Source organism: Copadichromis virginalis, linkage group LG4, assembly GCF_057382275.1.
Source record: "Copadichromis virginalis isolate Kocher_CV1m ecotype Utaka linkage group LG4, C_Virginalis_male_GT1.1, whole genome shotgun sequence".
Taxonomy (NCBI): Eukaryota; Metazoa; Chordata; class Actinopteri; order Cichliformes; family Cichlidae; genus Copadichromis; species Copadichromis virginalis.
The window spans coordinates 21,260,907-21,403,561 of NC_140621.1; the positions used below are offsets into that span (position 1 = coordinate 21,260,907).

A 142,655-nucleotide genomic window follows, 5' to 3' on the forward strand; every position below is an offset into this window, starting at 1 on the left:
ATGACACAGTGGCTCCATCATCCAGCGGTCATCTTCCTAAAGAGCTCAGAGCTGTCAGAGAGCTGCTTCACGTGCTTCTTGCTCTAAATTCATCACTTCAGCTATTTGAATCTCATTCATTATAAATCACTGCTGATGTTTTCACTGAAGTCCTGTTGAACAAGAACGTCGTTGTTTTTTTTTGTTTTGTTTTTTGTTTTTTTTTTCTTAAATCAATACCCAAGAAGTAAACACATCACCCATACACCGACCTCTGCCCACGTGGTCACTTCTTTTTCTACAGCAAACAGGAGAAACTGGTTTGGCATCAGATCGTCTTCTCACAGAGTGACTTTAAGTCGTATCATTCAGTATCAAGTGAACTTAAAAAGAACAAGAAACCTTTTTGGCCTTTAAGGCTCTGGGTGTATTTATAAGCTGTTGTCTAGCGCCCCCTGCTGTTTGAGAAAACCTGTACGCCTGTTGGTGTTTTCTGGTGGATCGGTAGAGCCATCCTTTCCAAAACAAGTGCATTTGAGTAATATGTGCAAGCACTTTAACTAACAGCTGTTTCAGCTTCCCCCAAACCACCTAGAGCATCACCAGCACACATTTACTTTTCATTCATTTTAATCTCTTCTTGGTGTCACAGGAGAACTCCGCACAGGCTTTGCTGCATAATTTCACTCATGTTGAATCCGGAGTTTAACCAGCAGCCTCCTTTATAAATGGACAAACATCCAGTCACATCTGTAAAGAATCACATTCACACACTCTCCAGTGTGTTGTTGTGTGAGAAAAAGCACGCTGCTGGTTGTCTTTGCTCAGTTTCTAATCTAATTTATGCTGGCTAGCCTTTAGCTTTATTACATATTCATGAAGGTGTCTTGTTCACTTCTTACAAAGTGTCCAATCTACAAACATCCCAGCTTCACCAGCCATGATTTCACCTCATGACTGATGACATAACTGGCATGCCACTCGTTTGTCTTTTACTGTTTGCCTGTTTTGATGTCATCAAAGTTAAAGTGGAGTTATATATATACCAGAAAAATATTTTTATTAGTAGCTGTCCAAGAGGGAATTTGTCTAATCGTTATGCACACACACACACAAACACAGACGAACCTTTTGTCCACGCATACACACTTTCTCAAACGCACCTTTAACAGTCCACTGTGGACAAGCTTTATTATGACGTTTTGAACTCTTAAATCTTAAGATTACAGTTGATTTACATTTGAATTACACTGTCACTTGCAGATTTGACATATCTCCTTCTACTTTACATCCTACCGCTGTCCCTCTGCTCGCTGCACTGGAACTTTAATGAGCTCCTCATCCTATTTCCAGTCCTCGCCGTGAACTTCACCTCAGCGGAGAGCTCGGCAAGGTTGCAGACATGAGAGGTCTGTCTGTACCACGGCGCTCCTTCCCCTCACTGCGGCAGCAGGTCAGACAAGGTGAAGGCTCCCTGCCGACTGTGATTCATGGCTGTGCTGGACAGACTTTAATGAGAGTAACTCAAGCCTTTTTATATCACAGAGTGCTGAAATAGCAAATGAGCAGCTGGAGAAAGACGTACTCGTGTTGTATGGCTCGCTTTATGGTACTGGTTAAATTTCTTTTCTTTTGTTTAAAAAAAAAAAAGTAATTCTGAGCAAATGCACACCGACACAGACAATAAATCAAAGATTTATGTAACTGTAACTGGACTTCTTTGGTTCACGAAGAGCAGGTAAGAAGTGAATGACCGTATGCAATGCTCCCCACCTTTATTCACCCCTTTGGCTCAGAGCGACAGGCGCGACACCATTAGGGATAAAATATCTGGGAGTCCTCATCAGATTGTTCCTGAGCGTCACAATGCTGAGGTCAAGGTTTCGAAAACAGAACTTTTATATTACGCAGTTTTTTTTCCCTAATGCAGCTTATTCACTAGTCTTTAATGGATGATATATGTATAATAAAAATATTAAAAGCCACAACAAACTCCTTCACTCACTTCAACCACTAACAACTGTAGATACCTGCTACCCTCAGGCACAGGCCGCTGTAGCTGGTACCTCACCTACACCTGGGGGTAGCAGTCGCCTTCATTTGAACTGTTGTTGGATGACATGCGTTGTGGATGTGCTAAAAAAGAATCATTACCAGGTCTGGTTTGCTGATGACACGACATTACTCACTGTTACCTGGATGGCAAACAAAAGGTATGGCCTCTGTCCAGCGGTCTGTTTTTTTAATGGCTTTTGTTACGCATCTATACTTGCATGTAAATAAATAAATAAATGAATAAATAAGTAAATTTTAAAAATGGGTCCATGCTTCTACAAAATCATACAAAAAGCACCACAATCCTTTTAGTTTGTCTCCAAATTGCCCCGACACCAGACAGCTCCGGTCGTCTCGGCAGCTGCTTGAGACTTAAATAAATGAATAACTTAGTTAACTTTAGAAAATGTGTGCATGCTTCTACAAAAAGATACAAAAAGCACAGTCGAAACTTCAGTTGAACAAAATGAGGTCTGAATTAAATCAGCACATAATGCGCTCTTCTTTAAAAGACAAAGTAAGTGCACCACAATGCTTTTTACTGCAGCTTGTCTCCAAATGGCTCTGATATGAGACAGCTTCAGTCATTCGGCAGCTGCTTAAGACTCCTCCTCCCCACCTCTTTAATTACGTTCAGTGTATTCAATGTCTGCTAAATAAGAAATGAGCCCTCTATTTCTGTCCTCTCCAAAAGCCCAGGGCGAGGAGTGAGTGTTTTACCTGACCGGTTATCAAGTTAGAGATGTCATTCGATGCCTGACCCCACATTTTCTCTTTCCCTTTTTCAATGAAAATATTTTCTGTTATTTTCTCGTAGCGATCTGACTCACATAGGTAAACTCAAAGTGTTTGAATGCTTTACTCTCACTGTAATTACATTTTTATGGTTTTTGTGAGTTGTACCTGTCATTTTACACACTTAAAACACATTTATTCACTAACACTCAAAAATGTATTTGTTCAGACGTTATTGTGCAGCAGAAACTGAGGAACTAATGAACATTCGTCCACTGATGAATATTCATTCATAATAAAATTGCTGCCAAATGTCAGCTTGAGGAATTTCTTTAAAAAAACATAGGCGTTTACTACTTTTATGTATTTATGTATGTATGTATTTATTTATTTATTCATTCATTCATTCATTCATTCATTCATTCATTCATTTTGGTACCTTGTTCTAAATCCTTCCAAGTCTCTTTAATCTTGTCTTATGAAAAACCATAAGTTTACTACCAGCCAGTGAGTCTAAAACATGTACAAATAAATTCACAGTGCCTTTTATGACTCCTAGTCTTTATAATTAAGGAAATTTCTGATTGTGGGGATACAATACTAAATAATGGTTTAACCTTCCAAGTAAAGAATTGTTGGCAAAGGTCATTTGCTGATATGTAAAGCAGGTGCCCCTACTCACCGTGTACTAGAAACAACTCCTTGCATTTATCAAGAGATAAGACTTTCCCTTTTCTTTTTGTCCTTGATATTTATGCAGACTGCTGACTTACCGCTGCAATGACGGCAGGATGAGCAAACGCTCACCAGAAAATACACTTCCTGGCCACTTTCTTAGGTACACCTTGATAGGATGGATCACTTCTGCCTTCCTTACTCTCTTAATTCTGCATGGCACAAATTAAAAGGTGCTGGAAACATCATCAAAGGTTTTGATCCATGTTGACATGATAGCATCGCACAGTTGCTGTAGACTTATCCATGCTGTGAATCTCCTGTTCCATCACATCCCAAATGTTATCCTGCTGGAAGCAGGCATCAAAAGATGGGCGTAGGGAAATCTGATGTAAATTACCCAAAGAATTTTCTGGCTTACTTTCTATGAGTGCCATCGCTCTATTTTATAATGTCTCTTTTTTGGGAAAACACTGTGTAGGATGTGTCACGTCAAGCGGGTAAAAAGATACAAATTAAACTTCCTTCTGTGGCACTGAGTTAAAAAGCCTGTGCAACTTGACATCACCAGTCCACACCATTGTCACAGAAGGCAAAACAGGACAGCCTGGTTCATCTTGTGCTCTATCAGATGTTATTTCTTTTACTTTACTCGAGCTGCTCACAGATGCCCTGCAGAGTGTTTGCAAGTAAAGGAGGCAGCAAGAACACAGTTAGCAGTTACTTTTTTGGTTAAGTATTTGTTGATCCTTATTGCCTCTACTATCAGTTAGCCCTCAGAGCTGTATGGACAAAGTGCAGGTAAGTGGCTGTAGCTCAGGAGGTAGAACAGGGCATCTACTAATTGGAAGCTTGGTAGTTCAATCTTTGGCTGCTGAAATCTGCATGTCAAATATCCTGGAACCCAAGTTGCTCTTCCATGTGCCCATTGGAGGGTGTCTGTTAGACAGAAAGCACTTAGGCATAAAAAAGTGCATGTGTGAATGGAATATGTTGTAGAAAGAGCTTTGTGTACTCAAGTAGAGTAGAAAAGCACGATAGAAAGAACCAGTCTATTTACCACAAGACAGAAGGTGACCCTGGAGCTTTTAGATCACGAGGGAGGAATTAATTTTCCCAAGGGGGACGATCTGAGGAAAGTATCCTAAATTGACTTCAAATTCGGCGGACAGGCGAATTGACTTCAAATTCGGCGGACAGGCGGCGGTTTTTCGCTTCTTCACTTGTATTTCGAAATAATCGAAGGCGGGTATTTCGAAGTCGCAAAGGAATGACGTCACAAGAAGGTGATTGGTCACTTGCAATGTTGAACCTGGAACAACATTAATTATGATGATGTGGGAACAATGCTGACACGAGGAAATCAGATCGTCCGTGTGGCAACCCCCCCCCCAACAACTTCCGTACATAAAAAACTGAAATGAGGTGCTTGCTCGTCCATCCGGCGCTTCTAGAAATGTGATCCTCGCTGCCGCGGGCCTGCGCACTGCCTGCAGACATTACGGTAGCAGATGTAAAGTGCAGGTGTGTGACAGGTGAGAAAGGTGACGCATCGAGAGGGCCCGACGGCGAGGTATAGACTGTATTATTGCATGAATCCACCAGCACGGGTACGGATGTGCGAGGAGGACAGGAGCAATCGGGTGAGTAGATGTGACATATAGAGATGACTATCAGGAAGGTATTTTTATTTAATTAAAGAGTGCACGTCATCGCTGTCGGACCTGCGTTTATTCATAGATTAGGCTCGTTTATTTTAGCGAAAAACACGTGATATTCTGCCTAATTTGGCGAAACATGAAGGGGTTATTAACTACAGGCCAAAAGCAAATAAAAAATACATATACACACATACAGTAAAAATATGTATCAGAAATTCTTCTTTCAGAATACCTCCCTCCCCACCCCCTTAAATATCCGTGTGTTATATGCAGTCTATAAAACATAACGTTATTATTTATGAGTGAAATGTCTGACCAGTTGTCATCTCTGACATCTTCTTTATCAAAACTCAACAAAGAGAAAAAAGTGGTGTTCAGGAGCACTGAGCTCTATTTTAAATAATGAAAGACTCTGAAGTGGTACAGCTGTCGGAACTTGAATGATGTGAAAACAAAGGGATTATAAATGACAGGACACTTTCAGAAAGTTAAGATAAATACTCATTACCGGTCAGTTTTTAATGATTCCGAAACAGTGAATATGCATTTTATTCCTCTTTAAAATCCCATCAGAGCATCCATGGAGCTGTGCAGTCCCAGCATGACTGAAAGCGGAGGCTCTCTGTGCCAGGTGAAGCAGTTTCCCTGCCAAAGCGTCCCCATTTGTCGCCTGCAGACCAACGGGCACCACGGGCACAACATCGCCCACCTCGCTCAGCAGCCGTGGGTCATCCATCCAGCCCCAGCAGTCGCCTCCGGGCCGGGGCCCTCTGTGGCTGTGAGAAACAGAGTAAACACCGCCACCGCTGCTACCTGCAGCAGCCCCGACTGTGTGGCCTCCAGACTGGGAGAGGAAAAGCACCGAGGTGTCCCAAAGGGGAAAGTGGTAGTGACGGGAGGAGGGGGATACTTTGGTTTCAGGCTTGGGAGACAACTGGCAAATGAAGGGTTTTCAGTAATCCTTCTGGACTTGAATAAGCCTCCCTGTGATATTCCCGATGGAGCGACATTCTATCAGGTATGGCTTTACTCTGTTTACCCCTCTTCTCCACACATTCCTTATAGCTTTGCCCTGGAGAACACTTAATACTATACTGCAGTGTAACAGCACAGGACACCTATTGTTTGATAACATCTTATAACACATGTCAGGTCTCTACATGGTGATGAAAAGCCATTTGAAGTCCAGGTCTGAAGCCTGTTGTGTCACTCATAGCACAGGTTTGGGTTATAAAGGTATGGTTTGTTTCCACCTAACTGACACAACTTCATGTGGAGACGAGGAAATGAATTCTAGTATTTCCTCGTGTTAGCGTGCCTCTTCGGTCCGTATGTGTCTTGGCTGGAAACAGACACGGGTGATTGATCTGTCTCGGCGCACCAGCTGCTGCCTGGGTCAAAGAGGGTGGAAGCATGATTCGGGTTTCACCTGTACTCCTCTTGGCACACTTACCTTAATTATAACTGTCCTTTCAGGGGTTAGATATTGACCATTTTACATGAAAAGCACTGGGTGTTAATGTTTTGCTGTTGTACATTTCAAGCAAATCAACAGTACAAGCCTACCTTCATCCTCCCAGAAGAATCTGATTAGGCATCTTTTGTGTCCTCAGAGTTATAACTAATTATCTGATTGTCTTGTTCTACTTTCTTACAGAGTGACATTCGAGATTATTCTTCCCTGTATAAAGTGTGTGAAGGGGTTGACTGCATGTTCCACACGGCGTCTTATGGCATGTCTGGCCCAGAGCAGGTGACTTCATGCCTTCCTCTGCTTTTTTTCCCCAACAGCCAGTCATTCAAACAAGTCATGTTTCACTTATTAAACCTCCTGTGGAGGAACAGCCTTGTTTGGTATGTCACGCTTTCTGTTCAAACCGTGAACACATGACAGGCTGACCTGCACGACTGGTTGTTTTTCCATGCTCTCTTGATGCAAATCATAGGAGCTGCTTAAGGCTACTAGCAGCAGGAAAAATAGCACCTGAAGGTTCATCCTCAGACTAAAGACAGAAAGTCAATATTTTAAAAACACATGTAACACCTGTTGTAAGTTTTAGCTGTGTAAGTCAAAAAGTGTTAAAAAGTATGAATTAAGTATGTACAAATAAATGTGCCCAGTGTTGCATATTAAACACAAGCTATGTAATTTTTATTTTCTATTTTTCTTTTACATTATCTAATATCATGCATCATATTTTTGGTGTGTACCCCGCCTTTCAGGAGTGGGTGTCAGTGACAGGCTCCAGCCTCCTGCCGCCCAAAAGCTGGACAAGTGCTTAAAAAATGTGTGGATATCCTCAATAGTTCATACGCTTATAAAGGATTCCAGCTGTGTGCCATAGCTATGAAATGAAGTGTCTGTTACGCATAAGATAACTACCAAGTCCTCAAAAGAAATGAGACTATATTTTGCTTTCCATAAGTTAAAATGTTGTTTTATTTTCTCAAATAATAACCTAATAACACAGAATTTCAAAGGATATTATGGGGGTTAATCTTGAGTTATTTTCTTGGCATTTCAAGTCAGTAAGTAACGCTAATCCTAATTTCAAGTTATTCACTTGAAATTTTAATAACAACCCCAAATTCTGACTTATGGATGTCTTTTTTTCAGTGAGGGAACCAAGTTTCCATAAAAAAACAGCAAAGCTCATAAACAAAGAACATTTATAAATGAGTACTCCTCCCGTTTAGCCATTCGGCTTCTGCTTTAGAGCTCATAAACACAAAACAACATATGACCACAAATTTCTTTTTTTAAATACTGCATTGCCCACCAAACAGTTTGACTGCAAACAGTTCAGTCTGACAGCCAGATAGCTCAGCTCTTTAATGTCAGCTGATGTAGCTTCTGACTTTTTCTGAGGCTGCTCTTTATATTGCTTATGCCTTGTTTTCTTCATCTACAGTGGCTAGCATTGATGTATACAAATACGTAGTTCATCTTTAGTCTCCATAGCCTTGGATTCCAAATCCAAATATAAAAAAGTCAGTGAGGAAAAAAAAATTGCCATCACATGGACACATTTGTTTGCTGCAGACTTGTATACTTGTATTCTTGCTCTTCTGTTGTACATCACTCAAAATCCAATCAAATTTTTCCTATTTTTGTGTCTATTTTTACTATATTTAATGCTATTTGGCTTCTATCTGCTCTCAAAGTTGATTTTCTTTCAAATCTAATATGAGAGCCTAAGTGAGATGGATGTAAAGTCATTATTGTGCAGAGGTGGAAACAAGGGCTGTATTATCTATAGAAGAGAAAATATGCAGTCAGGAGTAACAGCCTTCCTCTTTGTCTCTGGCTTTTAGTTGAGGAAAGAGCAGGTGGAGTCCGTCAACATTGGTGGAACCAATAACGTCATAAATGGTAAGAAAATTTTCTGTTTTTGCTGGTGTGCCCCAGGGTTCGGTACTGGGGCCTCTTTTATTCCTTATTTACATGCTTCCACTTGATCACATATATAAAAAATATAATATTAACCATCACTGTTACGCAGATGAGACTGAGCTGTATATTTCTTCCAAACCCAATTTCACCCTTCCACTCATCTCCCTTTGTGACTGCCTCATGAAGGTCAAATCTGGTTCACCTCCAATGTTTTCAAACTCAAGAGTAATAAAACTGAAGTTCTACTTGCCTGCACAGCTTCCACATTAACCAAATCCCACAAGTTTCCCATTAATATTGACAACTCCTCCATCCTTCCCTCCCATCAGGTTAAGAGTCTGGGTGTCATCCCCGACAGCACTTTGCCGTTTCAGTCTCATATTAATCACATCACCCAGTTCGCCTGCTTCCACTTACGCAACATCAATCGTCTCCGTCCTTTCCTCACCTCCCATGCTGTTGCTATCCTTGTCCCTGCTTTGATTGATTATTGTAATTCTCTTCTCTTTGATCTTCCCAACAAGTCCCTTTACAAATTACAAATTCTTCAGAATTCTGCAGCCCAGATCACAACTCGCACACCCTCCAGAGAGCACATCACCTCTGTTCTTCAACAGTTTCACTGGCTGCCCATAGATTGTAGAATCACTTTCAAAATATTGCTTTTCACATTCAAATGTATCCATATCCTGACTCCTCCCTTCTTGTATTATTTACTTAGGTCTTCATCCACCACTCACCTTATTATTCCCTCTCCCCATCTCACTACTATGGAGAACAGAGGTTTCAGCTGCTCTGGAATTCACTTCCTCCTGATAGCAGGAATACTGGCTTGCTTCCCTTATTCAAGTCAAAACTCTAACCCCATTTTTTAATACTGCCTTATTCTCTTTAAACATTAAATCCAATTATTTTCTAATACTGCTTTTTTATTATCCTTTTTACTGTTTGTCTTTTATGCTTTGTTCGTTGACCTTGGGTTTTAGAAAGGTGCCTAGAGAGTGACATTTTATAAATGGATGCACACCTGCATAATACATTGTGGCATATTGAGCATTATGTCAGCATTCATAGATTTGACTCTCTTTGTTGTGATCCTCTGTCTCATACAGTGTGTAAGGAGAGGAGCATCCCCAGACTGGTGTACACCAGCACCATCAACGTGGTGTTTGCAGGGAAACCGATTGTGGATGGTGATGAGGCTTCGGTGCCATATGTGCCCCTTGATGCTGTGAGTACTTAAAATAACTGCATTCTCACCACCCTAACGATAACAAACCACATCACTAATGTTCCAGCAAAACCTTTGTCACACCAATAAAAGCTCTGCAATTCTACTAAATACACGTTTGCCAGCAATTTTCTGCACTTTAGGGGGAAATAATAAGGCGGTATTTATGTTTCTGTTGCAGCATATTGACCACTACTCCAGAACTAAAGCGATTGCGGAGCAGATGGTCATCGCAGCCAACGGGGGCTCCCTCAAAGGTTGTGAAATTGATAGCTGTGCCTCATCGCTGAATTACATGGGAAAGGACACATTGAGAGAAAATTGCTTTCTGTGTTTAAAAAAACCAAAAAGCAACAAAAATGTGTGAGAGAAAATAGACAGAGGCAACAGTTTCCATGGAGACTCGGTGTGCAACTCGATCATACAACAGTGATTGTGTTTTAAACTCGGCGCTTGCCAGAACAGTCTCATTAGTGCAGCAGTCACTTGACATTGATGTCTTAAACACACATGTAAAGTATATATTTGAGTGTATATAATGGCTCATTTTCTCATACAGTATTGTTGCTTTTTACACTGTGATTTATAAAGCCTTTCCTTCAGTGAAACCTGCACGCCAACAGTGAGCACCAACATGCAATTAAGCTTAAAAGCATGCATGTCTCATTATCTACTGCAGCTGGTCATGTGTTTGTGTGCGTAATAATAATAATAATAATAATAATAATAATAATAACAGGATGTCTGTACTGATGTCAGGAACAACCTAAAAGTCACTGAGATTCTAAGACTGGGTCTGCAAACTTTTGTTTTGATTCAGTTGATTCGCTGAGATTGCAAAATAAGTTTCGAATCCTTATTAATGAGAAGAGAGAGAGAAAAACCCCTCTGCCCTCCAGCTGACTCCATCCCTAGTATTGGCAATCAGGTCCAATCATGAGACCAACCACAAAAAATGAACGTAATCAAACACAAACACCATTTAAACATCTAATGAACAGCATACACATCTTTGTCTTCTTAAATTCATACGTGACTCCTACAAAGCCATTTTTAAGTAAATCTGCTCCACTGCACCTGCTCCACCTGATTGAGTCTATATGTAAGGTTTACTTAAGAACACTTCACAGGCTTATTTAATGTTCAGCCATAGTTGTTGTTTCTCCATGCTCTCCTTTTAATCGTTTTCTTTCCATTCACCTGCCACAGCTTCTCACTGGTTCTGCTGGAGGTTTATTCTTGTTAAATGGGAGTTTTTAATCCCACTCTTACCATGTCCTGGCTAAAAATTCTTTATATTGCAAAATTCCTTTAATTGGCATGATATAAATACAGTGAATGATATAAACATAAAAGACATTCAAATTTATCTTGCAGAAGTTTTCTCCTTCTTTGCTTCTTCCTTATTATTATTATTATTGTTGTTGTTATTGTTGTTGTTGTTGTTGTTATTTGCCTTAAATCTGTGTTAATTAATCACACAACATATAAAACTATCTTGATACATTATAAGTATCATATAAATAAGCACAAGTCTTAATGCAGCCCTTTTCCTTGTTTCTGAGTATTTTAGTACTTGTAACATTGGTATTTTAATGCATGTACTTAGTCCACTACTTCTAGAGGAGAAAAAAAATCCCAATTAGATTTTAATAAAGAAAAGCTTTAAAATATTTATGAAATGACATTTTGATCTTCCTTTGTGAAGGTGGAGGCCTGCTGCGCACTTGCATCCTGCGGCCCTGTGGCATCTACGGACCAGAGGAGAGAAGACACCTACACAGAGTGATGGTAAGGGACTAAAGCGAGCGTGTCTTATAGTGATGATGAATTACTTCTGTGCTGCCACTGGAAAAAAATGTTCATCTCGCGGTGTCTGAAGCCTCGCTGGCAGAATTATTCCTGTCTGAAGAGTTTGCATTATTGATGGAGCTCTTCTGGCATCCAGTTACGGATGCCTTTTCTTCCAGTGTCTCCTCTGCGAGGCGGCTGTCGGCACAGTCTGGTGAAGGGCTGCAAGGATTACATTATGTTCTGGGTTTACTACCGGCCAAGAGGCCAGAAGCGTTGACTTTTAATGTTCTGTCGGTTGCTTGTCTCTGTAACCACTAGTCTGGAATTGATGTGAAATAAAATGTATAATTGATCTGTATACATGTGGACTTAAATATTAGCAAACCCAGAGTTAGTAAAACTGACAGTAAAACACTGGGTTGAACATAAGGTTTTGAATTAGACCCATCACCTTTGTTGCAACTCTTCTCCCAGCTTTTGTGCAGATATCACCATCCAAAATGTTAGTTTGACACATTTTTGGGTTTAGTGTCCATGTTTAAATCAAGAAAATGATGCAAGACGAGCTTTTTGTCCCTTGCTCAGATGAACGTGGAGCGTCGGTTGTTCAGTTTCCGGTTTGGTGACCCCCGGGCTCAAATGAACTGGGTGCACGTAGATAACCTGGTACTGGCCCACAGGCAGGCAGCTGAGGCCCTCACGCTGAAGAGGAGCTGTGTCGCTGTGAGTCCACCTCAGAAAATTTAAACAGTAAACACGATGAGTTCCACTGCTCCGGCCTCACAGCTGCTTCGGTCATTTTTAACATGTTAACTGTTCTTTTTGCAGAGTGGACAGGCCTATTTTATTAACGATGGCGTTTCGGTCAATCTGTTTGAATGGTTGATGCCTTTGGTGAGTTGATGCCTCCGTCTGTCAGCAGACTTAAGGAAAAAGCTAAAACCAGCGATTACCTGAAGAGTAACTCTGATTCTGAAAGCTGCTCTTACCTCTGTTTTGAATTCAACTTTCTGTTGCAGTTTGAGAAGCTGGGCTACAGCCAGCCGTTGATAAATCTGCCGGTTTCACTCGTCTATTCAGCAGGTAGCTCTTCTCTCTTTCACTTTCACTATAGTTGAGTGAAACTTTGGTGAGCTGCTGCTAAATCTGTGTGTGTGTGTGTGTGTGTGTGTGTTTCTTCCTATTTCAAGCCATCCTGGTGGAATATCTGCACGTGGTCCTGAGACCGGTGATAACAGTGCCGCTCCTTTTCACCAGAAGTGAGGTAATTATGCAGCTTTCTTCTTCTATAAAGGTTAAGTCTGATTCTGAAAGCTATTTTTAACTCAAGATGTCACTCTATACTGCAGAACGTTACAGCACCGGCAAGCTCGGTACATATATCTACCTTGGAGATGAAGTTACCCGCTGTCTGATGAGAACATTCATGTTTAAGTCTCTCCAACGACAGAGACTGACTCCATTAGTATTTTCCGATCAGCCCCCCCAGCCCCCCCCCTCATCTGATGCTATCTCTTGCACATGAATTATGAAAAACTAAAGTGAGCCCTTTTTTAAATTCAGCAGATAAACGAACACTTAACTTTTAATTCTGTCTTTGTATCTGTGATGGTTTTGCGTACATTTACTTGACTCAAAAAACTATAAAATTAAAGGAGCAGCTTGGAGTACGACACGTCTTAAGGCGCCTCCATCACATGCGGCCTGTGAGGTCCTCATGAATGTGTGATGAGACAGAAACCAAAGCTGAGCACCATGGGCCTGCATGCGCAGCTCTCTCTCTCAGGCAGCTGCTGGCCGTGGGGATCAGTGGTTGCCCTGTAAATAAAACATAAACTGCTGTGGGTCAGACCAGGAAGTTTGAGGTGAAGTTTACAGGAAGTGACATCACTGCAGAGGCGGTTGCTATGGCTGTGCCACCTCTCGGCCGGTCTCAAATGATCCCGGCAACCCTCAGGTTGAGGCACGGTGTGATGTGCAGAGATTTTCCTCTTCCTGGTCTGTGAAGGCACATAGGAAGACAGTTTCAAAATTTGAATCAATCTGTTGTAAGGAGCAACTAAGCATCTGGTTTTATTCTTATATCTTATATAGAATTTCAAATGAAGTACCTTGAAGTGAATATTTTAAAATGTTGCCAACAGAAATGAATTGTTTGGTAAAGAAAAAAAGACAATGCATGAGACAGAGAAGTTTTACTGCTCAATAAATAAATAAATAAATAAATAAAATACAAAGTCTAAAAAGTTACACAAATACAAAGAGCACAAGAAACTGAGAGAAAAGCAGGCAGATGGGCAAAAAAAGATTCTGGTGCAGGATGTGAGGGACAACTGAAATTTTAAATAAAACAGGAAATAATCAAAAGACAAAACATGGTGACACAAAAACTCACATTAAACATGTATGAAGAATTTTAAACTAACACCACAGCAGGAAACCATCTTAACAAAAACTAAACAGGAACCACAGCCGAAATCACACTTAAAATCTAAAGCTCAACATCACCACAGCTGTAAGAGATCAAAGCAGGAATCCAAAACTCAGTCTGCAGAATGTTAAAATCAGAAAAAGAATTGAAAAGATTAACTAGGAATTCAAAACCCCAAAACATCACAAAACTACAAAACCATGATGAAGCACTAGTAAGAAGCCGAGCAGCTGCAGAAGGATATGTGTACTTTGTAAGATGTGTACTTTAGCCCAGAGAATACAAATGCATGGGTCACATTTCAGCTACATTTGATTATAATCTCTGTCCTGGAGTGGTGCCTGTGGCAGTGAGTTACTCCTGGAAGACAAGATGTACTCCATGTGAGACAATCAAGGAAAAATTGAAGGCTTTTCGAAATGCACGGAGAAAAATACTGTATATAGTCAGGTCAGGTTTGGCAGGATAATCAGGATTCAGCAGTTTGGTCTTAATGTGTGGATACACAACAGATTTGAATGAGTCATGCAGGAAAACTCCAAAGACCTAAAAGGTGTGTACCAACTGAAATCATTAAAGAAAATGTGACGCATGGATGGAAAAAAGAAAAGGGACAGTAGGAACTCTTTTTTGTCTCACCGGTGTCTGTTTGACCTCTTCTGTCAGTCTGTGTTCACATGCCGAAACCTTAGACTCAGAGGAAAGAAGACACAGTAACTGGAGGCATCCGTCAGTCACAGGTTATCACAATGTAAAACTAAGTTTGTCAAACTGAGGCTAATGTGAGCCGTTAACCTGACAGAATGACCTTTAACTTGGACGACTCTGATCGTATTAAGAAATACAAAAAACAACAAAAAAGAAGCTATAAATGCCTCATCTCTTCCGCTGCAGGTCAGGAACATCGCAGTGAGCCACACTTTTAAAATTGACAAGGCCCGCCGAGATCTGGGCTACAGCCCGAAGCCTTACTCCCTTGCAGACTCCGTGGAGCAATACCTGAAGTCTCGACCGCCTCGCAACACCTCGTCGCTTTTCAGCCTGTCCCAGACCTCCCGGCAGCCCCGGCGGCTTTTTCTGCTGCTTCTGATGGGTTTCAGCGTGGTGATACTCATGCTATGTTGCGTAATTTGTCAGAACTAAACATTCCTTCACTGATGCTCCGCTGCACTGCATTCATCTCAGGCATTGCAGTTTCAGATGAGAGACTCTGCTTTTACACAGCTTCTGTTAACTGATTACAGTGTGACAATGTAAGTGGTGACTGACTGATAATAACAAATCACCAGACCCAGCTAAACGTGCTCCAAAAATACGTCTCCAGAATACCAGGCTATGCAAGTTCTGTGTTTCCCCTTTTCAAAGACAGCCGCTGTTTTTATGTTTAGACCTCAGTGTGTGTCTGAGTTTAACGTGAGTCTAGCAGGCGGCTGAAAACTATTATGTATTATGTGAATGTTATTGACTTCTCTGGAATTTGACTTTATTGTGGTTAATTTTAAAGCAAACATTTAACTTTATATCACAAAAAGAAAATTATCTGAACTGTAAGTCGTTGTATTTAAAGCATGCTTCCAATTTGTAACATAAAGACTTGTGATTTCATAGAGTTCAGTTATTATTGTAGCTGCAAATTTTGTACACTTTTAGAAATAAAAGCATCTAGAAAACTCCAGAGACCATATTTACATATACTGTATTTGTGCAAAAGAATTGAGTCACCCTTAATTTCTTTGGTTCAAAGACATTATTATAGTCTTTTGCTGTAGCTATGCACAATTTATTTTTTCAGGCTTTCTGAAGGTTTTTCAAACTTTTTACTTGCACGTTGGCTTCCAGTCCTTGTACCTGACCACATTCACTGGCTTATGAATCATTCAAGCATAAAAAAGGCAGCTAACTCAAGAGACGAACAAGTGTTGTGTGAACACATAACAGACAGTATTAAATTGTATCGTCAGGACTTTGTTACTAGTAGCCTGTCATACAAAAACACATCATTTGTTCACATATCTTTTGCTGAATCTATTTAAATGGCCGAGATAACACTATCTGACCGACATAAAATAGTATTTGTGGACGAACAAGTTGATTCGTGAAGAGGTATTAGGGGAAAAACTGCCATATCTCAGCATGGAGTGCGGTCAGTTTTTAAGGAAATATGAGTAAACTGGTCAAGTCCAGAACGAAAGAAGTGGGAGGCCTAAAAAAATATGTTCAGCAGATGAGCTGTATCTCAAAGTCTGCAAAGATCTGACAAAGGACCCGAGAGATACAACAGCTGCTATCAACTGTTCACTGAAGCCTCATCGAAAGTGGTCTTAGTGGAAGGATGGCTGTCCTTCCACTATCGGGATCAGTGTTGGTTGAAAGCTCAACAGTGTCATGTTTGAAGCTGCCACATGGGGGAGCACTTGCACTGCATAAGAATGCCAAGGGTTACCTGCAGCGTTAAAATTCACATCGTCGCTTGGACATTTAATATGTTATTGATGACATCCGGTCCAATCTACCTGTCTACGGCCTTCCACATACTCAACTGAGTCATGGCTAATCCAGAAAATAATACATTCTTGGCAGCGGTGGGATTCGAACCCACGCCATCGAAATGACTGGAGCCTAAATCCAGCGCCTTAGACCACTCGGCCACGCTACCACACCTTTAGTTCTCGGATACTTAGATTTAAATAACACGTCGTAAGGTCGTGTAACCTGTGATGCGTTCGCGTCGTTTCGTCACGGCTTTCAGAAACGTCCGCCTTTATATGCCGCAGAGAAAAACAAGGTGACAAAATAAAGGAAAATGCATAAACCCACGACACACTGAAGCCCTCTGGGGGCTCTGATATGCAGCACAGGTCATTTTGCTTTCATGATTTATGTTCAGTTCATCACTGCAAATGATCACAGTGGTCTGATGTAAATTAAAATGATAAGAATCATATGATAGGGAAGTTGCAGTCAACCGATCATACAGACAACTTTGATGGACAATGTTTACCACTGTATTGCTCATTAATTTACAGACCCCTGGGCCCACATGTTTGATGGGCTCCAGCCTCTGATATTGAACAGAAAATGCAGCAGCCAGAGATAGTTCATTAGTTTGCCATATGACTACAGGTGTACTGAGCTATCTACACCTGTAGTCCTTCTCATATCTTTAGGGGGTTCTTGGCATCTGCCTGACGAGCTCCTATTCTTCTACATATCCTCTCATAAATATCATCTACCAAACACACTTGGATGGGTCCCCATGTGACACTGACTCCCTACCCATTCAATATCTGTCTTATTCCATTCCAGATGAAGGAATAGTGTGAGGAGAGACCCAGATCCAGAGACTAATTACTGCCCCGATGGCTCTTTGGTAGCTCATGGTGGTCCATAAACCTTAACAATGCACTTTATGTTGCTTTCATCTGTCTGTATTTTATACACTGTTGGATGTTTCAATATTAAATTTGTTTTAATCTACTTTATCTTAATCGACCAGGTAACTGCAGCTGCCAGCTGCAACTCCTTTCTTTTTTATTTTTAATATGGAAGTTTTCAAGTAAAGTGTGAATGTTATATGCACTCAATCAAATCAATTATATCATCTGGTGCAGATCAAATGAACTTTTGTTGCTCAAAACAACACTGGATTATGTTCTTGTGAAACTGGCTGACCACCCCCAAAATGATGGAAACTACTTTGCTAATGGTGCCAATACAGTAAAAGGTCATTGTTCAAACAGTGTAAATCATTTCAGGAAAAAAAAGATGATGCTTCCTCCACACACACAGTTCATTGTTAGCCAGCCATTTCTCTCTGTACCATTTCATTTTCACTTGGTCTAGTTTTTCCACACAGCCGTCTGCTGCCTGCTTATCTGATGGCTTTGTGAGGTTACCACGTGCATGTCTTGCTAAGACCTGTCCCTTGGGGCGAGCATGGTATGCAAACCTCTTGTTTGGAGGTTTAAAGGATTGGGAACTAGTGGCAAGTAGGGTAATTATGAAGAGAGACAAAAGGTTGTTTAATTGTTTGCTGTGCCAGCGTACACAAGGTCTCAGTGACCTTTAAGAATGAGGGCAACTCTGAGCTTTGCAGAAAATATGCTTCACTACTGTTGTGTGTGTTGATTCGATTTTCTCTCCCACAAAAACAGCAGCATTACAGATAACGGAGTTTATTTTTTACGGTTGCTTTTATAGCAGTGTTCACTTTATTAGGTAACAGAAGTTTAAGAGAGGAAAGAAATAAGAGTCCATATGGTACATACTCCTAAGGTTGTTTTTCATCTGCTGATAGCTCACAATTATGCACTGAAATGAAGAACAGGTTGAAACATATCTGCTCAAAAGCAATGCAGTGATGCCATCTCTTAGATGTATGAAGAAAAAAAAAAAAAAAAAAAAAAAAAAGCATGCTGCAAAACAGTCTGCACCTTTTTAAAAAAAAGAAAAAAAATATAATTTTTGGTATGCAAACCTCCTAACAAGAGGTTTGCATACCATGCTTGCCCTAAGGGACAGGTCTTAGCAAGACATACACGTGGTAACCTCACAAAGCCATCAGATAGCAGGCAGCAGACGTCTGTGTGGAAAAACTAGACCAAGTGAAAATGAAATGGTACAGAGAAAAATGGCTGGATTGCTGTAGGTAACAATGAACTCTGTGTGTGGAGGAAGCATCATCTTTTTTCCTGAAATGATTTACTTTGCTAATTGACACCATTAGCAAACACACACACACACACACACACACACACACACACACACACACACACACACACACACACACACACACACACACACAAAAATAGTAAAAACAGCCACATAGGAAGAAATGGTCCAAAGGGAGAGAAAAAAAAAAAAAAAAAAAAACTAAAGACAACATTGATTTTATTTTTTTTATGCTTTGTTTAATTTTGTGTTTCCACCATAGAAGAAGCACCGCATTGTACATGAAGTTTCACTTTGATTAAATTTTCTCAGAAAAATAAATAAACATTTAATCATCTCTAATCTTTTGTTATTAAATAAATAAAACTGAACTCAGTCATGAAAAGTGCAGAGCCTTTCTGTGTCTTTCTGGTGTTAACACACTCGTTTTCCAGTGTCCACTTACTGTATGTTTTGCTCTTAGTGTGACACCGAACCACCACTGGTGAGCCAACTAATGCCAACTTCAAAAAACCTACTTACACTAACAATTAAACTCCTTAGACTTCCAATATTACAACAGTCCAACTTCTCAGTTTACACAACTCTGACTTAACCGCCATCTTATCAAACACTGTAACACAGCGTAACACCCTTACATGTGCCTCTCTCTTCCAAACACCAAAGGGCCCAGTGGTCACGGGGCAGCCATTACAAAAAAGAAAAAACTGAATACTATTGCAGGCGGACGTAATACTTTTGGATTTAAGTCAGTCTGCATGTGAAAATGTGCTTTTTGTTCATTGATCCAACTATAAATATTTCTCACAACAAATATAATACATCTAGCTACTTTTTGCCACTTCATTTTTGATAAGGACGCAACAGGCATGTCTAAGACTTTGAGGGCCTGAAAGCATTTACAGCACCTGCACCCTCTGAACAGTGTAACAGAGAGCAAGTCATATTGAGATGAATAACATTCAGTTGGAGGATTCATCGTCCCTGACCGGTTGTTCGTTTCCGCTGAGGTCCTCTTTGGTCTTTTGGATGCAGGTGAAGATCTCCTTGAAGAGAGCCTTGTACTCCGGCTGCTGGCCGTCTTCAAGAAGCACGGACAGATCAGACAGAGCTGCAGAGCTGGACAGGCGGCGGCGGGAGCGGCCGCTGGCAAAGGGACTGCTGGATGTCTGGACAGCTTTGTGGCTGAGCTCGTCTGAGGCTTGCTGGCATCGCTGTAACAGCTCATCGTATTTCACCTGGAAAACAAACATATTTTAGGGAAATCTTTCTTCAGCTTTCAAACAGAACAAAAAAAAAAAACAAAAAAAACTTTTGCATCAAACATTCTGACATAGAAGATATTTTTTTAGGAATGCTCTGTGCCACAGATACACCACCTGCAGTGCGCTGTACTGTGCATCCACCTCATTGAGCAGAGAGATGCCCCTCTTTTTCACAGCCTCGGCTCGACGTATACATAGCTGCTCGTGACTACGGAGAATTTCATCTGGGTTTGTTGCCTTCAACACGCTGTCACTGTTGCACCTCTGTCGGCCGTATCTGCTCTGCTCCTCGACAGTTTCAGTCTTCTCCTCTGGCTTGCTTTGCTCTGGGCAGGGCTTGTCCTCCGAGGCAAAGAATACGGTGTCAGGCACCAGCAGCTCGTCAGGTTTCCTGACAAGGGTGAGAGTGAAGGGGAACACGCGCATTTAAAAAATATAAAATAATAAAATTACACACTTTGGCTGAATGTCAACAGCAATATCAGAAATAGAGCTAAAATAATTTCACAGTTTGAATCTTCTCCATGCATAACATCATCATCATCATCATCAACCTTTTGGTGCAGTCGGCGCGCCACAGAAGCTGCAGCTGTTCTACTTCGGCCTCCAGCTCCTTTTGTCTGGCCTGGTAGCCTGACAGCTGGACCAGCTGCTGTTCCAGGGTGCTGTTTTCCCTTGCTGTCAACTCCATCTCCCGCTCTGCAGCCTCCCTGCGGCTCCGCTCAGCAGCTATCTGGCTTTGAAGCGTTTGGATGGAGCGCTGGAGAGCAGCGTTCTCCTCCTCTGGGTCTGGTTGCTTTTTTCGGTCTTGAAACGAGCCATAAGGTGACCAGAGTCCATCCACAAGGTGACTGCCATTGGCTTGATACCTTAGGCAGTGATTAAAGAGCTTATTAGAGCATCACTTTGAGAGAACAAGTAACAAAAGCGATACTGAGGTGAGTTGTTGAGAATATCCTGAAGTGATAAGTGCTGCCAGCGTTACTGAAATATTCTTTGAACTGGATCTAACATGGTTGGACTCAGACACTAACAAACTCTCTTACAATGTGAGAATGAAATGTTTATCATGGTGAAAGTGATTTTTCATTCTTCTTAAAAAGGTCCAATTTGATAGTGTAGGAAATTATAAAATATTGAAAAGACAATAATAAAAAAAAAAACAAAAAAACAAAACTTCATAATGCAAAGTAGATATTGTCATATTAATTTAATTAAACATTAGGACAGGTCTGAGTCATTTTTGCTTCTAAGGTTTTTAATTTAACGTCCTTTTACAACAAAGACATTTTATGACCTTACATTTCTCAACAAAATTTAATACCCAAAGACTAAGAATCTGCAGAACTCCCGTTACTATTTTGACTTTTTCAATAAAACTGTCCTCAAAATCTAGTTCAGAGAAGCTCTGAGTTGAATTACTACCATACACTTCGAGCACTTAAGCGTTATTAGCAGCAGAGAGTAAATTTCCCTGTCCTCTTGGCAGAGGTTACTTGGGTCTCTAAGCAGTCTGAGAAGAATCTTTATTGTAATTTTTAATGCATTAATATTACATAATTCTTTTCAATGTCATTTAAAGTCCACTACACCTAAACCATTAAATAAATTTCTAGACAGATCGTTCAAAATTTTTAAAGGCGACAGTTCTACAAAATACACCAAATAAGTGACGTGAGATGCAGCAGCCGCATAAGTAAACAGTGACAATGGGGGAGGATTAGCTTCCCTCCCTCATGGATTATAGCTAAAGTAAGCTCTCTGGGTGACCTGAAGATGTCAAGTCAGCATACGTGACATGAGACAGCAGCGTACTGAAGGTACCACAGCATGAGAAAACGGACCCCAGCTCTCAGTGTTGAGATGCTTTCAGCTTCCCTTTTCTTCTTTGCTTTCATGTCAAGGAAGAAAGACGCTGAATCATATTTCTTGGTGTTGCCAGATAATTTGAGGCCATGTTTCATTGATGCTTTTTCCAAGAGTACCGAGACAACTCACTGTCTTTAATCCACAATGCTAGGTACAGTTTACCACACCATTTCCTCTGTGAAAACAGTTCCTCTAAAGATGAGCTATTAGCATTGTGTTGCTAAATGTGGATGATGAAAATAGTACCTGTCATGGTGCAAGTCATACAGCTCTTTAAGACAGGACACGCTCTGTGCTCCAAGGCTGCGCCTCTGCTCTGCCAGCTCTCTCTTATTTCGCTCTGCTTCTGCAGTCTTTAGTTCCCCGACTTGGGCCTGCAGGTCCTCCATGAGGGTCTGAAGCGCTTCGATGGTCTCAGTTAAACTGAAGGAAAACAAAAAAAACAAACAAAAAAAACCAAACACCCGACAACATGTTAATGTGGTATATTTTTTATTGGAAGCTGACTGGGTGGATAATTATTTAAAACACAATTTGAAAGGGTAATTCACAAATAACTGGTAGACTGACTTTTGGATCTTGTGTTGGGCCATGCGGTTGTCCTGCACCAGCCTCTGATTGCCTTGCTCCAGATCCCTGGCGGCCGTGTCTAGCTGCTCATACACTTTGGCATGCTGGTCATTCATCTGACGCAGCAGCTCCACTTGCTTGGTTAAGTACTGGTATAGAAGAGAGGGAAAATAATAATAATAATAATTTCAAGTTGGAGTAGCACCACTCCTTAAATTTTTCCATGTCCCAACTTAAAATCAAGCAAGCATTTCTCCAGACCTTTTGTAGTTTCGTGAAACAAAAGCACACCTCTGAGACTGGAAAGGCGGGTAGCCAGTACAATGTGGGTCAAAGAGATGTATTGGGATTACCAAAACAACCTCTAGAAATCCTTACACCGAAGACGTAAACAAATTAAGGCTCTTATGTGTGCTGACCTTCTAAGTGCCGTGTCCTCCAACTCAGATCATCAGCAGTTTACGCATGCGCTGTCTTAGAACTAAAATATGAGTCTCTCTGCTATTGGATGTTTATTATTTTTAGAATACAAAAACAAAATTTTATTGACTCTAACACAAAATCAAAACCAGGAACAGTGTCCAAGTAAAACAGTGGTATTCTGTTACTGGAAAACCAGTGAAAGTCTTCAAATAATTAGGTAGACAAATGATCTGCTCCTTGCCAAAGGCTTATTAGATCAGACTGGGTAGGATTAGCTTTTACTCCAACCTATTTTCAGCTGTGCCAATTTCACAATGACTTTCCAGTCGGACAGCTTTTCACATGTCTCAGCATGGACTTTTCTCAATGAGCGACCTCTAATCATGGACTCATTCACGTAAAAATCAACCAGAATCTGCATACACTGACAGACAAATTCTGGAGCACATATTGAGCCTTAAAAACTCAGATTAGTTCCTTCCTAAAATTTATCACCTCGATTTCCTGCAGCTGCTCCTGGTTGGTGGAGTACATCTGCTGCAGGGCCTGCTCCAAGTCATGGTTTCTGTCGAGGAGGGTTTTCCCCAGCTCTGCTGCCAAATGAAGATCTGTACAAAAAAAAAAAAAAAGAAAAAAAGAAAAAAAAAAAAAAAAGGAGTCAAGTAAAACACGCAAACACAAGTTTCAGGATGGACTCAGTGCCCGAATACAGACAGCTGAAAGAATTAGGCAAGTGTGTAAGCGTAGCCTTGCGCCAGTGCCACCCACAACAACAACTCATTGTCCCTCACCGAGGAATCTAAGGCATGCCTTGTGACCCCTTTCCCCTACTAAATTCTCATGAGTACTGGATCTTGGCCAGCCATGTGAAGCTGGTCTTTTGTGGGACTACTAAGTGCAGGGAATAAAAATGCAATTAAACCAAGCCAAGATAAACTTTAAATGTCACTAACAGAGATGGCAAAATTAACACATTTTTCATTCAAGAAGGACAGGAAATTGTGTTTGAAAAGGGCCTGGCAGAAGCTGAAGTACTGATGCAACCTCTTTACTTACGTAAAAGCAAAAAAAGCACAGAGGCTGAAGTGTACTCAAAGTATAAATTTAAAAAGTAGCTACTCAAAGGACATTTATCCTTTCCATTTTTGTGCAACGCTCATGTACTTTTGACACGTTTTTGTGTTCACTGCACACGTTTTACATACATACTTTTATTTCTACATCTTCTAGGTTAAGCGTGTGCAATCAGAACTAACAGTGCGTACACCAGCAGGATTATAAAGTAACGTTTTGTGGGGAACAAACGTAAAATAAACAAGTGAACTACCTAATAATCTTAAATCCTACTCTGAAGCCCATAAAGTTGGTGGAGGAGATGAAGTGGCATACATTTCTTCCTAAATCTCTTCGTGTAAATGCTAAGCATTTTTGTTGTTATCCATGCCCACTGAGGAATGCTACAGGAAGTCATTCTTCCCGCCTGCTGCCAGTGAAGGCAGCAAATTTTTCCTACAAGTTCATCTATTCAATCATGATACTAAATGATTAACAATTCTCAGTTAGTAGTTGTTGGTTTTTTTTTTAGCCCTGGGATAGACTGGAGACCTGTCCAGGGTGTGCCTCTGCCCTGTGCAACCCCTGAAATTGAACAAGCATAAGAGACTGGACAGATGGATGGATGTGATAAAATATACTTGTAAGATGGGCAGCATGATTTTCCTCATCCCAAAAGGAAAATCTACTTTATTTTAGGATATAAATTACAAATAAACTTTAATTGGTTGGTCAGTCATCTATTTTCAACTATCTGGCCATTTCACATCACTAAATTATAACCTAACTCTGGTTGCATTCATATAACAATGCAAACAATGTAAACAACACATTCACAGATCAGCCACACCACACACATAATTATGTTCAGTGTCACAGCTTCCTCTTCCTTACTCCTTCTTATTCACAGTGATATTGGTTAGATGATCTGTGTGGCTCGCTTAGAAGCACAGACAGGGGTCATGTTAGTCTGAAAACAATAAACACAGAGGTGACAGCCTCAGGAAATCCTGGCTGTGTAGGAGACCTCATGTGGATTGCATGCCTATTGTGGGTCTGTGCCACAAGGACTTCAATTTCAATTTAATCTGTGAGCTCTTATTTAGGGGCTTTTCTCACTGTTTTTCCTAAGGCTCTTACAACTAACATTAGTGATAACACTTCAGCTAATAGTAAAATTATTTCAAGTATATTTTTGAACAAACCTAAAACTAGTGTTTTAGGTTTTAGGTTTAGTGTTAGTGTTGGTCAATTTGAAGTGATCAACAAGCATGAGGAGGCCCTGATGCAGAAGTTTATTGAGACATCCTCATGGCTGTGAGTCAGTTTTACAATGAGTTGTGTTTACATTACTAATACCTATTCTGGATGTGTTAAATATTACCTCTACCAACTAATTTAACACTTAACCTAGCATAAAAATAGCATAACTAAATAAAAACTCAACTTTAATAAGCAAACTCACTCTGGAGACTAACTGAAACTTAACTAAAAAAATAGCTACAATAGGCAGACAGTAGCAGTAACGCTCATTAATTTACTCATTTAAAATAAAACATAAAACTGGAGTAACACAACCTGCCCACACAGACACAGTCAGAGTTAGGGTGCGACCTCAGGGCTGAGCGGCTCTTACCGTGTTCGAGCTCTTGCTGGTTGTACCAAGACTCTCCATTCTTCTCAAATTCTTCCTCCAAAATCATGTCGGTTAGCATTTTCAAACCGAGGGGTGACCCAAAACTCCACCCGACAGAAGCCCCACACACTCGAGTTTGACGGCTAGAAGCTGACCGCAGTCCACCGCCTCGAGTGGTCAAACGTAACTCACATCGTCCCCGGTGTGTGAGAGGCTTTAAAGTCTGTTGTCTACAGCAACGTGGCAAATCACCCCAGCATCCGGCAGGAGGCAGAAAGAGCATATACGAAATTTAATCGATTAATTAAAAAACGCACTGAACACATTTTACTTGTTTTTTATTCTTATGCACAGTTAAATAAAGTTACAATAAGGAATGACAGTTAAATATTTTAAAATCAGGTTTCACTGTCGTAACGTCCCACGTTGCCTGACGGAGATTTGTATTGACGAATTACGAAGCAGTAAATATAAGGAAGGAACTTTTTATGCCCAATCAGATCGTGTTTCTTATCCTGAAGTCCCGCCCGTTGGTGACTCTAAAACAGCTTCGTTGGGGTAGATTTTATGTTTTTTACAATGCTTGGGTAAATATTTAGCAAGTGTTACTTCCTAACAAGTGTACATTCATGGGAATTAGTGAACAGGAACAATATCCGTCTCATTACCAGACTCTTTTTTTTTTTTTGCCCTGTGGAATTTTGCTATTCTTACAGCAGTATCGTTAGCAATGCTAAACAGCAGTAGCGTTGTAAAACCGGTGCTGCAGGTGACAACAACTTCTCCTCGCTCCTTGCTCGTTTAAAGACACATTTAACTTGGTTAAGCTCTCGTGGGCGTGAAGGTGAAACCTGTCTCGAGCGTTTCCAGACCGGAACAATGAATGTCTTCCGACACCTGATAAACTTTGGGGTGAACCCTGCAGCGCTGGCTTATGCCATGACCACTCTGGGGTCTAGCATGATAAACAATATGTTCAGCTTCTACTATGTGAAACTCTTCCTGAATAGGTACAAGATATCCGAAGGAGCGTTTCACCAATCACAAGTGAGTATGTTGACCTGTCCTTCTTGACCAATACTCTGTGAGTTGCACAGTTGTAGAGTACAATTTAAAGAGCCGGTTGCTTAAAATAAAAAAACAACTGGCTTCTGAATTCTTCAAAGCATCAAAAAGAAAAGATTACCCATAAGAATTTCTATGGAATTTCTATCTTCATAAAATCACTTCAGTATCTGTGAAGTGATTCAGTTGCAGTCAAGAGGGCTAATATAAGCCGATGTCGATGTCTAACATGCATGCCCAGGAATGACTTCTTTTAGTAACCTAACGATTACTGATTATGATTGAATAGTAATTGTAGTTTCTCTCTACCACTATAAAAAGGATTTGCTTGATGGCACTCAGTGGAATAACAAATACCTAGAACAATGGGAAAGTCCAGAGAGCTGAGTGAATATTTAAGCAGGAAAACTGCTGATTTACACAGGATGGGAAGTCTCTTGGAAACATTTCTAAACAAATGCAAATTCCAAGATCATCAGTTTAAACAAGTTATTCAAATGCAATTTGCAGAGGTCTAGAAGAACACCCCAACTGTCACTCTCAGATGATAGGAAATGGGTTATGATGTTCAGGAAAAGCTCGAAAACCACCAAAGCTGAAGGCTACTGTGAACTGGAAACTGCTGGAGCACCAGCGTCACCGTCCAGAGTGAAGTGAGTTTTACATCGCCATGGACTGCAAGTGTGTCAACCGAGATAGAAAGCCCCTCCCCCAAAGTCTGCATCTTCAAGTTAGACTGAAATCTGCAGCTGCTCACATGGACAAGCCAAAAAAAAAGATTTAATCCTAACCTGGTCAAACAAGGCAAAAAAATGGAGTTATTTGGACACAGTGGCAAGGAATTTTTGAGAAGTAAAGTTGAGGCTTTCAATCTTAAGAATGCTCCATCAGCTTTGGACATGGTGGTGGTAGCATTATGCTGTGAGGCAGTTTTGCGCCCAGTGGTATGTTGCACAAAATGGGTGGAATAATGAAAAAGGAGGACTAGCAGGAGTCACAAAGACAAGGATCGGCTTGGTAAAGACTTTGATATGGACCAAGGGATAGATGTGGAAAATGCAAAGAACGGCATAGGTTTTGGGCTTAACTCTTTTTTTCATAAGTTTTACAGCTTTTCCTGATGATAAAAACCTCCAACATTGTCATACATAATACAAGTTCATAAGTGATTAACCAATGGATAAACAATTAAATGGCAGTAAAGTTCCTGTGTTATTTATTTATTTTAAAGTTTACTTCTTTTTTTTTTTAAATTTCTGACAGATTTACTTGTTGTTGTTTTTATTAACACTTTTACATGCTTCCTATCCACAGGTGGTGTACATGGTGTGGAATGCAGTTAATGACCCTCTCTTTGGTTACCTGCAAGATAACTCCAGGGTACCCTGCTGCTCTCAGCGACGTCTCTCCATCCTGTACGGCGCTCCCCTCTACTCGCTAGCTTTTCTTTTAGCCTGGTTCCCATGGCGTTCCTACGCCCCTGGCGACTGGTTGAGTGGTTTACACTTGACAGTAGCGCTGTGTGCTTTCGATGGCATGCTAACTTTTGTGCTGTTGGCACAATGTGCCTTGTTTGCAGAGATTTCCAGCCATCATCAGAACAGACTTAGACTCATAAAGTACAACCAGGTAGGCCCTTCATCCTGACGTCTATTCTCTCTATGTACCTAAGCACGTCATTCTTTTCATATCCCTTCTTATTTATTTCCCAGGTGGCTTCTCTCATTGGCTCATCCAGTGTCCTCTTCTGTGGTGTGGTTTCCAACAACATGGAAGACTTCTTGGCCTTTCAGGCATTCGCTGTGCTGATTGCTATCCTGAGCTGTGGCTGCATGCTCTACACAGGCTTCCACAGCGAGAGCCGCTTTGACAATAAAGCATCTCAATCAGATGCTCCCGCGTCTGTTGATCAGACTTCGCATCCATTGGCATGCTCCTTCTCCACGTTGAAAACGTTGACATGGCAAATCCTGACCAACAGGGACTTTCAGCTATTTGTACTAATGAACTTCTTCCAGGTGTTCATGCTGGCCTTCTTTAATAATTTTACCATGATATTTACTGAGCACCTGATTCCTCCAGATGTGCTTCCATCATTGGCAAAGAGCATCATGTATGGAGCAGCATTCATCTGTCCACAGGTATCGTCCCACAGTGTTAGTGTTTTAGTTTTTTTCCCCATAAAGATTAGAATAAATGCTTTAAAATACCACACTGATTGCTTTAGTCCATTACAGTCACAGGTCCTGAACAGTGAGGTACAAAGATCATTTTCAGTTGATATTTACTGCTGACTGCACTGATAAAGGAATTGGTAAGCTTGGAAAATTTGAAATCCGTACTCAGGTGGTGCCAGTTTTCAGTTCTCAATTTGGAACAAGGTTGAAATACAGGGGATATAGACAATGTTAAATGGACAGTTTTTGTAGTATTTTGGGCAGAAATATTTGCAATAACTACTTAAAACCATTTATTTATATTCGTTTACCACATAGTTCATAAATAGAGCTATTCGGCTGCCAACTCTCCACCTTGCTCAAATGTCAGAGGTCTAAATAAACACCTGAAAGCACCGAAAAGGAAAGGGTTTTAAAATACTTGCAGCTTTTTAATCATCTGCTTTGCCTAACCCAATGTCTTGTTCCTGACTGTCCTCATTTTAGCTTTTAGTGCTGAGCTCTCAGAGTCTGCTGCATAGGCATGGCTACTACAGGATCATCCTCTTCATCTTCTATGTGGAGGCTGGAATGGCAGCTGTCATGCTAGCAATTGGTCCTCAGCACTACTATTTCATGGCATTTTTCCTCACCATTAACATGTAAGAAGTTACTGCTGGGCTTGTTTGTCTTGATATGTAAAAAGATTTTTTTCTTTTACTATACTGCATTGATTTTATTTCTTTTCGGTTTCTATGTTTTATACAGGGTTATAATTCAGGCCTCCTTCAGTCTTTTTGGGTTGCCTTTGGCTGACATTATTGACACTGACCTGCAGAAATACAAGCGCAGGTAAGAAACACAGTCGACAGTTTGGACACCACTGTCCTTTATGTCATACCGACAAAGCCAAAATTTTAATCAGCCGAGACATTTACCTTGTGCACTATTTCTGTCAGTTATATGTAAGAAAGAACAGCTGAGTTTGATGGGAATATTATTAGTATTTATTTAGTATTTATTCAGAGATGGACCAAACTGGTGGGCCTGCAGACCAACCCTGCCATCCCCTTGACTTGTGTCACTATCATCATGACTATAAATATGAACGTCAGCACAAATGACTAATTCAGTCATTCCTCAGATTCAAATATAAACCACTTCATTAACTCTGGCTGCTACAGCATTGTTTTAAAACCTCATGATTTTACTACATAAACTAGGAAAATATGCAACATTATTTCATTTAAGCACTCACAAATCTGTGTACTAACATGCAATGAAACAAGTTTATGATTTAATGTGTGATGATGCGTTTTCTTCTCTTCCTCGCCTCCTGTAGTTCCCCTCTCTCTTCCATGGTGTTTGGAACAAATGCACTGTTCACAAAGCCAGCTCAGTCTCTGGCTCCTATGATAGTGTTAAATATCCTGAACCACTTTGGGTATGAACAGCTGAAGGATGTCACAAAGGATTCAGATCCGAGGTACAGAGAGTTTCTTGCTACTTGTTGACTTAATGGGCCCAAATGTTTTTGGAGCTGGTTTTAAGATTATACCCATAAATCTATGACATGTGTCCTAAGTCTGTCTGTTAATACTTTATGTCATAACTTGCTGTACAGTAAGCACTAAAAACCTGAGGAAAAAATAAGAGGGCCTTAGTTGCTGCAGCTGCTGATACCCATGTTTAATGTAGTACGTTTTCCAAAGCGTTCAGTTACTATTCAGCTTTAAGCCTGGGGCCGTTTATCCCATTATAGTATAAATAACCCGTTTTTCTATTGAAATGTAGATAATCCATCCTGTATAAAACAATAGCACCATGTAACAAGAATCTAACTTTGACCAATAAACTGTAATGACACTGATGGATTTAAAGTGTGTTTTAGATTTTAAACAAATGCAGAATAAGAAGCTAATCTAAAAAGTTAAAACTGTAAAGTAGTAAAATAAACCACCAAAAATCCACCACTGTGATCCCTTATCATTTCAGATAATCTAAATAGAGGCACATTTAATTTGAAGGAGAACAACATTTTTTTCTATGGTTGCTATTTAGTTTTATTATGCAGAAAATCGACTTTATAGTCAACTGAATAAACACCAGTTTCAAGAGACAGCCTCTCTGATTTGGCCTTTTTTTTTTCTAAGGTCACTGTTTATATAATTTTCTAAAATCTGAACCACTGAAACATTTGTTTTCCATCTACAATGTTTTTTTTTTTTTCTTGGGCTCTCCTACAGTGGATTTGTATGTGTCACAGTTTCAATTAATTGTTATATCTTATCGCAGGCCCTCACTTGATCCACTGCGTGAAAATAAAAATAAGCTCCCTTTAGACCACCTTTATTCTAAGTGGCAACCCTCGTAAACATAACATTTAACCAGTGGGTGGTTAAATTGTGCTCATAGCCATGAGCATGATTGGCCATATTAGGGATAGTGTTTCTCATTGACATCGTTCAGAGCCAAGACCTTGTCATAAACTGTTTAGAGGAATCTGAAGAGTGCTTTTGGCTCACAGCGATTCCTTGCACATAAACTGACTCTTGAAATATCTTAGATCTTTATGGTTTTGTACGTCCACTGATTCCTCTTTACACCATTTAAACGAGTCACAGTCAACATGCACAGGCATGCTTTTGCAGTTTCCGTAATTAGCATTGTGACAGTCAGGATGATTCAGCTGTAAATAAATGTAACTACACCAACACTTTGTTTGTCCTTGTTTTTAGTGCCTTGGAGAGCCTCCACAGAGCCATGTTCTACTTGGTTTGCTTGGTGCCCATGTGTGTCGCTGCTCTGCAAGTCCTGGCTTGGAGGCCGTTTTCCATTCGCAACAGTCACACAGTTGACACAAAGTATATTGATGGCTAATATCAGTATTCTCGGTATTCAAAGAACCTGGCTTAATTGCCTGTAGTTGGGATCTGTAAATGAATAATTTAAAATGAGTATTTTTGTATATTTAAATGAGTGAATATATTGAAATTTTAACAGGGAACAACTGTAAATCATCAAGTACCTTAAAATCAAACAAATCAAGGGGCTTTAAATATTTGAAGTGGAAAAAAGTAAATGTTTTAAATGGCAATTTTCATCTGGGTGCAAATATATCTAGACTTTATCCCACTTACTTTGATTTAAAAGTGGTATTTTACTTCCCATTCTTAAACATTTACTGGTTGTTGGGTTGGGTGGGGCACAAATTCAGCATTATAATAGTTTGTTAGTTTATAATTAGTTTGTGAGATATATATTTTTATGACAGAATCCCACCAACTGTTCAGCTACACTTATCAGGATCCTACATTATAAGGTGGATGTTCGGAAGGCCAAAAGGTTCTGAGTAAACAATGAACTTAACTAAAGGAACTTTACTCATGCAAACATTGAAGTTGGATGTTAAATCGCTGCTTTAGCAATGAGAACAAATAGTCGAGACATTCTCGATCCTTAAAGAGTCAACTGAAACACAAACTCAAGCATCTACTTGAAGAGAAGTATTTAGTTAACAGCTTTGCATCTCTGGAACAAAAAACTTGTCATGTGGTTATTTCTTGAAGACTATCATTTAAGTGTCGACTTTGATTTTTTTGATCATTTTGTACTCAAAAAATATTTTGTTTCATTTTTTTTGTCTGTTTATGATGCTTTTATATATCATCTATATAATGGAGAGGGAGAGAAAGGTAAAAACACTCCATTTAGCTTTTCACAGATGCAGACGCATAAAGTGGCCACATAACATCAGAAATTATTGTCACTTAAACTCAGGTCTCACAAGCTCTGGCATCAACAGTGATGATCAATGAAAGGTATTCATCAAGAACAAAAAATTTCATTTTGCCAGTTAATGAAATGCCTTATTTTACCCGATGAAAAAGACAGTTAGTGTCACAAACCTGATGGTTAATAACCTCCATGCAGATTAAAAAAACAAAACATGATTCAAGTGGCTCGCATCACCTGTATTTGATAGTTTACAGTAGAGAGAAGCCCAAACGGGGCAGTTTATGCAGACTTTGAATAAAGGCTGTAAATGGTGAAAACTAATCTAAGGATTATAATCCAGTGTATGAATGGACATTATAATGTAAAATGTATTGAGATTTAGGGGATGGGATATGCTTCACAACTGGCTCAGAATGCTAAACACTGCCTTAATGTGAATTTCTAATAAGTTTACTGTGATTTCTCTAAAGAGAAACAAGGCCCTCTCTTTTCCTATGATAACATAAGCTGTATTTGACATACAGACATGTGCTGTATCTTGTTCTATGTTTTGGTATCAGATTCTATAAATGTGTTGTTTCTAATTAAAAATGGTAAAAAAAATCTATCCGTGGTACATTTATGTTTTTGATTAGATTTTAAGAATGTTTTAAAGAAATTCTTGGTCAATAATGTAACAAACATTAAGCGCTATCAAAAAAGTGCCATGACCCCTTTAATGAGAAATGGCTTTATCATTTCATGTCAGTTCACTGCCAGTAATCGTCGTGATTAATGATTCGTGCAATAAAAGGTGTAACATTTTGCTTTTTGTAGAAGTGAAATTCAGATGTAATTCCTCTAATGTGGATCGTCTAATTATCCCCCTTTTGTGTTGCAGAAAGTCCTGAAAATAAAATCCTTGGAAAAAGTTGTTATGAGCAACAAGGAAGCTGTGGAAGCGCGGTGGAGACCAACACAACTTCGAATGCTTTGTGAGAGGCGGGTTGTGTAAGAGCCTTGACGTTTAGAGAGGAAATAGTCGCCTGGTCCACGCTGGTTTTGTAGTTTTTATGTCTCATTTCATGAGAAAAGATTAGAAGCACAAATGACTTGCATCCTTTGCAGACTTGCTTGTTTCCTCAGACTCAACAGCATCATCCAGCTGGTGTTTAATGGCTTTACAATTTCCTTTCCGTCAAGATGATGGAGGTCTGAATTCATCAATTCCTTGAATGAAGCTTAGACATTTTGATAGATGTCATCAGAAGAATGCTGCAGGTCGTTGCTCGAGGGCTGAAACGATATTAAAACTTGGTCAAAAACAGTTAAATTGAATTTTGTACAGACATCCTGCGGCAGAAGTTACACAATCTGTCTATTTGACTAAATCTAACCTCAACATGCTGCAACAACAACATTTACCTCAACTTCAGAAGAGCTTCTGCTTGCTGTTTGATTGTTTTTCTCCATGTTTCTCTTCTTGTGCATTTCTTTCAGCACGTCCTGGAACTGTACTTTTTTATTTGCGTTTTTCTATAAGGGAAAAGATGAGTAAAAATTTATTATAAAGCCCTTTTTTTGGAGGGGGGGTTAGGATTTTTTTTCTGCCTTGGTATTTACAGAGGGTTTAGTTCGTTCCTGTTCCTCTTTTTTTTTTTTTTTTTTTTTTTTTTTTTGCATCTGTGGGCTTTTCCCTATTTTGAAAACAATGGATTCATCAAACATGAGTTAAAACAGAAGAGAGAGACCTTGTCGTTTTTGGATGTCTTTCTGCAGATGTTCATATTGCAGCCATACTAGAACAGAAAGAGAAAGGTTAATTTCACGTGAGCACAAACTGACTTTCAGTCCGGCTTGTACAATAGATCACATTAAAATAAATGTGTCTGTGATTCACCTTCTTTAGAATGATGAGCGTCACTATAGTCAAGCTGTAGACGGCCAAGAGGACAAATGATACCAACACGATTTTTCCCATCACTGTTTTAGTATTTTCTAAAAAAAAGAAAGAAAGTGAAGGCGTCGTCTTCATTTTAATGACTGTAAAATGAGTTTTCTCTCTAAACAGTCCTTACCTCTCACTACAAGAGTTGCTCCCTCCCCTACAAACGGTGTGCAGCACCCATTCTGAGTTGCTGCGGCACAGAAGTACATCCCGCTGTCACTCGCTTTAAGTGAATTAATTTGAAAAGACGCTTCTCCTTGGTACTTTTTACTCATATGAAGCGGTAGAGAGACATTCTCTTTGAACCAGTAAAATTCTACTGAACACTTGGAAATAACTGTACAATTGAAAACAGCTTCTTCCCCTATTTTCTTCCAGATTATGTTGTTTGACTGTGATATGTTGACATGACATGTATCCTTGCCAGCTGCAATAAACAGGCAAAAGAGAATCAATATGAATCACACCCAGCCTTTTACATATATTTCCTAGAGGAATTGTTTACAGACGGCAAAGATATGAAAATGATCTTACCTGTGACCAACAGGTGGGCGAGCAGGAGAGACAGCCAAAACAACCGGTCCATGTCTGCGGCTTGAAAGACACTGAATGATCTCATGATTCCTTGTATCAGCCGTTTTTTTTTAAATGGCTGACAACATGGGAAGTGGTAGACTGAACTTCCTCAAGTCTACTAGTTCCTTCTTATTTTCCTGTATTGTGCAGCTCTACAGTACAATTAATGGATTTGTATGTATTCAAAGCGTTTATTGTATTTATGGTAACATGATATTATGAACTACTGTACTACTAGTATTTACTGTTTAAAATGTAAGTACATTTAATTGATTTCACGCTCTTAAATGAAGGATTGCGAGGTTTGGTGTCACTGGCGATGGAGAATCACAAATAGCCCCATCACCCCTTATTACCCAACATGGGCAACATTTTTGCGTGTAGACACAAATGTCAACTCATGCTGTGCACACATGATGGCGCAATCTAGGAACGGTAGAACAATAACTTTGAATTATTGAGAATGTGTAGAGATTTGGTGACAGGACTCCGGCAGTAATAATATCATGCAAGGTTATGCGGAAAGTAAATAACTCAGTGCAAGTCAATAAAGCTGAATGTGTAGTTTTGGAGAAATATGTATGAAGCAATCGTGCTCACACAAGAGAGTAAATTCTATGAATTTTGTTTTCGCTGATTTTATTTTCCCCACATTTTGTTATTTATGCATCTACACTGCCTTGAAAGAGGATTTACCACATTCCTGACTTCTTAGCTTTTTTGCATATTTGTCACATTTCACGTTTCATAATAATCAAACACAACCTCAGTAAAAACAGAATTACGTTTTTAAATGATTCTTTTCATTTATCTATTATCCAAACCTACTCATCCCTGCCTAAAAAATTGCCCCGCTAACCTAATTATGAGGTTGTGACCAATTTGACAGCAAGTACTGCCAGACACTCATGCCACTTCCCTTCACCCTCTTGTAAATCATTACTTAACTGTGATTAACCATATTTTTGGCCTGACAATTGCCAGACCTGCTGACTCAAGAAATACATATCTGGCACAGTAAAGTGGGGTAGAAATATCCGAAAAAGCCAGCACATCATGCCCCAATCTAAAGAAATTTAAGAACAGGTGAGGAACAGTCATAGACATCTATCAGTCTGGAAAGAGTTAAAAAATAAAAACACGTTTCTGAGGCTTTGGGGCTCCAGTGAACCACCCGGTGAGGACCGTTATTAACAAATGGAGAAAACTTGGAACACTGGTGAGCTTACCAGGAGTGCCCTGTGAGCCAAACTTACTCCAAAAGAGCATTGAGGACTAATTCACAAGGTTACAAAAGAATCCGGAATGACATCTAAGGAACCGAAGGCTTCATTTGGCTCAGTTAAGGTCAGAGTTCATGCTTCAACAATAGGAAAGAGACCAGGCAAAAATGGCCTCCATGGGAGGAGAAAACCACTGATGACTAAAAAGATCACAAAGCCTGGTCTTACATATGCCAGAAAAAACATTTTGATGAGAGCATTTCATAAAAAGAAAATCATATCAACAGCCAGTTCTTGCTGCCAAGGATGGCACAGCCAGTTATTAGGTTTATGGGGTTTACAAGTCTGTGATGACCCTCCTCATTCAACCAGGGCTCATGTTCTCAGCGTCGTGCTTGTTGTGGGCGGGTCCTCTCCTGCTGTCACTCATTCTCTGGTCCAATGCAAATCTGTCTATGTGTTTTGTCCCGCCCCCTTCCACGTCGACCTGCACTCTCGCCATATTTTCAAGCCCGTGAATCCCGGTGTGTTGTGCCTCCAAGTTGAGCAGAAGAATCTTTCACACCAGGCAGGATCAAGCGTGACCCGTTTCAAAGTCCACGTTAGCTTCTCAGCTGTGTCTCTGTTATTTTTCTTTTTGCAGCTATGAACATCTTCAGGCTCACAGGAGATCTTTCTCATCTGGCTGCTATCATCATCCTGCTACTCAAAATATGGAAAAGCAGGTCGTGTGCAGGTGAGCACTGGATATAGCTTTAATATAAATGCTACAGTGAGGTTTTCTAATGTCACTAGTTCCGTTTCACTTGTGTTAATCGATAAAAAAAAATCTGATCTTTTAAGGCAGCAACCTCTAAGCTACCTACCTAGCAATGCTAACGTTTCCTCTTCATTCATTTGAAGCAGCGGCTAATAGCTGCTGAATGGGCTAACTGATGATGGCAGCTAAAAAGTGCTGCCTGCATCTCCATCACAAGCTACTACTAAGTTTGCTGCAGTTAGACAGTGAAATATTAAAGTTGGTGGAAAATATAACGCAGACACATCAAAGTAACGGTTGACTTTGAAGGAATTCCTTTTGTACGTTAATCGTTCTCCGATCTGTGGATTGAGTGCGGTCAGTTGGGTTCCTACTGCTTACTGGACAATTAAGCACATTAATGGAACCTTTAACAAATATATTTAGAATAACTTTTTGCGGTTTCTGCTTCTACGTTTCAGCACCACCCCCTCCACCTCACATCCATTTACTCCTGCTCGGATAGTTTGACTGTTTAAGTGTGAGGGGCTCGATTTTTTGGGTCTGGCTTCTGACGTGGCGTTCTAGAAAGCGCTACGGAAGTAGATACCTGCTAAAAAGAGTTTGTACAAAGTTTTACTTATTTAAAAATGCATTTTATGCTTATAGACTCACATAAAAATTTAGGCATTAATAATAATAACTAACAACATAGGCAGCAGTGATGCAGTCTATGATTATCTAAAGTCCTAGATAAGTCATAGAAGGGGGCGGTTTTGTGTCCCACTTTCGATAAAGATTTGTGATTGATTAAAAAAGTTGACGCATGCGTTTTGGGTGAAAAGCTAAAACCTGAAGAATATGTAGCTTTGTGTTAAATCTGGAGGTACTGGAAGTTTAAAATATTGATTGATTTATTAAAACGTATAGGTCTTAACAGTCACTTACACGACTCCTTATGGAGATCCCCAATAAAACGAAACCAAGGGAAAATCTAACTTGTGTTGAGGAAGAGATTACTCAAAGTGAATCTGAGAGGCTGTTAATTGAACTGGTCTGTCATTAAAATTGAAAGACAATGAATATGCACTCAGCCTGACATCAACATACAATGAACATACAAAAAATTAGCTTTTTTTCTGAATATACACTCTTAACATATAACATCCTCTGATCTGAGGTCATTGATTTTAATGACCAATAATTTTGAATATTGTCTGCTTGGTAGAAACTGGTTGAAAAAACACGTCTGTTTATAAAGAGTGTCTCCTATTATTTATTTATTTTTATTTATTTCCCCACGTTGCCTGTCTCTTACCACTGCCACCAGTAAATCAGGGCACACGATGACCGACCCAAAATACCCTTAAAAAGTGTGATATCAGTTAAGAATATAAAGAACATGGATCAAAACATTTGACGTTGTTCAGGAAAGATTGTTATCGATTCCAAAAAGACACACCAAACACGCCAAACTCAAACATGCCACAGAGAGTGAAGATGGCACTTGCTGAAAACCCCCGATGTTTATCAGGAAGAATGTCGAGCAAACACTAGTTGAGATTCCTGGAGAATTAGGACCTGATTGTGGTTTTGAGGTGGTGCATCATGTTCTTGCATCATGTGTACCATGTATCATGGGAAGATACAGGGTACACTTTGGACAGGACATGAAGTCTGATAACAGTTTTACTCATGCTCACAGATATGAACAATTCACAGCCACTTAAAAAAATAAATAAATCTAATCTCCATGTATTTGGAATACGTGGGAAAAACTGTCCTATGGGCAAATCAGGACAGGCTGACATCACTCATTATTCCATTAACCCTTTAAAATGAATCCAAACGAAAAGAAACGGTCTTGTTTTTTGAACTCTTGAGACTTCGGAGTTTCATCTTTTTTCCAGCAGATGTCACTGTTCAATTAAGAAAAAACATGATTTGTTTTGCCCAGGCTGTTTGTGAAGCTTTGTGTGAACTGCTGAGGTATATGTCAGCCTAAACTGTGTTTCTGCTTGATATTTTTCTTAAAGGCATCTCTGGAAAGAGCCAAATTCTGTTTGCTCTTGTGTTCACCACACGTTACTTGGATCTGTTCACCTCTTTCATCTCCCTGTATAACACATGCATGAAGGTAAGACACCGCCAACCACACAGCCCTGACCCTCACATAGGTTTCACCATTTCTCCCAGAACACTCCAGTGACAGGCTGTTCTTTGCTGTTTACCAGCTGATCTACATCGGTTGCGCATATGCCACCGTATACCTAATCTACGCGAAGTTCAGGGCCACCTACGATGGAAACCACGACAGTTTCAGAGTGGAGTTCCTGGTGGTTCCTGTCGGGGGTCTTTCTGTTCTCATTAACCATGACTTCTCTCCCCTGGAGGTGAGTTCAAACTGCTGTATCGCAGTCAAATTGTGAGGCACATGATCTATTCCAAACCAGACATTTTGGGAGTAAATGTAAAATTGTGTTCCTGAATATGTAAATGTCTTCTGCAGATCCTGTGGACGTTCTCCATCTACCTGGAGTCTGTGGCAATTCTGCCTCAGCTCTTCATGATCAGCAAGACCGGGGAGGCTGAGACGATCACCACCCACTACCTGTTCTGCCTAGGGCTGTATCGGGCCCTTTACCTCTTCAACTGGATCTGGCGTTTCTACTTTGAGGGCTTCTTTGACATGATTGCCATAGTGGCTGGTGTGGTCCAGACTGTCCTCTACTGTGACTTCTTCTATCTTTATGTCACCAAAGGTGGGTTTAAGCATCGATATTATTCAGATATTGGCTAATTTGTTATTATTTATATAGACGTGAAATATGTGGGGACACTTTAGTTGATGTAGTTGCTCTTCGTGCCCTCGCTGGCCCTGAAATCATTCCTTAAATTTGATGAAAGGGATGAGTGTAAACATCCAGTGTCTTGTTCCCTGGAAAACCCTCATCCTAGAGTTCAGGCTACGCTAATCTGACGTTTCAGCAGCGCAAGTTTCCTGAAAGAAAATTCTCCAAAGTTATGGCTGTTTAAGACAAAATTCCCTCCTTATCTTACTGTAAATCGAGTGTCCCGGGAAAGGCATAAAGGAGATGTTGTGCAATGATTTGGAAATTCCCAGCTGGTTTGATGGTTGTTAGCGTCAACTGAACTTGTATTTTATTATTATTTAATATTCTTTCTATTTTACAAAGCCAAATTATAGTGCTTTGAAAACCCACCCATGCATTTCCTTCGGCTTATCTAATTCAGGTTCATGGGGGTGGCTGGAGCAAATCCCAGCTGGCACAAATCAAAAGGCAGGATACAGCCCGAGCAGCTCGCCAGTCTGTCAAAGGGCTTTCAGAGCCATTAACACCAATTCACTGTTTAAACAGCGTTATTAGAGAAAACTGCTGCATCTGTGGAGACACTCGTTTGTCACTACAGAGATCTTTAAAACTCAAATTTGATGTTTTTTGTAAGTTTGTTACATTTTAACTCAACTCAGTTGATATTTTTTAAGTTCCTTTTTTAAATGGATCTCATTTTGTTGGTTGTTAGTTGTAGCTTGTTGATTGGGGCAACTTTGGATGATTTTTTTATCATCCTCATCTGGAACTTTCAGTTGCTCCCTTATTTTTGACCTTTTTAAAAGGTCATCACAGCTGATGGATCCGCATGTTTGATTTGGCACATTGGATGCCTTTCCTGACGCAATCCCAATCTCATTTAATCAGGCTCGTCCCATAGCTTGTGACCCCCTGGGTTTGTGTCCTTTCCCAGAAATAAACCAGGGCTCTCATTTAAGGCATCCATATAAAAAATGATTAGCAAGTGGATTGAACATGAGAAATATGTGTTTTTCATTCATCAACACGTCAGAGGAACTTTTATTCTCTGCTCGGGGGACATAGTTCCTGGAACAGTTTAACTCAAAAGAGCCAGAGGGCGTTCTTAACTGCTGTGAACAAGCTTGACGTCACCCAGAAAATCTCTGGCTTTTCCTGAAAACTCACGCTTGTATTCATCAAATGTGACGGCTGCGCAAAACTACACACTTGGATGTACTTGTCCTTTTGCTCCCGCACAATGGGGGCTCACACATCTTTCTGTTTGCTGTTTAAAGGATTTTTCTAATGATCAATTAACCTTTTTAACATGAAAGCTTGTATCAGGTAACGTCACACTGTTTGAATGCAAAAGAGAGAGTTGCTGGAAATGAAAATGATTCCTTTTAAAATTAATGTTTAATTTGTAGCATTAGTGATCGGTTCATCTTTAAAAGACAGCTTTCCCAAAGCCTTTGAGCCACAAAGAGGGAACACAGACTGAGGAATGGTCCACTTTTAAGTGATCTTACATGTGTAGTGTCAGTGCATAGTGGAATAAATAACGTGTGGCTGCAGGAATAAAGATGGCTCTCACCTGATGACTGTCTAACTTTATATCCCTCAGTGTTGAAAGGCAAGAAGCTGAGCCTGCCAGCGTAAAAAAGCATGGAAGGAGACGGCGACTCCGAGCAGACTCAGGAGGTGTGGAGAGGAAGTCATGGATTCTCATGACCTGTAGTAAAAGACGCCTGAGACAGAGAGCCAACTATCGGGGGGAAAAAACACTAGTCTTCTTGATGATTACTGATGGAACTGGTAAATGCCAACAAACACCAGAGCTGAACAAAGATCAGTCCAGATCAACTATTGGATTTTTGTGTTCAGCATCTTGCCTTAAGCTTTTTTTCATTGCTGTTCAAATAGGAGAAAAGGATTTGGTTTTTTGTTTTTGTGCGTTTTTCCGCTACATGTGAGGTGTATGCGCTTTTTTTTTTTCCTTTTTTTTTTTTTAAGTTTTTTTTTTAAATTTTCTTTTTTTTCCTTTTTTTTTTTTTTAAATTTTTTATTTTTTATTTTTATTTTTAAAAGAAAAACATCATCCATGGTGGTCGACTTTGATAAGTACCTTGTTTGACTTGGTAATGAAATGCACAAAATGTACAGTCTTATTAAAGCGTGAGATAAAGAGTGATGTATCAGAGTGCCTGATAAAGTTCTCACAGTTTCTCACAGTATTTTTTTTTTTTTTAATTCTTTTTACTTTTGCATTTTTTTAAGGTATGCATATCCTCTAATACATGTATCGTTTTTTTTTTTCTGTAATGTTTAAAGAGGTCAACATAATTTCGCACCAGCATGCTCATTATTTTGTAAAACATGGCTTTCTAAATGAACATTTTAACAGAATTAATGGTTTGATCTTAAATTCAAGAAGTAACCCATGAAATGAATGACTTTAATGCCAGCAATCATTTCATGGCAGGTATCAGTATTTTCCCAATGGTGGCTGTCTCGAATAAGGATGCTTGGTAACGGTTTTTCTTCTGCTCACTGTTCTTTGTTATGTAGCTTCACACAGTCTTGAATAAATGCTGCATCACATTTCTAGATGCCGACAGAGCACAAACTCTCACTGCACCCCGGCAACAAACTCATGAATGCCTTCCGGTGGCGACGCGCCAGTTACATGGATCCTGAAATGTTGGGAATGGGGACAAAACTAACAGCCACTTTTCCCACACTGGGGATGCTTCCCTGTTTATCCTCCAGCACATTGTCACATCTCAGTTGTTACCTGTATGGCTCAGTTATTAAGAAGGTGCGATGGTCACCAACGGGTGCATTGCTAAAAAGGCCTCTCGTTTCTTTTTATAGTAGTGTTCCTAAATAATTCATTTTATTCTTCTTTTTTTTTTTTTTTTTTTTTTGCATGTTATCACCTCCATTAAAGATTTTATGAGAATCATATCTAGTGTGTGTGAGTGATTTTTATTTTTCCTTTTTCCAATCAGAATTGTAATGTCTTTTGTTAAATATATAATCTGCAAAGGTACGAATGATGACCAGAGAAAGAAAAAAAATAGGTCCCGAAGGAGGCAAGAGGAAAGAAATGAAGGAAGAAAGGTAGATGAACTGCCAGAGATTCAATTCAATTTTATTTATATAGCGCCAAATCACAACATAAGTCGCCTCAAGGCACTTCATAGATACAGAGAAAAACCCAACAATCATATGACCCCCTATGAGCAAGCACTTTGGCGACAGTGGGAAGGAAAAACTCCCTTTTAACAGGAAGAAACCTCCGGCAGAACCAGGCTCAGGGAGGGGCGGCCATCTGCTGCGACCGGTTTGGGTGAGAGAAGGAAGACAGGATAAAAGACATGCTGTGGAAGAGAGACAGAGGTTAATAACAAATATGATTCAATGCAGGGAGGTCTATTAACACATAGTGAGTGAGAAAGGTGACTGGAAAGGAAAAACTCAATGCATCATGGGAATCCCCCGGCAGCCTATGTCTATTGCAGCATAACTAAGGGAGGATTCAGGGTCACCTGGTCCAGCCCTAACTATATGCTTTAGCAAAAAGGAAAGTTTTAAGCCTAATCTTAAAAGTAGAGATAGTGTCTGTCTCCCGAATCCAAACTGGAAGCTGGTTCCACAGAAGAGGGGCCTGAAAACTGAAGGCTCTCCCTCCCATTCTACTTTTAAAAACTCCAGGAACAACAAGTAGGCCTGCAGAGCGAGAGCGAAGTGCTCTAATAGGGTGATATGGTACTACAAGGTCATTAAGATAAGATGGGGCCTGATTATTTAAGACCTTGTATGTGAGGAGCAGGATTTTGAATTCAATTCTGGATTTAACAGGAAGCCAATGAAGGGAAACCAAAATAGGAGAAATATGCTCTCTCTTTCTAGTCCCTGTCAGTACTCTTGCTGTAGCATTTTGGATTAGCTGAAGGCTTTTCAGTGAGTTTTTTGGACATCCTGATAATAATGAATTACAGTAGTCCAGCCTGGAAGTAATAAATGCATGAACTAGTTTTTCAGCGTCACTCTGAGACAGGATATTTCTAATTTTAGAGATGTTGCACAAATGGAAGAAAGCAGTCTTACATATTTGTTTAATATGTGCATTGAAAGACATGTCCTGGTCAAAAATGACTCCAAGGTTCCTCACAGTGTTACTGGAGGCCAAGGTAATGCCATCCAGAGTAAGAATCTGGTTAGATACCATTTTTCTAAGCTTTTCAGGGCCGAGTACAATAACCTCAGTTTTATCTGAATTAAGAAGCAGAAAGTTAGCGGCCATCCAGGTCTTTATGTCTTTAAGACATTCCTGCAGTTTAACTAATTGGTGTGTGTTATCTGGCTTCATGGACAGATAGAGCTGGGTGTCATCTTCATAGCAGTGAAAATGTATGCTATGTCTTCTAATGATGCTGCCTAAGGGAAGCATGTATAATGTAAACAGAATTGGTCCTAGCACTGAACCCTGTGGAACTCCATAATTAACCTCAGTGTGTGAAGAGGACTCTCCATTTACATGCACAAACTGGAGTCTATTAGATAGATATGATACAAACCACTGCAGTGCAGTACCTGTAATACCTACAGCATGTTCTAATCGCTCTAATAGGATATTATGGTCGACAGTATCGAATGCTGCACTGAGGTCTAGCAGGACAAGCACAGAGATGAGTCCACTGTCAGAGGCCATAAGAAGATCATTTGTAACCTTCACTAAAGCTGTTTCTGTGCTGTGATGAGCCTTGAAACCTGACTGAAACTCGTAAAATAAACCATTCCTCTGCAGATGATCTGTTAGCTGTTTGACAACTACTCTTTCAAGGATTTTTGATATGAAAGGAAGGTTGGAGATTGGCCTATAATTAGCTAAGACTGCTGGGTCTAGAGATGGCTTTTTGAGTAAAGGTTTAACTACAGCCAGCTTGAAGGCCTGTGGTACATAGCCAATTATTAGAGATAGGTTGATCATATTTAAGATCGAAGAATTAATTAATGGCAGGACTTCTTTGAGCAGTTTTGTAGGAATGGGGTCTAAAAGACACGTTGATGGTTTGGAGGAAGTAATTATTGAAGTTAACTCAGAAAGATCAATTGGACAAAAAGAGTCTAACTTAACATCGATGGTACTAAGAGTAGCTGTAGATAATGTTACATCTGTGGGATGATTATTGGTAATTTTTTCTCTAATGATAAAAATTTTATTTGTGAAGAAGTTCATGAAGTCATTACTAGTTAACGTTAAAGGGATGGTTGGGTCAAAAGAGGTCTGACTTTTTGTCAGCCTGGCTACAGAGCTGAAGAGAAACCTGGGGTTGTTCTTATTTTCTTCAATCAGTGATGAATAGTAAGATGTTCTGGCTTTGCGGAGGGCTTTCTTATAAAGCAGCAAACTATTTCTCCAGGCTAAATGATGATCCTCTAAATTTGTGACACGCCATTTCCTCTCCAGCTTACGAGTCATCTGCTTTAGGCTACGTGTTTGAGAATTATACCACGGAGTCAGGTACTTCTGATTAGAGACCTTAGTTTTCACAGGAGCTACAGTATCCAGAGTCGTACGTAGTGAGGAGGTGAAATTATTAACAAGATAATCGACCTCTGTTGGGGTAGCGTTCAGATAGCTGCTCTGCTCTATGTTGGTACAGGGCATTGAAGATGATAACAGTGGGTGGATTATATTCTTAAACTTAGTTACAGTGCTTTCAGAAAGACATCTACTTTGATAAAGTCTACTCTCCACCGCTGTGTAATCAATTATTGTAAATGTCAATGTTATCAGGAAATGATCAGACAGCAGAGGGTTTTCAGGAAACACTGTTAAATGTTCAGTTTCTATGCCATATGTTAAAACAAGATCTAGAGTGTGATTAAAGTGGTGGGTGGGTTCTTTTACATTTTGAGTGAAACCAATTGAGTCTAATAACAGATTAAATGCCATGTTGAGGCTGTCATTTTTAGCATCTACATGGATGTTAAAATCACCCACAATAATTATTTTATCTGAGCTCAGAACTAAATCAGATAAAAACTCTGAGAAATCAGACAGAAACTCTGTGTAAGGCCCAGGTGGACGATAGATGATAACAAGTAAGACTGGTTTCTGAGTTTCACAGCTGGGGTGGACGAGGCTAAGCATCAGGCTTTCAAATGAATTAAAAGTCTGTCTTGGTCTTTCATTAATTAATAGGCTGGTGTGAAAAATTGCTGCCACACCGCCCCCTCGGCCTGTGCTTCGAGATTTCTGGTAGTTAGAATGACTCGGGGGTGTTGATTCATTTAAACTAACATAATCATCCTGCTGCAACCAGGTTTCTGTAAGGCAGAGTAAATCAATTTGTTGATCAATTATTAAGTCATGTACTAACAGAGACTTGGAGGAGAGAGACTAATATTTAATAATCCACATTTCACTGTTTTACTCTTTGGTTCAGATGTGGATACTGTATTGTTCTTTCTTTGTAATTGTTTATGTTTAAGTTGTTTGTTGCTGGTTTTTAGTTTGTTTTTTGTCTGTTTGGGAGCTGACACAGTCTCTATGGAGATGGGTTTTTGGGGTGGTAGCAGGAGGAGAGAAGCTGCAGAGAGGCGTGTAAGACTGCAACTCTGCTTCCTGGTCCCAACTCTGGATAGTCATATTTTGGGGGGTTTAATAAATTTGTCCATATTTCTAGAAATGAGAGCTGCTCCATCCAAAGTGGGATGGATGCCGTCTCTCCTAACAAGTCCAGGTTTCCTCCAGAAGGTTTGCCAATTAGCTATGAAGCCCACATCGTTTCTGGGACACCACTCAGACAGCCAGCAATTTAAGCAATTTAAGGAGAACATGCGATAAATGAGATAAAAATAAAGACTTAAGATCCTCCACACCTTTGGCTGTGGACAGTTCAAGATGAGCAACAGAAGTTTCTGGCTTGTGACTGTCAACCATCAAGTGTTTCTGAGCTTCATGTAGTTTTAATTTATTAATTTTTTAATTTATTAAGTCATTTAAAAAAGAAACAGGGACACTCCAGGAATCTAAGATGCAAAGGGTACAATTTGGGCCAGCTTTAAGTCTTTGTGGAGTCACATATGTCCTGTGTATAAAAATGAAGGTAGTTGATGATTGTTTAGCCATGTTCCAAACACCAACCCAGTCAAAATTAGGGCTACTACACAAAGTAATTCATATACTTGCTACAGAGTGAATAGAATTGCTTAAAAAACAACCAACCAAAATAGAGCATGTGAGGGAAAGTAAAGCAGCATTTACTTGCAATAAAATTCCAGCATATACAGTTTAAACAAAATGGGATTTGTCAGGATTTCCGTATCACTCACTCTTACTTTTCATATATTCGAATTGAAGATACTGTCGAGTACACGTGGTGTGTTCAGCCTCAGCCTGGACTTTCTCATCCTTGTCCCAGTAACTCTTCCAAGAACAACTCGGGAGCAGGTTTTCCAGGTTTTGGAGATGGTACTGGAAGCATGGTTGCAATGTACCAGAGCCCTTTCTATGCTGTTTGTACTGAAAGAAGGTTGGTGTGGGAGCTTGTTTCTGCCACTGGAAAAATATTTTTTTTTGCCGCCAATAATTCAAAATCTTCAGTTTATTGTATTGAAAGTAAGATATTTTGAGAATTTTTTTCGGTGGTTGAAGCATCCATAGAGTTGGTGTAAACCATGCTGCTTCCCTCCTTTTAATTTCTACTTCTGTCTATAACATAGCCTTTGCAAGTAGCAGACACCATTTCCAGCAGTTATACCTGAGTGGCTGTATCATCAAATGTGATACAGCCCAGGGAGGAATGGTCCAAAACGCCTCTATCACTTCAGCTTTCATAGAAAACACTGGAGAAACACTAACATAGTTTGAGCTACTCCCTTGCCCTGAGGGCGGACAAAATGAATCCACACTTGATTTGGCACAGATTTTACACAAGATGCCCTTCCTGACGCAAACCTCCCATTTACGCAGGCTCGTGACCCCTCCCGAAGCTGCATTCGTGTCTTTTCCCAGAAACAAACCAGGGATCAAACAACTAATGAACATCATTATCGCTAAATTCGACAAGAGTTCACTTACTCCAGCTAAAGCCAGATAAACCCCAGATGTGACTTGGATGAAGCGAAGACCAGATGGTTTTTGATAATAAGAGAAATAAAGTACAGAAATGTTGATAGAATAGTGAAACATACCATACAGCGTGCACTGGGTTCAGTTTACCCCAACAATGTTTAATCTGTGTTCAGTCATGATGCAGTCTGATGCACAATATGCAGTATGGATAAACATCTTCTCAGTACATGGAGTTTGGCCTCATTATGATTGATATCACACCAATAAACAGCTGTGTACAGTAAATAACTACAACTGCATGTTCTACACAACATTTGTCACCATTCTTTATTTTTTGGAGCGACCCATCAGAATATTTTCACCCCTGTTTGGACAGAAGACAGCGTTCCTCTTCACACGTAACAGCAAACATAAACACATGACAGTCATTTTGGTGCATTTCACTTAACATCAAGTAGCTGTACACTGTAGTCGAACACACAAACATATCGGCATTTCCATTCTAACAAAATGTTCATCTGTAATGAAGTAGTGCATGACCTTTTTCTTTGGAGGGGAGGGGAGAAATAAAGTAACACTGCAAGTGCATGAGTTCCCCCTTTTCTCTAGTTCTTGAAATGAGCCTCACATAAAGCCTCCCTCACTGGTCAATGAGCCCTCACACTGAATGTTTTTTGAGAGCTTTTAAAACTGGACGCTACAAATAAGGGATGGATAAATAACACAGGCACACTACTACACAGCTGTAAGTCTTCACACAATCAAAGGAGTGGCCATTAAAAGAGTGCACGTTTAAAACACCTCGTCATCGGCTTCACTCTGCAGATCGGAACGCTGCCTGCGTCTTTGGCATTTGATTAAAACAAGGCTGCTTGACTTAGCAAATGAGGTAGTTTCAATATTAGCTATTCCATGGGTCTCTCTCTTTCTCCACTACAGTGAGACTATTGAAATAATAACAATATTAGGCTTAAGACATACAATAACAATGAGATCTGTTACAACAGCAGATTTCAAACAAAACACCATAGTGCACGTTCAGGAGTCTGTATCACTGCATCGCAACCTCCTGGATTCAGCAGGGCTGACTCAAAACTTCAGGCAGGCAGAAGAAGAAAAACTAGTTGGCCTTCGAGTCCTTCTCTGTTGAAGTTTCACACTCTGTCTTCTCGCCCTCGATTACACCTTTCTGTTATCGAAGAGAAAAACTGATTACATCCACTAAGAAAACAAACGTTTCCAATGCAAGCTACAAACTTTTTAACATTACCCGATGATATGAAAATGTATGCCTGTTTATGTCTAAAAAGGACCTGCCATGTTCCTTATGCTCCTTATTTTCTGTTACATATTACTAGCGCAGGGTTGGACCCCTGCTTGCCTTCAGAGCTGCCTTAATTCTTCATGGCACAGATTCAACGAGGTGGTGGAAATATTCCTCAGATTTTGGTCCATTATCAAGAAGCTGAAGAAATGTACCTAATAAAGTGACGACTGAATGTATACAGTTCATATTTAATAAGTCAAAAGTTATCTGCAAGCAACACCTGTGAGCCAGTAGCTCATCTCTCAGGCAGCCAATCAGAAGAGAGATGTCTTTAAGGGAGCTAAAAGGTTGTTTCAGACAGTGAATGAAGGTCTGATAAATGTCAGAGCTACTTTAGTAGAGCTCATGAATAATAACATTGAACTTAAAATGAGTATAATAGATCCACTTTAATTTACAACACAAACTTTGTTCCAAACAAGGCAACTAAACTCATGCTTAATTGTCAGTATGTTACCTTTGTCAGATTGTGGGTAATAACGGTTCAACAGGCTGAAAGTGGTGACATGCAAAACATTGACGACGGCCGAGGCCACGATGGCGAAGAGGGCGATACCAGAGAGCACCCAGAGCAGAGCCAACCCTCCGACAAACAACAGGAATGCTGAGAGAGCAAACACAGGTGACAGGTTTGTGACTACCAGGTGGTGCGGTGTCATAAAATGCTACAGCGCAAGGGTGAGCACACCTACCCTCACAGAAAACAAAACCCACTGCAGATATCATCATGGTCACAACAGCAAAAGTGACAAAGAGTCCAACAGGCACTGCAGCCATAGCGCAGAACATCAGAGCTGTGAGAGCTACAAACGAGTGGCTGCTGAGGTACCGCCCAAGTCTCGTATTCAGCAACCGTGCTACCTGTAAGAGATCAGGTTTCATTGCAGCTGCAAGACAAACCATCAGCTGATGCACACAAATTAGTGAAAACATAAAAGACTTTGACAAGTGGAGGTGTGAAGTTTTGGCTTACCCTGGGGTCATCTTTAAAGTGTTTCACCAAGGCCGTCCATCTTTTCTTCAGCTGCTCAAAGTCAGCCCCACTCTCACTGCTGCTGCTCTGCATCTTCACACAGGTCTGAAGTGACTGAGAAGGAGGAAAAGCACACACAGTCAATCTGGCTGCTTAAATCCCAACACTTAGCTTCCTATTTAAAAGTTACTCCAACGGCTCAACACATCCTCAGTTCAGCCCCAGTAACAATAAAAACTAGCTCAGAAACAAAATCTGGGATAAAGCTAACAACTGTTGTGAACTTCTGTTGCCGTTCACTGGACGAAAGTAACTTTCATTACACACTTTTTAAAACATATAACACAAGTTCTGCTGTGAGGTACAAACCTTAAACGGAGTCTCGGCAGCTCACAACATGAGAGAGAAATCACGAATGTCTCGTGGCTGCTTAAAACACGTCCACGGAAACAACACACCCATTTAAAAACGCACATCTCCTTTCTTCTCGTCCCGCCTCCTCCTTCTTCCTCTTCACAGAAACTCAGAAAGGGTTCTCGATGTTAACGCTGCTACCTAGTGGTGGCCTCAGGTATTGCAGCTCTAGGTGGCTAGCAAGAGCAACGGAGCAAAGAAAATTAAAAACAGTATAATCTACAATAAAGGTAACCTAGTCCCATACTGAAGGCTTTGTCGTGTGAGGGAGTGCATTAAAAAATAAAATATTAATAATTATACCAGTGACAAAATAATACAAAATGAATTTAATTTTTTTTTTTTAAATACACTCCTTACTCTGTAAAATGAAACTTTAGCTCTTCCCCACCCTGCACTTTCATTTGTTTTGGAGAAAAGAAATGACTGATGGCCCCAAAAAGTGGATTCTGTTCATCGTTTTCAGTGGGAGAAACGTTGCAGCGTCACTCATCCAAGGGTCTTCTTCACTTGGATTCCTTTTTGGGATTTCCCTACCTGAAGACTTGAATCAAGACACTTTGTGACTGATGATATCACTCTGTGACTCTACCGCAGAATAAAATCTGGATGCAAGGATGCAGGAATCAAACATCTGGAGTGACCAAATATTTGCATTGCCCTCTAAAACCGTTTTTAAAAGATTTAAATCAAGTTAAATAAATGAGAAAATAAATGTGAACAATAGATTTCACTTCCAAAATAATAAACCAGCAGCAACTCCAAAATAAGCATGGCTAGTCATGTGTACTTATTTATTTCCTAATATTAGGGAAATATATTTTTCCCACAAGGAAACATATACAGATAGGTAACCATAAGGCAGTAGAATTAAGTATATAGTAATAAAAACACATATCGTTTGTACCTGACCCTAGACAGACTCATGTATATTTACTGTCCTCTAGTGGCAAAAATGATACTTTGCACACCATAACATCACTGATACAGTCATTTATGTTTAAAATGTAAAAACAAATAATAACTTGATAATAACATGTAATACTTTCATTGCTAATGCATTAATAATGATGTGGAGCTTACGATCACTGCTTCACGTTATATTGATGCTACCTCTTATTTTGCCATTAACTGATTATTGGAACAGTGAAGTTTCTTCCCAGGTTGTTCTCCTGTTCCTTTTCAGCGGTGACATTTCTATACCCTCAAATGTATTTCCACCTGCACAGCTGCGTGTCTTCCCTTCCTCCTCAGACATATTATTCACTGTCATTAAATGATGCAGTCAGTAATTATGATGGATGCCGGTGCCAGCCTTCTCTGCTTCGGCTTAATTGTGCCATAAAACACAAATGGACTTAATTGAGTTGGTCACGAGGTCACGAACGATCAAATGATTTGTTCTTGCCGTTTTGTTTTTATTGTCACGGGAGCAAAACGGAAATCAGCGAAGAATAAACGTGCATTTCTGGAAGTGTGCTTCAGTAGAAAGCAAACACAAGCAGGTGACATCATTATCTGAGGTTACTCAGCACCTCTGATGTGGAGTAACCTCAGCAAACGGTACCTTTTGAATATGCCCTCATATTGACTGCCGAGGCTTTGTAGCAGGTGCTTTATTATCAGCAGTTCCCCTGAGATCCTGCAGGGGGAGTTCCTATTTCACTTAGAGTCTGTCGGGCTGAAATGGCCCTTTAAAAATAATGACCACACTGTTTAGCTCTCAGCTCTGTGCTGCTATTAGATGGCAACAGTAAGATTTCTCTCTGAAGACTGATCGGAATATCAAATGACTGAGCTTCACCCCGCCGCTGATTACTTCCTCGGTAAAAGATAGCAGATATTACCACAGGTGCCCACAAATTACGTTAAGTCCCTCGAGTTTTGGACGGCATTAAATTTTTGTGAGCACATAACTGCCAGGCATGGGCGAGCGAAACGGCAGGGCGATCTGTTCTGAATTACACCAAAGAGAGACACCCCTGGGACCAGTGATGACAACTTATTTGGAGCCTTTATAGCTGCTGGCCATACTAATTAATCACGCTGTTTGGTATTGTGTACAGGGGGAAGGTTCGGTGGGAGAGAAAAAAACCCAGCATCCACCTCTCCAGACTGCTAAACACCGTGAACTCAGTGAACCAAGGCTTTTCAGGAGGCACACAGGAGTTACACAAAAGGAGATTGTGTATGCAGTTAGTGCATCTGCACCCAAACAACAAGGGATTCCCAATAACTCAGCCCTGCACCCTTCACCCCACCCTCTGCAATCTCCTTGAATTTCAGGCTTTCATCTTTATGGCTCTTTCCCATCAGATTACACATTTCATAGTGGGAAACTCTGCAGGCTGGCTGCTGCACTGCATTCCACATAACTTCTGGCTGCCAACCAATGCATGCTTCATTAACACGACCCTGCCTGTCTGCTTGTTGAACTGCATTAAGCTTCATCTTCTGCCAAAGCTGTGAAACATCTCGCAGGGAGACCAGCCTCAAATCTCAGTCATCTGTCAAACACTCAGTAATCAATAAATCATTAAGAAACAAATGACACCTTTGAAGCAATTGACAGCCTATTTTTTGCAAATCTTTAATATTGTTTTGTAGTTGAAGTCAGTTTAAGCAAAGCACCCCCCTTAAATTACAATTATTCAGTAACAAACAACAGGTGAGAACTCAAACAATATTATTCTAATTACTTTTCTCTTTGGATTATCTCCTCCAATGCGTTTTGTCCCCGAGCCTGAAATTGTGCACTGCTGCGCTGCATGCCATCATACAGTGTTTTGTAGTAATGCATTATTTAGGAGGAAACATGTTGAAATCAATCAAATCACCACGGCAGTGCAGCATTCATTTTTCATCACTTAGAGCAGCAGTGGGCAACAAACCTTCAAGCAGCTGCCACCTCTCTGTTTTATGTCCCCTTTCACCAGTACATTATGCTACTCACCTGACCTGCTCGGATCAGTCCTCGCTTACCATCTGGATTAAAAAAAAAAAAAAAAAATCTAGTCTTAAATTGGAGCTAGAGGAGGTGTAGAGGTTTAATCACCTTCAAAGTACATGGTCATTACACAATGCTAGAAGGTAATTATGGGCTTTTTTGCTCATTAGGCCAAAAACATGTGGTTTAAGTCTGCAAAATTAAAGGCACTTTGTTCAGCAGTGGTTTTTTAAAAATATATTACACTTGGTTCAAGCAGTGTGTCTTTTCAGTTTCTTATAAAACCCGTGTACTGATTTTTTATAAGGCTGAAACTACTACTGATGCTGAAATAATAAATGTCAAGCAGAACTAATAAGGGGGTTTCCCTTCTGTGACCAATGTGACTGAAGTGAATTGCCATGCATTTCTAAAACAAACCCTCTTTCACATCTCATTTAAGATCTTTAAGTAAAATATACAACTAAAATGGGATTTAAATGAGGTGAAATCATATTATCACTTTGGTTGTGCGCTAGGTTTAATTCATATATGCTTTGCGCTGGTCAAAATAAGACATCTCGATGCAACAGAGCTGTTCTGTGGCTCTGGAGAAACAGTGAATGACATGTGTGACGAGCAGCCTGCTCTCCCTTGAGCGTAGTTGAAAACGGAATGTTGTTAATATGTCTCATATACATGTGGCACGGAGATATATTTGACTGTCTAAGAGCAAATTGACTGCACGATATGTCTCCTGGCATGTGTCAGGCTGCTCAACAGATTGCAACCAAAATGTGATTGATGGGCTGTCAGCAAATTCCAATTTGCATTCGCTGATTGTAAAAACTAATCACTGCGAGAGGAGGAGCGATGAAGAACCATGAAATAGTTGGAAATCTCCAGTGGTGCCCTGTTAACTGGTGCATGTCCAGCATTTTTTTTTATATCATTTGTTTGCTGATGTCTATCCCTTCGCTGACACACTGCAGTCAGTGCCTTCTGTGCATTATGAGAAAACGCGAGGGACCTGCTGCTTTTACTCGTCTGTGTTCGGCTTGTTCCATTCAATACCCACACCGCTCTCTCACATTTCCTCACTTTGTTCGCCTCTCTTTGAAGTTGCACAGGCGTGTTCGTCCAACAGCTGGCCGCAGGAGAACAAAATGTCTTTGGAGTCTGCCCTGTGTCAAATACGATAGCCCTCATTGTCAGTGGTTGTCATTTTGCCAGATGAAGGGGGTTGTTTGTGCTTCCTGTCCTCCGACTGGGCTGAGTGAGAGGCTCAAAGGGAGCTCCCTGGAGGGTGGTAAAGGGCGCTGCAGAGGATGAAGTCAGAGCCCTCATCAGCCTCTTAAAGCTGACCAACAGCAGCAGCAGCACCACTGCACCCTCCCTCAAGAGGGGACACAGGAGGAGATAATGTGTACTTGGTTAAAGCTCTCCATTCGTGGCAATAAAGGTGGTATTTTTAAAAGAAAAATGACCGCAGCAGCCCCAAAGCTCACCAGTTATGCTGAATCCGTAGCCTGAATAATGGACGAAGATTTCCTAACCTACTGGTTTCTCGTATTGCCATTGTGGGTTGTTTTTTTTGTCAGCCAGTGCTAGTAGGTTTGATTAGAGAGCTGAATCTGTCTGGATGTGCTGCACAGATGCATATACCTGGAGCGCAGATGTCTTGGACAAAACACCAGTGTTCTCTCATTGTCAGTGGTTGTCAACAAACTGATTGGCAAGGCTGGAAGCATCACTGGCCAGAATCTGGAGGTGTTTCAGTCAGCGAGGGACAGGAGACCCCTCAGAACAGGAACCTGAAATAACAGTTTGCACAGGCTCGCTAAAAATCGCCAGATATCAATCCAGTAAGATACGTTTGGATGTGATGGAATGGGAGCTTCACATCATGGATGTGCTGCTGAAAGATTTGCAGCAACTGTGTGATATTTAATGTCAATATGGAAAATTTTTCATTATCGTGGTGACTCTATGCCACAAAGAATTAAGGCAGTTCTGAAGAAAAAAATAGGGCCTCCAACCTCGCACCAGCAAGGTGTACTTGATGAAGTGTACATATGAACATTTTTTGGTGCTCTGTATCCAGAGAGACTTTATTACATCCTTATAACAGAGAACTGTCTGATCCTCAACCACGGTAGTCATTTATTCAAGCATACGGTGGGAGAAGATTAATTTCATGCAGGCGAACTTTTCTCTGATCAAACCGTTGAGTTGCTTAGTACCCAGTTGCATCTGCAGTTAATCCTTACTGTGAGAAAATCAACCTAGAACAAAAACAGTGAGCTTCTTCAGAGCAGAAATTAATGAATGCCCTGACACGCATGTGGAATCAATCTTTTCATGTACCTTCTGGCAATTAAATGCCTTCCCAGACGAGTTAGATTTTAGGAGTCACATGTTGCCTGTTTTCTTCTGTCCTCAGCATGTGCGTCTCTTTTGATAAACCCTAGCATCAGGCTTTTGATTTATCATCAAATACATCATAGACGGTAATTTAATTTGCGATACTTAATCAGTGTTTTCCCCACTTTCAATTACAATGAATCAACACTGTCACCGCAGTCTGTCACTAAACAAACTTTGCCATCAATTCCATGCAAAATCTATGAGGCGTCACTGAATAACAAAGTAGAGTGAATATTATCCAAAGTCGGGTCAGTGGGTTTATGCAAGAAAAAAAACAAAAAAACGAAAAAAAAAACCTGTGCTGCAAAATGTTGCAATGTGTTGTTGCTGCTCCTCATCACATATTCAGGTTCTTATTCAATGTCAGTATTTTGATGGATGGCTCTCGGTGCCTTTTGCTCCTGCATTTTGATACACTGTTTGAATTATGATTAAAGAGGGAGTTGGCTAAAAGCAGCAAGAGGATTAGTGACAGCTCTCGAGACAGGAGAGACTATATAAGAGAAGGAAGATGGGCTTGAGAGGTCATCATTAAAGAAAGGTGATGGTAGAGTATATTACCCTCATGCATTATTTGCTTCACTTTTGTGCCAGTCTGACCTGGAGAAGAGAAGAGGAGCGGGAAGGGGGAAAGTAAAGATGGGGGACGAATAAGGATGGCGATAAGGGACTGTTAAACTTGTAGACGTCCTTTTGTATTCCCCATCACTTCACAATGTGCCCCTCAGGAAGGCAGGGAGAGTCTTCTGGCCATATATTACAGCTTTACTGTCAGTGACTGGACTCGCTCATTAAACCTAACTTGATTGTTTTGAAGCAAAGGGAGGGATTTGTGCATCAGTGAAGGATTTGGACAGGAAAAAGAGATGATTTTCTCCTGTGTTTTTTTTGGAGGTTATAGCAGTGCTCCACATGGTGGAACATCCTCTAATCAAACTGCAGGGCAGTGGTCTGTCAGTGTTTAAACAGATCCTTTATGATGCAAACAAATTTGTCAGGTGCATGTGCATAATATCTCGCTTGCACAAACGCGCAGAGAAAAAAACGACAACGCGCGTCTGCTGTAAGTGTCAACTTCACAGGTGACCTTTTGTTTCTGTTAGCTGTTTGGACTTGCAGGTTGTTTGATGCTCTAAACCACCCTGAATTAAGCACTACTCCAACATCAAGGTGGCGTGGTTAGCTAGATGAAAGCAAAGGGCTTACACGGCGGGTAATACATTCAACAGGCGCATATTCACAGCTAGAAGTGAAGCAGCTGGGGAGAAGGAGTAGGCACGATGAAAGTGGATTAGCATGGATTCATCATTCTCTATCACAGAAAAGGCATGAGTGCTTCATGAATCTACTCTGTATTTCCTCGCAGAAGGGCTCAGCAGTTTATTGGTTGCTATAAACACAAAGGAGCATAAAAGTGTCCAATTACTTGTCTTAGCATTTAATGGTAAACATTTTTATACCGCCTTGAAATTTAAATGCATTAAATGCATTGGTTTAAATGCATTTAATTGATTATTTATTCTGACTCACTTCATTAAAAAAAACAGAAGCTGGTTGGCATGTGTGGAACTGATCTGTAAGTCTTTGGTGAACCCCACCTCCCATTTTTCTGGTTTAAGTAAGTAGATTAAAACCACTGAGAGCTTTATGTGTCATGGCCTGGGTCTACGGACCCAGGACTCATGTATTTTAGTTATGTTCGTGTGGTGTTTTGGCTTTCTCTCCTTTTTTCCTCCTGGTGTCTCCGTGTGAGCTTCCAGACGTTTTGGTTCGCTGTGGAGACTGCAAACCCGGAAGTGTTCCTGCACTAGAGACAGCCACACCTGCCGCTCGTCCTCCTCTGCCAGCTACAACGGATTACGCCCGTCAAGGGAGCAGTATTTAAGACTGTAGCTGAGCTGAGGCTGACGCTGGATCCTTGAGTCAGAACTCGTCAGTACAGCCGTGGACTTGATATAAACCTTCGAGAAAGTAGATTCCCTGCTAACCTGTTTGTGTTACCAGGAATCTGGAGCGGTGCGTGTTTTGGAAGTCACGGTATGGGTGTTTTTGGAGTCGCCACTGTTTCACCTTTCACGAACATCTGCACTGTGTGGGATTCAGGGAGAATCACCACGGGACCACAGTGCCGGGATTTTGTATATAGTTGTGTGTTTTCCACCCCTGTCAATAAATCCACTGTCCTTCACTAAGAGTCTCGCGTTTGGGCCCTAATTTCTCTGCAACTCCACGGTCTGCCATCGCAGCCCGTGACAGAATGTGGCTTTAGGGCACATTTCTCTAAAGAATTAAATATTCATGACTAAATTAACAACAGTGAAAGTTAACTTTAGGAAAACAAAACTTCTTTAAAGGCCCCCTGTGGAGTTTTTTTTAATAGCAGTAACTCTATAGACTGGTGATGTTCTGCTGACTTGGTCTCATTAAAAAAAGGCAGCATTTTAAAATTTCTAAATAGTGAAGAACTCCCACGGCCACTATTTTCTGATTCATAGGACACACAAAAAGAAATCACAACATTTTGCTGCAAAAGAGCGTCAAATTTCATTTAAAAAAAAAAACCCCACTGAACTGGCTTTAGATATGATTTTGAAAATAAAACATTTAATCCAGTGAATTCACTGAAAAGTCTTTTTTCATAACTACAGGCATAACTGACAATAACTTTGGAGAAGTCTTACTGTCCCACCTACTACTGTTTGTTACCGTGTCTTCTAAAGTCTCTCTCAACTGTGTCTCCATGCTCACGAAGTGTAAAGTATTGAAGCCACAATAGCACTACAACATTATACATCTATAGAGTCTATGTGAGCATCATGTTCTGTATGCCCGTGCAGAGATTAGCTGCCCACACACCCAGTGTTGTGTGTTGCCAGGTTGTGTCATAGATGGTTCTAAATTATATAGTGTTGATTGCGCTTCATAGTCATAGTTCAAGCACAAAGAACAAGGATTTATTTATATTTGTCAGGCTGCTGGAAACTTGATCCAACATTTAGAGTTTAGTTTGCATTCATGATTCCTTTTGCTGCATTTTGAAGATGCTTAAAGTTCAAGTTTTTATTCCTGTTTATGTCTCTGAGTTTATTTGTAATTTCTGGTTTATGTTCTCTTGTTTATTGGGTTCCCTTTGTGCCTTTGCCTATCTGTCCCTCGCTCCTTCTCTGTTCGCTCGCTCCCTCGCTCTCCGGGTCCTAGTCACGTCCTTGTGTTTTGTCTCCCTATTCTGTTCCTCTCCTTGTCTTTCATTCCATGTCTCCCCTGTCTGTCATATGCATCCATGTCGGTTTCTTCCCCGAACCCCAGTGTGAAGCCCGTTTGTCTCTGTCTGCATCTCATTGTGTTTCCTGTTTTATTTTGACAGTCTCTTGTCCTGTGTTCAGTTTTGCTTCCCCTGTCTCGTTATATCTATTCGTCTCAGCTGTGTCTCTATTTTGACCCTTGTGTACGTATATATTGTGTCAGTTATCCATTATGCCTTGTCAGGTCGTCTGTTAATCCTCCTTTGTGTCTTCAAGTTGTTCCAGGTTACTGTTCAAGAGTTAGTTTTCCCAGTTTATGATTCATGATTAGTGTCACGGCTGCCGAGGCGAGCCGTGTGGAGTTGGAAAAAGGACCCAAGAGCAAGCAGTGTATGAAAAGATTAGTGGAGTTTATTTACAAGGTGTCAGTGGCAGGAACAGAAAACGAATAATGAGACAAACTAACGGAAACCTAAACTGGGAAAACTAAAGAGCAACTAGAAATCCACAGGACACGGGGTGAAAGGCAGAGAGACGCAGACTGACGGAGGATACAAAAACGCAGAGAGACACAGATGAATGCAGAAAAGCGCGGACTTACATGGAGTAATACAGACGAACCGGCAACAGGCAGGAGAACACACAGGGCTTAAATACACACACCAGTAATCAGGGGATAAGAGACAGGAGGGCAACACAGCTGGGAGAAATCAGAGCTGACGGGACAGGGGAAATGTAAACTGAACACACTCACATCAGACATGAACCTTCAGAATAAAACAGGAAATTAACAGACAGAGAACCAGACAGGACACTGAACTTGACAGGCAGACTCATGAGCAGACACAATAACACCATGGACAGACAGAGGGAACACAGAGAAGTGGGAGCAGGCAGGCAAAGAACAGAAACCTAACAAATGGCAAAATAACAACAGAATACACACTCGGAATGAACAAAAGCATAAGGAAACACAAAACACTGAGTCCTCAGACTCAGGACCATGACAATTAGTTTTTGGTCTAGTTGGTTTTCTCATTCGTTTACATTTTTGTAAAATTATTTTTCTTTGTCAGCTAATGGTAAATATTTGGACGATAATACTGATTATGATAACGTTTTGAATTCTTCAACCAGGAGGGAGTAGAGAAAAGGATATGAAAGAATAAAAGCCAGCACACAGTCATGAAAAGGTTTGTTTTAATCGGGTCCAGTTTGTCTCGTTAAACGCTCTTTTTATTTTTGTTCCTGGTCTCTGCTTGCCTTTCTATAAAAGTTCCCACTAGTACAGAGCACACCTTATCGTGACTGTGTGGGTGTGTTTTGATCAGATTTGTTTGACCTGGAAGTGTATTTGTCAAAACACGGAGATTCAAATGCTGCAAAATCCAGATTACCAGATGAGCACAGCTGGATCGGCACAAACGTGCATAAATCTCTCACGTGAAACAGCTACAGCTGATAAGTTTTGCGTTCAGGCGTCTCATAAGATGACTGATGCAAAAAAAATGTTTTTTAGGGCCTTTCAGGTTGGAAAAATTACCTTATTTCCTCCAGTCTGTACCATATATTCTGTAACACCTTCTTCAATACATTTCCCGGAACAATTCAGCTGATTTGCTCCAGTCACTTTGTTCTCTGAATACAAACCTTTTTAAAGCTTCATCATCCCACTATATAATTTTACCACAATCAAGACATGATTTGCCACCTCCTGCAGTCAAAAAGACTCACAGGTGTGTGACACTCCTGTGACTGTAAACTACTACTGATGTCCCTAATCGTGCTCATCTGTGTGACGAACCTCGTCAGATGAGTCACAAGACGGAGTGCTGTTGTTTGTCTTTGTGTTTCATTTAACTCTGTGCGAAGGCAGGTCCAAACACACACTTACAGCAGTTATTGCTCAGTAAGGAGGATGAGTTGAGTATTTTAGAGAGCGCCTGGAGCAGTGACAGACGCCTACATCACAGACAGATATAATAACAATATAATGCAATCCAATTTGATGTCCCTCTGAAGAAAATATCAGAAACACCCACGTTTGTGCTGTAACACCTGTGTGTTAGGAGGAAATGCAATGCAGCCCTGTACAACATTATTAAAACCTCAACACTGAGTTTGTTTAGTACTGGTTTTTGCAAGGATGACTGTGCTGAACTGTTACTGCTGTTATGCAGACTCCTCCGCTGACCTCTCTAAATACACCTTATATTACCATAAAGGTTTGATTTAAACCTTTAAAAAGCTTTTCATGGTGCGTACTGCCTAAGTGATCATGCTTAGAGCATTAATAGGCACTGAAAAGCTTATCTGAAGAAGCACAAACTGAAGAGGGCTTCATCAGGGTGATATGGAAAAGTACAATGTGGCACGAACTCAAAAATATTTTGCTCAGCAAATAAATGATATTCGCAAATTTTATTTGTATTATTAAATTAGGTTAGAGAGCTTATTAGTGATTGCTTTCTGCTCTGAATTTACATTGTAAAAGTTCCCTTTAAATGTTGTAGTGTGTAGATTTTTCACTCTAATGTGAAACGATTTCTCTAACTCTGGAGGGTTTGAGGCCATTTAGAAAATTTAAGCAGGTAAAATGCTGACTGCACTCACCGGCCAACTGCTTGTTAATGTAGATATCTAATGAGCCAATCAGAAGGCAGCAACTCATGGCATTTAGGCATGTAGATGCGGTCAAGATGACTGGCAAAAGGTCAAACTGAGCATTAGAATGGGGAAGAAAAGGGATTCAACTGACTTTGAATGTGGTGCCAGAAATTAATGCCAGTGGAGCTGGTTGGAGTATTGTTTGAAACTGCTGATCTACTGAGATTTTCGGTTTACAGAGAACGGTCCAGAAAAGAGAAGATATCCAGTGAGCAGCATTCTCTGGATGAAAATGCCTTGGTGATGCCAGAGGTCAAACTTTTTTGATAGGAAGGCAACAGTAACTCAAATGGCCACTTGTTACATCAAAGCTGTGCAGAAGAACATCTCTGAATACACAGGACACCAGATCTTGAAGCAAATGAGCTTCAGCAGCAGAAGACCACATCGGGTGCCGCTCCTGTCACCTAAGAACAAGAAACCGTGACTAGAATACACACAAAAGCAACAAAACTGGAAAATACAAGATTGGAAAAACATCGTCTGGTTTGATAAATCTTGATTTTTGCTGCAACATTCGGATGGTAGCATCAGAATTTGGCGTCAGAGTGGTATGTAGCAGCTTTTCTGCGTCTTGCTTAGTACAAACTGAGCATTGCTGAGACACCACAGCCTACCTGAGTATTGTTGCTGACCATGTCATAGAGCTGAAAACACCCCAAACTGCTTTCTTAAACATGGCAGTGAGTTCACTGTACTTGAATGGCCTCCACAGTCACCACATGTGAATCTAGGAGAACCCGTTTGGGCTGTTTTGGAACAGGAGATTCACATCATAGATGTGAAGCTGACAAATCTGCAGCAACTGTGATGCTGTCATTTCATTATGGAGCAAAATCTTAGAGGAATGTTTCCAGGACCTTCTTTAATCTGTGCAATGAAGAATTAAGGCAACCCTGAAAGCAAAAGAAGGGGTAACCCAGTGTACCTACTGTAGCACAGTGTAGCTGTTAACCAGATAGGTGTATTATATATATAGCACAGTGTGTAATGGACACAGTATACCAAATTAAAATAAATAAATTAAAAAGGTAATTAATTACAAGTGAGATTTTATTCTAATATAAAAACAAAACAAATCTATGACTATAAACACTTTTACTGCCGTGACATTCATGGTCTATTTCCTTATACTGTTTAGAGGCATTTGCAATAGATTTTCCACATATGTAAAATACAGTAAAAGTAGAATTTCTGACGACCTTCAATTGGTAGATGACCTGAGTCATAGCCGCCCCAAAATTAAGCATAAATATTCTATACAAAATACGTTTTCCCAAAAAGCAAGTTTCAAGTGAAATAATCATGAACACAGTTGAAGATTTGCCCACCATTACTCTGCTTTGAAGTACACTTGAGTGCACTAAGATTTTAATATGGGATATATTTTCACTGGGTTAAAAGTCAAGCCTCTGAAGCATCAGTGCAGCATTTACTTTTTAAATGCTGCAAAAACATCACCTATGATCAACAGCATATATGGTTTTCCATCAAACATTTGAACAGGCGCTTTAAATTATGTTTTTACAGCTGCCGGCTTGGGTCTGCACTCCATCTTCATCCTCCTTGATCTCAGAGCTTCGTGTGGCACCATCAATCACATCCAATTACATTTAAAGTCTCACAGATTTTCAGGAAGCCTCGCTCCTAAGTGGTCCTATGTCTCACATCTATGCCGTGAGCTTTACGTCAATGTGGGCGGCTTAAGAAAAACAATTGGATTTCTTGAAATCTCAAACCTCTGTAAATCAAAGTTCCCCCTAACTACAGCCCAGAAACATCGTCTCTGTAAAATCAAAACAGATCAAAGAATTTTCATCCTATATTTACAAGATATTTCTTTTAATGACTGAAATGTTTCTTTGAAGCCTGAACTTTTCATTGCTGACTAATATCATTAACACTGCTCTACTCTGTTCACATGTCCCAGAGAGCCAGCACGCACAAAACCCGTTGACTGACTGAAGCAGCTAAGTGGAATTTAGCCATCAAACTGTAAATGATAAAATTAGAAGTTTGACAGCCCCTGATTACAAGGATTTGCTGCTTGAAATGAGAAGAAATTGCATGAAAGTTTTCACAGTATTATGTGAACTTGAATGACAGACAGACAAGGAAATTGGATAAAATAATGTGCCAGGGTTTGATTTAATTTTTCTCAATTTGTCTTCACTCAGGCTGAAATTTTGAATGAAATCCCTTCAATGTATGTGAGATGCATTCTCTGAAACAACCACAGAAACTGTTGTAATGTTAAAATCAGCCTTTCGTGTGGTTTTTGGATGATGTCTAATCTCTGTCTTGGATATATAGATGAACATATACACTTGATTAGATACAGCTTGCTAATCTGGGTTGCACCAGTACTGCATTACTTTTAACAAAAGTAATGAGATTTCTTCTTTGACTGAGAATTCAATTCAATTCAATTTTATTTATATAGCGCCAAATCACAACAAAAGTCGCCTCAAGGCGCTTCATAGATACAGAGAAAAACCCAACAATCATATGACCCCCTATGAGCAAGCACTTTGGCGACAGTGGGAAGGAAAAACTCCCTTTTAACAGGAAGAAACCTCCGGCAGAACCAGGCTCAGGGAGGGGCGGCCATCTGCTGCGACCGGTTAGGGTGAGAGAAGGAAGACAGGATAAAAGACATGCTGTGGAAGAGAGACAAAGGTTAATAACAGATATGATTCAATGCAGAGAGGTCTGTTAATACATAGTGAGTGAGAAAGGTGACTGGAAAGGAAAAACTCAATGCATCATGGGAATCCCCCGGCAGCCTAAGTCTATTGCAGCATAACTAAGGGAGGATTCAGGGTCACCTGGTCTAGCCCTAACTATATGCTTTAGCAAAAAGGAAAGTTTTAAGCCTAATCTTGAAAGTAGAGATAGTGTCTGTCTCCCGAATCCAAACTGGAAGCTGGTTCCACAGAAGAGGGGCCTGAAAACTGAAGGCTCTCCCTCCCATTCTACTTTTAAATACTCTAGGAACAACAAGTAGGCCTGCAGAGCGAGAGCGAAGTGCTCTAATAGGGTGATATGGTACTACAAGGTCATTAAGATAAGATGGGGCCTGATTATTTAAGGCACATTATTTATTTATGTGAGGAGCAGGATTTTGAATTCAATTCTGGATTTAACAGGAAGCCAATGAAGGGAAACCAAAATAGGAGAAATATGCTCTCTCTTTCTAGTCCCTGTCAGGACTCTTGCTGCAGCATTTTGGATTAGCTGAAGACTTTTCGGCGAGTTTTTAGGACATTCTGATAATAATGAATTACAGTAGTCCAGCCTGGAAGTAATAAATGCATGAACTAGTTTTTCAGCGTCACTCTGAGACAGGATATTTCTAATTTTAGAGATGTTGCGCAAATGGAAGAACGCGGTCTTACATATTTGTTTAATATGTGCGTTGAAGGACATGTCCTGGTCAAAAATGACTCCAAGGTTCCTCACAGCGTTACTGGAGGCCAAGGTAATGCCATCCAGAGTAAGAATCTGGTTAGATACCATTTTTCTAAGCTTTTCAGGGCCGAGTACAATAACCTCAGTTTTATCTGAATTAAGAAGCAGAAAGTTAGCGGCCATCCAGGTCTTTATGTCTTTAAGACATTCCTGCAGTTTAACTAATTGGTGTGTGTTATCTGGCTTCATGGACAGATAGAGCTGGGTGTCATCTTCATAGCAGTGAAAATGTATGCTATGTCTTCTAATGATGCTGCCTAAGGGAAGCATGTATAATGTAAACAGAATTGGTCCTAGCACTGAACCCTGTGGAACTCCATAATTAACCTCAGTGTGTGAAGAGGACTCTCCATTTACATGCACAAACTGGAGTCTATTAGATAGATATGATTCAAACCACTGCAGCACAGTACCTGTAATACCTACAGCATGTTCTAATCGCTCTAATAGGATATTATGGTCGACAGTATCGAACGCTGCACTGAGGTCTAGCAGGACAAGCACAGAGATGAGTCCACTGTCAGAGGCCATAAGAAGATCATTTGTAACCTTCACTAAAGCTGTTTCTGTGCTGTGATGAGCTCTGAAACCTGACTGAAACTCTTCAAATAAACCATTCCTCTGCAGATGATCTGTTAGCTGTTTGACAACTACTCTTTCAAGGATTTTTGATATGAAAGGAAGGTTGGAGATTGGCCTGTAATTAGCTAAGACTGCTGGGTCTAGAGATTGGCTTTTTGAGTAAAGGTTTAACTACAGCTAGCTTGAAGGCCTGTGGTACATAGCCGATCATTAGAGATAGGTTGATCATATTTAAGATCGAAGAATTAATTAATGGCAGGACTTCTTTGAGCAGTTTTGTAGGAATGGGGTCTAAAAGACACGTTGATGGTTTGGAGGAAGTAATTATTGAAGTTAACTCAGAAAGATCAATTGGACAAAAAGAGTCTAACTTAACATCGATGGTACTAAGAGTAGCTGTAGATAATATTACATCTGTGGGATGATTGCTGGTAATTTTTTCTCTAATGATAAAAATTTTATTTGTGAAGAAGTTCATGAAGTCATTACTAGTTAACGTTAAAGGGATGGTTGGGTCAAAAGAGGTCTGACTTTTTGTCACCCTGGCTACAGAGCTGAAGAGAAACCTGGGGTTGTTCTTATTTTCTTCAATCAGTGATGAATAGTAAGATGTTCTGGCTTTGCGGAGGGCTTTCTTATAAAGCAGCAAACTATTTCTCCAGGCTAAATGATGATCCTCTAAATTTGTGACACGCCATTTCCTCTCCAGATTACGAGTCATCTGCTTTAGGGTACGTGTTTAAAAATTATACCACGGAGTCAATGTGTGCACAAATACAAGCTTCAAATAAATAGGGACAAGATGTCGTTCATTTCTAATGATTGTTGCTTACAGCGTTCACAAAATGCCATTTGATGCACTGGACATGATTTTAATTCATTATCAAGGAAAATGAGAAAGAGCAAAAATAGCAACTTCATAATTATTTGTCATTCAATGGATATTAGCCTCATATTAATGTATTCTTTTTTAATATTATTGTTGTTGTTAATACCAAGGATACAACTGAATGCCCACGTGAGCACACGCAGCCACAATCGGCAGCATCCGACAGGCTCATCCATCTTTATTACTGCAGCAACAGCCTGCTCACACTTGCCATGTGAATACACAGACTCTGTGTTTTTTCCTCGTCCTTCCATGTTTCCCTCCTTATTTCCTCATTTTTGAAGCATAAGCTTCACATGGGTAAGAGTGGACAGCACATTTATCAAAAAGACAGACTTTATCTTAGTGTGCAGATGAAAAGCGCAGTCCCCTCAGATCGTAAAATTCAATCCCGTGTGGATTTATTGAGAGACCACTCGCAGGTTGTTTCCATGAAACAAACGGGCCGTTTCTTTTGTGCAGCTGCTTTTAATGTGACTGTTATTCAGGGAATGTGAAATGTGAGCATTATTTTTCTAATTGGCTTTTCGTGAGCTCTGTGAATTGATGATTGGTAGACTGTGAATATGAGCAAGTCAGAGATTGGTTTACTGCCTGTGGATCGAACCAGGGGGAGTTTGGAAGATGACACAATTGTGTTGCTTTGTCTTCAGTCAGAGGTGATTATGGTCTGATAAAATAACATCTTCTCCTGCTCCGTTTCTCACTTATACTGACGCTGACAGGAACAAAGTGTTGGATGACTCAGGGCAGCTGTCAGAAGACTTTAATTGGGCACGCACACACTCACACTCACTCACACAGCATCATCATCACTCCAGAGGGCATGACACTGACTCACAATCACTGTCTAGAGGTTTACACCCTTAGAATGTACTGATTTACATTATGAGGACTGGCTTTCCATTCCATCAATAACATATATCTGCACACGCACACACACACGCACACACACACAAATCCCTCCTCTCGCTGTATGAGCTTGTGAGCAACCCCCTGGACTGCTTCCGATGAGCTTCTGCTTTGTTAGTGCAGTGTAAGTAGCAACATGATAACATCTACCCAGCTCTGCAGTATTTTCTAAATGCTTTAAACCACACTGATTGTAGTTCCCATAATTTTAATGGTACACAGCTGGATTTGAAACTCTAGATTTATGCACCGTTGCACAAACCGGGGAGAAATGCTGTCCTGAATCAGTGTTACACGCTGGCTCTACCACCACAGTAAGTGATAAATGGGCTAAAATAAGCAGTGCAAAGTGTTTCATATGGAAATGGGAAAAATGTGAACCGCTGTTTTAAACGTCAGTAACTTCTGTTCATCTGTTGCAGCAGAAATCGAGACTCATCAGCCCAGACAACTTTTTTGTAGCCTCAGTTTCTTCAGCACCATGGACCTCATCTGCTTCAAGGTTTGACATGTTGTGTGACCACCTCTGCCATCAACAAGGCATTTTCACCTCTGCCTCCGGCCATTCTTTGTAAGCCCTAGAGATGGTTCTGTGGGAAAATCCCATTAGAGCAGCAATTTCTGGTACTCAGTGCAGCCTACCTGGTACCAACCAATTGAACAGCTGTACCTAATAAAGTAATAAGTAAGTAATAAACCAATGGGTGTACATTCTAGCAACTATTTAAAAAGAATAGCTCTACTTAAAAGGTACTTATTTTGCTTTCCTTATTTCCTCATATATTCTCTTACACTGGCCTCAGCAACCCAGTAGGCAACAAAATGGCCAAAATCTGAAATATTAACCTCAAAATTTGTATTACTAGTTGCTGTGCAGTAAGTCAGACTCTAGAGTGCTCTAAAGGCTTCAGACAGTTTTTATAGTCTGGATCTTTATGATGCCTATTAGTTTAAAACATTTCCCTAGTTTTGCATGTTCAGCTAGAACGACTAAAAAGTCTGTTAGAAAGTCAGCGTTAGTCATATTAGAAATTTTGTTCTGATAAATCACTAAAAAGACTAAAAACACATATCCAGAAGAAGTATTTTATTAACACAGTTTCTTAACTGTATTTATTTTGAGTATCTTAATTTAGAGTTTTAATTTGAATAGTAATGATAGTAATGGATCCTTTTTGGGTTTCAGCTTAAAATTAGTAAAAAATAACATGATTATGTGATTACCTAAAAAAATAATAATGGGCATTTATCAATAAAAAAAACATCTGATCTTTCAAGACTTCTACAGTTTCTGCATTAGTGCAGTTAAGCCTTTTGTGTTTCTGTTATGGATGTACATCTGTGTAGTAACATCCTTGGTGTTAACTAATGTATGATTTTATTAGTAGACAAAAAAAAAGACACACTTCACCTTCAGCTCTGTGTCTCAACACTTAGACATACTGCTCTTTATTTATTTAATCAAAAATATGTGCCAATACTTTTCTGCATACTTTCTCACAGCACAGTAATACATAGTCCTTATACAGTCAATACATTCATTAAGAGGAGGAAAAAAGTGGATTTATGCAAGCCTATAATCACTCCAATACAATCAAAAAACACTGATTTGAAATACTGCCACGGAGGAGGGTAAAAGACTGCTCGAAAAAGTCATTGTGTAGAAAATCGCTATCAGAAAAATACCAACAAAAAATGCCAGAAGCGTCATGAGTACATTAATACATCATTAGAATAGTGTGCTGCATTTAATGACTGAGTATAAATACATATTCGATCTTATACATTACAAGTCCTATGGCACAAACACTTTTAAAGCTCCTTTCTGTCTAATATAAACTTTATTTACACACACATTTGTGCACACACAATTGTGCAAACACACACGCGCGCACACGCACACACGCTGCAGAGCTGAGCAGGTAGAGAGAGACAGAGAGGAAATGGAGCAGAGAAAGATGCGTGAAAGAGAAAATACAATTTTCCCCTCTGATTGATTTATGTTTAGTTATCTTTTTAATATCTGGCTGCAGAAAATATAGATCCCGGGCACTTTCTTTTTTCTCCCCCTCATAATAGGGAATATTTCTTGGCACTGACCACCCTCACACACCAACACCTTCTCCCAGCAGCCTCACGTGGGGGAATATGGGACACCTGCATGTGACGCCCCCCCCCCCCCCCCCCCCAACAAACACACACACACATCCATCCCTCCGTTTTGATTTCGCAGCATGTCTGCCTCTCTCCCTGGAGGCCGTGACAATGAGCCGCTGGTTGTCGCATAAAATGTCACATTAACATTGGCGAAACACTGAATGGGGTTAACACGCCAAATGAATGTCATGGCAACACTGATCTGGGTTGAGCTCCGTACACTGATGCTGAGGCAAATTTTTTGAAATTGCACTTTCCTAGTGATCGCATGTTGGCCATTAGGCAACGCTGATTAGAACCGAGGCACATATCTCATGGCGTTTACATTCGATCAAGTCTGACATCCTGCTGCTGAGCGTGGCTTTCAGTATCCACTGGTTTCGGCTCAAGGCCCCTAAATTTCCTGGTGAAAAAGATGGAGCGATACGCTGTGCACGAGGCATAAAAGGCTCCAAGGTAATCAGTTAACAATTAATGAGGACACCTGAGAAATTAACTTTGAGCAAGTCCTTTTGCAAGCAAAGAGGGATGAGTAGGAGGAGTAAAGGAGGTGAGGAGCAGATGGCTACTCGCTCATTTGTTTGTTTTTCTGTTTGTTTGCATTCAGGGGGAAAAAAATCTATTTGTGTGGGAAAAAAAAGAAATTGGAAACGAGAATGGACGGGCAATGTACCGAGAAGGCGGGAGGGTTGGAAGTTGGGAAATTGGGTTTACTCTGGTAAAAGAAATCTTTGATGGCAAAAGAAATTGGAAAGACTTGTATTGTATAAGCCCATAGCTGGAATTTGTACAACTGCAGCACTTGAAAATGTTTTAGCACAAAAGAAATGGAGGTTTTGGACACAGTTTTATCTCTCTGTGAGGAGTTCAGCCAGTTCACTGGTGGAATGAGGATTTCTTAATAAATGAGTTGGACTAAACTCATTATCTCTCATTTCCTCATCACCTATAGACACTCCAGGGCCCTATGATAGTTCAGAAATTTGATTTGGTTTATCTGTGACATCATCAATTCTTGTGAAAACATACCCTCCCTTTCATGTAAAATGTAACCAAATGCATACCAAAGCCCAGTTTGGTGCCACCTGGGGTAAGTGGGCACAGCAGATGTGCAAGTTAATATTCGTCAGCTATAAATGGGTGGATATGCTCATTTTAACATAATATGTACTGTTATATTGTGTTGGAAATGTGTAAGCTTATTTGACTATCAAAAAACAAACGTTACATTACTACAAAGTCTATTTGCCAGAATGATGGTAAGTTTTATTTGATGGGAAAATATCTTCTTATGCCACTTTTATTGTCTCACCAAAGAAAGTTCAAGACTGATTTAATCATAAATGCACTATAAATGCATATTTTTTAAAATAATTTTCAGAATGGGCATAGGAAAATTATATAAAAAACATTTATATATTTTTTTAATGTTTACAAGTGCCCTCCAACACCAGCTATAACACAACATTTAAAAACTATTTAATTCCCAACTCATTGCATAGTAATACTTGGCCATCATCACTTTTTTTAGTATCATTTCCAACATGCATGGAACAGCTAAGGAATACCGTGTTGTATTAATGAAGATGGTAAATAGACTGGTTCACATGTGGCACTCTTATACTTCACAAGTAGAGTAGCTCTTCTTTTTTTCTATGTCTAAGTGCTTTTGTCTAACATTCACACTAAGATGAACACATCAGGGACGACTTGGAGTGCAAAGATACATTGGCATGCAGACTGGAGCATGGCTTGCCCCACTAAACTTCTTGATTAGTAAATGACCTGCTCTGAATCTTGAGTTACCCAGATGAAAGAGTCTGTGTTAAGATTTACAATGGGTGGTAGGTGGCATAATTTAGTTAGGTGGTCCATAAGGCCTCAGTGACACCTAGAGATCCTCTGGCAACCTTTGGCTGCTAGGGAAAAACATGCGTTCCCTGAATGGTTGGTAAGCGGTTGCTGGCCTTTGCAAGGTGAAATCGGTTATCAAAAGGATGATGCACCAAACACCTCTTTGTGATTCCTTTGGTCAATAGCAGGTTTCTGCAGCTGTCTGAAGTTTGCATGGAAGATGCAAACACTTGCTAACTACTAGCCGAACTTTAGTGAAACTTGGAAAAAATGCAACTCAAACTGAATTTCACCACTGCTGGGATAGCAGCAGTTAGCCAGCAGTTGGTGTCATCCATAGCTAGCTAACTACAGGCAACTGTAGGGTGACCAACTGTCCTCTTTTCCACGGACATGTACCCTTTTCATGTTCTGTCCGGTGCGTCCGGGGGGATTTTCGAGATGGATGAAAATGCCTGGGTTTTCCTATTGGCCTACAGAGGACGCATATGTGTGACGTCATCCCCGAGCTGCTGCTTTGTGAGTGATTGTTCTGGGCTTACAGATGGGACAGATGATGTTTAAAAGATGTCAAAGCGCAAATGCATCCTTTCAGACGAACTGCAAAAGAAATTTCCCTCATCCCGGTACTGGTAATTTTTCTTATACAGATGAGGCATCATTACTGTAGCATTATTTAATTCCAGAGGTTTTTAAGTTATTTTTTTTGCACTTGTTGGCTTCTAAAAGCCATAACACAGAGAAGGCATCGTTTAAATATGTTAAATATGTTTCTTTAAGCAAACAGTATTATTAAAGTTCTTCATGACTGGGCCAAGTGTCCTCTTTTTTGGAAATCAAAATATGGTCACCCTAAGCAATTGAAACAATCTGTTAGCGACCAAAGCAATCTTATATACCTCTCTGTGACCAGTTTAATAATAATAATAATAATGGATACTTTATTGATCCCCATGGGGAAATTACTTGTTTTTCTCTGCATTTGACCCATTCACTCAGTGAAGCAGTGGGCAGCCCACTAAGCAGGCGCCCGGGGAGCAGTGTGTAGGGACGGTACCTTGCTCAGGGGTACCTCAGGGTAGCCGTTAAGTGGATTCGAACCGCCGACCTTCCGATCATGGGGCGACCACTTTACCTACTGAGCTATCCCTGCCCCCACCTAGCGACTGCCAGCAACCACTGGTTAACTATGGAATACACATTTTTCCCTAGTAACTCACTGACTCATCCCTAGGGCTGTCTGACAGGGGTTTAGCTATTGATTTCACAGACTTTTTTCTGGCGACTAGTAGTTGCTGGGGGGAGGGGGTCACAGATTAGTCTCAAACTCTTCTTCTGCATCATTCAAAATACCAGCAGAGCAAATTTGCCTGCTGTCTCTCTGTGTCAGTTTCAGTCATTTAGGAGCCTATTGACGATCATAAGACATCCCAGCACGTATGCAAATCATGACACCTAGGAGTCTGGGCAAAACATTTGTATGTAATGAGTTGGGAATGAAAACAGGCTGTTTAAACATTTGCCTTATTTATGTCAATTATCAGGGTACAAAGAAGAAGGGAAAATGATCTGCAATACATATATATATATATATATATATATATATATATATATATATATATATATATATATATATATATATATACATATATATATATATACATATATAACATATATATATTAGGGGTGCAACGATACTCGTATCAATATTGAACCGTTCGATACAGTGCTTTCGGTTCGGTACGCATATGTATCGAACAATACAAAATTTTTAATTTATTTTATCAACTTTTCTTCTGACGATGCTGTCTGTGTTGAGAGCTCACTGGATCTGCGTTCGACTACTCCGCCTAGGCTGCACTGTCAAGCGCAGATCCACTGAGCGCAGCGCAAGCTAGCAAGACAGAAGCTAAGCTCGTTGCAACATGGCAAATTGAACCTCCCCAATCCTCATTCAGATCTGGCCTTTGGAACTATTTTGGTCTTCATGTGACGTATGACCCTGAAGGTAAGCTCGTCATGGACAAAAGTAAAACAGTATGTCGGATGTGCCAAGCAATGCTCAATTACATTGGTGGGAACTAGTGCGTTAGCGCAGTTTGCTCGTTAACGTGTTGACGCCGTCCAGCCCCACGCAAGGGGCGATCCGCGGTAGCTCGTTAACGGAGATTTGCCGTGTTGTGGCGTTAATGTCAATGTCAGCTTGCGTGCTTGTTGTTTTTGTCTGCTTCCACTTGTCTTTGCACTAGGGTGATGTTGGTGTAAATGTGCAGTCATATTTGTTGTGTTCCCACTAGTGCTGTAAGCGTTAATCTGAAATGACATTAACGCCATAACGCGGCAAATCTCCGTTAATGAGTTACCGTGGATCGCCCCGTGTGTGGGGCTGGACGGCGTCAACACGTTAACGAGCAAACTGCGCTGACGCACTAGTTCCCACCAATGTAACTGAGCATTGCTTAGCACATCCGACATACTGTTTTACTTTTGTCCATGGCGCTTACCATCAGGGTCATGCTTCACATGAAAACCAAGATAGTTCCAAACGCCAGATCTGAATGAGGGCAGGGGAGCTTCAATTTCGGGTAGCGTTGAGGCAGCTGCCATGTTGCAACGAGCTTAGCTTCTGTCTTGCGCTGCGCTCAGTGGATCTGCACTCGACAGTGCAGCCTAGGCGGAGTAGTCGAACGCAGATTCACTGAGCGCTCAACACAGACAGCATCATCAGAAGAAAAGTTGATAAAATAAATAAAAAATTTTGTATTGTTCGATACATATGCATACCGAACCGAAAGCACTGTATCGAACGGTTCAATATCGATACGAGTATTGTTGCACTCCTAATATGTGTATATACATACATATATATATATATATATATATATATATATATATATATATATATATATATATATATATACACTTAATCACTGTGTTTTAGGATTGTTAGTCAGTTTTTGCTCTCATGGCTTCTAAAGTGCAAGCAAAGAAACGACATGCAGGCAGTCACGCCCTCAAGTGTCGAACAAGAGTTTGGAGGTCACGACTTTATCAGCTATGACAGACACACCTCACATTCATCAGATTTAAAGCCTTACAGAAAGAAAGACGTGAGGTGTGTCATCCCAGGTATTAACAGAAATCTGCCCTTTGGCACAGCTCCATTCTCACTAGATTGATGAACACTTCTAATGCCCCAAGGTGTCTGCAGAATGGATGTGCATTGATCTCAGTGCACTCTGTCTGTGGGCAATACAGTACAGGGTTTGTGTGTGTGTGTGTGTATGTGTGTGTGTTCTCATTTATGGTTTGTTACCAGGCAATACTGAGACAGAGTTGATGTACGTGACTATATTTCTGTATAAAATGTTACAGAAGTGCCATTGCCCAGCAGCAGAAAGAGCAGAGCAGAGCTGTGTCACCTTGGGCTTGAGACCAAATTCACTGCTGCATCATGGGAGCAAAAAAACAAAAAAACTTTGGACGGAGGGCAAAACCCCCCCAAACAAACAAATGGAGCAGCTTTTTCTGTCCTCTCTATCTTTCTCTCTTTCTCAGTCTCTTACAAAGATAAAGGGTTAAAGAGATGTTCAGCTACATTCATTATATTCTTCCGGTTAATGGCTAACAGTAAGTCACCAAGGACCATTAATAGTTAAAGAGGACTATCTACTTACAGCAGAAATTTCCTCATCCTAATACTGGAGAAGGGATTACTACATAAAATGACACCTTGGCACCACACCAACTCCAAGTCATATTTTTTTTAATCTTTTTTTTTGTTTTTTTTGCAAAGCTACAATAACAGTCATATCTACCATCACATAAATAGTTTACCAACAATAAGCAGAGTGCCTATTCAGCCTACAGCAGTCTGCAAGCTTGGACGTTGGATGACTCAATCTTCCACAGCGAGTGTCGACTTGGAGGTGACCTGCACTGCTAGGGTGAACTCAGCACACGCAAGGAAAAGTCTGGGAGGGCTGCTCGTTTTATGAAAGCCCTACTTAACATGCCGTGGAGACTCTTCTGCGTGTTAAACTGGAAATGACAGCGCTGTTTTACATTGCTTGAGAAAGAGCGTGAGGATCATGTGGCAGTGGGCACACTGTCAGTGGCTCTGCCTGAGTGAATCACCCCTTGAGGTGAGATGTTTAGTGCCCACACTCTTACTGAAACTTTGCCTTTTGGAAATGACTCCCAGCAGCAAAAGACACAGCTGTTCGAAGCTCTTCATCGGCAGCGTGCAGCACGGCCCGCAGTAACTTTGACGCCCCACAGAGGACTTGTTTTTATAGTTTTGTCAGTTTATATGTTACAAATGGTGGCTCATACTGAGTGCTAGATGGTCGTGATGTCTTTTTATCAGTCTACAGCCATCAGTTACTTACAGTAGATTTATTTTTTTGCATGAAGGAAACCATCAACACCTATTCAGTGCTGGTCGCTGCTTTGTGAATACTTTTTTGAACATCAGAAGCCTTGCTGGTTGTTTTTCCACCTTGCTTTGCTCAAAGGTAGTTGAACCATTTGCTCAATAGGTGTTTTGACATTTTCAAGCCTTAAAAGATACAGGCAAAGCTGGTCACCATCGAGACAAGCCTGAATACACCCGCTGCCCCACCCCTCCAGTGATTGAGGGTAGGGGAAGCAACTCGTGGCTAAGAGCTCAAGAGGAAATGCAGATGGGCTTCCCATTTTTGTCATACTGGTACACCAGCATCTTGATGCAGTGGGAGTTGGCTGGTGAGATCCAGGGACTGCTTGTGATGGAGAAGTTGTGGCTGGCGTAGAATGGCGGCGGCTGCTTCCGGCAGTGGACCAAGGCTCGCAGCACATTGGCCGCCATGCTCCGGAAACGCTTGCTGATGAAGCAGTAGAGGAAGAAGTTGATCCCGGTGTTGAGCAGTGCTAGCATGTTTGCCAGATCCGTGAGTACATGGAGCAGACGGCTGGCAGTTTGTGATGCCGGGGGAGACGAGTAGAAGTGGTAGAGGATCACGAGGGTGCGCGGTGCCCACAGAACAGCAAAAATGGAGGTGATGGCGAGGAGGATGGCGGTGGTCTTGCCGGTTGAATAACCACGCAGACGGAAACAGCTACGGCGTCTGCGCAGCTTACGCACAATGACGGCATTAAGGGAAAAGAAGACCGTGCAGGGTAGGAGGTACACGGTGGCACAGTGGGCCCACACAAGGACGTGCTGGGCCACCGTTCTTTTGTCGCCCTCTTCTCCTCCTCCTTCTCCTTCTCTTCCGCCCCCTCCTCGATCACTACTACCCAGTCCAGGAAGGCTGTGCCAAAACTCAGGCCACCAGTAGTAGGGAGCTGCAGAGACCAAGCATCCAACGTAGACGGCGAATATCACTCTGCGTGTGCGGGCTGGGTAGGAGACCGTGTGGTAGCGCAGAGGGTGACAAACAGCGATGTAACGATCAATGGTAAGAGGCACGGTGATCCAGATGGAGGTGTGGATGGAGGAAAACTCCAGCACCTGAACTGCGTTATTTAATGACGGAGGCAGCGGCGCTGCCAAAATAAAATCCTCCAATATAAAGTCAACAAAAACAATGAGGAACAGAACGAGGATGTCGGCGGCTGCCAGAGCCAGGAGATAATTGTAGGAGGACTTCTGACGACGCAGCACCAGCTGGGACAGGATTACCACAGTCAGGATGTTAGCTAGGAGGAGGTGGGAGGGGGATGCGGACAGGTGATTGAAAGAAGATAGAGGAAATAGGGAAATGATGAGGAAGGAAAAAGTATGATGAGATCGGGAAAAGGTATGGGCATGGATTAGGGCAGGGAGAAAACAGAGAAATTGAGTGTTAGTGAGCAGATAATTGAAAGCGCTAGCAATAAACAAGACAGCAACAGAGAGGGAGTTGATAGTGATATGTCGATCGCGAATGAAATGGCTCTTAGAGCCAGATCTTTGACGTGAACAACGCGAGACCTGGCTCCTTATCGCGAGCCGTGGTTTTTTTTTTCTTTCTCGCACCCTCTCTCGCACTTTTTTCCGCTTTGTGCTTTGCACTGGGAAGAGGGGGGAGTGGCGATAGTTACACTCGCAGTAGCACAGGAACAGAGCGGGAGGGAGAGACAGAGAAAGAGAGCCAGGGACAACATCACATTAGAATGGTATAGTAATCATCCACAACTATTTTCAGTTGCAGATGATAAAGGATTCAGAAAGTTTATTCATGCAGGTCCATATGACAGAGATTATGCATGTTCTTTTTGTTTTCATATTTTAATTTATTTAATTGTGTTGTGGTTTGCAGTGTTTTGTGTGGTTTCACTTTAAATTGGTTTAAAAGGAAAAAGCTGAAAATTTAAATAGTTAAAAGTTGAAATGTGAATAATTGGGTTTGTATTATATGATTTATTTATTACATTTTATGTGGAGTGAATAAATAAAAGTATATTTACGGTGACCCCTAGAGACAAAGCACGTACAAACTTCAAAACACGTAAAAACTCCAAAACACGTACAAAAGACAACAGAAGTGCTCCAGGATGCTAGGCGCAGTGTTGAGCTTTTGTTACCTAGTGGTTACCTAGTGAATATATATGAGTGCTTGTGTATAAATACACAAAAATTACACGTATGCTTTCAGTTGTGTAATTTAAGTGATCTAGGTAGCTCTGTTTTGGAAGTTCAGTTAAAGCTAGAAATGTGTTTTGGAGTTTGTACGTGCTTTGTCTCTAGGGGCCACCGCATATATTTACATATAAACATATATAAATAAAACCACTTTTCGGAGCCGAAAGAGCCGGCTCTTTTTAGTGAGCCGAGCCGAAAGAGTCGGTTCTCTAAAAAGAGCTGGAAATCCCATCACTAGGAGTTGATAGCAATAGAGATACTGCAGACAGGTAGGTGCTAACACAAGCTCAACACAAAAAGCAGACACCAAAATTAGGAGGCTAGAAAATTTAAACTGAGCAAAAAAGAAAGCACATCAACAGCACCACCTAAAAGCAGGTGTAAAAGCATGCCGAGTGAACTCTGTGCCCTGTGACATTTTCTTGCAGTTTCAGTCCACAGTATCCACAGGTTTCTGTAAGAGCGTACGTAGGCTGCCATGACAGACCACTACTTCCGTTGTCCGGTTTTATACTTCCGGTTACTCAAAGCGAGACCCAGCGTTCAGTCGTTGCTAACAACAAAATCAGTTACTTTGTGCGGTAATAAGTGGCTTTACCTGTTCGAAGATGAGCTCGGGTTCAACGTGTGCTGTCGTCGGCTGCCACAATAATTCAAGAAAACTGAAAAATGCATTAGAAACATTTTGCCTTGAGCATCAACAACTTAGAAAGGCCTGTCCGTGCCCACCGCCCTACGCACTGCACTCTATGCCGCGGAAGGAGGATCGGAAACTGGCGTGGCTGGCAGCTTTAAGACTCAAACACCCTCCAAAGAGAGTTTATGTTTGCTCCTTTCATTTTATCGATAAAAAGCCCACAGAGCTACACCCCGACCCGGAGCTTTATCTGGGCTATGACCGACCCCCACCGAAGAAAAGAAGAAGGCTCACTCGGACCACTTTGAGTGTGACAGCTTCCAGTAATACGAACAAAAACACAGAATCTGTACCCGGTAAGTGAAAGTGTAAATGTGGTTTGCCACCGTTTCGCATTTTAAACACGCAATTCTTTACTTTTACTAAATAATAGCCTATGGTGAATGGCGTTAGTATCAGCACTAGCTGGTTATTAGCAGCAAAGTCTAAATTTTAACGAAAGTTTATAATAATAATAATAATGCCAAAAGATTAGCTCCAAGGGCTGTAAAAGTCTTAGGTTTGTGTTTATAAAGAACATGTTTTTTCAAGTCGAGAAAACTCAAGTAAAAAAGTTAAAGGCAACCTTTGCAAAAATACCAACAGTTGTGACTTTTTTTAGAATGTAAAATAAAATCTAATCACATTAATTGAATAAAATTGTGACAAATTTTTAGGGGACTTAGGAACATTTTATGTTGACATTTATGATTTTGCATTTGTGTGAAAAAATGTAGAATGAGAAATTTCACTCAAATATAATAAGCTAAGTGACACTTTACAGTTTCTCTTATGCTAACAGTTTGACTGTACATCTGATCATATTTTTGTCTTATTCAGACTCCACAGTGTTACGTTCAGTGGAATTAGACCAGGCCAGCATCTCCACACAACCCCCTGAGCCACATCTGCACTCAGTCCACACACAGTGGGAGGATCCTTCGCAACAAGACCATCAATACTGCAACAGGTCTCGCAGAAAAGATGTGCAGGATAAGATGACTCAGTGTGATGAAGTTGCATATTTCATTCTTCAAAATGATGCAGACGCTTTGCTGTACACTGGGATAGCCTTAGAAACATTTAACACACTTGTGTCGACACTGGAAGGATATGACAACAATGAATTTACCATGCCTGTCCGAGATCAAGTCCTCATGACACTTATGAAATTAAAGAGTAACCGTGTAATAGGTGACCTAAGCCGCCAGTTTCATATATCACAAAGCATGGCCAGCAAGATCATCTCACACTGGTTAGACAAGCTGGAGGAAGTTCTCCGACCATTAATTCCATGGCTGCCAAAAGAAACTATTCAAGCAACTATGCCTGAAGCCTTCAAGAAGAACTTTCCAAATAGTACATGCATTATAGACTGCAGTGAGACCCTTTTACAGAAACCCAGAAATCTGGGCTCAAGAGGGGAATCATACAGCCATTATTATTCACACAACACAGTCAAATATTTGGTTGCTGTTGCACCATGTGGACTAATCATGTTTGTGTCTGCGGCATATGGCGGCCGATGTAGTGACAAATTTATCACAATGGACTCTGGAATATTAACATACCTAAAACCTGGTGATGAAGTCATGGCAGATAGAGGTTTTACAATTAAAGACTTACTCTTTGAGAGAAAAGTTAGATTAGTAATACCCGCTTTCACAAAAAAACGTAGACCGCTAACTGAGGAACAGGTAACATACACACGTCGGATTGCAAATGTAAGAATCCATGTTGAAAGAGCAATCAGACGCTTGAAAGTCTACAAAATACTTTCACAAATTGTTCCTATAAGCATGGCTCCTAAAGTAGACAAGATACTGAGAATATGTGCTGCTCTAGTGAACTTAAGAGAGGATCTCATTCGTGATACACAATAATTGTGTATGTTATGAACAATTGTGGACTCGGGGATATTAAGATGGTTACTCAGGACATAAAGTTGCGTAGTGTAATGTAATTATTTTAAAATTTGATGTACATATATGTAGAGAGTAAAGAATTCCAGGTCTCACTTTTTTATCTTGTGTTCTAGATGAAAGGTTATGTGATACAGTGTGTGTGTGCGTATGTATGTATGTATGTATGTGTATATATAAAACAATTGCAATCAATCAATTGAACAATTATTACTTTTTTATTCAACCACAATGTGATAAATTTCTTAAATGAAAAAAAAAATGTTTTTCTCAAATCTACAATAATTAGTTGTGCATTCTTGACATTTTTTTGTGTTGGAAGATTACAGAAATACAGAACTATTCACAACATTTAATGTTGTCAGTTTGTCATTCATTTCCCACCATATGTTACAACTACGTACATTTTAGTTGTATTGAAATATTTAACAGATTTCATATTGAATGTCTCCTTTCATTCACAAGACAGAGACCAAACTCTGCAGACATGTTGGTGTCTGACTGTCCCATTTATAGTTGTAACATGTATTAAAGCTTGCCCATTATCTTCAAGTATCTCTCATTTAACTGAAACCGTCCTGCTGCATACTCCTCTACAAGTCGAGGTAAGAAATATGAGAAGTAAAACCCTCTCAAGCGTTTTACTTGTTCCTTTACAAATGCTTCATCATATTGCACTGTAAATGAAACATGCTCAGTAGGTGTCCAGATCACAAGTGTGGCAGTCTTGAGCCCTGTGCAAAACATTGTAAGTTGCACTTGCATGTAATAGCCTCTGCTGCCAGTTTTCTGCAGCTGCAGTTCTCCATCTACCAGTTTGATATCGCTGCATTTCTGGGTAAGCTGCTCCGTGAGTGAAGGATAAGTCTGCACAGGACATTTTATTTCTAGAAGCACATCTGAGTCAATGACCCCGTCAGGACTCGCAGAGAGCCATGGCTCCTGGATGCTGATAACACTACCCATGTGAAGGATGTTCATACCCTGTTCTTTCAGCTGATGACAAGCTTTAACTTCATTTTCTTTACCATAGTTTGTTTCATAATTCCCACGAAAGGAAGGGTACATGTGCTCAGATAAAAATTTGTCATTTTTTGTGGTGGCACGTACTGGAACTTTTTTAGCAGAGCTTGCTGTAAGTCTGATTTTCCTGCAGTTGTGCCACAAATCAGATGCACTTTGCTCTTTTGTTTCTTCTTGTAATTGTTCTGCTTGCTCTTCAGAAACTTGAATGTATGCCTGGTAGAATGCCCTGCATGGATTACAGCTTAGTTTGTAACTGTGTGCTTGGTGTGGCTGAAAAAATTGCTCATCAACTTTACTGTTGCGGTGAGGACCTGCAGATGGCGAGGCATTGTAACACTTTCCAATTAATGTGTTCTTGAGGAGGAAAAGTGGCTTCACTGGTGCTTTGCTAACACTGTCAATAAAGTCTTGATGTGTAAGGTGATATGGTGTGTTAGGGAGAGATTGTGTCACTGCAGTCCGGGAGTTCACATCGTACTGCTGCTCTGCCCTGTGATGTCTGAAGTTTATCTGGCTTAGACGTTTAGGTTCAAGGTTCTTTGCTGTCCCTGCATTCCACCTGCGCTGCTCGTCTGTACACGCAAGCCCTGTCTTTCCACTGATCGCAGCATTCTGCACCTGTAACAAACATTAATAGTTTTTTCTCACTGTCAATACTCAAGATTTAACATAACGAGGAAGTTTACACTAACAAAAGCAGTACACGGTTGGTGTCCTGCATGTTATAGATATGACCCTGGGTCAATACACCTGAATCATATCCAAAACAGATATAAACACTGGCAAAGTCACCCATATTATCCATTTCATATTAATAGTCAGTTACTTTTTGATGCAGAAATATACATCCACAGTCTAATTTTTTTCAAAGTAGTGTGTGTGTACAAATATACATATATATAAACAAACATGTATTATACTACTCTGTGTCACTTCTTATAACTATAGTTTTTCTTGTCTTGTAAATTTGACCTTAATGTTCAGTCTTTTATTTTTTTTATATTTTATCTTCATGTGATTGTACAGCATACAGCCCACACAAAGTTAACGAGTGGCTTTCACATGTAAACAGTGCTCCACGTAATACTTGGCTAGATGGCAGTAGCGTGACTCCTTAATCACAGCCTTTGACCAGTCCAGTGTTTCTGTTTCAGTGATTTAAACATTGTGATATCCAGATAAGTGATATACCTTCCACAGAATAGCAGCCGCATGGCTACATGATCTCCCTAATCCGGCGATACAGGAACAGCCGACTGTCTCCACTACTCCACTTTCTCTTAGCATTGCCCATGCTAAGTGTTTCGCTTGATTAATACTCTGGCTCGGCTCTACAGCTGCTTTAAGAAAAATAAAGTCGCCTTGTTTGTTGAGCAGTACTTTATCAATTTTGTTGCTGTGCAGGTAATTATACGCCTAGTTGCTCTTGTAATTACGTAATTCCTCGCCATCAACGCCTTCGGAAAATACAAGGTAATTAATAATGTCGATGTAGCTAACATCGGGCCATAGTTTCATGTCATCTACCCACTCCGTGAGAAGTGACGGGTGAGGCACTGCAACTGAACTGTCCTAGCTGCTTTTTAAAACATCGTTACTGTGTATCCACCTTCGATGTGTTGCCATTTACTCCAGGTAAAACAAACTGCAGTGAGAGAAATCTTTATCAACAGTGAAGGTGTAACCCCGCAACTGTCAACAACAGCGCAAGCGGAAGTAAAAAACCGGCTTCCGCTATGAATCGGGGTAATGGCGCGAAATCAGAAATACTGTGGATACAAAAATATTCAATTCTGTCATTATTCCCAGACAGTGTTTTCCATGTTCAAACAGCTCCTATTCTGTAAACCTTCTCTAGTTTATTGATCCCCTTCATCTACACCTGCTGTGTGATTCCAGCAGCACCTGCCTGTGCCTTTGGCCAAATTGTTATCTGCAATAAAGAGCGAACCCACAACAAAAACAGGAGGGCAGCGTGCAGCATCGCAGCCTTGGCAATTTGCTGAGTTCACTACTATGTGCCATCCTGCTGCCGGCAATTTCGGTCCTAAAACAAAGCACAAGGGCACCCCATCTCTCCATTTGCCTCTGTTTTCGATTTTTATTCCATGTGCCCAGCAAGCTCCATAATAACTTCTCATCCAGCCTGCCAAGTTTCTCTCCCAGCTGATTTATTACGCATTTGTTTTACAGGTAAATACCCAAGATGGAGTGCAAAAAGGCCTGAATGTGATTTAGCTCACGACTGCATTTAGTCTGACTGCTGTGCATCTGAGAGGCACCAGCACAGCTTTCTGGCTCTCACGTGGACCTGCACATCCCATTTCTCCAATCAGTGCAAATTGCACATTGCTCCCAAGATAGTCCCATCACGTCAGCAAGGTTTATAGGCCTCACTCAAACCCTTCCCAAACTTCGAGGGCACAGCACACAAAATGCATGCTTGGCTTACTCTGTAATATGAATGGAAGTAAAGACTGAGACAAAGACTAAAATCAGTGAAATGAATCATCAGCATTGCTGGTACATTTTAAAATTGAAAACATTTCATCACCGCGAGTGCGAGGAAGGAGGGTACTTAATTTGACAGTTCAGTACACATCGTTTAATTGATTAACTGCTCATTCCTGTTTGTCTAATAAAATCTAATTGGGGACCTATGCTTCCACTTATTTTTTGTTACTTCTGTGAGGTGGCCTCCATGTGCTGGTGTAGCGGGTGCAGTGCCTAGCCTCAAAGGTATTGATCAAAGCTGAATTCAAATGAGACCTTCTGGGATGCTACGTGTCTGTAGATCTGACATGGTCCCTGGGTCTTGGAGGAGTATTCTTGGATCCTTTTGTTTTGAGCATAATTCATACTCAGATTTTATCCTGTGTTACTTTTGAAAATTAGGCTTTCTGTGTTGTTTATATCTGTATTTTATGTCTTACTAACAAAAAACCTGCCCTACGGATGGTTTTTGCCAAGTCTGTGGAACTTTTTCACGTCATTTATATATGAAAAGACATGTTGTTCTTGAATGAATAATCTTTGCAAGCTATATCTTCACTGTATAAGAAAAAGCAATTACAATTACAGGCCCTATTAGCATTACTGTTTGATAAACATTTACAGATATGAATGAGAACACATGATACTTGACTAAAAATTGCTTAGCAAATTGTACAACATGCATGTAATGTAGATGTAATGGCACAGCTCATTTTGAGATCAGCTACTACACGTAATCATACGTCTATAATTAATCTCTTCATCCTGGTATTCTATGGCAAATGCCAATGGGGCTCCATGGCAGTGAGTACAGGGCCCTCAGCCCACTCATGTAGTCGGTTTCTGATTGCTTGGTTAGCCTACTGGTGTGGTGGGAGACACAGCAAACCTGGCAACGGAATTTATTGATGTGCCGTCCTGGTGGAGTTGGACTACCTGCATAAGCTCTGTAGGGACCAGGTATCGCCTCATGCAACCAGCAGTGACACTAACCCTAGCCAAATGCAAAACTATTGAAAGAACAGTCAGAAAAGATGACAAGGGAGAAAAAATGGGAGCAGCCTCCGCTTATTTGTGTTTTTTCATTCCTGTTGTTTCATTGTTGCCCCTCTACTGCACCCGTTGGTAATTTAATTAGCACCAACGCATCTGAAACGAATCCACTCTGCTAGTTGACCGACTAGGCAGATATTACAGAAGGTTAACAGAATTGATGCTATACTGTGATTTAAGTGTCCCTTAATTTTTTTGTGCAGTGTATTTCACCATCAACACAGCCTATTATGACACTGATCAATAGTGCCACAGATTAGATACAGGACTGGGAGGAGATCCCCCTAAGACCCAACCCAGCATCACCTCAGAGACATGCCCAGATGTTGTGCATATAGATAGATGGGTGGCTAATCCAACCCTCAAAGGGATGAGGATTATGACTTTCACTGTTACGCCTACACAATGTATGTCAGTAAAAAGTTTTAGCTTGAATACTTTGTTCATCACGATACAATGTGAGCTTTAGGTTTTCTCTTGCTTTTTCTTTTAGGCATCAAATAGTGTAATTTTTTGTGATCTGTAGACTTACTTCAACAAATCTGACTTAAACTCAATGCAAAACAAATTTGTGATATTCTTGAGGTCTTCTCAACCGGCTCAATGCATTTCTCTTGAAATATTTACTGTTTATTTCTACACATTTTTCAGTATTAGTTTGCTAACAGTTATCTTCTGCTTGCTTAATTGGTGCATTGCTACCTGTGGTTGTTGTTGTTTTTAAATACACCAGTGCCACCAACTACACACTAGAAGAATAGATTGCAAGCATCAGTAGGGCTGCTTATCAACTAAATGGGTTTCTAAGTGAAAAATGGACTTTCTCCTAAAAACTGTGCTGCATAATGCTCAGGATACCTTTAATGGACTCTGGCTATCAACTTTCATAACCAAGGTTATCTATCTTCCTGAAACGCTGATGCTGACATTTTGAAAATAAACGTTATTTTTCCCTGAAAGCGATGATCCGTGAATTCTGTTTGCTACCACTTTATTTGAAGGTGTGTCACCCTGAGCCATGGGATGAGTCTTTTTTGATGTTTATGGTCGATGTCAGTGAGTGTTTTTAGGTCATTTATGTTATTTTAAACTAATACCAAAATGGTTTGAGACATCAATGTTATGATAACATGACATTACCAAAGATTAGGTTACTGTACAACCGGGGTTTCATGCCTTGTTCAACCTGCACCGCTGTAGCTGAGGTCAAAGAAAACATTCAAGGCACTTCAAGTAAAGTCTTACCTTCTGTTCTGATAATATTCAGTGAAGGCAGCCATTTATTTAATGCATTTGAACCTTTTTTTGTCCTCACAGGAACGTAAGTGCAGTGTGAAATTCAGAGACACGTTTTGAGTCACTTGTTTCCAGTTTATCCAGAGATTTCTATTTCATGCTCTATTAGTTCAATAACCTAACTAACGATAAAATATACACAACATTGCATGTGTGCTTTGCTGTTGCTGCATAACCCTCTTTAAGTCAAACCTGCCGGAGACACGTAAACATTACACTTTACACAACAGCTTCACAGACATCAAAGCACTCAGTGGCAGTCACAGTCCACACAGTGTGTCTGTGTGTGTGTATGTTCTGTGATCCTTGTGCCTCCCTCTGCAGTAAAAGATCTGGGATTGGATTAAATATGGCAGCTTGAAGTCTGGTACATCACACTTCACAGCCTCTGCCACTGTCAACTGATTAGAAATTACAAAGCCAGCTCTGGATAACGACTAAAGTTGTGTGGAGGATGTGCAGCAGACGACACAAACGCACATAGAAATGCATGTGCGGCTCCACAAATGTGCATAAAAAACACACAGATCGTTAGGGAAGCACCAATTCATTAACGATCTATCAATAACCACAAATGAGATGTCAAAGCTGCTCACAACACCCAACAACTTAACAAATATCAGTCACATCACAATTGCACAGCTCACTATCCTCTCCATAGCTGAGTTGCTTTCGTCTTAAATCTTGTCTGACTGTGTCATCGATTCTTTGAGTTTAAAGCTGCTTGTTGTTGTTTTTGATTTTAATTTTGGTAGATTACAGATTACACAACTCAAATCAAACAGTAAGAGATGTGGTACTTAATCGTTTGTGCTATGAGGTGTATATTAACCCCAAATGAGAGACAGTATAGCGATTTTGTGTCATGTGAAGGTGTTTTAATCTTTTCCCTTTGATTTGACAAAACTTTAATAACAAAAAAACCCTTGATTTTCTTTTTATTTGACTGTTGGCAGTTGATTTGGGTAACAGGGGTCAAGTTTGGTTGGTTGCTCCCAGTTACTGAGCACAGTGTCGTTGCTGTTTGCAGGACATTAAGTCAAAGTCAGCGCATTGATTTTTAGACCAAAAAAACATTTGGATCTTGGTAATCGGCTAACTGAGTTACTGTCTGAAGGAAAAATGTCATGTCCTTCTTCTGGCTTCTTAAACGTATGGCTTTGCTATATTTTTTTGTCATTCATAGCATTTTGAATACATGTGGGTTGGGATTATTGATCAGATAAATTTTACTTTAGGTTAACAAGCCAACAATGCTCAGGGTCTAGGAGATGTCACTGGGGTCATACTGACATAAAAGTATACTTAGTGACACCATGATTTTATTTATATGTAGGCTAATTGCTTTTTGTTTCGCTTCCTTACTCAGTGTATCATTGTCTTTTGTACTTGTCTAGTCACATGACTCTTAAGTACTTTTACTTTATTATTACGGTCATCACATCATCTTTTTTCCAACTCAGAAATGGCTTTATTTGGATGAGAGGACATTAGTAATCTGCATCCATAACTGTATGAGGACTCAAAATTTCACTCACTGGGCTGTACTATACAGCAAGCTATACCTCAACTGACAACAGCTAACGGCTTAAGATGACCGCATTGGTAGCACTGTTAACCATCGCTGTGAGTCCATCGCCATTACAGTGGTTCTGAGGGCTTGCCAGACAGTATTTTCCTTAGTGATAAGCCTCATGACTCAGACAAAACCTCCATATCTGAGCTGATATAGGAATTGAAAACATGGGAATTGGAAGCAAAGAAATCATTGAGTTGTTTTCAAAGTTTTCACCAGAAATTAATTATTTTTCAAGCTATATAATCTGGTAATTTCTGAGCTTCTGCGCTAATACAGTATAATAATGGATTGGATTTATATAGCGCTTTTCAAGGCACCCAAAGCGCTTTACAATACCACTATTCATTCACTCTCACATTCATACACTGGTGGAGGCAGCTACAGTTGTAGCCACAGCTGCCCTGGGGCAGACTGACAGAAGGGAGGCTGCCATATCGCGCCATCGGCCCCTCTGGCCAACACCAGTAGGCAAGTAGGGTAAAGTGTCTTGCCCAGGGACACAACGACCAGGACAGAGAGCCCAGGGATCGAACCGGCGACCTTCCGGTTACAGATGCGATTCCCAACCCCCTGAGCCACGGTCGCCCAGGGGGCAGAAAAAATCCACTCCTGTCTTCAACCTACCACTACTGCAAGGTTACAAAAATTGAGAGTTGCATGACCCTGAAAAAACAACACTGAAGTCTGGCTTGTGCTCTTGTGCTGCCATTCGTGAAGGTGACAACAGTGTGAATAATGAACTCTTTAGTCACAGCCCCCTGTAGTAATGTATAATGTTAATCCTGCAATTTAACCAGACAGCAGCTGGTGAGTGTTTTTAATCAGTGTGTTCCATGCAAACTATGGGGAACATCAGGAATCTGCTACCGAGCAAAGCAATCACAAGGATGTTTTCATGAAGCAGTCAAGGAATGCACGATTTTTCCTTAGCGACTGGTGGTTGCCAGGGAGTCACTGACCAATCTGTAGACCTGTGTAACTGGGGCTTAAGCAATCCATTTCCTGGGTACTGTCATCAGTCACTGGGAAATGATTGGTCTTTTTTTCCCACTTGATGCTATCAGACCTAGGGGAAATGTGGACCAGCAGCAAGTGGCACACAGGCTAGAGAGCACTGCGTAGCTAATTATAAAAAACTGGATTAATAGAGAGGACACCAAAGTTAGCGTCTTGCTCATTTATTTCTGGGCTACCATTCATTCACTCAACCTATACACACAGTACAAGTCACATTAAACCAAGCATTCTTCAAATAGTTACAGAATGCAAACTTTAAAAAGCAAAAAACGCAATAATTCAAAATAATTTTACTTATTCAAATACTCATAACTTAAAAAAAACACAAAACCCGGCTGAAGGATAACTTACAGCATAACTCAAATAGCTCATTTAATGTTCACACAACATTCCCACAACATTCGCGCCATATACGCTATTACTCTTGAACGTATTGTTACCAGAGCGTAAATACAACATGGCGGCAGACGACTGCGAATGCCATGCTCATCAAATCACAGGCTTTCCCCTTAACTCATGTACTCCCTACTGTCTGGTTAACACTAGAACAAACTCTACAACACATTTTCTGAATTTGCAGATTGCTTCTATCACAACGCACACCTGTATGACTGGGGCCTTATCTACCTGACCATATACCGTCACCATGATTGTCATGCAATCAAATAAATGAATGAGATAGCATGATGTGGTTAGCGATCATGTGTCTGTAAAACCTCTATAGACACCAAAACAGTTTTTTTCTTTTACTGTGAAACCTTGGAGTCATTTTTGACCAGGACATGTCCTTCAACGCACATATTAAACAAATATGTAAGACTGCTTTCTTCCATTTGTGCAACATCTCTAAAATTAGAAATATCCTGTCTCAGAGTGACGCTGAAAAACTAGTTCATGCATTCATTACTTCCAGGCTAGACTACTGTAATTCATTATTATCAGGATGTCCTAAAAACTCGCTGAAAAGCCTTCAGCTAATCCAAAATGCTGCAGCAAGAGTCCTGACAGGGACTAGAAAGAGAGAGCATATTTCTCCTGTTTTGGCTTCCCTTCATTGGCTTCCTGTTAAATCCAGAATTGAATTCAAAATCCTGCTCCTCACATACAAGGTCTTAAATAATCAGGCCCCATCTTATCTTAATGACCTTGTAGTACCATATCACCCTATTAGAGCACTTCGCTCTCCCACTGCAGGCCTACTTGTTGTTCCTAGAGTATTTAAAAGTAGAATGGGAGGGAGAGCCTTCAGTTTTCAGGCCCCTCTTCTGTGGAACCAGCTTCCAGTTTGGATTCGGGAGACAGACACTATCTCTACTTTTAAGATTAGGCTTAAAACTTTCCTTTTTGCTAAAGCATATAGTTAGGGCTGGACCAGGTGACCTTGAATCCTCCCTTAGTTATGCTGCAATAGACGTAGGCTGCCGGGGATTCCCATGATCAATCAATCAATCAAAGCTTTATTCGTCACATGCAGGTTGCCCTGCAGTGAAATGGGACCCCCCCCCCCCCGACCTTACACATATAGCACAAACATTACATGGGGATACAGGTCGGAGATTGGTAGAATCAGAGAAAAAAAACATTGAAATGTACACTACAGTGGGGAAAGTACAAGAGGAAAAAAAGAGACCCCTACTCATGCTGTGCTTCCATGGTAGGACAGCATGAGAACAGGAAACACAAAAAACTCCTCTGCACAAAGAGCACATAAATGTCCACAGCACAACATTATGAAGACATGACAAGCTACAGGGGTGGGTGGGGGGTGAGGAGCAGTGTTGGTCAAGTTACTTGAAAAAAGTAATCAGTAACTAATTACTGATTACTCCCCCCAAAAAGTAATCCCGTTACTTTACTGATTACTTATTTTCAAAAGTAATTAATTACTTAGTTACTTAGTTACTTAGTTACTTTTAAAAAACACGATTTACAACCTGAAGAGGTGATAAAGTGATAGATCTTTCAGCCCAATTCTACTTTTTCTACATAATCCATCATACAAAATGTAATCAAATGGAAAAGTCTCTTTTTTTAACTTGTTTTATCAGTTTTAATCTTTTAACTTTATGCATCAAGCAAAACATTTAATTATATGCAACATTCTCTGACTTGAATAAATTAGTTTAACATTTAAACCTATTTTCTACACATTCCAGCACATAAAATAAAATATTTTTTGTGTTTTCACTCACTCTTTCAAACAGATGCAAGTAAAACACAGCAGAAAATAAATAAAGTCAAAGACTCAGCGGTCCTTTTGCTCTATTTTCACCTGTAAAGCAGGAGCAGGGTAGGCGGAGGGTTACCCTGGTGTAGGTGTGCTGCGGTCAGTTGAAGAATCCGCGCGAGTGTCTCTGTGAGTTTCCCATCACGTCGCAGCTACTCGGTGCTTGCTCGGAAGTTTAGGGGTTTTTTTCGCTGTAAAAAGAAGTTTTCTTCCCACGCACGATGGACGCTAATGTTTTTGTCACTTTTTATGGAATCAAACTCAAAGTAAGGTCAGTACTTCCACACTTTAAACGCTGCACGCTCATACTCTCTCCCGCACTCGATATATTATCCATTGTTGATCTGCACACAGCTGCTGTCACCAACGTCGCACTTGCTTACGTCACTGTCATGAGACATTCTCGCAAAAAAAATCACGGTTTTAGTAACGCAGTAACGCAGCGTTCCTACGGGAAAGTAACGGTAATCTAATTACCGATTTTGCAATAGTAATCCCTTACTTTACTCGTTACTTGAAAAAAGTAATCAGATTACAGTAACGCGTTACAAGTAACGCGTTACTGCCCATCTCTGGTGAGGAGTAATCCGAAGCGAACACAGCATTGATGCTGGTTGTACTGATGCATTGAGTTTTTCCTTTCCAGTCACCTTTCTCACTCACTATGTGTTAATAGAGCTCTCTGCATTGAATCATATCTGTTATTAACCTCTGTCTCTCTTCCACAGCATGTCTTTTATCCTGTTTTCCTTCTCTCACCCCAACCGGTCGCAGGAGATGGCCCCACCCCTCCCTGAGCCTGGTTCTGCCAGAGGTTTCTTCCTGTTAAAAGGGAGTTTTTCCTTCCCACTGTCGCCAAAGTGCTTGCTCATAGGGGGTCATATGATTGTTGGGTTTTTCTCTGTATCTACTGTACTATATAAAGCGCCTTGAGGCGACTTTTGTTGTGATTTGGCGCTATATAAATAAAATTGAATTGAAATTGAATTGAAATATAAATACTCTATTTTCACTTCGGTGAAGCTGGACATTTTGATTGGTGTTTATGGGGACTGGTTCGCTCTTAGAGCCTCAAGCGGTGATTTAAGGAACTGCAGTTTTTGGTACGTGCAGCTTTCTTCATTTTTCAACACTATAGCCTCTTTTCTACTACTCGACTTGACTTGATGGGTATTTTAGGGTATTATACAGGTATTTTGGTAAACATAGCTTCTATTCTACGTGTTTGGGGAACATGAACAGCATTTTGGATCACTGAAAACTAAGTTTTTGAAAGAATTCCAGCCATGGTAATAATTTACATGCGTTTATATGTGAACAGGGAAAACCGAGATTTTGTTCTGCAACGTCTAAAGTGTCACACTGTGTGCCATACTATTGTTTGCGGCTTTCGATTGGCCGATATTTCTTCACAGTTTGGGTTCTATGTTTCTGTTGACAGCACCAGAGATATTGTAAATAAATTTTAAAAATCCCTATTTGAAAAATATATGCTCCTTTCACATTATTTTTTTTTAAAACTAATTTGGGATTTTCTTTTATTATTGTAGGGTCTCACAAAATAAAGCACCTTAAGGCAACTGTTGTGATTTGGCCCTATATAAATGGACAGTGTTGGGGGAGTAACAGAATATATGTATTTAAAAAACTAAATATGAGTAACTGTATCCATCACAGTTACTGTTTAAATAGGTGATAATTAGAATACAGTTACTTTGTTGAAATAAATGGATTACACGGCGGTCTTTTCCTGTTTCATATGTCTCTCTCTAATTTTGGTAATTCCACGCTGGTGGAAACCCAAACAAAACACACAATAAGAGGCTTTAATGTAAGCGTCCTGTTGGTGGCGTCAGTTACACAATAGACCTGAAGCCACCACAACAGAGCCAGCAGTGCACGGGCAGGAATGCATTTCTTACTTAGAAATTCTGACACCACTTCACATTTAAAGAAGAAAAGGATGGGCGAAATCTGACTGTGCAATGCAAACTCTGTTGCCGCAACTAAGCTGCTCTCAGCATCAAAAGACTCCACCTCCAACCTAAAGAAGCATCTGCTTGTAAGTTCTTTAAAAAAAAACAAAAAAAACTAACGTTAGCCTACTGCAACTAACTTGTTTTAGTTGTGGTAGCTACCTGGGTTATGTGCCACTTCAGTATCTCGATGTACTATTGCTGTGTGATTTATTACTATTACTGAAGGCTACTCGCCACCAACCTAACATTGTTAGCTGGTGCTAGCTGGGGTTAGTTCATAGACAGCAGACTGTTAGACTTGATGGATAGCATTAACAACGTGCTAGCTGCAGATAATCATGTGCACTTCTGAAAGCAGACAGAAAGAAAACATATTACTGATACAGAATTAGTTTTCTATACGAGATCACTGCAAAAAGTGCAGCCTTACCGAATGTCCACCCTACTCTTACTCATTTTATATTGAGATTTAAAAATCTAGTTGGTATTGGTATGGCGAGTAAGCTTCAGTCATAGTAATAAATCACACAGCAATTGTACATTCATGTAGTTGTAAAAAGCGTGACAATATATTAAGTAATCCAAAGTATTCAGAATACTTTGCTCACATTAAGTAACTTAACAGAATACGTTACAAGTATTCTGTACTCTGTAGTGGAATAGATTTTAAAAGTAACCTTCCCAACACTGTAAATAGATTTGAGTAGAATAGTGGGGTTAGTTTAAGTGTGAATATGAGTGTCATTGTTGTCTGTCTGTGATAAGGAAAAGCAGAAGAGGATGGATGAATTAGTTTGTCTTATCACTGCATTTTTATGGGAAAAGTTTATTGCTAACTTTGTGCTGTCTTCCAGATGGAGATCCATTACAAATCAAACACATAATAGACGTCACCTTCAATCCATTGCCTCACGTTCTCTATTGTACCTCTGCCCATCCGTTTTCCTGTCTGTGTACATACTGCTGAACAGAGGGGGAGTGACATAAAATGGAAACAGTGAGGTGTTGACTGTCACAGGCTGGGTATTATTCTGTTTGGGCTCCCCAGCGAGGCAGGGCACTCTACAAACAAACAAAGGGGATCTGTTGAGAGCTTGACATTTCCATTTAGCCTGAGCCACCCTGCACTGGGTTGCCTATTCATTTCAATTGACTCCTGCTCTTTCCGTCGTCTCTGGAGCGGGGGTAGATCTGCTCGGCATTCAGGTGGTATGGGGTGGCACATGCGGGGCTCGTCTCAGCAGGAACAGGGGAAGCCGAGGTGCAGAGAGGTACACCGTGCGCGCACAGAAAGGCACATGCGACAGAAAAACATTCACCATCCTTTCCTTTTTTTTTCTTTGTGGGAGAAAAAAATAAGCATCTCCATCCAAGAGGAAATTAGAATAACCTGTTGGACGGATAATCGGCTGTTTTGTGTCTGTCTACTTTTGATTGTGTGTGTTTGCACGGGTGATTACTTTGGTGATCTGTATGCCTTTATGCATGTCTCAGCTCCCCCCGCTGTGCCCCTAATATAACGAGGGACAGGGCCATTGACGTTATTTAGCAGGAAAAGGGAAGGCAGAGTGTGCTCCCTGAGGTGTGTAACGAGGCTGACTCATCCCACCACTAAAGGGACGTGTTCAGCCGGGCTGTCGACAAATGACACAGCACAGTTTAACCCCTCACAACAGCAAGTATAACATAGAGACAGAGAGACTGACACGTTCTTATACAACTGTCATCAAGTTTTCTCACGGGCCCCATGTAAAGCAGAAACAATATTGTAAAACGGAAATTATGATCTAAAAAAAGAGAAGCATTGCATCATTGCAATTAGGGAATTTTTCTCCCCTTTATAATCTTGGAGGAAATCGAGGTCAAGCTTTAATGGCTTTTCCGGAGCCTAATAAGAATAGGGTGAAGTGTGATCTGAGGAAGGTGGCAGGTGAGTGAGCAGGGACAGAGACAGACAGACAGAGAGGTATCGAGGACGGGCGGCAGGAGGAAAGGAAGCAAGGCGAGAGACGGAGAGTGGGTGAATATCAAAAGCTTGCTTCAAAGGTCACAGCACTTTGTTCCTGATGACCAGCATTTCCCTTTTGTCTATCTCTAAGTGTCAGACTGGACATGAAGGGTGGCGATTCCTTAATTTCTCCAAACCAAAAAACAGGGGTGCGTCCCCACTACAAAGCAGTGAAAAGCAAACAGGGAAGATAAAAAATGATGGTTTTCTTTTTTACAAAGCATTCATTTGCATTCAGTATGGGATTTAAATGCAGTGACAGTCAACCTGATTCCTGATGTGTGAGGTGAGTGCTAACAGAGGATTTCAGAAGAAGCCCAAAGGAGAAATAAATTCAATAACATAAAGCTAACAATGAGAAAAATCAGAGAAGGGGAGACGGAGATGTGTACGGAAACTGAATATTTAAGTTTAATGGGCATATTAAGAGAAAATAAGCCCTCTCCCTATGTGCTGCTAATGGTATTGATGTGACTGCAGTGCTTTGCTGCCTGCTCACCTTAACAGCCATTCATTTTACAGACAGGCCACAGTGAGTCAAGGTTTGGGCACGACTGTCCTCACATCAAAGCTAAGGCTGCCGCCGGTGATAAGGTGCAGGTATTGTGCACTGAATGACAAAGACCTGCTATTAATTTTTTAAGGATTAGTCAACTAAATCAGCAATTGTAATGTTCACCTAAGGAAAATGTAGCACGTGTAATTGAGTGTGATGTGTGAAAAGAAAGAAAAGGAGCACATTTGATAATAGATGTGAGGAGGGAAGAAGGGGAAACAGATAGAAGATCAGGAATGTTAATCATTAAAAGTCATCTAATTAGCCATAGATTTATATGTTACTGCTGTCCAAAGAATCCAAACGACTTACACATACCGAGTTTGCTGTATTCTCTGCAGCCGTGACAGCATTTTGCTGCCTACTGGTCAAATAAAGTCAGTTCTTGTCACAGCACATCTCTGATTTATTGCCTCAAGCAACACCTCCCTCCTCTCTAGCCTCCTCTGTTCTCCTGTGCCATCTCTGGCCCATCTCTCCCATAACAAGCTCTCACTCTCCCCCTATCTTTCTCTGCTTTCGTAAATCAGTACTTGAAATCTGCTCATGCTTCAGGATATACCCTCACATCCATTTCCTTTGCATGCCCCACCTATTTTAAAAAAACATCTTTAGAGTGATTGGATTTTTATCAACAAGTTACCAACCCACTACAGACGTCCCGCTGCTGGTGCATATTGACAGATCAATAGCTCAAACTGAAAATCGATGGAGGTCCGTCTCTTCATTATCCTAAACAGCGGCTGACACTGGCCCCTTACACTGCAACATGGAGGCAGGGGTTGTTAGTGCTGAACCTTCCCAACCTTTCCCCCCCTGCGTGGATGCAAAGGTGTGAGTGGGAGGAGACACCTGAACACAGTCACACTTGTGAGGAGCTTTGAGGAGCGGCGAGGTACCATGCAGAAATGTGAGCACACATATGTTTGTGCACAGGGAGTCAGGGAGGAATCCCATGGGAGCTTTACAGCAAGCGACTGAAAACAACACATGTGATTCTCTTTTCCCACAATGTTGAAAGTAAAGCATCAAAAAGAGCATCATTTTCTGGTCTCCCACTGAAACGGCTGAAGTGCTTTTTCTTTTTACTGAGATAACAGTCTCAGTCTTCCCAAGGTCAAAAATGTGCTACATTCTTTGACAGTGTGCAGACTTGGAGTTGAATTGCTCTACCAGAACATTTATTCAGCTACTGAACATCACAACCATTTTAAGATGCTTTACTCAAGCGTGCAAAGGAGACCTGCTGTGCTAATTTCCAACTCTATATTTTTAAGTGGCATGGCGCAAGTCGCAATTCAGAATAATCTTTACATGTCTTGTGCAGACACTTTGTTCTTATCCTGACTTTCTTCTAATTCCTTCTTACTGTAGGATTCATGCTTCAGCAGGAAATCTATGGCATAGCTCCATGGTGACTGCAAACCTCTCTGAAACCTTATGCTGTAACCTATGGCATAACCTTATGACCACCTCCTGTGCATTTACTTTTTCACTGCAGTTTTTTAAAATGTATCCGTTAGAGAATAACAATCACCATCTCCATATAAGGAATAATAATCTAATATAATGAGCATAAGGGCTCAAAAATGTCAGCACATGATTTTTGCGTCATGTCTATTTCTTTTATAGCTTAAAGCACATTTAAATAACAGAAGTTGGCCTAGAGTGCTTTATAGACAGGCACGTTTATATTCTGACACTCCCAAAAAATAGATTCAAAATACATGAAAAGCTGTGTTTTGTTGTGTTAACTATACACTGTATAAAGTAAAGATCATAGTGATTTAGTGTTTTTTTTAAACGTGTGTTCAATTTGCAAACTGCAAATAATGATTCATCTCATAAGTCGGGACACACTGATCTGCCTGATCTGCTATTATGGATACTGATATCAGTAATGGTATCAGCAATACTGTCCCTGTTTTTACTTGGTATCTGCTCGATACCAAAACTTGCACAGCACTAAGACTTACATAGGTTACATCGTAGGCTCTGCACCGATTCGCCGGAGAAGTCTAAATCAGGCCTTATTGGCTACCAAAATATTTGAAAACCAAGAACACTTACTGTTACATAGATACGCAGATGCTGTGCTGTGTTGTAGACTGTCTTGTATGGAGTATAATGGGCCGATGTGTAGAATAGCTTTATCTCAACGGGGACAGTGTATCATGAGTTCACTGGATTGTGCGTTACTCCATTATTCAAGCCCAAACACTGTGCTTGTTTTGGTAAAATTATCTTTTATGACTAATTAAATGAAGTTTTAATTGTTAATTATTGGAGGCAATAGAGTTTAATTTAATCTCCTTAGCGGCTTTGTGCCCTGCTGCATTATCTCGGGGCGCAGACATTTCATTAACGCGTTTTGCGTGTTTAATTCAGATGCAGAAGTCTTCAGGCTACGCAAAATGGCTTCTGTTTGCAGAAAGGGCTGATGAATCACCAGGGGAAGTAGGATTTAAAATGTGTAGGTACAGGTCAGTAAACAGCTCCATAAACAACAAATTGTGTTTGAGAAATGTTGGACTGTGTTGGCCCAGACATTAGGGGGACCCTCTCTCGAGGACCCGCTTGTCACACAGCATTGTTCATTAGCTGATGGCTTCCCACTCCACAATTTTTGTTTCACCGGCGAATGCTCTGAGACATGCTGTACTTCACCTCTATAATTCCATCATGTCAAAGGAAGAGCCAGAGAAACGATGCCTTCATTGTACTGCTTGCTATGCCACCACACGTCTGCTCTGTCTCAAGCAGTGTGCTGTAGTGAGTGGAGAACGAAAGAGAGCGGGTTAGCGATTAATTAAAAATGTGGCAATTCGTTTCAGCTCTGTCGTCTGTAGCACCCCGAGTCGGGGCTCAGAGGTGCTACTTCAGCCAGCTCGGCTGTTATTAATCTCTCCCTCTCTATTAGTGCTCTGATCTTTCTCTCCTAACTCCACTTTTCTTCTTCTTCTGGGTGTCCGCATCTTCCATTTTTTTGACTTGCTCCCAATTCATCTCCTTTTCTTATCGCCTTCTTCCCACCTTGCTGTGACCCCTGTCTGCCCGCCGCACTGCAGGTCAAAGTCTGTCTGCACGGATGCGATGCTGCCTCGCTAAACCTCATTTCAGTTAACTAATGAATCACTGGCTGACGATCAAATTAACAGCCTCCTTTCCTTCCTATGTGTCTAATATGTGTGGTTCTGCAGGTCACGCTGCTACTACTCACACATGCTGCGCTCATGAAACATTCATGATTCAGCTTGAGTGGAACGAGCTGTGTCATAATGATTGAATAAGTCGAACCTGCTGCCGCAAAGTATCAGCCCGCTGCACTCAACTCAGCCATTAATTCAGACGACTATTGTAGGATTGCCTTACACTCTCAGGTTATTGTTACTCAGTGATTAAACAACCAGCTTCAATCCAATTTGTAAAGACGACTCAGCAGCAGAATCAAATACAATTTCGGCAGAAAACGACAGCTAAGTAAATTGCTTGCTCTGCCATCCAGGGGAAACAATTAAGCGAGGTTTGATCAGAAAGAACGACTTTTACTTTTACAAGACAGCAAATCTCTGGAGCGACTGCAGTCTTGGCACGCGAGAGCTTTTCACTTTGCAATGCAGATCTGTTTTGAACCAGCACAGCTTAGCTTGTTGATAACATCTCACTCCCTTTATCAAGGAAAGAGGTTCGGCGATAAAGAAGATGTGTTAATCGCGAGGATTAGCATGAATAAGGCATCAGAAGTCAGTGTTGCTGTTCACCAAAGTGAGTCCACGTCATGTCAGAACTCCCAATAAATCAGATCATAAAATTGAGGTTAATTAGTGTAACCTCCAAATTATGTTTTACACTCTTTAATCCCAGATTGAGTTCAGTTTTTGGGTAAAAGCAGACAGTCCACTGGGTCTTCACCTAATCTCTTATTAGGCTTCAGCACTTTTCCTCTTTCATCTGACCTCCAGGTTTTCTGTCTGTGTCTCAGGCTGTCTCTGTTACACACACACACACCTCACTTTGCCTCCCTGTGTGAGATTAGGTCAGTGCTCATAGATCACGCATTGGGATGGAGACAGTAAATGGGTCTGACAGTGTCTGTGAATGGACTAATCATTCAATGGTATAGACACGACAAGGCAGTGTCATTAATTCAGGTCATAGAGAAGAGACATGTAACACACACATACACATCCCAGAGGTTAACCCATGAGTCCCACAATTTGTCATGCAAACATACATATGCCAGCTCCAGATTAATAAAAAAGATGTCATCTCTTAGTTTGAGATCAAATGTCTGGGAAATATTGGAAGAGAGTAATTTCACTTATCAGTATGTCGCTCCCTATTATCCCTGAATCTTTCCAAGTAAGAGGCAAAAGCATAAGAAACTCCAAATGGACACAAGCACAGACACATACATGCTTAGTGCATGTGCACCCACAAGTGTTGGCCACAAGGTCAGGCTGATGAATCAACAGTATGTGTGCATGAAGTGACACTCGGGAGCAGCTGTGCACGACACACTCACTTAGTCCTGCAGGTAAGTGCACAACAAATCAAGATGCAACACTGCACGCCACCAAAGCCAGACTGTCATCAAAAAACGTGAGCAAATTAACACAGAATAAGGCATGCAGGTGAAAGAATACACTCATGTGCACGTCTCTTACCTGGTAGGCCAAGACAGAGCAGGACACTATAATAGATGACGGGTAGTGGTCCGAGAGGGCATCCCTGGGCAGCTTCAGAGGGATTCTGCCCTGTGCTCCAGGTGCTCCCGTTTGGGGGAAAAACAGGGAAGTGGCTGTGCTCCATGGCCTCTTCCTGGTCCTCTTCCTCAGCTGAGCTCAGTGTCAAGAAGCGTGCTGGCCACGAGATCGAACCGCCTGGAAGCCGGTTTTGGGGAGAGGGTGCTCTGTCCTTGGGTGCCAATCAGCATGGGTGTGTGTACGTGTGCGTTTGGCAAGACCGCAAGGTTGAGTGAGTGAGTGAGAAGGAGGGAGGAATGGGAAGAGATGGAGGAGAGCGAGATAGGCAGCAGACGGGGGAGATGCGAGGGATGATATGTGTTAGTAGGTGACGGAAAAAGGAAGGTGGCGAGAGGAGCTGAGAGGGAGGCGTGAAGAGGTGAGTGTGAAGGTAGAAGTGGAGAGGGGAGGATGCTGCCTGAGTGTGTGAGCGAGGGGAATGAGAGCGAGTCGGGAGCGCAGCGGGGAGGAGGAGAGAGGGAGGGCAAAGAAGAGGGAAAGAGAAAGGGCAGAAAGAGAGGGAGGGAGAGACGGAGACTGAGAGTGGAGGCAGCAAGCGGGATGAGGATGAGGGGAGGATGCTTAAGGAGAGAAATAGGGGTTTGAGGGCAGAGAACATAAAGAGATCATAAAACTGATGGGGAGCCAGATGTGATAGACGAGAAAAGATAAATGGGGGGTTAAGTCAACTGTGGAAAAGGACATAGTGCATTTGCCCTTGTCATTGTGTTTGTTTTCTGTCAGTGTGTCTCTTCATTGCTTGGTGGCTTTCTGATTGCATATCGAGTTAGGGGACAGATCACAAGCTGGGTCCATTAGTCTTTAAAATGTCTTTACATCCACAAGCCAATTTGCACATCCTGGATGTCACACAGAGTATAATTACATATGACCAGACTTGTGTGTGCATGTAGGTGTGTGTGTGTGGTGGGAAATGGGGGTTGGGATTGGCTGCACAGTCTAATTCTAATGCAGTGTGAACAGTTTGAATCTCCAGCTAAAAGGTGCTAATGAACTCTAGGCTGACACTTAAAAACTCAAGTATTCCACCTTAAGACAGATTCCAATTTCTGGTTCATCAGTTGGTGTGACAGCAGGTCTGCAGCTGCCTGTTATTTTCATTTTCTATTAATCTGTCAGTTATTACAAATGATCCTCTGGTTGTTTGGTGTGTAAAATGATGTGTTTATTCCTCAGACTTCTCAGATATAGTAGACTGTTTTCTCCATCCCACTGATTGCGATGTAGCTGAAACTCTTTGCTACAATATTACAGATAAGTGTTGGACCATTTAATAAATTGCTCTTGAGTTTCAGAAAGAGAGCAGTAATGAGTAATTTCATGTAAGCTGTTCTAGGCTTAAAAAAAAGAAAAGAAACCACTGTAACGACCTGTAACTATTTTTCAAATGTTGCCAAGCATGGCAGAATCACGAAAGAGGAGCCTTTGAAATGCTGAGATTAAAAAGACACGGGGATTGTTGTGCTCTGTTTTTGACACATCAAATTTGTCAGAGTTGAGAATTTCAGGAGGTTAAAAAGCTGGGTTGTTAGTTTACCCTCTGATCTGCCACGCTGAAAAGGCAGAAGTAATTTTCTAAGTTATTATCAATAGTTGTTGGAGTTTTTCTAATTGCACCAGTACAAAAAGATTTGTTTAAAATTTTTAAAGCGTCTCTCATTTCCATTCAGTCCGCATTCTGCCGTTCTGCAACCGTTATTGACTTACGTTTTATTCAGGTGGAAATTTTAAACAATAGCCTCAATCTTAGGAACGCTAAAGTTCTTCGTTTAATAAAAGAAAAGAAAAAAAGACTCACAATGACCCATAATCATTCTAATGGAACAGAAAGGAGAAAACAAACAGCTCTTTAGATTCAGTGAACAATATCAGCAAATATATATTTAATTTTTTCTTCTATCAACACTTGTTAACAGAAAGCCCAGTGACTAATTTTTTCACTTTAATTTTTAACATGTACTCTACTTAGGTACGAGTTTGAGGCCATTTACGGTACATTTCTATGATAGATTTATTTGCAGATCAAGATTTTCATACAAAATTCACTCATTAGTTGTGTCTTGCTAGTAGCAGCTTTGACCCTACTTTGCCTTTAGGACTGCTTTAAGTCTTCATAACATAGATTCAGCGAGGTGCTGGAATCATTCCTCAGCGATTTTAGCCCATGTTCACATGATAGGATCACACAGTTGCTACAGTTTTGTCAGGACCACATCCACCACATCCCAAAAGGTGCTTTGTTGGACTGAGATCCGGTGACTGTGGAGCTCATTTGAATATAGTGGACTCATTATTTTGTTCAAGAAATGTGAAATTTGAGATCATTGGGGCTTATTACATGGTATGCTCTGTTGGTGGGAGTAGCCATGAGAAGATGGGTGCAGCGACCGTGTGGCGACCGTGGCTCAGGGGGTTGGGAATCGCATCTGTAACCGGAAGGTCGCCGGTTCGATCCCTGGGCAAGACACTTTACCCTACTTGCCTACTGGTGTTGGCCAGAGGGGCCGATGGCGCGATATGGCAGCCTCGCTTCTGTCAGTCTGCCCCAGGGCATCTGTGGCTACAACTGTAGCTTGCCTCCACCAGTGTATGAATGTGAGAGTGAATGAATAGTGGTATTGTAAAGTGCTTTGGGTGCCTTGAAAAGCGCTATATAAATCCAATCCATTATTAGTGTGGCCATAAAGGGAGGGACATGGTCAGCAGCAATACTCAGGTAGGCTGTGGGGTTTAAATGATTCCCAGTTGGTACTAAGAGGCCCAAAGTGCACCAAGAAAACATCCCCAACACCATTGCACCACCAGCAAAATGAACTGTTGATACACAGCAGGATGGGTCCATGATTTCATGTCGTTTCTGCCCCGTACAGCAGGAATGAAGACTCATCAGACCAGACTCATCAGACCAGGCAACATTTTCTAATCTTCAGTCGTCCAGTTTTGTTTAGCTGACAGGAGTGACACCCTTTGTGGTCATCTGCTGCTGTAGCTGATCAGCCACATCAGAGATGCTCTTCTGCACACCTTAGTTAGAATGAGTTTAGTTTGAGCCACTGTTGGGTTCATTGAACAGTATAATCATTCTCCTCTGACCTGTGACATAAACTAAGCATTTTTTACCCTGAGAACTGTGGCTCACCAGATATGTTCTCTTTCGCTGACTATTCTCTGTAAACCCTAGAGATGGCTGTGTGGGAAAATCCCAGTAGATCAGCAGTTTCTGTCTGGCAACAACAAGCGTGCTACATTCAAAGTCATTTAAATCACCTTTTTCCACCTTTGTGATGCTCACTTTGAACTTCAGCAGAACATGATTGAGAGAATATGATTAGCTTTCCAGTGAAGCAGCCTAACACTTTATTCCAATATCACAACAAAGTTCTCCTCCAAAATGAGAATGTATTTGAATTAACACCTCTGTAAAGCAGCTTGAACAAAAACTAAACATTCTAACTTTTATTAGACTGGGTTGTGACTCCTTATGAATAAGGGAAGAGCTGAGAGAAGTCGCTTTTTTATTAGTTTTACCCAGATGTTCCTAATAAACTGCCAACTGAGTGCAAGCAGAAGATTTACAATTACACCCGAGGGTCTTTTTTCCCCTCAGATCTCACCACCCACTGCTATATCTATCATTTCTGTGTCATTTGCCACGTTATTTCTCAGTGCATGAACCATACAAAACGTGAGCTATGAGATGGTGTCAGTGTAGCGATTACATAGCATACAGATGCATACGTATTATGATTACACTACAGGCTTTTTTAGGCTTTCAAGAGAAGCTACACGTGCAGAAAGCAGGCATCAAAAAGGTTTTGGCATGATTACAGTGAAACATCATGTCCATTTAGGGAGCTGTCAGTTGTGCCTCTGCTCTTTCTGCCCATCTTCAGCTCAATCTGGGCCTTCGCTGCCTCTTTCTCAGTTCTGAAGCCAGAGAGCCGCATCCTGCTCATCTCTGCTGTCTGAGCACCATACTTTAGATCATTTATAAAGTAGGACATGCGTCTGCGATAAGAAGGTGAGGGCAGATTAGATTACACAGTCTCACACAAAGAAAGAGAAGAAGAGAGAGATTTTTGTGGCAGAAAATGAACCACTTGTCGAAGGGAAGGAATCACAGCATCATCTTTATACCCGCTAGGAGCTTCATTTATGGCATTATGAGCATTTTCTACCCAGATGGGCACTAGTGTAAAGGAAAGCAAGAATTGAGCGCTAAAGTGTCCACTTGAAAAGTGGAACAAAGGTGAGCGAGAGTAGAAGAGAAAAGAAAGGAATAATCATGTGCTTTTAATTATTTTCTGCAACACGTGAACAAATGAGCTGCAAGGGATGCAGGGAGGGGAGCTCCACGATTGAGTGTTAAATAAAATATAGCCAGATGACGTGAATTAATCACAGAGAGATGTGGGGGGAAACGGAAGATATCCTTCAAGAGTAGGTAGCATAGCTGTGAAAAACCCCCACAGGGTTAGAGCTGGCCTGCTTTCCAGTACTTAATACAACATCATCATTGGTCCTTGTCACGCAAACTCGATTACATGTAATCTTGTGGTGCTTTGATCCAGGCGGGATTGTGTTGTGCATGTGGGTTGTTGTTTGCAGTTAGATTTAATATAGGACATCAGATACTGTCCTGTGTACGTGTGAGGGTATTTTTTGATGTGTAATGCAGTGATATTTTTCAAAACCAAACCAGGACAGACGACGGCTGTTATACACGTTAGTTATGGAACGCGGTTGAACTTCAGCCCGACCCCATTATGCCCTGCGGTGACGCACATGGATGAGTTCAGTGGTAGGATAGGTTTGTGCAGGTCGTTACAGGGCACGTGTGTTATTAACTCATTACATCATCATTACACGCAGTGTTTCAGGACCCCATGCTGCCAGGTCATCACCGAAACGAGCACCGGATGCACAAAAGAAAAAAAACAAACGCAGGTTGTTGCTAAAGAAATGGTTGGTGATTTGTGTTCAGTGCAAACGCCACAGAAATAAAAATACTAATTCAAGTGCTGTGCTGATGTTAACAGCTATCTTATTTGTTTTATTCTTTGCAACAAGCCTAAATTTTCAGAAAAGGTGCCAATGATCCGGCTCAGAGGCTTAAAGAGTGTCTACTGGTTTATAAATGGTGTGAGGCCAGGCCAGTTCAGGTGTGCCTTTTGGTTTTCTGTTAACAATACATGAAATACCAGATACTTAAATGTGCAACTGCAAAGAAAGTATCGTGCAGTATTATTGGCATTTGATTGCTTTTTCTGTGGAGCATCTGTCATCTGTTGTGAGAAGCTGGCTAATGTTAAGTACAGTGCCAAACAAGCTAAGAAAACATCCCTACAGAGACAGTTTTGTCCTACTTCAAAAGAGCACCAGCTCTGAACCAGAAGCTCTAAGACTGTGTGTCTCATAGTGATATGCTGACATACACTATATGGTGCATAAATGGTGAATAAGACCAATCATTCATCCATGGGAACAAGCTTCCATACCATTGCAAATATTTAAGGAAGAATATGTAATTTGTTGTGCTCATCTCAGGTTGCATTTACCTAATTTTAAGATCTAGATATTTTTCATTATGTCCTGATATGTAAACACTTAGAAATGACAGAGGGTGTACTTTCCTTTTACCATGACTGTACATTATAGAGACAAAAGTATTGGGCCACGCCATTTAATATTGGAATTCAGGTGTTTTCAGTCCCGTTATGTGTGTAAAATCATGCACCTAGCCGTGCAGTCTGCCTTTATAAACGTGTGTGAAAGAAGGGGTCGGTCTAAGACCTCACTGAATTTGAAGGTGATACTGAAATGAGATGCTACCATTTCCTCAAGTCAGTTTGTTTAATTTCTTCCCTGCAGGTATTCCACCATCGGTGGTAAGTGGTATTATTGCAAAGTGGAAATGTTTAAGAGTCCCAGCAACTCCGCCACAAAGTGCCTGATCACATAAAGTTACAGAGCGGGGTCGTGCAGTTCGTATACGTCACCAGCCATCAACTGAGAGCTCCAAACCTCCTCTGACATTAACAAAATCTGAGCATGGGGAGCTACATGGCATTAGTTCCTATGGCTGAGCAGCTCCTGTAGCTGTAATGTGTAGGTGTCCCAATGCTTTTTTCTGAATATCACCCATCTACAGCTGTTTGTATAATACGTATGTATAAATGACATGAAAAATAATAATTTGCCATCTTGGGCTAAATGGAAATATTCAAGGCTACATGCAGACTTTGTGAGGCTAAACTTTAACTTATCCAGTGCTAAATCTGCATGCTATTGTACCCGATGCTTATTAGCAGGCACTGCTTAAAGTTAAAATCTGACATGTATGGTTGGACAGACTGAAAGAAAAGTCTGAGGATCGATAAATTCAGAAGCATCCTTTCTCTGGTCTAACGAACTGACGAGGGAGGAGATCCAGGTTTTAGTGTTACTTTTTTAATATTGTAAACAACCATGCTTTGTAACCAGGTTTGAACAGCAGGTGTAAACATGTCTGGGGAAGCCTATTTAGAATAATATGTTAAGTCATTTGAGCCTGGATCAAAGTGGTGGAACAGCAGGCAAATCGACATGTTGCTAGCACAGCTTTAAAGCAAAGAAGGGAAGCCAGAAAGCGAGAGAGGGAGAGACTCCAGACAGGGAGTCCGGTGGACTTAACAACCAGGCTGTTAAATTCATCACAAAGTTGTCAAGTATCAGGTGACATTAATTATAGATGCCTTGTGCGATGAGCCGTTTGTTTAGTGTGCCTGTAAAATTGGGCCATAGATGTGAAGAGGAGTGGGTCAGCGAGGTTACACGTGAGCGCTGTGCCACCCTTTCTTTCCTGCTACCCTCCAATTTAGAGTCAGCACTCAAAAATAATAAGAGGAGTGGGAAAGAATTGGGAGCAAGAGCGAAAGAGAGTGGGAGGGTGAGAGACAACACAAGAGTGGGGATGCTGAATAAAACATAACAGAAGGAAAGAGATGGATGGATGACTGAGCAAGTTTTCCTCTACTCCTCTTTCTAAGCCAGCGCATACAGCACTGAGCACACCTGCATGCTCGCACGTAACACACCAGTAACACATCTGGTGTACGCTGCACATCCCATGTGCGCTCATACAGTGTGTATACTATGCATGCGTGTCTTTAGCAATTTCACCGGACACCGGACACCAGACACGCCAGGGAAATTATCAGAATCATTTGCACATCTAGCTGCAGCTCGGCACGCCCGAGCAGGCTCTGCGTTCGCTCTCGCCACCCCTGGGTGAGTCTCCCTGGTCTAAGTGGTCCAGCTTCTGCCCCTGCCCAGCACCAGGGACCAGCTGGTCTGACCAGGCTCTTATAATACTTCTGTTATTAGACTTGGGAAATGGAGACATTTAACACTGCTGCAGCTGAGACTAAAGCCCCACGGCCCTGTCTGTAAATTACACTGCTCTCACAAACAATTGCATTGAAATAAGGCCACTGAGGAAGGATTTTGGCTCTGTAAAATGTAGCCTTGATGACCTAGTTTCAGCAACTACCACCACTGCCTGTGTGCGTGAGTGTGTTTGATCATCTTCACCAACTATCGCTAATCACAAAGTTTACCATTAAATATGCAACAGCTCTAAACGCAGGCTCATAACTCTTCGTGAATTAAAGGAATGCCTTTCAAGTCATTCTGCCGTTGTAATTTGCTGCAGTGATGAAGCATAAAAGATTGGGTTTAATTGTGTGCTTTACCTAAAAAAATATTCTCAGCCTCTTTGAAATCGGCTCCTCAACAGTTTCTGTCTGATCCTCCTGATCAGACCCTTCTGTAGCGCCCCAATCTCGACCAGGGCTGTTTGATGTTGTCTGAGCTGATGTGTGTTTGTTTGCAGTTGGACTTCTCCTATTGATCACAGCAGATTGGACCCAGTTATGGTTGCTCAAGTGTGCAGACATTAGAGGACCTCCTCATTCTGATCACACCGCTGAGAGAAATATGGGCCGTAACAGCAGTAATGATGGGAAAACTCTCCCTTTTGTTTTTAGTCAGTATCAAAGGGATTCTGCAATAGCTCTCAGGTTTCCTTTATACTTTCCGTTTAGCATGGATATAAGCTGACAGCAGTTCAATCAAAGAAACATCACAGAACAAAGACTTACATATCTACAAATTCCTATAAATAATTCAGTAACACATATGTTTTAATTAGTTCTATGTATTAGAAATACTAAACTCCTCTAATCTATCACTTTGGTTTGAAGCAAGTGATTTACTTTTTTGCTTCACATCCTGCTGAGGAGTCAATCAGGAAAAGGCGTGCACAAGGCATCCTTTTCAGACGTCTGAAACACCTCAACTTGCTGCTTTCAATATGGAGGAGCAGCGGCTGTACCCCGAGTCCCTCTCGATCAGCTGACCTCCTCCTATCTCTAAGGGAGAACCCAGCCACCCTTCAAAGGAAACTCATCTTGGCCACATATATCCACAACCTCATTCTATCGGTCACTACCCAGAGCTCGTGTCTATAGAAGAGGGTCATAGGAATGTAGCTTGACTACAACAGATCTGCCCCAATCCACCTGTCAATCTTACCCCTCACACTCACTTATTAAATAATATTCCCAAAATATCAGCCAAGCACAAAAAAGAAAGAGCAAATCTGTCTTGTTATTTAGCTTCTGGTATCAGTCACTCAAAAACCAAACAAAAAAAGAAAAACATCCATTGTGTGGTTCTTTTGATTGACAGATGGCCCTGCTAGGCTTCAGCTCCACTACTTTGAGTCATTCAAACTGGACCTCATCAGAGTGTGTATGTGTGCTGCTGTTGGTGTCTTCTCAAGCATTTCTATTGGATCCTTTGATTACTATCATTGCCTGATGTCAGGTGGAGACTGTCTAAGACACAGACGCTCCACTTCACTTTTGCAGTTCTTTGTTGTCTTAACTTCACCACTCGACGTTGCTGTTTAGGTAGTCGAGGCCCAAAGATTATGTCACTCATAATATCTTGATGGCAGTGAAACGTGTCTGAAATAAAGCCTTTAAAGAAAAATTCTTGGTATTTCTTATATTCTGTTCAGTATCTCATTTATTAACAGGCTTTTAAGTTCATCGGCACTATTCACTCTCACTTTGTCTTTCTTCTCCTTTATTTTATTTTATTTTTTTTAAACTTCAGGCCTGTATTGTCATCTTAGTCGCCTGTGCTTCTGGTGTAGTTTTTGATGGTTTTATTCTTCAACTTCATTGCTATCTATCCGCACACCCAGGCTCTGTCTTGTCTCACAGCACCCTCTGGTGGTTGTTTTCAGTCATCGGACTCGGTACAAGCTGTAAACAGTGAGGGAGTCAGGGAAGGAGTGGGCAGGCGCGGATGTAATCAGGACTCGTTATTTTGGATCGACAGGCCCGATCCGTCTGCGAGGCCGCTGCGTGTCTCAGAACAACCGAGGCGAAGGAGCATCAGCCGGGCCGGCTCCTCCATTCAGTCCGGGGCGGTAAGTACGGAGCAGCACTGCTGCTGTGGTTGTTGTTAATGTTCGTAGAATTTCTCCTTCAGGCCTGCTGAGACACCCCGCCATGAAAACAGTGACTCTGCTACAGTGTAGCATCATGTAGGTGCCCAGCATCCTGTTTACTAAAAGGCGTGGATGCTGCTTTATATCGGTATTTGTTGCAATACCAACCATGTACCTCTAGAAAGAAGCATAAAAAGCCAAGACTGTACTAATAGAGCCATTAACGTGCTACCGAAAGCATATTGTTGTTTATGTTGGGCAGAGGCAGATGTTTGTTTATAAGTGCATTTTATGGGTTGGGCCCACGTTTGTCTCCAGAGCTGCTTTTTCTTCGTGTCATAGATTCAACATGTTGACATGATAGCATCACGCATTTGCTGCACATTTGTCAAATGCACATACATGATGTCGCCTCTTCCACCACATCCCAAAGGTGCTCTATTGGATTGAGATTATTGTGGAGGCCATCAGAGTACAGTGAGTACGTACTCATTGTCATGTTCAAGAAACCAGTTTGAGGTGATCAGAGCTTCGTGACGTGGTTTGTTATCCTGCTGGAAGCAGCCATCAGTAGATGGGCACCCCGTGCCATCTACACCGTGGACATAAAGGGATGAGAAGCAACAATACTTAAGTAGACTGTGGTGTTTAAATGATGCTGGGTTTGTACTTGTGGGCCCAAGGTATGCCTATAAAATATTTCTAACACCATGGCACGACCAGCAGTAGCTGTAAGCTTTGATACAAAGCAGGAGGGATCCATGCTTTCATGTTGTTTCTGGCAAATTCTCACACAACCGTCTAAATGTCGCAGAAGAATCCAGACTCAACATCTCTAACCAGTTTCTCTAGCAGGTTGGTAGTGCTGTTGTATGCTTGCTTCAGAGAGCTCCCCAAATGAAGTGCTTAACTTTATAAAGAACCAGTGAGCCAGCTGCGGCCACTACTGCGCAATAACTGAGTGAACTACAGCTTCATAACACCCAGGCAGCGATTTTCATTCTTTCTAACTGACTGCGGCCTTCTAAAACATTAAACAGTGCCTACTTCTTTCTCTTCTGCATGTCCTTCTACTGCTTAATGTCTTTTCCCAGAAATCCTCATGCATCAAAAACTCTGCTTGTCTCTGTGTCTTTCTGTACAGCGGTCCCTGCATCACTGACACATTGCCTCAGAGCTGGGATACACTTCAGTGACACCATGCACTTCGTGACCACACCTGCTGCGGTGCTGTGTCTGCTGGCTGGGGCATCGGTGGCCATTCACGCCCCTGAGACAGGTAAGGAGGGCAGCATGGAGCCAGGGGACTCCACAGGGCTCAACAGCGGTCAGTTGTAATAAAAAGCAAAGATTTAAAGGTCAGGTTTGTGAGAGCAGACAGCAAATAACATGTCAGAGGGATTCAGTGCTAAGAAAGTCAGGTCAGTCGTTTTATGGAGCAGACGTCTTGGCGCTGGGTCAGTGAGATGCTGCTTATTTGGCTTATATTAAGTTAATGGTTAATGATCTGTTTAGTACTTCTAAGCTATATTGAGTCTTTGATGCTATGATATCTGAGACCTTATGTGTCCCCTCAGTTTTTTTGGACAAGGAGCAGGCAACCTCCTTAATCTCCCGTCAGAAGAGAAATACACCTTCCACTCTGGAGCAGGCTTGCATGGAGAAGGTGTGCAGCTACGAGGAGGCCAGAAAGTTCTTCCAAGACACATACCGCACGGTGAGCCCACTGTTAATCCCCTCCTCATTTCCTCAAACCTCCTTTGCGCCTCTGTTTGTAAAGAGAAAGCCACTGTGCAGCTCCAGATGTTTACTTGTGCCGTGTTATTTCTTCTCCAGGATATCTTCTGGTCAGTCTACGTTGGTAAGTGCATTATTAAAAGGATTGTCCATTACTGCCTATGCATTAGCACTGCATTACAGCTTATTAACTTCTCCGTGTTCAGATGGAGATCAGTGCGCAGAGAAGCCCTGCAAGAATGGAGCCATGTGTTCAGACAGCGTTGGAGGCTTTGATTGTGTCTGTAAGTCGGGTTTCACTGGAGCCCTCTGCGAGAAAGGTGAGAAGGAGACGGCAGGATTTCGCACGTGAACATCATTTTTGATTTGCTTTTCAAGTTCTGCAAGCTTTCCACTTTGTTTTCACAATGCAGACGAGACTCTGTGCACTCTGGAAAAGGACCAGGGCTGCTCTCAGTTCTGTAAACCAGGCTACATATCCTACGAATGCTCCTGCGCCCGTGGGTGGAAGCTCAACACAGACAAGAAACAGTGTGTGCCTCAAGGTACGTCTGTCATGTATTGAAATTACTTTTTTCTGCATGTTCTTTGTTCGAGTTTGAAAAAAAAAATCCGTGTTTTATGCCTGTGTCTATTATTTACTGAATAACATGGCAGATTACTAGTTGCCAGTGATTGTGGGTGGTGGAAAACCTTTGGCAGTACATCAAAACAATACATAAAGGTTATCCATCCATCTTCTGCCACTTATGTGGGTCTGCAATAAAAGCAGTCTAAGCATAAATGCACAGACCCACTCAGTGAGCCACCTCCTCCAGCTCTTCAAAGATCACTAAGGCCAGCTGAGATATATATAATAGCACCACAGTAGATATACTAAGGACTCCTCGATGTGGAGTGGTAGTGGCTCCACTCTGTGGCCCTCCTGAATGACAGAGCTCCTCTTGCTGTCTCTAAGGGAGAACCCAGCCACCCTGCCGAGGAATCTCTTTTCCATTCTTTGCATCCAAAATCTCATTCTTTCTGTGACTACAAAGATTTTGTGGCCGTGTGTGAGGGCGAGAATGTAAATCAATCAACACTTAACTGTGACACTTGGCTCTCTCTTCAGATATACTCATTTTACTTTCACTGCTGAAACTGCACCAATGCATCTGTCAGTCTCCCCGCTCCACCCTTATGAACAAGACCCTGACATATTTGAACTCCCTCTCTCAGGTACCAGTTTTTCCCTGACCTGAAGTGGGAATCGTGGCCTCAGACTAGGAGGTGCTATCTGTCATTTTTGCTGCTTCACACTTGGCTGCTAACTGCCCCAGTGCGAGATGCATGTCACCTACTAATGAAGCCAGAAGAGAGGTGATGCTGAGGCCACCAAAGGGCAAGTGGTGGAGGCCACCCTCCACCACTTGGCTGTGTTTAGAAATTCTGTGACCATTTTTACACTGCATAAAAATGAGGTCACACCAGGGTACCGCAGTCGATTTAGCATCTCTGCTTAATCTGACAATCTGTCTTTGGGTTGTGGGAAGAGGCTGGAATACTGGGGAAAACCCACAGGGACAGTGAAAATATGCCAGCTTCACACAGCCTCCAACCAACCAGCATTGTTGCCTCAAAGCAACATTGCTGTTATTAGGTACTATGGAGGACCCCTACACCTCCATAGTGCCTCATGAAGAGCTGAATTTATTACAGCACAAGGGTTTGAAGTGAAAATGACGTTTAGAGCAGGAAAAAACAGTTTTCTCTTAGAGGGCATAGACAAGAGACCCATCTGCCCATGTTTGTTTACTTTTTCAGTCATTTTTCTAACATTGTATCGCTTACATGATGCTGTCAAAGATATAATCAAGACACCCATCCAGCCAGCTCAGATGAAAAGAGGATTTCTGATATTTCCCCACAGACTGCTTTTGACTACAAAAACTATTGCTAGATATGCCCGTCGTACTTCAAAAATAATGTAGTCAAAGAAATAATCATAATCATCTCCTTCTGTCAGTCGAGTACCCCTGCGGTAAGGCGGTCCGTCTACAACAGTTGCAAGGCAAATTGTCCAGAATCAGCACCAGCAACCCTGAAGGAATTGCCTGTTTGTCATCAGAATGTCCGTGGCAGGTAGGAGGACACTTGTTAACATAAAGACACAATGATTTCAGTGTGTGGGTGTGCGTTTCTCAAAGGTATGAAAAAGAGATGCAGGGTCTTAACTGTCGTGCTGTTTGCAGGCTGTTCTGGTGAGTTCAGAGTCTGCAGGTTTCTGTAGCGGAGTCATACTGAAGGAGAACTTTGTCCTGACTACAGCTCAGTGTGCCAAAAAATACTCATCCTTCCAGGTGGTTGTTGGTGAGTAAACAAAGATTATACAAACACTGCAAGTAGGTAGTGATTGATATGTATTGTACATTTTATAATACACAATTAGTTTTCCATTGCCCCCCAAAAATGTAATCTAAAATAATAATAAAAAATGTACATAATATGTATACAAAATGTTTAAGTATAGATTCAAAAGGGGGGTGTTTGCATTTGTAATGATTTCCATCCTGTATGAAGGAAATCCATAACATATCCTCCTGAGAACCAGCCAATTAGTTTATGTCCTCTGTAATGGACATTTGTTTTCTGTCTTTATATCTTCAGACTCATTTAAGCTATCCTACTAAATCCTGATGTGTTAAATAGAGGACATCTTGGGCTTTCCATTGATATCTAATGTGTTTGGGTGACCTCTTTCAGCTCCAAAGAGGAAGGACATCACAAAAAAATTAAATCCAACGATTAATTTTCCCCTCGGTTCTCAGGAGGATAAATAATAACAGTACCATAGATGTTACTGTGTGTGGAGGGACCTATCCAAGCTTTCCTTTCAGATTCAGAACAAATTTGTCTCTTTTTTGGTTTATGTTACATGTCCACCTGTGATGATATATTATAATTTTTTAATGGCATGAAAACACATACATGTCAGCACATTGTATAGAAGCCAGCATGTGCCTTAAAATATAAATATTTAAGTGAAAAGTCTTTTCAGTCAGCAGACGCAGCACAGTTTAGGTTTATAACTGAAGAAAGCACAAGACTTCTGGAAACAGACTAATAAGATAAAGGTGGAGATAACTGGCCAGAATGCACAGCATTGTGTTTGGTGAAAACCAAACACAGCATATCAGCACAAACACTCACAGTAAAAACTGTAAAAACTGTTTTATTATCAAAGACCGACATTTATTTAGCTCACATTGTCTGCTCAGAACAAATAGCATTTACCTAAATAAACACAAATCCACAAATTGAAAAATTCTACCATTTTATAATCGTTGTTAAATAAAATTACAGAATAAATCGATCAAAAAAAGAAGTTTCCAAAATTGTCATTTTATAAATCATGAATATTACATCAGCAAATTAGTGTTTATTTAAATATGGTTTCTTTTGCTGTTTTAAAATGTAATAAAATAATTATAATCTAATAATTATAATAATAATAATAATAATAATAATCAAGCTATTAATATAATTATTGCAACAGCTCTGCACTGAACTCGAGCACAGAAGTGCAGTAAATCTTGTGCTGCATGCCGGTTTTTCGATTTTTAGAACTTTTAACATCATCGCCCTTCCTTATCTCCTGCACAGGTAAAGACAGCAGCAGTAATACTGACCAACAGACGCTGTATGTTAAAGTGATTCATGTCCACCCGCGCTATGTGGAAGGTCGCCCTGAAAACGACCTGGCTGTGATTGAGCTCCGCGACCGCATCATCTTTAAAAGACACATGATTGCTGCCTGTCTGCCAGAACGAGACTTTGCTGAGAGCGTTTTGATGGCAGGTGACTACACAACGGTGGTCACTGGCTGGAAGGAACCACAGCAGGGGTCTGCTTTCCAGGGCTCGCTCACTCTTAACACCCTGGTGTACAACAAGCTTCCCATGTGTCTGGAAACTCACGGAAACTTGATGACCAACAAGATGGGCTGCACTGCACCTCGTGAGAACGCCGGCTGCACCATGAGCTCCGGCAGCCCCCTGCTCACCCTGTACAGGGACGTGTTCTTCCTCACTGGTGTGGTGAGTCAGCCAACAGGGGCCGACTGCAGCAAAGGATACATCTTCCAGAAGGTGTCGCGCCACCTCGGCTGGCTGCGGCAAAGAATAGGTTCACGTTAGGAGCGGTAGTCAGAGAGCACACTGAGGTTATTGATCATGGAATAGGATAATACAGGTTAATAAATAATAAAACAGGGAAACTGAATATTTTCCTCCTTCTAACTTAGTCTCTTCTTTATCCTTGTCCTTGTGTATTTAAAAAATTTTAATAACTAACATAACATATATGCTGTCATCTCCGTTCCTCTTTGGTGTGTCTCGTTTATCCACAAGGTGGCTCTCTGGTTACATAAAGACAGAAGCTTTCATTACATGTATCCTACAACTACAGCAGAAACGGTGAGAGATGTGTGAATTATTCAGCATGTGTTTTGTGATGTGGACGTACCGTTTTAATAACCTCTGAGCGCTGTACTCGTTGACATGCACCTTATAAGACTATTACTCATCACTGTTGTATGAATGTAATAAAGTGTAACACCACACCTACTGTCAGCGTTGTCATTGTGGTTATAAGAGGTTATAATTATTTCAGAACTTTACATATAAAGCTTGAGATGTGTCATAGTTTGTGGGAGATCATCAAACACAAGAACGTGGGCATTACTATTAATGTCAAATGAATATACACGACTGTGCAAAAGTCTTGGGCTGATCCCTGTTTCTTTATTATTCTTCAGCAGTCTGAACTCTCTTAGGCTGTTTCTTCTAATTTCTTTAAGGAGTGTTCAGGAATAGGTCTCCAGGTTTCTTGAAGAACATTCAAAGCTCTTCTTTGGATGTTTGATTCCTTTTGTTCCTCTATCTGTCAAGAAGATAGCAGTAATGTTGAGGTCCAGGTTCTGTGGAAGCCAATCCATGACTGATAGTGTTTCAGTGTATGTTTTTTCCATCCAGTTATGCTTTTTACAGCATTGGCAGTGTATTTGGGGTCATTGTCATGTTTAAAAAGGAAATTGTTCCCAATCAGATACTTTCCAGATGGATGCATGATCGTACTTTTCTGTGTTCATACCGGTAATTCCATCAATTTTGACAAAATCTCCAACAAATGCAGTTCCAAACTATGACAAAGTCTCCGATGTTTTACAGATGGCTGTAGATACTCACTGTTCTATCTCTGTCCTGACTTTCTCTGTACAAATTGACCAAAAATGTCTAATTTGGATTAATCACACCATAAGACTTGTTGCCACTCATTTACAGTCCAGTTCTCCCCACTTCCCTTTCCTAAGTATCGCTGCTGGAGAGCCATCCTTGCATTGAGACCAACTGAAGGGCCAGATCCATCTCTCAGGTCCTGTTCATGCTTGGACAACTCCTAGGTCAGTGTTAAGAAACACTCCTCTGAAAATTATCAGGTACAACAAGTGTACTGAAAATCTGTAAAAAAGCAGCCAATGTCCAAAGAAAAACTTTGGAAGACCTTCAGAAAGCCTGGAGGATTGTTGCTCTGGCTCCTTGGGAGTAAAATATAAAGAAATGACGGGTGGCTCAAGACTTTTGCCCATTACTCTGTAATACATCAACAACAGCAAAGAATCTAAAATTACGAACTAATACTTAAAATATAATTCTGCCACACCAACCACATTTCCACCACGTTTCATATTGAAGCTCTGTGATGCTGTGCTTTGAACACATCTTTAAATCGGCATGCTAACACGGTAACAGCATGCTGTTTATCATGTAGAACCAAGACTGACATGTTAATTCAGCATATTAGCATAGTATTTGCTCATTAGCACTACCTGCTCTGGCTGATGGGGGTATCATTAGTTTTGTGGCCATTTGGTTAGAAGCCAAAGTGTCATCAGGGTCATCGTCTTCATGGTCTGATGAAGAGCAGGTGTGCAAGTGGCTTCTTGCGGTATGCGAGCTTTCAGCCCAACACCTTTTCTGTTTTTTAAACATTAAAGTTGGCAATACAGAAACGCTCAAAATAACAACCACTGCAGCCTGAATTACTTTACTTTGATCAGTGATCAGCACACTATCTCAGAAAACTACTTGACTACATTTATGACGTCAGATCAAGACTTTTAGTTTCGTTATGAGGGATGATTTACACATTCGCTCGACAACCAAAAGGTCTCTGGATCGAATCCAGCTGGAGATGCAAATCTCTGTTGGGGTTACATCATGAAGGGGATCTGGTGTAAAAACTCATGTTGACCTAGGAGACAAGAGGAGAGCTGAAAGTATCTCATTCTTATAAAGAGGAATCATTACCTGTCTGTGTTTGTAGCAGGGGAAAACAAGGCGCACATGTGGTCAGGTTGCTAGTGTGACAGGTTGAAGGACTACTGCATATAAAACTGTTCAGTTAATACTAATTCATATCTGTTGATATAAGGATGAAAATAATGTAAATATGGTAAGAAAGTGGTTAAGAGTTTATTATTTTTCATGTTATATTAATGGCTTTCATGTTACTTAAGAGAACTACAATCTATACATCAGTGATCGGCTAGTAAGCCTTTTCTGGGCTCGATTAGTAGTGTCTCTATTCTCCACTAGGGGGCTTTCGCGCGTTCTCCTCACTGCATGAGAGACGCAAGTCATAATCACTCTCGTGATTCTTTTCCCCCTGTTTTCAGGTAAAAGTGTTTAAAAGTTGATATATTTCCAATGTGTACACTGTTAAGATATTTAAGAGGTAACCCTTCATTGTTTTGTAAGCGTTAGAAGCATTACATTGCAGTTTTGTGCACATATACGTGGCGGTTTTGAGCTGTGTTTTGTACTGTGTAATGGCCATTGTGATAACGGCAGGAGCTAAGAACGCCGCGGTTGTCAGCCATTTTATCAGGAGGCCTGCTCAGGTATATGTATGATAGGCACTTTGGTGTTTCGGTTTATTGTTTGGTGTTTTTCTTCCACCATGTGACATTTAGCAGTACAGAATGTGAAACGTTTCTGCTCATTTTCACTGCAATAAACTACTGCATGAGAGACGCAAGTCATAATCACTCTCGTGATTCTTTTCCCCCTGTTTTCAGGGGTGTAACATTTGGAGGCACCGCTGGGATAGCTGCTTAGATGTCCGGTGTCCACAATCTGCACATCGTAGTCCAAGCCAGCTAAATCCCCCCACTACAACCCAGGCAGACTGCAGCGAGGAAAGTGTTGCTGTCGAGGCGAACTGGTAGCTGTGTTTTAGCGCATGTTTCCTGAGGCCAGCCAGAGATCATCAGGGGCTGCAAAAGCGACTCAGCTCAGCGTCACCCGTACATGCAAAATTCTTCCAGCCTACTGCCACAATGTCTTCGGTGGAAGAGCTGCGAGAAGAGGTTGTGCGTGAAATGCACACTCTGTCCAAAGACCAACTAGTGTCAATCTGCGAGTTCCTTGGCATTGCAGAGAAAATAGATGTTAGCAGAAAAACACGACTGTCACTGCTAACACACATCCAAATACACATTGAGAGAGAAGGTATAACAGTACTTGAGGATGAAGGAATGTCAGAACTGTTGTTGCTTAATGATAAGATTGCTGAAATAATGAAAGAGACAATTGTTGAGACTGAACCAAATGCAAATGAAGAGGGTGATTCAGGACACAGAGAGCAACCAAATACTGCAACCTCACTGGTAACAGAGACAGCTAATGCAGTTAACACAGCGGTTATTTCTCACTCCCAAGGTAATCGCTTTGTCCCTAACTCATCTGTGTCAAGTACCCCCCAACGACCAAGCCCTTACTGGCAGAAAGATTTCAAAATATCAGGCCAGATTGGCGAACCAGGTCAAAAAGACAAACTGACATTTTCCAGTCTTGCTCACCAGATCGAAAATGGACTGAGCAGAGGTTACTCAGAGCTTGACATTGTAGATGCTGTCATCAGAGCTATCTTGCCAGGTCTACAACTACGCAGCTATTTGGAGGGAAAAGCTCAACTCACCCTTCCGACTCTACGCCGCATACTGCGCTCCCATTTCCAGGAGAAGAGCGCCACCGAACTGTATAAACAACTTGCCTCTGAGGTACAGACCCCAAAAGAGACTGCTCAAAGCTTCCTGATGAGAGTTTTAGATCTAAAGCAGAAAGTCTTATTTGCTTCCCAAGAATCTGAGTCAGGACTCAAATACGACCCAGCTTTAGTTCAGCGTATGTGTTTGCACACCATACTCACAGGCTTCCAGAGTGACAGTGTCAGGATAGATATGCAGCCACTCCTGTTAGACTCTAAGACACCTGATGAACTCCTGTTAGAGAGGTTAAATATGGCTTGTGCCAATGAGGCAGAAAGGAAAAACAAGAAGAGATGTTTAGCATCACAGACTGCTACAAGTGTGAGTGCAGTGCAGTCAGATGATGTGTCACCAGCTAAGAACCCTGTGAAAGAAGTTAAAGCTAAGATACCACCCGAGCTTTTAACTGAGTTAGCGGAGCTTAAGACAGGTGTAGCCTCCCTGAAAGGTCTCAGTGCAGAGATAGCTCAGATTAAAGAGACTCTACAGCAGCCGGTGGCTGGTCCTCAGTCATATGCCCCACCACCAGTTATGCAGTATGATAGGGACCAGCAGTATTATAGCTTCCAGGGCCCCCGTCAAAGGCCACCACCCCCTCAGTATCCTGTACAGCACTACACAGGTAGTCCAGCCCGCCGTGAGAGGAGGTGCCACATCTGCCAGCAGAATGGAGTCAATGAGCGCTGCACCCACTGCTACCTGTGTGGGAGTAGAGAACACTTTCAGGCTGGATGTAGAAGCAGAGGTATGAGACCATATAAAGAGAAACATTTAAACCAGCAATGGTTACCACCGAGGGACGAGTGTTAACCATGCCCATCATCCACAAGTCCCAACATTGCTCCAACTGTAAACAAGAAAAGTCAGGCATGAGACAGTGTTCAGCATGTAAAAACGCACTTTATTGTTCAAGAACATGCCAGAAACAACACTGGAGACAACATAAGAGACAATGCACTGGCTTAAAGACTAAGAAGGAAAATGAGACTGTCCAGGTACCACTGTCGCCAGCTTATGTAAATTCCCCTCACAAAGTCACATCTCTGGTGGGCAGGCAATGTCTGGTTGAGTGTTTTCTGGACGGCCACAGGCTTCAAGCTCTATGGGACTCAGGCTCACAGGTATCAATCATCGATGAGAAGTGGAAAAAGGACTATCTGCCACACACAGAGCTGAGAGATGTAGCAGATATCATGGACACATCTGAACTCACCCTGACCGCAGCAAATGGGACCAACATGCCATATCTTGGGTGGGTTGAGACAACCTTCCAACTTGTTTCCGGAACTGAACAAACTGAGAAATTGACCATCCCCATGTTGGTAATGAAAGGCTTTCAGCTCACATGCCCTATTATAGGCTACAATGTAATTGAATACATTGTGAATAAGACTGACCAAGCTAAACTGTACAGCACAGTGAGAAAAGCATTTCCCAGCCTCAAAAGACACAAGGTGAAAGCTTTTATACAGGCTGTTAGTGCAGATGCAGTTGACGAGTACAAAGTGATGACAAAGAAAGACTGTATTACTGTACCAAAAAAAAGCCACATGCATGTTGAGGGTCGTATAGCAGCAGGGCCATTTAAACAAGATATGGTCATGATATTTGAGCCAGACTTAAACCCCCAGTGGCCAGACAATCTTGAGTTTTTTGACACTTTGGTTAAAGTTAAGAAGGGTACTTTACCTGTCATAACACTAGGTGTCTCTAACCCAACTGACCATGAAATTGTCATTCCAGGCCGTACATTAGTTGGCTCGGTTCAGACTATTACAGCTGTTTTACCTGCCCAGGTGTTTGAAAAAGCCACATCTGTAGCTACTGTTAACCAGACAAATACACAAGCCCAGTGTAGCGCTAGCGAAGAGTGGGACCCACCTGTAGATCTTAGCCACCTGGGTGAAGAGCAGAGAGTATTAGCAAAACAGATGCTCAGAGAGGAATGCCAGTCTTTCTCTAAAACAGACAATGATATAGGCTGTATTGAAAAACTGAAAATGACCATATCACTCAAAGACAACGAACCAGTCAAACGAACATACCTGTCTGTGCCACGGCCGCTCTACCAAGAGATGAAAAGTTACCTGCATGATTTAATAGCACAAGGCTGGGTCAGGAAGTCAGACTCGTCATACTCCTCACCAGTTGTTTGTGTTAGAAAAAAAGATGGTACTTTAAGACTGTGCATAGACTACAGAGACCTGAATCGGAAAACCCATCCTGATCGCCAGCCCATCCCACGCGTCCAGGACATTATGGACAGTTTGGGTGGAAACTCCTGGTTTTCGCTTTTAGATCAGGGGAAAGCGTACCACCAGGGGTTCATGTCAGAAGAAAGTCGTCCACTCACTGCTTTTGTGACCCCCTGGGGATTATATGAGTGGATTCGCATCCCCTTTGGACTTATGAATGCCCCTGCAGCATTTCAGCGCTGTATGGAAGAGTGCCTGGATGGGCTGCGCGACAACATCTGCATCCCCTATCTGGATGACACATTAGTTTACAGCAAAACGTTCAAAGATCACTTGGAGGACGTGAGAAAAGTGCTCCAGAGATTGAGAGGCTTTGGTATAAAGCTTAAGCCAAGTAAGTGTGACATGTTTAAGTCTGAGGTGCGCTATTTGGGCAGAATAGTGTCTGCAGAGGGCAGTAAAGTGGATCCTGCAGATTTTGAAGCAGTCAAAGCACTCAAAGGTATAAAACCACAAAATGTTGGTCAGCTCAGAAAAATGTTAGGCCTTCTCTCCTACTACAGACAATACATAAAAGACTTCTCCAGAAAAGCAGGTTGTTTGTATGAACTGTTAAAAGCTGACAAAACCACAGAGAACTCAGACACCACAAAAGGGACAAGGGCAAGACCAAAGAGAGCCAGTCAAGTTGTGCCCTCCTCAAAACAAATCGTGTGGACTGACCAGCATCAACGTGCGCTTGAGGAACTAATAGACTGTTTGCTCCACCCACCAGTGCTGGGGTTCCCAGATTTCACACAGCCGTTCATCGTACACACAGACGCCTCACACAAAGGGCTAGGCGCAGTGTTGTACCAGAGACAAGATGGTAAGCTGCGAGTTATTGCTTATGGCTCCCGTACTCTAACAGCGGCTGAAAAAAACTACCACTTCCATGCAGGAAAACTAGAATTTTTAGCATTGAAGTGGGCTATCACTGACAAATTCAGAGACTATTTGTACTATGCCCCAACATTTACTGTGTATAGCGATAACAACCCGCTAACGTACATTCTGTCAACAGCCAAACTGAATGCCACCACATCAAGATGGGTCGCTGAGCTCGCTGATTTTCACTTCACCATTAAGTACAAACCAGGGAAGGAAAACAGTGATGCAGATGCTTTATCAAGAATGCCACTTGATGTCGAAACCTTGATGAGAGACTGCTCTGAGGAAGTGCCACCGGACACTATTGCAGCTGCTATCCAGGCCATTGAGGTACAGAAAGACACACCTGCCGCATGGACACTCTCAGCTGCAGCAATGTCAGTCACAGCAGACGGTGAGCCAGCAGAAGCAACATTCACACCCATACCAAAAGAACAGCTTAATGAAGCGCAAAAGTCTGATCCTGTTATAAGCCCTGTATTACAGTGTAAACAGACAGATTCAAAACCACTGCCCAAAGAGCTAAGAACATTTGACCCTAAGACAAAATGCTTGTTCAGAGAGTGGGGCAAGTTAAGACTAGATAACAATGGCATCTTGTACAGGCTCACTTCTGCCCGGAAACAGCTAGTCCTGCCAGATCAGTTCAAAAAGACTGTACTTGAAGAGCTGCACAATAATATGGGCCATCAAGGTGTTGATCGCACAGTGTCTTTGATACGTGAACGCTTCTTTTGGCCACACATGCAGGCAGACATCGAGCATTATGTGACCAACGTTTGTTCCTGTGTAAAGCAGAAAAAGCCCAGCCATGAAACAAGAGCTCCTTTAACAAACATTGTAACTACGCAGCCCTTTGAGCTGGTGTGTATAGACTTTCTCCATCTTGAAAAATGCAAAGGCGGTTATGAATATATTCTAGTGATAACTGACCACTTCACACGTTTTGCCCAAGCCTATGCCACCACCTCAAAGTCAGGCAAAACTGCTGCAAACCTGATATTCAATGACTATGCCCTAAAGTTTGGCTTCCCCTGTCGCATTCACCATGACCAAGGAGGTGAATTTGAAAATCAGCTATTCAGTCAGCTCAAGAAACTGTGTGGCATGGCCGGTTCTAGGACAACACCCTATCACCCAATGGGGAACGGTCAAGTTGAACGTATGAACAGGACATTGTTGCAAATGCTTAGAACGCTAACTGAAACACAAAAGTCAAACTGGAAGGAATCTATCAACAAGTTAATGTATGCATATAATTGCACACGTTGTGAAGTCACTGGCTACTCCCCATTTTACCTACTGTTTGGACGGTCACCCAGGCTACCAGTAGATATGCTCTTTGGACTGTACTCAGAAACAGATTTTAGTGACCACAGAGACTATGTTGAAAAATGGAGAAAGGGCATGGAACAAGCATACTCTATAGCAAATGAGAATGCAAAGAAAGCTGCTGAAAAGGGCAAAAGACACTATGACACAAAAGTAAGGAGTTCTGTGTTACAACCTGGCGAGAGAGTTCTGGTCAAAAACCTGACACCTAGAGGAGGCCCAGGGAAACTGAGAGACTATTGGGAGGACACTGTTCACACAGTAGTCAGACAAATGGGGCCTGACCTCCCTATCTATGAGGTAAGACCGGAGAGAGGCAGAGGGCGCTCTAGAGTGCTTCACAGAAACTTGCTTATGTCATGTGACCACTTACCTTTTGAAAAAGTGCCTGAAAAAGATAATCGTACAAGACATGAACAGAAAAAGACTGATAAACCTGTCGCTGTTGTGCCAGACTCTGATGATGAGGGCAGTGTTGATGAATACCGCTGTCATTACACACCACCTCAACCTGTGTCCCAGCCATCAGAACAAGAACGTCTCACAGCAACGTCTCAGCCCGCAGCTTCAGTCCCTGCTCTTGCACCAACACCAGAGCCTCTTGCTGGAGACCATCTGGAGGCGCCTGACCCAGCTGCCGTGGAGACAACTTGTGAGGAGGCAGAGCCCACTGCAGGTGACATACCTGCCCCTCCTCCACCTGTGGTACTCGAGAGACTTGAGGAGGAGACACCTCAGCGGCCACAGCGAAAGAGACACCCGCCAAGACGGATGACGTATGACCAACTGGGCACCCCATCTTGCTACAGTGTTCAGCCAGCACCGCAACTGCTTCCTGTGTACCCGGGCCTGGTTCCATGGTTTCCAGCTGTGCAGTCATACTGCACCCAGCCCATTGGTTTGTATGGACTCCAGCAAATATAAGTTGACACTTTTCCACTGATGACTTGAGAACTGTACTTAAAGACTGTCATCAAGAAAAAGACATGAACTTTTCCCCATCTGTGGATTATAACCATAGACAATAGACTTTGTGAAGACTCACATATGGACTGGTTAGAGACTTTGTCTTCAGTCACCAGTGATGGACTGTGGTGAAACAGGTGTTAAACCCACAGAATTAAGGACATTGGTTCACTCTACTGTTGATGTCCTGACTACAAGAGAATATAGACTGAAAAGCATCTTGTTGGTATAATGTCGGGACGACATTTTTTGAGTGGGGGAGAGTGTGACAGGTTGAAGGACTACTGCATATAAAACTGTTCAGTTAATACTAATTCATATCTGTTGATATAAGGATGAAAATAATGTAAATATGGTAAGAAAGTGGTTAAGAGTTTATTATTTTTCATGTTATATTAATGGCTTTCATGTTACTTAAGAGAACTACAATCTATACATCAGTGATCGGCTAGTAAGCCTTTTCTGGGCTCGATTAGTAGTGTCTCTATTCTCCACTAGGGGGCTTTCGCGCGTTCTCCTCACTGCAATAAACTACTGCATGAGAGACGCAAGTCATAATCACTCTCGTGATTCTTTTCCCCCTGTTTTCAGGTAAAAGTGTTTAAAAGTTGATATATTTCCAATGTGTACACTGTTAAGATATTTAAGAGGTAACCCTTCATTGTTTTGTAAGCGTTAGAAGCATTACATTGCAGTTTTGTGCACATATACGTGGCGGTTTTGAGCTGTGTTTTGTACTGTGTAATGGCCATTGTGATAACGGCAGGAGCTAAGAACGCCGCGGTTGTCAGCCATTTTATCAGGAGGCCTGCTCAGGTATATGTATGATAGGCACTTTGGTGTTTCGGTTTATTGTTTGGTGTTTTTCTTCCACCATGTGACATTTAGCAGTACAGAATGTGAAACGTTTCTGCTCATTTTCACTGCAATAAACTACTGCATGAGAGACGCAAGTCATAATCACTCTCGTGATTCTTTTCCCCCTGTTTTCAGGGGTGTAACATTTGTCCATCACAGGCTGACAGACAACCACAGAGCTGTGTGTATGGTTGTCTGTCAGCCTGTGATGGACTAGCATTGCTGGCTGGTGGACCACAGCCTGTTCAGAATCAGCTTGCCTTTGGACTTTAGTTAGGAAGCCAAAGTCCCTGGAGAGAAACCAAGCATGGGAAAGGCACAAAAACATGCATGCTCTGCAAACAACATACAAACAACCAGATTAGCTATTTAATGCACTACTGTGCCATCCTCAGGGCAGAAGCTCCTCGGGAAGGGAGGAGTGAAGTGCAACATATTATACTGCTAAAACAGCTCCCAGTCCACACACAGAGTCACCATCTTCCACCATCCGCCATCTGCAAATAAATAAAAAATGCACAAGTCACATTAACTGTATGAAAAACAACCTGACAAGCAAAACCAAAATCAAAAGCTCAGAAAGTAGTGAGATTTCAAGACGTGATCTTCCCACAAAATAGCAGGATGTTTAGAAAATTAATTTCTCTAAAGTAAAATATTTAATGGGATCGTGAGGCAAAATTAAAAGTATGTTTGAGAACAAGTACAAAGTCTTGAAGCTGACAGACTTGAGGGAATCAGGGCAGTTATTTTATACGTAAACTAATTTACAGGCATGTTGGTTTGTGTTTAAATATGACGCTCTGTGGTGTGAGTTAAAGCGTTAAATTTGCAGTTTGCATAATTTACATACCACAGTAGCGGACTATTGACAATCTGACAATCTAAACGTCTAATATACCCCTTTCCCCCCACTTAGACAATATTAGCTTACCCTCGCTGTCACATACCCCTGTGTTGTCTGGCAACATTTTCCCACAGAGCCTCTCCCTCTACAGTCTTCTCACAGCCTCCCTGGTGAACAAGGCCAGGCCCATGTCACAGAGGCAGAGAAAAGGAGAGGCAGAAGAATGGCCAAGAGAGAGGGTAGGAGACGCCACATAACAACAAAAACCTGGCCTGCCACTTTTGATTGGAAGCTTGAAAAGGACAGCTCGGAAAGCTGGGGCCCACGTTGGCTGTTGCTATGGCACTCACCTAGGAGATGGCTCCTTGCTCCCAAAAATGGCAGCGCTCCTTTTGCTGGGCCGTCCAGCGGAGATTCATGTGAGCAGAGCTCCTTCCTTCCTGAGTCTGGTCCCGCTCTCTCGTTCTGACAGTTCCGTTTATGTGATCGAGCTCACAGAGCCGTTCAAAAACACACACCGAGCAAGGTGTAGGCTAAGGAGTGCAGCTCTCCTCTGAGCTGCAGAACTGTGAAATGTATCAGTTACATATCAAACAGTCACTGCATCTTACCCCGAGAATAAAACCTCAAATCTGAGCAAATGGGGAGACGAGGACGTGATGGGAATGCTGAGAGGGAGGAAGATGTTTGAGAAGTAAAGTGCTGAGGTGCAGAAATGGAGAAGGACGCAAAGATGAAGAGCAGCAGATGAAGAGATTTGCTGTGTTGATACAGAAGAGATGACTGCTATTGTGCTGATGGATTGATGGACTTAAAGTATATTAGATATGAATGAAACATTAACAGGGTTGTTATTACTTAGGGAAGCTTTTACTCTACACAAATCAAATGTTACTTTTATTGGACAGGTTTGCTGTGCACTGTTATTCAGACTACACTGTGTCAGTGGTGTGTGTTTGCATCTGGCCAGGGTACTAAATCAGTAACACCCCCAAACCCAAAGAGCATTTGCATGCTGTGACCCCAAATACTTGCTAGTGTGTGCAAGAACATGCATGTAAGTATGCATAACACATGGATGCCTTTCTTGGGGATGGGGGGTCGACATCAAATGACAGACTTTAGGAAGGATTATCTGTCTGTGTGGTGTCTGATCCACACATGGGGGGTTAGCATTATGTCTGCACACTGAAAGCAGATTGACTGTGTTAAAATCTGATGGGCTTTGCATGCAATCTGTAAAGGCATCCCTGTGATCTCGTCCAATAATCCCCCACCCCAAAATCCATGTCCCCAATCTTTTCTCACTTCAGGACTTCACACATATGGAGAACTCTCCAGTCAGATTGGGTGAAAAAAAGGAAAAGAAAAACAAAAGCTTTCCCCCTCCACCCAACCCCGCCCCTAACCTACCCCTATGCAAACTCATCCGCACGCCAAACACAGTAGCTTCTACTTCATTGGGTAATTGTGCAGAAGAGTGGAGGTAACGTGAGACCTCGAGAGGTTACAGCAAGGGCTGAAAGAAGTGTTTGAAAGAGAAAATATGAGACAGGCTGTAGACTTTTATATAACTCTGCAGCAGTCTCCCTGATATCAGCTCAGCTGTTTGTGTACAGCCACGCTAGTGCTTCTGTGAGGCTGTTTGTGCTAAATACATCAGCGTGTTCACAGTGACTATAATGAGGGTATAATGCTTACTATGTTTACCATCATGCTCGCATGCTAACATATGCTGAACAGAAGAAATGCTACAATTATATAGTTACTAGGGGTGCAACAATACTCGTATCGATATTGAACTGTTCGATACAGTGCTTTCGGTTCGGTATGCATATGTATCGAACAATACAAAATTTGTAATTTATTTTATCAACTTTCCTTCTGACGATGCTGTCTGTGTTGAGCGCTCAGTGAATCTGCGTTCGACTACTGCCTAGGCTGCACTGTCGAGCGCAGATCCACTGAGCGTTCAACACAGACAGCATCGTCAGAAGGAAGAGCGCAGGGCAAGCTAGCAAGACAGAAGTTAAGCTCTCCTTGCAACATGGCAAATTGAACCTCCCCCACCCTCATTCAGATCTGGCGTTTGGAATTATTTTGGTTTTCATGTGACATATGACCCTGAAGATAAGCGCGTCATGGACTAAAGTAAAACAGTATGTTGGATGTGCCACGCAATGCTCAATTACATGGGTGGGAACTAGTGTGTTAGCGCAGTTAGCTCATAAACGTGTTGGCTGTCTAGCCCCACGCAGGGGTAGCTCGTTAACGGATGTAACACCTGCTTAGTATAGTAGGGTTAAACTTATAGACTAGATTCGAGAGGAGTAAAATAAATTTGAGAGAATTGAGTGTTGAACAGCCGGCAGATTTATTACAATGTTACAGTGGTGCAATAATCCAATGTAAACAGCATAGAAAATTAACAGAAGATCAACAGAGAAGAGCGCTCTTTTGAAAATAACAACAAAATAAAATAAAATAAGTAGTCTCTTTAGACCTGACTCCTGATGAGCAGGATATTGGGAGTTCAATAGTTTCCCAGAGAAACAATCCGTATGAAGTAAGCAGTTTTTGCTCTTGCTTATCTGAAATCCTGCGATTCGAAGTAATTCAGACTGTAGATCTACTCCTGCATCCAGAACAGCTGGCCACACTGCTTTTGGATTCGCCAAGAGTTTTCACAGGGTCTGGCTCGCCATCCATATCCAGAACCACTTCAGATCCAGGATCACAAAAAACCAGTCTGCACATACAGTACAGAGCAATAAACAAAATAGTTCTTAACAGTTTTTCTAAATAAAATGAGATCTCATAAAGTTTTCAAAATCAAGTACACTGTCGTTTTAACATTGTTCTGTCTCTATGAATTCCATTTGTATTGCTTTACAGCATTACAATCAATTGTATTTAAATACCCCTTTTTAAGGCATATGTAATCACATCATGAAATGTTTGTAACGTAACTAGTTTTAAATAACTTATTTACATGTATTAACCTATAACTGAAATGACAAAGTGCAGAAAAGGCACTGGACAACATTTATGGCTAAAAGAGAAGTGCATCCTGCATTAGTTTTGCACATTTGTGAAGATGCCCAATCAAATAGACAATAAAATAAAATACGACATTCCATTTCACACACGATTCAAGTACTCCGACTGGTTTTAGCTTTTTTTAGACAATACGGAATTCGCACTGTTGCAGTGTTTACCACATGTAAAATTAGCATAAGTTTTCCTGCTAACTTATCATCTCTAGTAACTCACCGGAATTCCCAAGAAACAAATACACGCTCTGCCTGGTTTTGGTCGAGAGTAAAACACATAAAGGCCTCTGAAAAGTACATTACTTTAAGTTAGAGACTGTTGAAAATACTTTATAACACTTATTTTATACCAAAAGACTCACTGTGTAGCTTGTTATTTGCTCTCGGTGTCTTGCTCCGTTTTGCCTAGCTTAATGCAGCAACGTGCTTTTGTTGCATTCACTGAACTACGGAAAATCAAAGTGTGTTCAACGGGTGTCGGAAATAATAATACCAGGTAAAAACAAGAAAATACTAGTAACCATGTCTATAGGGGTTACACGGAGATTTGCCGTGTTGTGGCGTTAACGTCATTTCAACGAGATTAACGCTGACAGCACTAGTGGGAACACAACCAATATGACTGCACATTTACGCCGACATCATCCTAGTGCAAAGACAAAAACAACAAGCATGCATACTACAAACTTTACCCGAGTCATTTAGACAGCCGTTAGCACATGATTCTCCTTATGGGAACCTGATATGTTTAATATTGTGGCGAGCTCAGACAAGGAGGAGACGGAGGTGTTGTTTGGTCTTGCTTCCCGTGAGCTAGCCAGGGAGCACAGCCGTTTATTGACATCTGCAGAAGAACACTGCCGCTAGTTAACCGCTCAGCGCAACCGCACAGCAACAACAACACACAGAACGCCCTCTGACCCCGGAAGGACACACCGTCGCAGCGAGAAGGCGTCACCCGTCACTATGGCAACATAAACAAAACATAACTGTACAAACAGAACCCCGAACAGCCCTGACCCGCTACATAGCCCCCACCTAAGGGGTCAGTCGTCCCCGACGACCCCATTACCCCACACAAAGTCCTGCAAATGTCCAGGGCCCTGTTTCAGGAAGCCGGTTTAGTGGAAAAACTGAGTAAGTATACCCTGAGTTAACGAAAACTCTGGGTTTTCGGTTTCACAAAGCGAGTTCAGCTGCAGCCTGAGTGAGTCACTATGACGACACACGCCGTGAAGCTAACCTGCCCCCTAGCAGGTTTACTTCAACTAACCCTGACTGTCTCCGCCCCTTTGTCGGAAACCTGACAGTAGGAAGTCTCAGACATGGCGTGTCCCTTCCTTGAAGAGCCGGTAGATATCGAAGCCCAAATTCTCCGCAGAGCTCTCCGCCGGGAGAGAGTGATTCGAGCGCGTCTGGACATCTTATCATTACCTGATGATTTCCTGTGCGAACGTTACCGTTTCTCAGCACAATCTATAATTTATTTGGATAACATCCTCAGGCCATATATTACGCATGTGACACATCGCGGACATGCTCTCAGTTCTGTACATATTATTTGTATTGCACTTCGGTTTTTTGCAAACGGGAGCTTTCTGTATAATATTGGTGACGCTGAGCACGTTTCCAAGGCTACCGTCTGTCGGGCAGTCAGGAATGTTACAGTTGCACTGAAACGTCTCCTGTACTCGTCTGTGGTGTTCCCCGGTCACAGACCCACAAGATTTATCAAAGAGGGATGCCACAAAATTGCAGGTATCAGGATGAACAAAACTTAATTTATGATGTGGTGATACTTGAACTACTACTTAAATTTTACATTTATTTTCACGGTTCCCAGGCGTGATTGGCTGTACAGATGGCACTCACATTCCAATTATTGCTCCTTCAGTAAATGAAGGAGACTATGTGAACAGGAAGTCTTTCCACAGCATTAATGTACAGGTACATAGTTCCCTGTAGCATTTCAAACTAACAAATTATTTCATCATAGTAATGGATGCTAATTTGTGTTCTCTGCACTGTGAAGATCATATGTGATGCTGCCAACATTATCACAAATGTGGAAGCCAAGTGGCCAGGCTCTGTCCATGACTCACAAATATTCCGTGAATGTACACTGAGCACAAAATTTGGACATGGTGAGTTGAAAATACTTTAAAATATATAAAGACCAATTGCTTCAGGGACATTTGAACTGAAGTGTATCCTTCTGTCTTAGGAGAGTTCACTGGCTACTTGCTTGGTGATAGGGGGTATCCATGTTTACCCTATTTGCTTACCCCTTACCCTGACCCGGGCCCACAGCAGCGATATAATCTGGCTAATTGCAGGACAAGAGCCAGAATTGAAATGACTATCGGAATGCTTAAGGCCCGGTTCCAGTGCCTGCAAAGACTCAGGGTCACTCCAGAAAGGGCATGTGACATTATTGTGGCATGTGTGATTCTTCACAACATTGCCACAATTAGAGGAGAACACTGTCCTTCTGAACCAAACATCAGCAGTGATCCAAACCATGAACATCCTGACCCTCCCACGGACATACAAGATGGAAGAGCAGTCAGAGACACCATATGTCACAATCATTTCTTTTGACCCATCATCTCAACATGTTGAAAGAAGAATAAACAGATTTTTTGTTCAACTGGCTTTATTGGTCACCTGTGTTTCCTGTACACAAAGTATTAAAAGATGTAAACCTCATAAAGTGTCTCTGTTGCTTCCTCCTCTGTAACAGCTGTCAATGTTTCTTCATTATTTTCCTGTAGTAAAGAAATAAACAACATTGCTGTTCTACTGTAAACTCATATAATCTGTGGAGTATTACTCACAACTGCATGTTGGTCTGGCTCAACAGGAGGCTGCACCAGATGCAGTACACCATCACCATCAACTGATAGAATATGAGGTTTATACAGGTCACTTATAACTTACAAGGGACCAAATGGCAATTAACAAACATACCAAGCACCTTACACTTCATTGTCATTATGCTCTCAAAGACAACCAAGGCTGAGGGAAGGCAAAATCAGTAGGAAAATAACTTCACTACAAAATAATCCATTATGGTAAAGAGTTTATCAAATGAATGAGTAGCACTGCGAAGGTGACTGTGAAGAAAGGATGTATGCACATCATGTATTATTTTGAATTTACCCCCTATGTAGGCACTTGTGTCTTGCGGAGTTATTGACTCAGAGGATGTCCCCGCAGAGATGCCTTCGGCCACAGGGCGCCCACTGTTTTGGCTGAGGGCCAACTGCTCAGCCTCTGTGAGTGGTGGTGGAGGAGGACCCCCACCTGTTTTTCGGGCCTCCGCTTTTTTTCTGTTGGCTATAACGGGCCACATTTGAGCATACAGAGTAAGCAAATATGTACTTGTAATGTGCTCAGATAATTTCAATAAGTGCTTACAGAAAGAAAATTAATGTAGCCTCTAACTGCAATTGATTTACATCGGACAAACAGACCAAGCACTATGGCTCATAATACAATTACACCTTACCTGTTTGGACTATATTTTTATATTTCATTTTTACTTGCTGCCAGGCACGTTTGGGGCCTGTTGGGTTGCACCTGCGCTCACATCACGTCACAAAATAAAATGTATAAAATAACAAATAAAATAACATATGATAAAATAACGTGTTAAATGGGTGGAAATCCCTCGATCAATGTTTAGATTAACACTCACGCATTGACTCTGTCGGCTATGTTTTGCCATGCATGCTCACTTTCTTTTGCAGCTGTCGCTGTGTTACTTTTTTCCGCGGAATTTGCATGTTATCGGCATATGCTGCCATCAGCATTTCGGCCTCAAGCATTTCTTTCCCTCCGTCTCCATGGTGACTCGCTTAATCTGTGCTCCGCTTATCAGGGCTTTATGTATCCTCGTCCGCGCGCTTCACTTGGGGTTAAAGCAACTCCGCCTTGATTGAACTAATTGTTATCAGCCTTTCTGAAACGGAATATTCCGAGTTGGACAGTTCGGGGTTACTCAACCGTGAGTGTCGTTTTTCACTCTGAGTTTTCCAAACCGGCTTCCTGAAACAGGGCCCAGGTGCCTTCTTTTGGCGCACCGGCCGGTCACGACCGGCGGGGGAAAAGTCACTCGGGTCAGAACATGGGGTGCCACCATCATCCCACTTCTGACACCAATGTGGCGAGCTCAGACAACGAGGAGATGGAGGTGTCGTTTGGTCTTGCTTCCCGTAAGCTAGCCAGGGAGCACAGCCGTTTATTGACATCTGCAGAAGAACACTGCCGCTAGCTAACTGCTCAGCGCGGCAACCGCACAGCAACAACAACAACAACACACAGGGCGCCCTCTGACCCCGGAAGGACACACCGTCGCAGCGAGAGGGCGTCACCCGTCACTATGGCAACATAAACAAAACATAACTGTACAAACAGAACCCCGAACAGCCCTGGCCCGCTACAATATGCTGCTGAGAATATAGCCCAGAAGAAGCGTATAGTATAGCTTTTATTTTGGAAAGAGCCATTTCTCTGTAATAAACTCTCTTTTCCAAAGATGAGTGATTCCTCAATCAGATGCAGGTGTTACCGCGCCAGATCCGCGGCCCCGAACCGTAGTAAGGAAACCTCTGGCAGTTACTTGAAGGTTCCGTAACTGACTCGTAGCCGGCAACAGCTTACTATACAGGTCAACTCCGCTAGCAAAAAGATCGAAGGAGGCGTAGGAAACTGCTTCACCGAACTTTATTTCTTCTCTAAGGCACGAACACCGCGTACAGTGGGCTGAAACAGTTTACTCACAGCGAGCATCGCCGACACAACTCTGGCTGTCGAGGGAGTTATTATATTCCTTTTATTTATTTTCTTTTCGTCTCTTCTGTAGCTAACCGTTACTTTTTCCCCTTCTCCGCTCTCTCTCTTCACACACACACCAGGCAGTCCCGCTACACACATCCCGAATACATTTTCCATCAGGTTTCATCCTTAAAGGGCCATGCCTGTAACACAGGGCTTGCAAAATCGCTAGCCCGACGTCCCGGGGCTAGCGATTTTTCCAGTCGGGCTACCAAAATCTATCTCTGCCCTGCCCGTCGGGCTATTGTAGGAAGGAAAAATATATGTCAATGCTTTTGCATTCTTTCGGAAATGTAGCTGGGTAATTATGTCATTGCATCGGTGAGCCACTGTCAATATGTGACATATTGAAATCGCGTTTGAATTTGCGCTTGTTTTTTGCTTTCACTTTGCAAATGTCCAGGTGCCTTCTTTTGGCGCACCGACCGGTCACGACCGGCGGGGGAAAAGTCACTCGGGTCAGAACATGGGGTGCCACCATCATCCCACTTCTGACACCAATGTGCCGAGCTCAGACAACGAGGAGACGGAGGTGTCGTTTGGTCTTGCTTCCCGTGAGCTAGCCAGGGAGCACAGCCGTTTATTGACATCTGCAGAAGAACACTGCCGCTAGCTAACTGCTCAGCGCGGCAACAGCACAGCAACAACAACAACAACACACAGGGCGCCCTCTGACCCCGGAAGGACACACTGTCGCAGCGAGAGGGCGTCACTCGTCACTATGGCAACATAAACAAAACATAACTGTACAAACAGAACCCCGAACAGCCCTGACCCGCTACATAGCCCCCCACCTAAGGGGTCAGTCGTCCCCGACGACCCCATTGCCCCACACAAAGTCCTGCAAATGTCCAGGTGCCTTCTTTTGGCGCACCGGCCGGTCACGACCCGCGGGGGAAAAGTCACTCGGGTCAGAACATGGGGTGCCACCATCATCCCACTTCTGACACCAATGTGGCGAGTTCAGACAAGGAGGAGACGGAGGTGTCGTTTGGTCTTGCTTCCCGTGAGCTAGCCAGGGAGCACAGCCGTTTATTGACATCTGCAGAAGAACACTGCCGCTAGCTAACTGCTCAGCGCGGCAACAGCACAGCAACAACAACAACAACACACAGAACGCCCTCTGACCCCGGAAGGACACACCGTCGCAGCGAGAGGGCGTCACCCGTCACTATGGCAACATAAACAAAACATAACTGTACAAACAGAACTCCGAACAGCCCTGACCCGCTACAATATGCTGCTGAGAATATAGCCCAGAAGAAGCGTATAGTATAGCTTTTATGGGAAAGTGCCAAAAACTGGAATTCCTGCAATGGCCACACGAGGCTGGATCCAAAACTAAAGAATCATGTTAAAAATGGTCATATTTACAACAGAAATTAACATATCCAGGCACCCATCCATTTTTGTTAACTTCTTATCCAATCCATGTTAATCAGTTTAACTTCAGCGGCACACTAAATGATTTTGGTCACTAGAACTAATTATCCCAGTCACAACATTTGAATTATGGTTACATTTTAACATTTTGGAGCTGCTACAAGTTTATCTAGGCTTGTAGATATGCCTAGTTAAGGATGTGATTGCCTTGATTGACAAGTGGGTGTGATTTTATTTTGTTGACTATATTCGGTTGCACTAAAAACATTCAAGAGGTCTGCTGTTCAGCTTTTTCCAGTAAGTGTTTTATTTTTTTTTATATTTTTTGTTCTTTTTTTCCCAGCTGTCTGAAGGCTTCAACATAGAGTAATGCCATAATGACAATATCCATTGTTTATATACAGTCTCTAGATAAACTGTAAACTACCATAAACTAAATAGAAACACTAAGAGTCAATTAACAAACTTTTCCGTTCTTATCATTTTGCTAACATTGTCAGATATGTGGGATAAACATGGAGCACAGCTGGGGAGGATGGCAGCATTGCAAGTTTTGTATTGTTTTCATTGTTTTCAGACTGCATGGGTCAACATGCCAAACAAGCACACTCATTTATAGAATACCTCATTCAGCAGCCATTTCCATTGTACCACATATCACACACATACATTACAATATGAATTATTTTTAACATATAAGAGGTAAAAATGTTCAATTCTGTAAACTACTCACAACATCAGACCACCATCCTTTAGTCCCTGTGTGCAGCAAATTCATTGACAGCACTGATCAAAGTCCTGGCAGTTTTCTCCTCCTGCTATATTCTCTCCTTCCTCTTTTGAGCACTACTTTATTTTTTTCTACTTTTTTACTACTCTGTGTTATTTCTGATAATAAAAGATCATCAACTTTAGGACACACCTACAAAAAACCAAACAAATTAAGACAAGATCTTAATGAATTTGACAGCACCGGCAACGTTTCTATATTTGCTTTTCTTTTGTCTACTCCCGTGGGCTTCCTGTAGTTGCAGGTCTTCTGAAACCCAGTCCTTGAAACAGGCTTTAAAAACAATATGTCACTTTCAGCATGTGGGCGCAGTGACTGTGGATGATAGAGGAGGAAAGGTAAATCCTGGAGCTGCCTTTATTCCCCTGACCTCACCCTGACCTTGCAAAGGTTAAACCATAAAGCCACTGAGAAACCCGAGGAGCTGAAAGAAAGATCTCCAAAGCTCACTGGGTGAAAACGAGCACACTAAAGTCCCTGTTGTGGTCTTTGAAGAGGTCAGATAAGAAGAGGTGTGTGTGTGTCTTTGTTCAGAGTATCCTGATATACTGTATTGTTTTAAGATGACATGACTAGTTGACATATAGATGATCTTTGCCATTAATCCTCTTTCTTCGGGGCAAGGTTACCTCAGAAGGCCATGACCTCTCAGGTTTAAGGAGGGTTTATGTCAATGTGGTGGACAGATAGGTCTGGATTATGTGCAGAATGTACAACCTTTGGTGATGTAGTTTGCAATTTGCTTAAAGTTAAGGCTATGATGAGAGCAGTATTTAAAAAATAAATAAATAAAGGAGGGGCTGAGATATCTTAATATTTATTCCAAAGTATTGGTTGAATATGAGTGATGTAATCCAACTGTTAAAAACCTGTCTTTACAAGGTGCAAAAACCACCCTTCTACAGCAGGCATTCTGTTGAACGTACACATTACAGGAACACTTTTTAATCAGAGTATAGCATCAAGCCAGCTAATCTTCTGGGATATTGATCTGGTTAGTTAAGAAGCAGAGGGGGTTGTTAATCAGTTTCAGCTGCTTTGGGGTTAATGAAATTAGCAACAGGTGCACTAGAGGAGCAACAATGACACGACGCCCAAATCAAGAATGGTTTTACAGGTGGAGGCCACTGATATTTTCTCACTGCTCGTGCTTTCTGGCTGTTTCTTCACTAGTATTGCATTTGGAGGTTGTACAGATAGTCCAACTCTTCCACCATGCTGCATTGATTAAGTGCCATTGTCAGAAGGTTTGCTGTGTTTCCCGGCACAGTCTCGAGAGCGTGGAGCTAGGAAACATTGTGTTGCCTGTAACATCAGTTTTGTGGTTGGTCGGTGATGGTCTGGGAGGCTTATTCATGTCATGATGCACAGACTGCAACAGGCATACTGCAACAGGCATTTGAAGGATGAAGTCCTTGGACCCGGTGAGCAGTGGGTCCTGGGTTCCTCGTGGTGCATAATAACATCCGGTCTCATGCTGCAATAAAAGTTTGGCAAAACAGACTAGCCTGCCTCATCCAGCAAGGTTTTTTTTCCTACTAAGGTCCGATGTGTTTTCAGGGTGTTCCTTTAATGTTTTTGAGTATATTTTTTGTTAGAAGCATTCAAGGCCAACTCCAAGGATTGGGTGTAGTTATACAGATAAACCAGAGGAGCAAAACTGTAACAAAACGACACAATATAGATCAACTTCAACATTTCACCTTCTGTTTAGAAGTTGTAGCTGTCGCATTGAAATGTAATTATTATGTGATTGCAATGTTGAAAAATTTGGTGTTTAATCTGGATTCATGTTGTGTTGTCGCCACCTACTGGTGGGCCTGAGTGTGGCGCTTTGTGGTGCGCATGCTTTGGGGTGAGGCTCAATTAAGAGCACGTGTCACCAGAGACTGAAGGCTCGAGCCACAAAGAGAATGCTGGCCTGTGTAAAGGGTGGAAATATAGAAAATATGGACTACAATTGCTCATGAATGTTCAGTAGAAAGGCGCACACGGTATGTTGGTGCATTTACTTTGTGTGTATGTTTTATTTGAGTTGTAATTTTTGTTCTGCTGATGTAATATCCGTGTTTTTCATTGATCATTTCACCATAGTTTTTCACGGTGTTTGCTGGTGAAAAGAAGATTAAAATACTGGCTGAACATCAGTTGGAGCATGGCCCTTTATTCTACTTCGAACATGAAAAACCTTCAGGAGCAGTTACAGTGAAAAACGTGGCCTGTTATGGAGCAAGCAGCCAGAGCCCTGCACGCCATTCTTCCAAGACGGCAGCCCACGTGGAAGAGTAGACTGTGAGTTCTTACATCAGCGAAACGTTTGAACTGCATAAAGAGATCTAAGAAAAGGCCAAAAAGAAAATTGTATGGTGTAGATATTGTACATTTGTTCATTTATTGAAAGTTTATTACTGTGCTGTTTGATATTTAAGGTAGTGTACTCTGGGTAAGTTTCCTTTTATTGTTCTAAGTTGTTGGTTCAAAACATTGTAATGGAGCAGAGTACACAAGAAACTCATATCCTTGAGCAAATACTTATAGCCTTAGAAGATGAAAAGGCACAGTTAGAAAAGAAATTAGAAACTGAACTTGAAGATGCAGAAAGAGAAGAAGTTGAAGCACGCATAGGAGAAATTTATGGAGACCTTGAAATACACAAAATAGGGCTGCCTCAGCCATCATCTAAACCTGACGCAGAGGTGAGACGGACAGACCGTCAAAGGCAACTAACAGAAAAAATGCGTGAGTTTAAACAGACAGAGATAACAAGCAAAGAAAGAAAGTTTATGTCAACATATTTAAACTTTAAGGCAGAAATTCAGCTCACTAGGTCCAAACTTAAAGAAGAATGTTCTAAAGCAGAATTAGCTGAAATGATCAAGTCAGTAGAAAAATGTGAGTTAGACCTACAGCAAGATTATGTGGCTTTACGTGCACTGACTACACCATCTCAAGATATGAGAAGAAAGATGGATAGCTGTACTTCAGTTTCTGCTGAGATGATGATACTTCTGAAAAGGCGTTACGCAGATGTTGACAAAGAGTTTGATGCAGGAGCTGTAAAAGAATCACTCCTTCAGTTACTCCAAAGAGAAGGTGCAGAATCAATTTATGGCTCAACTGTGTCTAGAGCTGGAAGAAATAGCCAGCACAGCCATAGTCAGCAAGGAAGTCATGTATCTGCAAGGAAAGCAGAGGCAGCAGCACGACTGGCATCAAAGCAAGCTGAAATAAACAGAGAAATGGAAATATCTGCCCGGAGAAAGGAGATATTAGCTCAACAAGAGCAATTGAAAATGTTGGAAAATCAAAGAGATCTTGAGGTCATTCAGGCAGAATACAATGTATATGCTGAAGAGGAATCAAAAATGAATGCTGAAATAAGAAATTGTGAAGTAAGGAGTACTTTGTCTTTCAGCCAGCTTCCTAAACCACTTAGCAGTCCCCCATGCACCCAAGTTCCTCAGAGCACTGCACCTCCTCACTCTGAAGGTAAATTCATCCTGACCTCACAAAGTGTTCACGCCCCTCACTATGATACTCAAGTGGTGCCAAAAGAAAGTGAGCTCTCTCTGGTGCAGGCATTAAAAGAGTCCTTAGTAATGTCTAGACTCCCAGTGCCAGAGCCGTTTACATTTACAGGAGACCCACTTAAATTTGTTGAGTGGAGCACTTGCTTTAAGGCGCTTATCGAGACTAGCTGCACAGATTCAGCCCATAAGCTGTTCTACTTGAAGAAGTACATTGGTGGAGAAGCTCTCTGTGTTTTAGAAGGGACATTTTATCAAAGTGACGAGGAAGCTTACAAACAAGCTTGGGATGCTCTGAACAAACGCTATGGACACCCATTTGTAGTTCAAAGAGCCTTTAGGGGAAAACTAAGCAGTTGGCCAAAGATTGGTCCAAAGGAGTCACTTAAATTGAGAGAGTTTAGTGATTTCCTCATTTCTTGTAAGAATGCTATGCCTCACGTCCAAGGCCTCAAGGTTTTAGATGATTGTGAAGAAAATCAAAAAATATTGCTGAAACTTCCTGACTGGGCCACAACCCGCTGGAATCGTTATGTCACAAAATTACTGGATGAAGAAAAGGCATATCCAGGGTTTGCAGAATTTGCGGACTTTGTGGCTGAAGAGGCGCGTATAGCATGTAATCCTGTTTCTTCTCTGTTTGCCTTAAAAAACACATTTGAAAAACCTGAGAAAGAACAAAAACGTCTGAAGGCCAGTGTCCTGGTGACATCAGCAAATGGGTCTAAAGATGTGAAGAACACAACTCCAGTTCAGAGCCAAAGAAAATCAAAACCCAACCCTTCCTCAACTCAGAACAAACGGAAACTTGAATGTATCTGCTGCAAGCAAAATCATTTTATCTATAAATGTGCAAAGTTTACAGCAATGCCGCTTGAAGAAAAGAAACAGTTTATTAGGGACAACAATATGTGCTTTGCTTGTCTGCGAGTCGGCCACATTTCCAAAAACTGTCGACAGAGAGCAACATGTAATGTCTGCAGACGAAGCCACCCTTCTCCTCTCCATGAAGATCCTCCACTGGGAGATGAACCTGAACCACCATCAGAAGAGGAGAATGCAGCCACCGTATCGTGCAGTGTGAGAGTGGGCAACAATGATTGCACTTCAATGATTGTTCCAGTGTGGCTTTCTTCATCAGCGAAGAATCAAGAGACATTGGTTTATGCTCTGCTAGACACCCAAAGCAGCAACACATTTATTGACCAAGATATTTGTGAAAAGATACAGGCAAGCAGGGAACCAGTGAAGCTAAAGCTGACAACAATGACTGACAGGTGTTCGATTGTACCTAGTCAAAGAGTGGATGGACTGAGGGTAAGAGGGTACAACTCAGAAAAGTACATTGACTTGCCACCAACCTACACTCAAGAGTACATTCCATTGGAGAAACACACTATTCCAACTCGAGAGACAGCAAAGAAGTGGCCCCATCTACTTAGCATTGCAAATGAAATGCCAGATCTCTTGGACTGTCCTATAGCTCTTCTCATCGGTTACGACTGTGCAAGAGCGCTAAAGCCAAGGGAAGTCATACCAGGAAAGGATTATGATCCCTATGCAATAAAAACAGACTTAGGGTGGAGTATCGTGGGAGCCATTAAGCCATGGAAAAGTTCAATGGGAGCAGCAGGGATCTGTCATCGTGTCACAGTAAAGGAGCTGCCATCTGTCACGCCTGCTTCTGTGATTAAAGCACTTGAAAATGACTTTCTGGACACAAACCATAAAGAAGGGAGTGTATCTCAAGAGGACATTCAGTTTCTAGAGATGCTGAATGAGAACATTCA

The 142,655-nt window shown here is 41.4% G+C and overlaps 8 protein-coding genes, 2 long non-coding RNA genes and 1 other non-coding gene across 15 annotated transcripts; 4 read left to right on the forward strand and 7 right to left on the reverse strand.

Moving 5' to 3' along the window:
• Positions 1–4,384: 4,384 nt before the first annotated feature.
• On the forward strand, positions 4,385–15,667 carry sdr42e2 (short chain dehydrogenase/reductase family 42E, member 2). Its single transcript, XM_085454173.1, has 12 exons — positions 4,385–5,087; positions 5,679–6,123; positions 6,763–6,858; positions 8,421–8,478; positions 9,612–9,730; positions 9,912–9,987; positions 11,439–11,521; positions 12,110–12,247; positions 12,353–12,418; positions 12,544–12,607; positions 12,715–12,788; positions 14,850–15,667. The coding sequence occupies exons 2-12, from the start codon at positions 5,686–5,688 to the stop codon at positions 15,096–15,098; spliced, it is 1,461 nt and encodes a 486-aa protein (XP_085310299.1). The 5' UTR covers positions 4,385–5,087; positions 5,679–5,685; the 3' UTR covers positions 15,099–15,667.
• Positions 15,668–16,529: 862 nt separating this feature from the next.
• On the reverse strand, positions 16,530–16,611 carry trnal-uag (transfer RNA leucine (anticodon UAG)). The gene has a single exon. It is a non-coding gene; the product is annotated as a tRNA-Leu (tRNA).
• A 2,217-nt stretch (positions 16,612–18,828) lies between these two features.
• On the reverse strand, positions 18,829–25,912 carry cdr2a (cerebellar degeneration-related protein 2a). The gene is made up of 7 exons (XM_085454172.1): positions 25,443–25,912; positions 23,249–23,361; positions 22,331–22,479; positions 22,007–22,183; positions 20,446–20,760; positions 20,006–20,282; positions 18,829–19,864 (listed from the first exon to the last, which is right to left on the reverse strand). Exons 1-7 carry the CDS (start codon positions 25,723–25,725, stop codon positions 19,589–19,591), a joined length of 1,590 nt encoding a protein of 529 aa, XP_085310298.1. The 5' UTR covers positions 25,726–25,912; the 3' UTR covers positions 18,829–19,588.
• Positions 25,913–25,953: 41 nt separating this feature from the next.
• On the forward strand, positions 25,954–34,025 carry mfsd13al (major facilitator superfamily domain containing 13a-like). 4 transcript variants are annotated; one of them, XM_085454175.1, is made up of 8 exons: positions 25,954–26,489; positions 27,822–28,136; positions 28,220–28,648; positions 29,171–29,325; positions 29,432–29,515; positions 30,006–30,149; positions 31,402–31,527; positions 33,282–34,025. In XM_085454175.1, exons 1-8 carry the CDS (start codon positions 26,322–26,324, stop codon positions 33,289–33,291), a joined length of 1,431 nt encoding a protein of 476 aa, XP_085310301.1. In that variant the 5' UTR covers positions 25,954–26,321; the 3' UTR covers positions 33,292–34,025. The 4 variants fall into 4 exon arrangements, with proteins under 4 accessions (XP_085310301.1, XP_085310302.1, XP_085310300.1 ...); XM_085454177.1 differs by lacking the exon at positions 33,282–34,025 and adding an exon at positions 27,018–27,160 and having other exon boundaries at positions 26,424–26,489; positions 31,402–32,191; XM_085454176.1 differs by lacking the exon at positions 31,402–31,527.
• Positions 32,389–34,968, reverse strand: LOC146711350 (uncharacterized). The gene is made up of 6 exons (XM_085454181.1): positions 34,863–34,968; positions 34,459–34,755; positions 34,281–34,378; positions 34,132–34,179; positions 33,806–33,916; positions 32,389–33,676 (listed from the first exon to the last, which is right to left on the reverse strand). Exons 1-6 carry the CDS (start codon positions 34,945–34,947, stop codon positions 33,623–33,625), a joined length of 693 nt encoding a protein of 230 aa, XP_085310307.1. The 5' UTR covers positions 34,948–34,968; the 3' UTR covers positions 32,389–33,622.
• A 1,543-nt stretch (positions 34,969–36,511) lies between these two features.
• Positions 36,512–42,647, forward strand: kdelr2a (KDEL endoplasmic reticulum protein retention receptor 2a). The gene is made up of 6 exons (XM_085454178.1): positions 36,512–36,651; positions 36,771–36,863; positions 38,903–39,003; positions 39,101–39,259; positions 39,376–39,628; positions 41,307–42,647. Exons 2-6 carry the CDS (start codon positions 36,773–36,775, stop codon positions 41,339–41,341), a joined length of 639 nt encoding a protein of 212 aa, XP_085310304.1. The 5' UTR covers positions 36,512–36,651; positions 36,771–36,772; the 3' UTR covers positions 41,342–42,647.
• Positions 42,648–48,070: 5,423 nt separating this feature from the next.
• Positions 48,071–50,600, reverse strand: LOC146711352 (lipid droplet assembly factor 1-like). 2 transcript variants are annotated; one of them, XM_085454182.1, is made up of 5 exons: positions 50,441–50,599; positions 50,072–50,185; positions 49,791–49,959; positions 49,556–49,702; positions 48,071–48,956 (listed from the first exon to the last, which is right to left on the reverse strand). In XM_085454182.1, exons 2-5 carry the CDS (start codon positions 50,162–50,164, stop codon positions 48,892–48,894), a joined length of 474 nt encoding a protein of 157 aa, XP_085310308.1. In that variant the 5' UTR covers positions 50,165–50,185; positions 50,441–50,599; the 3' UTR covers positions 48,071–48,891. The 2 variants fall into 2 exon arrangements, 1 of the variants encoding a protein (XP_085310308.1); XR_014920144.1 differs by having other exon boundaries at positions 48,898–48,960; positions 49,153–49,702; positions 50,441–50,600.
• A 23,954-nt stretch (positions 50,601–74,554) lies between these two features.
• Positions 74,555–101,217, reverse strand: gpr139 (G protein-coupled receptor 139). Its single transcript, XM_085454183.1, has 2 exons — positions 100,719–101,217; positions 74,555–77,294 (listed from the first exon to the last, which is right to left on the reverse strand). The coding sequence occupies exons 1-2, from the start codon at positions 100,861–100,863 to the stop codon at positions 76,282–76,284; spliced, it is 1,158 nt and encodes a 385-aa protein (XP_085310309.1). The 5' UTR covers positions 100,864–101,217; the 3' UTR covers positions 74,555–76,281.
• Positions 81,017–83,252, reverse strand: LOC146711354 (uncharacterized). The gene is made up of 2 exons (XR_014920145.1): positions 83,035–83,252; positions 81,017–82,461 (listed from the first exon to the last, which is right to left on the reverse strand). It is a non-coding gene; the product is annotated as an uncharacterized LOC146711354 (long non-coding RNA).
• An 8,913-nt stretch (positions 101,218–110,130) lies between the features above and the next one.
• Positions 110,131–116,656, forward strand: proza (protein Z, vitamin K-dependent plasma glycoprotein a). The gene is made up of 9 exons (XM_085454184.1): positions 110,131–110,298; positions 111,464–111,598; positions 111,897–112,036; positions 112,156–112,180; positions 112,263–112,376; positions 112,470–112,601; positions 114,062–114,177; positions 114,288–114,405; positions 115,699–116,656. Exons 2-9 carry the CDS (start codon positions 111,520–111,522, stop codon positions 116,229–116,231), a joined length of 1,257 nt encoding a protein of 418 aa, XP_085310310.1. The 5' UTR covers positions 110,131–110,298; positions 111,464–111,519; the 3' UTR covers positions 116,232–116,656.
• Positions 116,657–129,623: 12,967 nt separating this feature from the next.
• Positions 129,624–131,187, reverse strand: LOC146711356 (uncharacterized). The gene is made up of 2 exons (XR_014920147.1): positions 130,689–131,187; positions 129,624–130,613 (listed from the first exon to the last, which is right to left on the reverse strand). It is a non-coding gene; the product is annotated as an uncharacterized LOC146711356 (long non-coding RNA).
• Positions 131,188–142,655: the final 11,468 nt, after the last annotated feature.

Bases quoted from the DNA above. Each gene is read 5' to 3' on its own strand.
- cdr2a (XM_085454172.1), bottom strand. From the start codon at position 25,725: ATGCTCTTTCTGCCTCCTGCCGGATGCTGGGGTGATTTGCCACGTTGC. The intron at 22,184-22,330 runs GTCAGTCTACCA...GTTTTCCTTCAG, and splicing joins GCCCAACACAAGATCCAAAA to TTTAACTGAGACCATCGAAG. The intron at 19,865-20,005 runs GTGGTGTATCTG...TTTGTTTTCCAG, and splicing joins CACAGTACAGCGCACTGCAG to GTGAAATACGATGAGCTGTT.
- kdelr2a (XM_085454178.1), top strand. From the start codon at position 36,773: ATGAACATCTTCAGGCTCACAGGAGATCTTTCTCATCTGGCTGCTATC. The intron at 39,004-39,100 runs GTAAGACACCGC...GCTGTTTACCAG, and splicing joins TGTATAACACATGCATGAAG to CTGATCTACATCGGTTGCGC. The intron at 39,260-39,375 runs GTGAGTTCAAAC...TGTCTTCTGCAG, and splicing joins ATGACTTCTCTCCCCTGGAG to ATCCTGTGGACGTTCTCCAT.
- LOC146711350 (XM_085454181.1), bottom strand. From the start codon at position 34,947: ATGAGATCATTCAGTGTCTTTCAAGCCGCAGACATGGACCGGTTGTTT. The intron at 34,379-34,458 runs GTAAGGACTGTT...TCTTTTTTTTAG, and splicing joins AGCAACTCTTGTAGTGAGAG to AAAATACTAAAACAGTGATG. The intron at 33,677-33,805 runs GTAAATGTTGTT...ATATCGTTTCAG, and splicing joins GAAGCTCTTCTGAAGTTGAG to CCCTCGAGCAACGACCTGCA.
- sdr42e2 (XM_085454173.1), top strand. From the start codon at position 5,686: ATGGAGCTGTGCAGTCCCAGCATGACTGAAAGCGGAGGCTCTCTGTGC. The intron at 8,479-9,611 runs GTAAGAAAATTT...TGTCTCATACAG, and splicing joins AACCAATAACGTCATAAATG to TGTGTAAGGAGAGGAGCATC. The intron at 12,248-12,352 runs GTGAGTCCACCT...TTCTTTTTGCAG, and splicing joins TGAAGAGGAGCTGTGTCGCT to AGTGGACAGGCCTATTTTAT.
- LOC146711352 (XM_085454182.1), bottom strand. From the start codon at position 50,164: ATGCAGAGCAGCAGCAGTGAGAGTGGGGCTGACTTTGAGCAGCTGAAG. The intron at 49,703-49,790 runs GTAGGTGTGCTC...TTGCTCTCTCAG, and splicing joins GGGTTTTGTTTTCTGTGAGG to CATTCCTGTTGTTTGTCGGA. The intron at 48,957-49,555 runs GTAACATACTGA...GATAACAGAAAG, and splicing joins TTACCCACAATCTGACAAAG to GTGTAATCGAGGGCGAGAAG.
- gpr139 (XM_085454183.1), bottom strand. From the start codon at position 100,863: ATGGAGCACAGCCACTTCCCTGTTTTTCCCCCAAACGGGAGCACCTGG. The intron at 77,295-100,718 runs GTAAGAGACGTG...ACCTCCTCCTAG, and splicing joins GCTCTGTCTTGGCCTACCAG to CTAACATCCTGACTGTGGTA.
- mfsd13al (XM_085454174.1), top strand. From the start codon at position 26,322: ATGAATGTCTTCCGACACCTGATAAACTTTGGGGTGAACCCTGCAGCG. The intron at 28,137-28,219 runs GTAGGCCCTTCA...TTTATTTCCCAG, and splicing joins GACTCATAAAGTACAACCAG to GTGGCTTCTCTCATTGGCTC. The intron at 30,150-31,401 runs GTACAGAGAGTT...CCTTGTTTTTAG, and splicing joins ACAAAGGATTCAGATCCGAG to TGCCTTGGAGAGCCTCCACA.
- proza (XM_085454184.1), top strand. From the start codon at position 111,520: ATGCACTTCGTGACCACACCTGCTGCGGTGCTGTGTCTGCTGGCTGGG. The intron at 111,599-111,896 runs GTAAGGAGGGCA...GTGTCCCCTCAG, and splicing joins CATTCACGCCCCTGAGACAG to TTTTTTTGGACAAGGAGCAG. The intron at 114,406-115,698 runs GTGAGTAAACAA...TCTCCTGCACAG, and splicing joins ATCCTTCCAGGTGGTTGTTG to GTAAAGACAGCAGCAGTAAT.